The 144,179-nt window shown below is 41.4% G+C and overlaps 2 protein-coding genes across 3 annotated transcripts; one reads left to right on the top strand and one right to left on the bottom strand.

Annotated features, from left to right (window-relative positions):
• Positions 1-58,160: 58,160 nt before the first annotated feature.
• Positions 58,161-101,412, bottom strand: EXOC5 (exocyst complex component 5). Of its 2 annotated transcripts, none has more exons than XM_032769219.2 (18): positions 101,250-101,412; positions 90,359-90,453; positions 86,934-87,081; positions 83,831-84,025; positions 78,226-78,290; positions 77,791-77,819; positions 77,524-77,633; positions 77,224-77,268; positions 76,966-77,106; positions 75,194-75,276; positions 73,770-73,979; positions 71,172-71,319; positions 68,645-68,753; positions 66,857-66,977; positions 66,182-66,268; positions 63,227-63,335; positions 62,399-62,614; positions 58,161-60,511 (listed from the first exon to the last, which is right to left on the bottom strand). In XM_032769219.2, exons 1-18 carry the CDS (start codon positions 101,274-101,276, stop codon positions 60,323-60,325), a joined length of 2,127 nt encoding a protein of 708 aa, XP_032625110.1. In that variant the 5' UTR covers positions 101,277-101,412; the 3' UTR covers positions 58,161-60,322. The 2 variants fall into 2 exon arrangements, with proteins under 2 accessions (XP_032625110.1, XP_032625111.1); XM_032769220.2 differs by having other exon boundaries at positions 86,934-87,049; positions 101,250-101,378.
• A 28-nt stretch (positions 101,413-101,440) lies between these two features.
• On the top strand, positions 101,441-118,081 carry AP5M1 (adaptor related protein complex 5 subunit mu 1). Its single transcript, XM_032769208.2, has 9 exons — positions 101,441-101,641; positions 101,936-102,679; positions 108,386-109,028; positions 110,582-110,809; positions 111,160-111,299; positions 112,110-112,195; positions 112,288-112,403; positions 112,642-112,738; positions 113,912-118,081. The coding sequence occupies exons 2-9, from the start codon at positions 102,612-102,614 to the stop codon at positions 113,992-113,994; spliced, it is 1,461 nt and encodes a 486-aa protein (XP_032625099.1). The 5' UTR covers positions 101,441-101,641; positions 101,936-102,611; the 3' UTR covers positions 113,995-118,081.
• The last annotated feature ends 26,098 nt before the right edge of the window (positions 118,082-144,179 follow it).

Raw genomic sequence — 144,179 nt, 5'->3', positions numbered from 1 at the left:
CTTCAGTCAACATGGCTACCTGGAGACGACTGACTTCAAACATTGCTTATTAAGCAAACACCCACCTCACTGCTGAAAAGACAGACAAGGAAAGGAGAGAGAAAAAGATGGTTGAGTATCAGCGTGTGACAGAGCAATGAGACAAACTGGTCAAGGACGCTGAATAGTCAATAGCAAACAGTTTACTGCAGGGATTATTTGGCTGGAAGCGTCTGGTAGAAATGGGGAAAGATGAAATGCCTAAAGTACTAAGATACTATAACTTGACAGCACTGTTGGAACATAGCTGACAGTGACATGGAGACACACTTTCTTTTAGTCCAAGTTCCCATCTCAAGAATTACTGGGGCTTCTTGAACCACTCGGGCTCAGTCCACAATGTATTGAATAATAATGCCAACTACCAACACAACATGCGGTATCAGAGACAGGTGAACTGGGGAGGTTAAAAAACAACAACCCCGACCCGTGCATCAGCCCTTTCCCCCAGATGAACCACACCTAAATTTACCAAAGTGATGGAGAACAATTATCTCCTGTCTCTTTCTAACTCCATCTTCTCAGTCCCAAACATGGCCCCTTGTTCCCCACCCCATCCTTACCCCATTCCCAGATATGTCCCCTGATTTCCCAGACCATCTTCCCCCCTAGCCTCACCAGACTGAACAGCTATCTATCTAGGTACTTATAAGGCCCCCGTTACTGCACTATTTGAACATTACATAATGTTTAGCATATGTATCTTCACAGTATCCCTGTGAAGTAGGGAAGTGCGATTATCCCCATTTTATAGATGGAAACAGAGGTACTGAGATACTAAGTGACTTACCCACACTCACACAGGAAGCCTGTGGCAGAGCAGGGAGTTGACCTCATGCTTCTCAAGTCCCAGATTAGTACCCCAGCTTCCTTTCTGAGCAGCTCGGGCCCATCCATTCTTGTAGCCATTCCAGATGACCAACAGATGCCAACATATGCACACCCAAAATATCAGAAGCTCATTGGGATGCTGGAAAAGGTGTCAAAGTTACATCAATGGAGCCAACTAGCAAGTGCCAAAGGGGGGATGAGTAGGCCTGGGAAAGAGAGGAGGCAGAGAGAGAGATGGGAGTCAGAGAAGGAAGGAAGGAAAGATGAAACCTCAAAAGGTTCAGATAATTTCAGAAAATTACTCAGCCTTCTCTGGTTTCCTCAAACCACCCTGCTAAATATTATCCATCTTTGCAGCATTCTGCACTATGGGCACCGGGAAATCACAGAATCATAGAATATCAGGGCTGGAAGGGACCTCAGGACGTTATCTAGTCCAACCCGTTGCTAAAAGCAGGACCAATTCCCAACAAAATCATCCCAGCCAAGGCTTCGTCAAGCTTGACCTTAAAAACCTCTAAGGAAGGAGATTCCATCAACTCACCACCCTCCCGGTGAAAAAGTTTTTCCTAATATCCCACCTAAACCTCCCCCACTGCAACTTGAGACCATTACTCCTTGTTCTGTCATCTGCTATGACTGAGAACAGTTTAGATCCATCCTCTTTGGAACCCCCTTTCAGGTAGTTGAAAGCAGCTATCAAATCCCTCCTCATTCTTCTCTTCTGCAGACTAAACAATCCCAGTTCCCACAGTCTGTCCTCCTAAGTCATGTGCTCCAGTCCCCTAATCAGTTTTGTTGCCCTCTGCTGGAGTTTTTCCAATTTTTCCACATCCTTCTTGTAGTATTGGGCCCAAAACTGGACACAGTCTTCCAGATGAGGCCTCACCAATGCCAAATAGAGGGGAATGATCACGTCCCTCGATCTGCTGGCAATGCCCCTACTTATACAGCCCAAAATGCTGTTAGCCTTCCTGGAAACGAGGGAACACTGGGGCCCAGAGAAAGACCAGAAGTCATAGTAAATGGTCACAAATGATCAGGAAAGCCCATTGCTTCTTCACTGATCTACAGGGCAGAGAGAAGCTGGACAAGCTGCCAGTGTCTATGTCTTCACTGGGGGAAGCTGTGGCGCTGGCATTTCTGCTTGGATTTAGACAATTAAATAGCTTGCCAGTCGCTGTGTTTTTGGAAGTGATCATTCCCTAAATATTTCACAGAGGGACAGAGAACTGCCCATGGCCACTACATAGTCACAAGGATTAGGACCCGGACCAGAAAACTCTCACAACCCAAACCTGACTCAAACTCTTGGTTACCATCCGCTTCTGTAATTTCTTCAGAACTGGTCTGGAGATTGTGTTTAATGGGATTAGACAAACACAGTCGCTGCCACTTACTGGAGTTTTTCCTCGTTTGTTTTTGTTTGCATTCTCAAGAGTTCAGCATTTCCAACTATTTTAATTTAAAAAGAGGATTTTGTTGAAAAAACAACAAAAATGGTACCTCCCAAGACAGAGTCTTAGCATGCCCCGGTGAAGGTAGAAATGAGGGTATTCAAACAAAGGGAGCAGGGAGCAATTCTTCCCACATCACTACAACAGAGAGAAAGGATCGAGGAAAATGGAACAGCAGCAGTGTGAAAGATACATACATATTCAGGCCCTTTGTCAAAAAAAACCCTGTGCCGCAGCATTTCAATTAACAAAGTAGGATGGTTTACCTGATACAATGCTCCCTCTGTGAGTGTAATTACATATTTATGCCCCACAGAGATTTTTTAATTTCTATTCAGTTTGTTTGCCTTGAAAGTATTTGCCACTGGAAATGTTCTTGATGTGTAATTTTAAGGCAGTGTTAGCCAAATATGTGACTTGTTTTCATTTTAGATTCATTTCCATGAGGAAGGGTTTGAAGATGATGCCTCTTTCCAGGACAAAAAGAAAAAAAAAATGTCAAGAAAGATGATATTTCAACAAGCAGCAGAAAAAAAAATATGAAAAGGACACTATCAAGTACCCATTGTATAGTTTTCAGTGTCTGTTTTTCATCCTTTGTTGTTCATAATACACTCTCAGAAGCTTAAAGTAACTTATTACCTTTCTAGTTTTATTCTTTTCTACTTGGAAAATATTGAATCTTCCTCCTGTGTTTCAATATGCTGACATTAACAATCCTTTTTTTGTTTGTTATTTTCTTGTTTATCTGTCAGCATCATCAGTGACCCCAGCAAGATCATGCAATGGGGTTTGTGTCTTTTCTTGGGGTTTCACTGCCTGATATGGGGCTTTAATGCTGAAGAGCCACCTCTCCAGTAAAGCACTAATACGCTTGCATAACTTTAAATGTGAGCAGTCGCATTGACTTCAGTGGGGCTGTTCTTATGCTTAAGTACTTTGCTGGATCAGGGTTTCTCTTTTCTTGTGCCTCTCTGTTCCATGCGGAGGAAAGGGCCTTCACCACTGTCTTTCCATCTTTGCTGATCTTCCACTGCAGTCATAGCTTCTCCCCATGTCATTTTGATACCTCCCGATTCTGCTTCCATTGTGCGTGTCCGTGTTATCCTTGGGCTACCTCATTGTGTCTTGCCTTGAAGGTTCCAGTCCAACACCTGTCTTATGTTATGTTATGTTACTTGGGTCTTTCCTCCATACATGTCCTTGCCATGTCTATCTTCATTCCATAACTTCCTGTCCTTTAGGCTTCTGTTTCGTCCTCCTCCAGAGTTCTTCATCTGTGATTTTTTTCTGGCAATCTGATATTTATGATTTTCCTAAGGCAGACATTTATGCAAAATTAGAGTTTAGATAATAAGGTTTTAAAAGGCTCCAAACATTAGCACCATATAATGATTTTTCAATGGTTTTAAAGATTCAACGTTTAGTTTGGAGTGCAAGATTCATATTTCTCCAGATCGCCCTCAGAGTTACAAATGCATATCCTTTCTGGCTTTAATGTCTGTGTCTGTTCCACCTGTTGTACTTACAATGCTGCGAAGATATGCGTAATATTGTTCCTCTGCTATGTCAGTCCCAACAGCGTTACTGGTGTTTCTTGTTGTGTGTTGATTGTCACAGTTTTAGTTTTCTCTATGTTGATTTTCAACCCTACTAACTGTGGCTAGGCCTGGAAATTATTTCTTTAGATTTGCATGTTCCCATGGGTTCAGGATAGCTAGGTGATATCATCTACAAAGTCCCCATCTAATTTCTATGTGAAAGTTCATTGTATGCCCCTTGGTTGTTCTATCGTCTCTCGTTACCCAATCCACTACCAGTAAAAAGATCATGAGTGACACAAAACTTCCTTGTCTGCTGCCCATGGTAACCTGAAATATCTTAGTCAGTTCCCTGTTATGCATTACTTGGCATGTCATATATCCACAGAAGCTCTAAATGAAGATCACAGATTTCTGAGAAATTCTGTAGCAGCATAGCAACTTCCAGAAAGCTGTTCTATCCACTGTATCAAAAGCTTTTTGGAAATCTGTAAAATTCATATAAAGTGGTGATGGCCATTTGATCAACAGTTCTGTGGTGTCACGTAGGGTTATTATTTGATCTGTACATATTTTCTTCAGTCTGAACGCTGCCTGTTCTTCTTGTAACCTTGAATCTACCTCTTCCTTTGTTCTATCCAGAACAATGTGTAAATACCTTTCTTGGACTAGACAGCAATTGAATGCCCCTTCAGTCTTGAAACTGACTGAGGTCTCCTTTCTTTGGTAGCTTCATTATATGATCCTTTTCCCACTCGTTTTATATTTTTTTCCTTTTCTGGACCAGGGCCTAGAAAAATAAAAATATTGTGAGGTCATCACTAAACACTGATTCGTTTTGTGCTTAATTTCTGAGCAATTGAAAATTGAGGCAAAGATATTTGACAGCTACTACAGTACTCAGCAACTCCAGGTTGGGATTATCCATGTTGAGCAAGATTTACAAAGGTATTTATGCTCCTAAATATGCAGCAAGACACCTTTTAAATCCCACAAAGCATCTAAGCAGGTTGGGCACCTAACTCCAATTGAAAGTCATGGTAGGTAGGTGCCTAATTCACTTAGAAGCTTTTGAAAAGCCCACTAGGTGCCCATTTGTATCTTTAGGAGCCTAAATACTTCTGTAAACATAGCCCATAGGAATTATTTATACAGAAACGGTATTAGCTTTCCTTACTTATTTCTGTGAACTTTTTCAAAGAGACAATGACAATGTATAAACAACTCAAGATTTTGCCACTCATGGCTGGAGAAAAGCACTGAAGAGACCTGGGGCCACTGCTTGTTAAGAACATCAATGTCTCCCCATTCAGAAAGACCTGCCTAGCAGCTATCTTGAAATATACAATAGTCTAGCCAGTGCTTGAGAAGGCATCACGTAGCAAACTTTCTCATTAAGACCATGTCAACACTACCAAATTATGTCAACCTACATTATGTCAGCATATAACCACCGCATACATAGTTTGTGCGTGTGCATACCACACTTCTTGGGTCAGCTGTGCACGTCCTCATCAGAACTGCTTGAAGCAATGCAGAGTTCAGCATGGGGCATTGTGGGACAGCTCCTGGAAGCCAATAACAGTCAACATAAGTAATGCAGTATCTACACTGACATTGCGTCGACCTAACTACATCAACTGTGAGTCTGTGCCGCTTGGGAAGGTGGCATTATTAAGTCAGCATAATGGGACAGCTATGTCGGTGAGAGTGAAATTTAAGTGTACAAAGTCGATGCAAGATATCTTGAGTTCAAACACTCCAATCACCCTGCTACAGCACCTGCTCTGGTTATGTTGGTGAATGGTCTCCTCTTAGCTATGGACTGAGGACAAATAGCAATACTAGTTCTCTTAGAGCTGACAGCAGTTTTTGATGGCTTGCAGTGTTGTTGGAACCATCTTGCTTCCAGGTTATTAGAGGGACAAGGTGAATGAAGTAATATTTTTGACGGGACCAACTTTCATCCACAGAAACTGGGCTGATATTACCTCACCAAACTTGTCTCTGCCTTTTTGACACAGATGATCAGAGGGTGAGGCTCACTCGTTTCACAGACCTGGTAGGGATGAGTGGAGTCATGCTAAGATGGCTTTGCTCATTCCTCCCAGATACCTCCCAGGGGGTCACAACTCGCAGCTGTTCCTCCTCCCCAAAAGCTCTCACCTGTGGAGTCTCCCAAGGCTCAGCCCTGTCTCCCCTTTTATTGAGAATCTATGTTAAATCTCTAAGAGAATCTACTTGGCACCAGACGCCTGCCCAGGCCACACCAGCATTCTGCTGCTATACAGGAGCCCTGAACCAATTCTGGCTTTGCTTATAAGTAGAATTTTAAGTGGCACTAATCTTCAATGCCCTCTTTGGACTAGCCCCACTATGGCAGCCACTGCCTCTCAATCCACAACCACATGCAAGATCAGTGAGGACTCTGCAGCTGAGCAGACCTATGGTTAAATTCTCAGGAGCAAGGAGCTCTCAGAACAAGGCCCTCAGCTGCACAAGGCCGTCTACCAACATCCTTCTGACCACTGAAATAGGGACAAGTTTAGGAAAAATAGCATCTTGTGTCCTGCGATCTGAGCATCCCGTATCCTGCTGTGTGGAGTGGAGTGTACTTATGCTTTACACAGTACCATGGGTATGCTCTGCCAATGCTTGCATAGACAACTAGAACTATCATACAATCACATGTCCACTCATTGACCACAATAAATCTAGCTAGTATCTATCACTGCCAGCCACGGTGTTGCATCTGCAAAGATGCAGAAATCTGCATGCCAACACCAGACCAATCCTTAGACTTCTCAAACCAAACTGAATCATTACAAGAGAAAAATGTCTTTTGGACATTATTTACCGAGGCTGCAGTTGCACTGGTGACCTGGAAGTGAAAGGCCACTGGCATGATTGCCACCGCCAGCTTAGTCATATTCTATTTTCTTTCCTTTACCTTTCTTTTGCCTTCAGGCTTGTGGTCATGCCTCTCCTTCTTTTCACCCTACTGCCCAACTAACAGTCGTGCCAACCGTAGTTTGAGAATGATCAGTTACTGTGGGGGGTTTAAGTGCATTTCAGACTCATGGAAGATTCTAGTTTCTGTTAGATGGACACACACACACACACACGCAACTTCACATAATAGCTTGGAAATATCTGATTTTTTCAGCTATATGGTAATGTGCACTTGAGATTAGAACATGGCCCTAAGGTGACTATGCATTTCTCAATTTTACTGCTGACAATAGGTAGCATATTTTTATTAGCTCTACTTTTTAAAATATTCGCTCCATTGTTTGGCTATTCCAGTTTTGGGCCAAATCTTTAAAGCTGGCCTTGAATTTTGATTCTTCAGTCACCATCTTTGGACCCACCGTCTCAATAGATGACTCCATGTTTTGTGCGAATTGATGAGAGAATAATGGGGCTCTGAAATAGCTGAGGCTTCTGCATGCTGAAAATTTAAACTAATGAAATTCAAGGCAACCAAACAACACTGTGGTTTTATGGCAAATGCTCAGGATAGGCTTGATTAAACCCATCACCTTTTCATTTGTGACTCACACCCAATCTGAACTCATTTCCAGAGGCAAGAATTTACAAACATGATTTAATTCCTATGCGAAAAGTGTTTTGAAGATGTGAAGTGCTCAGCTCTGTGTGTGAACAAGAAAACGTGTCATTTCATTCTGCATTCAGGGAACACAAGATTTCCTCCCCTGCCCCTCCTTTTCGGAAGGAAGTTTACCGCTGAAACCAATAGAGAAAATGCAAATGAGCGGACTGTTTGTTAAGGCTGCAGGAGAGTAAGCACAAGCAGTTGTTACCATGAGTGTTTCTATGAAAGTGGGAAATCTGTGTCTTTAAAGTGTATTTATTTAGCTAAAGAAAGTTTGCACAGCTTGTGGAGAAGGGATCTGTAGGAAATTAAATTCCAGCTTCACCTCTGCATCATTTCTACACCTGCCAATTCTCCCTGCCAGCTAGACTTCCTACCCACAGTGGCTCAGTCCCTTAGCGATGCCCACAAATGCTAGTGAGTAATCATTGTGCAACTACCTCTATTGCCTATCACCAGAGAAATATGCACTGAATGTGCTTCTGCACAAGATATTAAGCGCTGACCCCTCTACACCCACAAACCTTCCACTGGCAAGAACAGGAGAGAGGATGGGTTTGAAACACCAACATGAAGGTTTGTGTTTCACAATGAATGCAATTGCCCCAGGATGGGCTCAAGAGAGACAATGGTAATCACAGTTCGCTAGACCTCCTCCCACTGCTTAGGAAATCACCACCGGCTGCTCCATAAAACGACAGTCCAAGCAGTGGTCCAGGCAGGTGAAAATGGGTGTTGGAGACTGTGACACTGAAGACGTGACCATCGGCCAAACCAAAAGTGTTTTGGGCGCACAGCAGCGTCAAGCGGAGGTTGTGAGTTCTTTGAACATAAGGAGGTTAGAATAATGGAAGGTAACAATAGACTTGCTCTACCTGAATGGGGTCATGAGACTCTCTCGAAGGCCCTTGGCACTACTGATTTGCATAAATTGTCATTTGCTTCTAGGAAATTTACTAAATATTGGCAACGTTTCAAAAATTATTTACTATTTACATTACGGTAGCACCTGGCAGTCCCAACTGAAAGTGCTAGGCACTGTACAAATCAGTGAGAGATGGGCCCTACCCAAAAGAGCTTAAAAGCTGAATAGACAAGACGGACGAAAGGTGGGAGGGGAGACAGGCACAGAACAGGAGTATCTTGCCAAAGGTCAAAAATCAGGTTAGTGGCAGAGTGAGGATTAGACCCCAGATATCCTGTGTAGTGTCCCAGCCACTAGCCCATGCTGCCTCTCTGACTTAGGTGGATTCATTATTTCTTTCTGCAGTTTATGATTAGGTTCAACATTAAGAACAAGTCTTCAGATGAAAAATTCTATAATATTTTAAGACCAAAACATTAATTTAAATATGAAGGTCTTCTCACAACTCTACTGAATCCAGCTGGACTGCATTGTACATATTCTTGTTTTATTAGCTTCAGTTTGATGTGTCTATGCATATATCATTATTGCATTGTATATACACAGTCAATGAAACACAACCAGAATAGCATAATAGTGTAATCTCTCCAATTACATTTTATTACAAATCTAAATACAGAATCAATGGGTTAGAAGGATCCACAAGGGTCATCTACTCTAACCCCCTGCCATGATGTAGGATTCTTTGTGTGTAAGCCATCCAATACAGATGGTTCCAGCCTCCTTTTGGAAACCTCCAGAAAAGAAGCTTCCACAACCTCCCAAGGCACTGTTCCGTTGTCCTACTGTTCTTATAGCTAGAAGGATTATGCTGTAGTGTAGTTTGAACCCATTTCCTCTTGTCCTGCCCTTTGTGGCAAAAGAAAACAACTTTTCTCTATCTTTTTTATGGTAGTCTTTCAAGTATCTGAGGACCACTATCATATCCCCCCACCAATCTCCTCTTTTCCAAACTAAACATACCCAGGTCCTTCAGCCTTTGCTCACATGGCTTGCCTTCCATCCCTTTGATCACCTTTGTCACTTGCCTCTGCATCCTTTCCAGTTTCATTACATCCTTTCCATATATTTGGGACCAAAACTGGACACAGTGCTCCAGCTGAGGAGTAACCAGTGCTGAGTAGAGCAGTATTATCACCTCCAGTGACTTGCAAGTTATGCCGCTGTTAATGCAACCTAAAATTGCATTTCCTTTTTTTGCAACAGCATTGCGTTGCTGACTCATTATGAGGTTGTGATCCACCACAACTCCCAGATCCTTCTCAGTAGTGCCAAGCCAGCTATCCCCCGCTCTGTATTTGAACTTTTGGGTTTCTTCTCTAAGTGTAGCACCTTACATCATCTTTGTTGAATTTCATTTTGTTGTTTATAGCCTCATTCGTCAAAATCCCTCTGAATTTTTGCTCTATCCTCCCAGTTATTGGCAACCCTCCAGCTTTGTGTCATCTACATACTTGATCAGTGTGCTCGCTATACCTACATCCAGGTCATTAATAAAGATGTTAAACAACCAGATCCAGAACAAATCCCAGTGGAACCCCACTTGAGACCTCCCTCCAATCCAACATCATTCTATTAACAGTTACACTGTGTTTGCCATTGTTTAATCAATTATGTATTCTCTTAATGGGAGTTCTGTTGAGCCCACATTTCTCCAGCTTACTTATCAGACTGTCCTGTGGGACTGTGTCAAAAGCCTTGCTGAGGTCCAGGTATATTACATCCACTGCATTCCCCCATCCACCAAATCATTTACCCTGTCAAAAAAGGAAATCAAGCAGATTTGGTTACACCTTTATCCTCCAAGTATTCACAATTTGAATGTTTCATACATTGCTCCAGTTGCTTCCCAGGTGGCAAAATTTGCAGACGGTACAAAACTATTCAAGATAGTTAAGTCTCAGGAAATCTATGAAGAGCTACAAAAGGATGTCGCAAAAATGGGTGACTGGGTAACAAAATGGCAGATGAAATTTAATGTTGATAAGTGCAAAGTAATGCACATTGGAAAACATAATCCTAACTATACATATACAATGATGAGGTTTAAATGAGCTGTGAAGAAAGAGATCTTGGCGTCATTGTGGACAGTTCTCTGAAATCATCCACTCAACGTGCAGCGGCAGTCCAAAAAGCAAACAGAATGTTGGGAATCATCAAGAAAGGGATAGATAATAAGACAGAAAATATCATATTGCCTCTATATAAATCCATGGTAGCCACATTTTGAATAATGTGTAGCAGATGTGGTCGCCCTCATCTCAAAAAAGTAATTTGGAATTGGAAAAGGTTCAGTAAAAGGGCAAAAGGACATGATTAGGGGTAGGAATGGGCTTCGTAATGAGGAGAGATTAATAAGACTCGGGACATTTCAGCTTGAAAAGAGCAACTAAGAGGGGATAATATAGAGATATATAAATCATAATGGTGTAAAGAAGTAAATTACAGAAGTGTTATTTACTCCTTCAAATTAGAACAGAGGCCACTAATGAAATTAATAGGTAGCAGGTTTAATAAAAGATTCATATGACGCAACATACTGTTAACCTCTGGAACTCCTTGCCAGAGGCTGTTGTGAAGCCAATATATAATGGGTTCAAAGGGACAAGATAGATATGATGATAAGTCATCAAAGGTATTAGCCAGGATGGCAGGATGATTTCCTAGCCTGTTTGCCAAGAAGTGGGAATGGGTTAAGGCATGGATCATTGATGATTACTGTTCTGTTCATTCCTTTGGGGCACCTGCTTGGCATGTCAGAGGACAGGATACTGGGCTAGATGGTCTTTGGTCTGAGCCAGTGTGGATTTCTTATGTATCGAGTCAGCTGACTGGTCTACGTTCCCCTGCATCTCCTTCCCTCCCCCGCCCGGCCTTTTTTAAAATGGGGCATACATTCACCTTTCTCCAGTTTACCGGGATTCTCCTATCATATGAGTTTGGTAAATATTTCTAGTGCTCCAGATTTATTCTCTAATGCTCCTTCATACTGGGTGAATAGTACCTGGCCGTGTTTGGAATTATATATGGTCAAACTCTGACATGTTCTTTGTACTTAGGCCTTAATCTGCCTCCCTTCCCTTTATTTCTGGGTAACTTCACAAGGTGTCAGTCACATGCCGATTGTTGCGAGAAGGCTGGAGAAATTCGGCTGTAACTAAAAAGTAAATAAAAAATATAGGCTTATTTGGAAATAGGTATCCGACTTGTTCTTATGCACATTTGTACTGTGCAGTGTGTGTATGTACAAGAATATGTGCCATCAACTCGACTCCTTTTGCTGTTTGTGAGTGCGTTATCAAGCGATTCATTAGCTCCTCTCATACACAGCAATAAGTACCGTGGCAATAAATTATAGCTCAAAGGGACAAGAAAACCATGCTAATGTGTTCATAGAGTACGTCTACATACGGGATTATTCATTTACTTAAACCGTTTTATAAAACAGATTGTATAAAAGTCGGACGTGCAGCGGCCAACACAAGCAAGTTAATTCGCGGTGTGTGTCATGGGCAGAGGCTAGCTTCGATTTCCGGCGCAGTTTGCACTGTGGGTAGTATTCATAGCTATTCCCCATAGTTCCCAGCAGTCTCGCCTGCCCTTAGAATTCTGGGTTGAGAGCCCAGTGGGCTGATGGGAAAAAATCTTGTCGCGTGGTTCTGGGTAATAGTTCAGTCATTCCTCCATCCGGAGACAGCAATGGCAACAATATTCGCCCCGTTTTGTCCCTGGATGCCTTGACAGACACCAATGCATGGCAACCAGGAGACCTTCAGCTTTTTTGTTGTTTTTTTTTTTTTTGTTTTTTTTTTTTTTAGTCAACGCATAATTGTACTGGATGCGTGACAGAGGCGATACTCCAGCGTACACAGCAGATTATTTGCTTTGGCATGATCAGAGACGGTTACCAGTCGTTCTGTCCGTCTTGCTGTGCAGTATAAATGCAATGAGATGATGCTATCTTGTTCTATGCTGTCTGCGCCAGGGAAATTGCAATTGAGATGACAGTTTATCTCTTCCTCGTATGTCTGCTGCTGATCTGGGTGCCCTGCTGAGATGCGGCTGGGGTGCAAAAGAAAACTGGGGTTGACTCCCTGCAGTCAATTTCTCCTTTTATGTTATCTAAAATAGCGTCAATCTGCTAGGGAAATATGGGAAGTGTCTAGAAACCAGTATATAGACGCACAGGTGCTCATGTGTCAGATCCCGAGTAAATGATGAGTACATTGCCCATTCATGGGGGTGCCCCTGCAACCAACCCACCCGTTGCTTCCCTCTCCTCACCTTCTGGGTCACTGGCAGGTCCCCCCCCCCATTTGTGTCATGAAGTAATAAAGATCAGAATAAGAAACCACTTGAGTTTTTCGGAATAAGATGGGGGAGGCAGCATCCCGGTGCGTATGGACAGTCAGGAAGTACAAGAATCTTTCTAACACATGAAAAGAGGGAGGGATTGCAAGCTCAGGCCCCCGTTGCTGGATGAGGACGGTTACCAGCCATTCTGTATCATCTACTGGAATGACAGAAATCATTCATATTTTTACCCAGGTGCCCCCCCGCCCAACAGCCTCCCACCCTCAGGGTTCAGACCAGGGTATACTCAGCATTTTATCGGAGCACTCCTTGGCCACTTCGATACATGAATTGCATTCCTACTTGTATCTCACCATGGATTGAGTGGAGTGATTTATACTTGGTATTCTGGCTGAGCATCGGCCTATCATCTCATTATAGACATAGAATTGACATTGAAGAAGTCAAGAAACGATTTTCTCTTTTCTTTCACGTGTGTTGGGTGTTAATATAGGTTATTCTAACACGTGACAATGTGTTTTTGATACAGATGGGAGGCTCAGCCAAATACTTTCAGAGACGTGTAGACTGTGGGATAGCCCTTTCCCCGAAGTCCCCCCCTCAGTACCCCCCTCCATCGAGCGTCCATTTGGGTCCTGGCCTTTCCATTACGCTTGTCACGAGCACGTATAGCCTGGAGATTTTTTTTTCAACGGTTTGGCATTTCATCTTCTGTCGGAGCTTTGAATAGACAGATTTGTTTCCCTATACAGTGGATCAGATCCAGTTATCTCCGTACGGTCTGCGGAGCTCTTTTTGGATTTGGATGCATCCATCCGTGCTGATCAAGAGCTCCACGTGGCAAACAGGAATGAAAATCTAATTGTTGCGGGCTTTCCTGTTTCACCTGGCACAGCATCCATTCAGATTGCTGTCCAGAGAGTCACAGTGGTGCCTGTGGGATCCGCCCGGAGGCAATACTGTCAATTTCGCGGCACACTAACCTACCGATATGGTAATACCGATTTTAGCGCTACTCCTCTCGTTGGGGAGGAGTACAGAAACCAATTTAAAGAGCCCTTTATATCGATATAAAGAGCGTTGTAGTGTGGACGGGTACAGTGTTAAATTGGTTTAACGCTGCTAAAATCGGTTTAAACGCGTAGTGTAGACCAGGCTATAGATTCATGGTTTCCAAAGCCAGAAGGGACCACTGTGATCATCCAGGCTGACCTCCTGACGACACAGGATCTAGAACTTGCCTAAAACAGGGGTAAGAGGTAAAATCCACAAGTTGCAATAGAAAGGATGGGGCTGGCGGTGGGCGACCATCAGCCTTTCATAATAATAGCGCCAACTCAGCAGCACCTTGCACCTTCACATCTGAAAGTGCCCTATTTAATTCACTTTCTGTTATATTGCTAGCTGTTCGATTCTTCCATAGGGGTTTTAGGAGCAAAGGCAATCTCAAGAGAGTCTTTCTAGTCTAAGTAATATAATGTTCCATAATACTTTTGGAGCAGTTGGGTCACTTTGGAGGGGCTTTGAGAGAGATTATTCTCATTACTTATTGAGTTCCACAGGAACTATGGGATACGATACAGATTTTTAAAGGCTTTTGATATCTTGGTGTGCAGGAGTGAATATCTATGTTTCCATCTAATTAATACTATAGCCCACATGCAAATCACTGTCCAGCTATAGACTTTCTACCTCCAGTTCAGTTAGTGATAACCATAGAAATGCTAAACTGAACAAATAAGGATTTACCCTGAGGTAATCAGCAGGTGCCACATCAACCAATCTTCCCTTCAGACAAACAGACACACAGAAAAGATAATGCACCATATTTAGCAAACCACCTTTCTATTCGGTTTCATTGCCATCTCAACAGAAAAAAAAATAAAATGGGGTGGGGGCAGGAGGAGATAAAAATAGGAAAGTGTAACATTATAGTCCCTAAAGTCAGGCTTATTGATGCACAACGTAACAGGGAGCAAATCCAAGTATTTGGCCAAAGTCTGCACTGAGACAAACTCCAGCTCATGTCCCTTCCTCAAAACAATGTTTGATTAAGGGAAGCTTAACCTGGCAAGAAAAATAAAGAAAGAAAGAACCAGAAACTACTGGACATTATAAAAACAGTCATCTAATTACATAGCCACCGCCTGGTGCTGGCAATAAATGCAAACAGCAACCTGATAAAGATAAATTATAAAGCAGATCTTTAGTCTTCTAAGAGTCTGGGCATTGTGGACAGCTGCTTGGCTACCTGAGCCATATTTAATGAGATCTATGCACCAAATTGTTTGCACGTTTCAGCGATACATTTCACAATGGCTCTGAAAACAATTGGGTGTTGTGGGATAAGTACCTTTCACAGTATACCAAGGTCAAACCTTTTACTTGATGTACTTAACTAACCATGTAAAATATTACATCAGCAAGCCTATGAGGCACTTAGAGATATATTCATATTTGCATAATATCCTCTGTAAGTTAGTCTGCGGTCCTTAAGGGTGTTTAGAATAACTGCATGCAAGAATATACTTAATCCAATCTCATTTTAGCTTTTGCTCTTTTAAGATTTCAAAATTAATAAATCCTCCTGATACTTCAAATTACCATGAGCTTTTATAAGCATAACTTTGTAACTTTAACCCATTTAGGAACATACCCTACAGGCATATGTACTAATGAATAAGAAATAACATTAGAAGTTTAAAGATGGTCTCTTTATGAAGTAATGTAAGAAAATCCTGTTAGCTGGATCAAGTACAAAAGTGTGATGTCTTAAAAATAGAAAATCCTTCACAAAATGACTTGTAATTACAATAACCAAAGGATAAAAAGTAAGCATAGTTTAAGTATTGTGCATTATTTAACTTGGTACGTGAAATATTTTTATGTATATGGATGAAAGCATGCAAACAGAAATCTGATGTAAACTGTGCTTCCATGACTACAGGATTTTTTATTTATTTATTTATTATTGTACATGGCCCCTGCCAAGACTACAGATAGCATGAAGGCTTTCAAGATACTTCATATACCACAGGGTCCTTGGAAGGTTCTGCAAATTGAAATGGGCTCTTCTCCCTGACGATTGTGCCATCTGAGGAGAGCAAGGGAACCCTTCTAGGTCAGAGAGTTTCCAAAATTTCTACAAGTTCTCCAGGATCCAAAGCTAAATAAATTGACTGGAGAATTTAAAAGGTGGTGACATACCAGGACAATACCAACAACAGTACATTTTAAATCTGTTGAAGGCAGTCCAAGGATGCATTATTGATTTAAGACAGTGATCCCCAAGCTATTGGTGAATCCCGTGCCTGGTAGTCTGCAAAATAAAATATCTTGGTAACCGAGCAGTGGGAAAGCAAGGAAGGGAGTTGGTCCATGAGGCTGACCATGAGCCTGGAGAACCAATGGCTGAAGGGCTGGAAAGGTCATATAGAAACTACATGGGCATGAGAGGACAAGGGCCAGCTCATCTACTAATACCAATGCCACATCCTTGGGTTTGGTCACTTTCTCCTCCAGGTTAGAGGTTGAATGACCAACTTATTGGCTCTTCTTCCTTCACCAAACTATCATTTATTATACCCATGGCATTTTGCACCTAGACCAACCTTAACCATCATTCTTCAAGGACAAATAGAATAAAAAGCTAAATAAATAATAATACCTAGCTCTAACACAGCACTTTTCATCACTAGATCTTAAAGCACTTTTCAAAGGATGTCACTAGGGGATTGTATTAGGCATGTAACAGATCCTCAGGTGGTTTCAGTCTGCAGAGTTCCTTTGAATCAATGGAACTATGATAACTTACAGCAGCTGAGCATCTGGTCCTTAAAGTTTATTTCAACTACTAGGCTAACACTCCTTGTTTCCGAAGGAAGGGCAGCTCAACAATATGTCCCAGGCGATGCTGCATGTATGAGTGCATGTTCCAGACCTGAAATAATTCACTCTTTTATTCCATGCTAGTCAAACAGGGCCAAAAGCTAAAGGTTTCCACTCGTCCAATGCTGACTTTCGCAAGTATCTGCCCCTACCGCACAGAAGCGATCCCTCTGTGGAGTAAGCATAGATCCTTGGTGGTAGCCTACAGGTCAGTGATTCTGCCAGCTGTGGAGACACTCTGCTACTCTTCAGAGAATGTTCTTCTACTGGTCACCACCCAGACATAGAGCCACATCCAGATCCTACATAGACCTTGAGAAAATGGGCTCTGCCCAGGGGAGCTCTGCAGAAGCAGGTGGGGCGAGTAGCTAAGTGGATTCTTGGTTGTTAATACAGTCGAGAGCTTTTCTTGTGGTTACTGGGTCCTCCTCTGTGGCTGTGGCTGTGGCTAAGTGTTGGCCCTGTATACAGTACATAGAGCACAAATCTCCCAGCCTTGCCACACCTCCCACTCCCCCATCCCTCACTGCTCACTGAGGGGAAGGGAGAGGTGCAGCAGGGCTGTGCACTCACTGGGCACTCTCCCAGGTTTCTGCTATCTCCCCCACCTTTGCTGTGCTGCATTCAAGGCCTCCCATGGTTGCCAGGGGAGGGGCAGACAAGAATCGCCACCGTACCTGTGGCTCCAACAGAAGGCAGCAGTGATGGGCTGACTTTACAGAACCTTTAAATAAGCCTATGGGTGTCCTGGGCTCCCCTCTGTTTCATAATAATCTTCTTTCCTTTAAAATAAGTGTCTGCATCTCAAGTCACTAATCTATGGCTGAGAGGTGGGGCAGAAGATGAAGTGAGGGGGCACCATAATGTTCAGAGCTGGAAATCATTTGCAGGTCACAGCAACAAGGAGTTCGATTGGCCCTACAAAACCCAGAAACTATGGTCTGTAATCTGGGCTGCCACCTATTTACAGGAGATGTTTCTACATAAGTAAGATTTGGCATGGCCAGGGTAGTGAGGGGAAATCCTGGGCCTACAGACATCAGTGGAAAAACTCCTGTTTATTTCAGTGGGGCCAGGATTTCACCTGTGATGCTGAAATTCCATTGTGTACAACCGCCATAGCAGTCACTACTGCTGTCTACCAGGAATAGTGGCTCACTCTAGTGCTCTTAAAAGTTGCCCTTATAAGTGACAGAGAGCAGGGCCATCTGTGAGAGCCAACCACTGACACAGAAATGCTCCACTGAGCTCTAACAGCAGCTCCTTGGTGCCTCTATGTGTACAGGGGGCATGAGCGAGACCCTAAGTGTGCACTGACCTCCTCTTACTTCGTAACAAGACATAGAATATCAGGATTGGAAGGGACCTCAGGAGGTATCTAGTCCAACCCCCTGCTCAGAGCAGGGCCAATCCCCAGACAGATTTTTACACCAGTTCCCTAAAGGACCCCCTCAAGGATGGGAACTCACAACCCTGGGTTTATCAGGTCAATGCTCAAACCACTGAGCTATCCCCCCCAAGCATTATAGGCAGTAGCCCAGTTGGCAGCTCAGCTCTGCTCTCTGGCCAGCCCCATCTACACGCTGGCAGGACTGAGACTAAAGCACAAAATTACTCTTGGATTCCTAGAATCTTGTTTAAAAATTCAAAAGTATGGAAAACTTGCAAGTGCAGTTCTGGGGTCTTCCTTTACTTCCAGGGTCTCAGAAGCTTGGTGAAGGCTGCTGGAAAGGGAAGGTCTACGTACTCTCCAAAAGCAAAGTTGGGAACAGAACCCAGATCTCCTGGTTCCTTAAATGCCTTAGCACAAGGTCATCCTTCTACTGCTGTAATTTTGCCAAGCAGCTTAGGGGGTGGAGCTGGGGGGATCACCACCAAATGTTAGGTACTGAGCTTTATAAAATGTGCTGATCAAAACACATGGACAACACCACACACATGGTTATCTCGATCAAACGACAGTTAACTCATTTGTACCCTTATTGCCAAGATTCCTACCCCAGCCCTCTACCTCACCCCAAAACAAGACTAAAAGCCATTTAACTCTCTCCAATCACCTCCCACAGACAAAAATCTGTATCTAAACAAATGATTTTTTCAGAATGCCTTTACGGTTAAAAAAAAAAGTTACTGTTCTAAAATGAGCAATGACCAAAAAATAAAGAGGGCATATAAAGGATTAGACACATGTTAGAGTTTAAAGTTGAATACTCGAAGGGGAAAGGAAGAATGGATTTGTCAGAATATGAGTTGTGGTCTGTGTCCTGGCATCCCTTCATTGAACAGCTCCCTCACCCATTTCCCTTTTCATACAGGGCCATTAGCTCAAGGGCCCTCTGGTTAGCAAGCAGATATCAAGGCAGATTCCAAATTAGCCAAGGTTCAAACCATAAAATATTGTCTAGACTAGATCAGCCCTTTCAGATACCTCTGGAAAAGAGCCAGGAGCCCAGTAGAGGTTATGGACAACAGGAATCATGCCCCCAACGAGAAACACCCTAATGAAGCTTCCAAGTGACCTTTGAGTGCAGTCCCAAGAACGAGAATATTGCTGTAGTCCAACCTAGAGGTGACCAAGGTCTGGGGGAACTGTGGGGAGGCCCATACTAGAGCGGAACTTGGGCTTCTTTCCCCATGGAGGGGCTGGGACCTATGACCAAACACTAAATGTCTCAATCATAATTGTGTGGTGTGACTACAGGGCAGAGATAAGGTTTCAGCTTAAGGAGAAACTTTCAATTATTATTAATAAAATAAAAAGAAATAATAATAATAAATTAACCTTAATTATGAATTTCCAAGGTTTAGAACACTTGGTTTTGCAATGATTATAACACCCCTGTAATGTAGTTTTCCAAAATTGCATCTGTAAACTCCATTTTAATGTAGTTTTTGTGTGGGAATTTCTTTGGGGTCTGTTTCAATTAAAAATGTACATATGAACAAAATAAAGTCAAAAAGAATGTTAATGTAATATTTCTAAAGATCTGAAGTTATAAGGCATCAACCTCCATATTATTATATTATTATATAATTTTTAGGATCAGATTCACTCTGGTTGCTTTAACCCCCACCGGAACAGCACAAACAGACCAGATACATTAGTTTACAGCTGCTTTGTCTTATCACTGCAGAGTAAAACAGCTGGCATCTATACCCCCAGTTTCCCCTCGCTGCTGGTCTATCTGTTGAGTGGATCTGGGTGGCTTTAGAAAAGATAGGATTAATGGTATTTTTCCGTCATTATTTTTCACAACGTTTATCTGTCAGGAAGACTTGCTTTCTTTCAAAATGGCCACCATCTCCCATTGTTCCCAATAGGTCTGATGCCACAGATGCCTTCAGGAAAGATGGCGGCCCTGTATGTTATGAGCAGACTGGGACACTGAGTCCCATATGGCAAGCAGAAGCCCACGGCAGCAAATCTCAGAGCCCGAGTCTACTGACTCAGGTTCATGTTACAGCACTAAAAATAGCTGTGTAGACACAGACTGGAGCTCAGGCTGTGAAGCCCATGAGACAGACCCTTCTCAAAATTGTCACCATCTGAGGGTAGCTGTGCCTTCAATAATCCTTTTGAGAACAAGAGAAGATGGCAGACATTTAGAAATAAATCAGTTCTTTGTGGAATTCTCCGTAGCCAGCCATTGGCATTCTTTTGTCTCTACTGAAGGAGAAACCTTCAGTTACGAAGAACAGGAAAAATACTATTAATAAAAAATAAAAAAATCAAGTATAGCCCATAGAAAAGTTTCCAGTTAGGTTTAGCTAAAGGGGAAGTTTGAAGAGTCTGTGTAACTGGGATTATTAAGAGCAAAAAAAATGTCTGATGCAGAGAACTACATTTCTTAAAGGACCAATTTTTAATTTAAATACCCAAATGAATTAAAAGATTTACTTGTAAATTCTCAGAAATATAATTCTGTACTTAAAAAATAAGTGCTGTAATTCTGGGAACGATACACTGTATTTTTCGCACGTAACAGATTTTGAATCCTTGCTACAAGTGCAAGACTCAAATCAGCCTCAACTGCACAGTCACTACTGATGCCTCCATAATAAATTAAGGCAGAGATTTGCAAACCGCCTAAGAGATTTTGATGAGTATTGTATGTCTATCTCAGTGGAAATTGTACATCTAATTCTTCTAGGCAGCTTTGAAAACCTCCAGCTAACCTTTTCCCCCCTGCTATATTTCCAAAAGTTTGTTAGATAATAAAGTGCTGGAAAATAAAACCAAGCAGCAGAAAGATCATTTTACCAGAGCTATGAATGTTAGCAAGATAAAATAAAGAAGACAAGCTTAACTTACTAAGCAAACAATAAATAACCCATTTCTAAAATTGCCATCATGCATGTCCTGTGTATGTAGACCCACTAGTTAAATTATGGAACACTGCAAAGCTGTGTTTAAAAAGAAAAAGTTCAAATACGTATAGTACTTGGCCAGTGATGACAATGCTGCAAACAAACAATAACATGCCTCTACCTCGATATAATGTGACCTGATATAACATGAATTTGGAAAATCAGTGCTCTGGGGTGGTGGGGCTGTGCACTTTGGTGGATCAAAGCAAGTTCAATATAATGTAGTTTCACCTGTAATGTAGTAAGATTTTCTGGCTCTGAGGGCAGTGTTATATTGAGGTAGAGGTATATATGGAGATGCACCTATCTGACAGAGCTGGAAGGGACCCTGAAAGGTCATCAAGTCCAGCCCCCTGCCTTCACTAGCAGGACCAAGTATTGATTTTTTCCCCAACCCCTAAGTGGCCCCCCTTAAGGATTGAACTCACAACCCTGGGTTTAGTAGGCCAGTGATCAAACCACTGAGCTATCCCTCTCCTTTGGAATGTAAAGATCTATTGAATATGGCCCAAGAAAGATGTGTTTAAAAGAAGATGAAGAAAGGAAAGAAATGTCTCTGATTTCAATGAACTGAAAGGCGAATGGCAATATTTCAAGTCTGATGCTCCTATAGAGGATGTAAAGTTTGATGAAATTTAACACCCTAGTGCTGATTACAATAAACGCTCATTAGAGCCTATTTTGGTGGCGATAAGGAGCCATGTGACCTCAGGACAACCCTGTGCTCAAAGGCAGAAACATGTGGTGCCAGGAGCCACACCTTCCTGCAGAAGCAGTTCAGTCCTTTTGCAGGGAAAGCAAATGACGAAGCTGGCTCAGTTCAGACACAAAACATCTTTTAACTCAATTACTGGTTTGCAAACACGGCTGGATTCCTGTCTGGGGAAATGGAGCCCAGATACTGTCAAGTCTGATAATGCAATGGAAAACAAAAAAAATGCCTTTCCCTTCTCCTGGCCCAGGTGATTCAGAAAAATACTTACAATCCCACATGGAGACGCAGGCAGCGTCTGCCTCCTAGGAGGAGCAGGCAACATTAAGGTCTGGAATGTACTCTGCTCTACACCCATCACAGCACGTCATTAGAATATTGGATTTAGTGTTGTGCTTCCACAGATACAAAATTAGGCTGACAGAAGTCTGGATTCAGGCCCTTGCTCCATACTGCTAACTTGTAGACAGCCAGTAGCCAAAGGTATTTGGAACGGTAGTCTCTCTCCAGATGCTGCCATTCATTTCTGTGGGAAAAGGACCACTTACATCTAATTATAGTTTCTGCTAGAATTAACAGGACAGAAATGACAGGGGGAAAAAAATCCACACACGTTTCTGGACTAACTGGGAGACCTTTAGCAGAACAGCTTATGAAGTAGTTGGCTTTCAAACACATCAGCTTTTACGTAATTTAGAGTTCACATGATTCAACTGTGCAGTTTGGGTCATCAGCACTGAAAAACAATAGCGAAAGAGGAAGGGACGGAAAAAGAGTCATATTAGAAAAAAATACCTCTTGCGCACGAAAAGACTTGTGAAATGTCTATGCAGTCAACTAGGGCAATTATACTCCAGTTATGGCCATCCTGCTATAAACCATTGCTGAAACATACAAAAGTGAAATAGCTTATATATTTATGATTTTTATATTACACACACACATATACATCCCTCTATTTGATATTACATATGTCTAGGGCCCTACCAAATTCACGTTCCATTTTGGTCAATTTCACAGTCATATGACTTTTTAAATTATATATCTCATGATTTTAGCTATTTAAATCTGAAATTTCACAGTGTTGTAATTCTAGGAGTCCTGACCCAAAAAGCAGTTGTGTGTGTATGGGGTGTGGGGGGGAATCGCAAGGTTATTGTGTGACGGGGTGTAGTACTGCTACCCTTACTTCTCTGCTGCTGCTGGCAGCAGTGTTGTCTTCAGAGCTGAACAGCTGGAGAGAGGTGGTTGCTGGCCAGCAGCCCAGCTCTAAAGGCAGAGCCATCGCCAGCAGCAGTACGGATGGCATGGTACGGTATTGCCACTCTTACTTCTGCGTAGCAACAGCAGTCACCAGCTCTGAAGGCAGTGCAGAAGTGAGGGTGGCAATACAGCAACCCTCCTAAAATAACCTTGTGACACCCCCCCGCAATTCCCTTTTGAGTCAGGACTCCCAATTTGAGAAATGTTGGTCTCCCCCATGAAATCTGTATAGTGTAGGGTAAAAGCACACAAAAAGGCCAGATCTCACTGGGGGAACCAGATTTCACAGCCCATGGTGCATTTTTCATGGCCGTGAATTCGGTAGGGCCCTATGTATGTGTGTGTAGTCTCACAGGCTCATATATGTGGGTGTGTGTATAATATATAAAAAAAAAAAAATTCCCCTCTCACCTCTATGGGTGGTATGTGTCTTCCTCAACCTCGGGTCCTCTACCAGAGGCCTGGGAGTTTGAGGGTTCTGCGCAGTATCTTAGCTGTTGCCTACCACTTGCACTCTTCTAGACAGAGAGCTCTGATGTTGTCCTGGGATTTCTGTTGGAGCCACTCACCCAGCTTAGGAGTACAGCCCGAGTGCTCCTACCTCGCCACTGGGACATGTGCCTTCACTTTCCACATCCTCTCAGTTCTCTTTCACCCTGGTACTTCTCAGCTTCTCATATTCTTCTTCTCAATTTCTTCACTTGCACTGCTATATCTATCACCACCGCTTTGTCTTTTCTGCGTCCTGTCTATTACCACGGTTCTGGTTGATTGCCAGTACTGCTGTCCTCTGGGATTGGAATAGTCCCAACAGACATCTACCTGCTATCTCCACAACCTTCTTGATCTCGCGAAATTCTGGTCTTGGGAGGTCTACCATACCTGTGCAGATGTTCCTGTACACAATGCCAGCCACTTGTGTTATGCCTTCATGTATGCTGTTCCTGCTGCATCTTACATCCCTGCCAGGTTGGCTTCTCTACGCCTCTCTGCCATCATGCACTTGTGGTCCTCTTCTAGTTTGGTACCCTCTTCAATGGCGATCTATTCTTCAGTCCTTTTCCTGTCTGCATGATCAGTTGCTCAGTGCTGTCTTTATCCAGCCCTTTCCAGCCCTGTAGGATATCCCAATGTTCACCACTCATCAGTATCTGTCATGTCATCCCTGAAGTCTTGTGCTGCCTGGCCACTTCCTTCTCTTGTCTTCCTCCCCGTCTGCTGTCCCTCAGGCATTCTCTCAGTCAGCTATCTTTGACGCCATATTTACTGATGTACTCTGGATGTTTCGTTTCATTCCAGGACAGTGCTGTGCTCTCCCAAGCCCCGCCCCACTTCTTCCGGCTGTATACTTCTGGGTTTGTACTTGGGAGGAAAACCTCGTGCATGTTGAGCTTTCCGGTTTACATCGGCAGCCTCTGTCCTCCTTTGCCAGCTCACAGTTATACCGCATGGTATTCTGATTGACTGGCAGGGTATCCTTGTGCGTGATCTTGTTCTCCCTGACTGCTTCAGGACACTGTCTTATCTTTGGTATTACTATTGTTGCCGTCTTCCTCTCCTTCTCATCATTGTTTCCATGTGACTGTGCGCCAAGCACTTGTAGCTGTTGTCATGTTCGCCTATGTGGCCCGCTAGTCGTTCCACCCCTCAGTCTTGACTACCTTCCTCTCTTCACTACCATCGCCACACTTCTCCAGTCGTAATACATCCCGATTATCCTCATGTAAGATCCGCTCATGGATAACAGTCGATGTCTCGTTCATTTAGCATACAGCTTCGATTTCATCCATGTAGAGGAAGTGTGCTGATTGTAGTCCACTCTACCTGACCCGTATCCAGTTCCTTGGTTTATCTGCTGAGGGGTTTCTATGCAGACACACGGCGGGGTGGACAGGCATCACCCTTGGGTATATGCCAACATATGGCACACGTGCCACTGCTGACCTGTGACTTCCAGTGTTGTTCCATATCCCATTAGTTCTTGAGGAAGTCCTTTAGTTCCGTACTTTGTATACCCAGACATTCCAACCGATCCGTGTCGCATTGATCAGGTTTCTTGTATCAATCCCAGCTGATGCTCAGATTGGTCTTCTAGACCTAGTCTTGGCGACTGCTTATCTATTGAGCAACGGTGTTTTAGCCTCGGGTGTTGTTCCCAAATGCCTTCTAGCTGTGCTCACTGTTACTCGGCCACTGTTCCGTGCTTGGCAGCTATTGTGCCTGATAGACCTTCATGTATGTGAGGGCATTTGACTGCGCTGTTCTTTTCCCTTGCAGGGGTCTTCATTCAGCACTTGTCCTCCTCGTGTTTAGCCATCTAGGTGAGCCGCTCTAGCAGCTGGTTCATTGTGCGCTAGCGTTCACTGCACTGCTAGTTGCTTTAGCCAGTATTGTTGATTATGTCTGGTCAGGTGCTGTCCAGCTTTCATGTTCTTTAACCCGCTGCTGATTTCTTCTACTTTGATTTCGTGCTGTTGTTCTGGATGTGCTTTGCTCAGCCTCGAGCACTTTGCACTGGTTATGCGTCTTCCTCTTTCTTCCCCAGTATGTTCTTCCATTACTTTCAGTTCTGTGCTGCTCTGACTGTATTGGTTTGTTCACTGCATTCGGGATACACCTTGGATTTCTGTCTGAGAACTGGCATTACTTTTTGGCCTCGCTTCTCTAGTTGTATCTCCTTAGCTGTAACTAAGCTGCTATGACTATTGGTTTCAGCTCTATGGGCTTCAATGGGTTCAGGTCTTGTATTTTTCATACGCATTTTATTCTTAAATCTCTAACCCTTCTGTAGTTCACCAACGTATTCTCTTCGAGCGCTTGATCTATCCTCAACACCATTTTCCAGGTGTACTACTGTTGTTCTTCTGATTCGGTAGCCAAGCTCTCCAGATTACAGATCGGCTGTAGCGAATTTAACCAGTCATTGTTGAGTTATGGTGGTATAGATTGTCTAGACCCTCTATTGCATTTCTAAACATACTATCTGATTGTACTCTCCACCTTGGCCTTTGTAATCGCGTCTCAGATTGACTGTAGCTAGTTTCTCCATGTCTTATGCCTCATATCACCTTCTCTGGTCTCAATGGAGATGGCATCAAGCTTTCAGCTTCATGTGTGGGCTGCACAGTTTCCACTTGTTCTTCCAGTTTCTATCTGATTAATGTGGATTGGTTCTATTTCAAGCGTGAGAGCAGTTCCTCTTACTATGTTGGAACGCGGTGTAACTAGCTGTTTCTCAGTAATCATTGGATGTAGGTCTTTTGTCCATCCACAGTCCCCTCATACGTTTCCATATATCCCTCTCATTAGTCTACTTTGTAGTAGCATTCATCAGTTCCAGTTCTCTGTCTCATCCATGAATGGTTTTTCCAGTACCACTTTCTCAGATTGTCCTGTTCTCTCAACATCTGCGCACCTTGTAATCTGCGACGTCCGAGCGCCATGACTCTCCTAGTTCGTGTCACTCTCACATTTGAGGTAGCAGTGAGCTTAGGGTCTTTCCCAAGATCGCCTACTGGAAGTTGAGTACCATCCAGATTGAACGCCGGTTCCCATATCAAATGGCACCTCTTAACCACTACGCTATTCCAGTATCTATATTACACACACACACACACACACACACACACACACACACACACACACACACACACACACACACACACACTCTCTCTCTCTCTCTCTCTCTCTCTCTCTCTCTCTCTCTCTCTCTCTAAGTGGAATGCAGGAGTAATTCCACTAAAAGGTAATATTGGTCACATTGGTATGCAACAAATATATAACACGCACTCCTACACCCACCCACAGAGGATTTGCCATCCCAGATCACAGCAGTGAACCACCTAGTTCAGTATCCTTCTGTGTGACAGAGGCCAGTGCCAGATGCTTTAGCTAAGGGTATAATGGAACATCATGGTGGTTAAGCATGCAGTAATCAGCTCACAGGCAAAATTCCTTCCTAACTCCAGGCACTAAGTAATTGGCTTCATGCTTCCAGGCACAGAGTTGATGTTTGTCCTATCTAGTGTAAACGCAGGCATTCTTAGTAATATTAATGGGTATTAAAAAGCTCCTGAGCTTCAAAAATAGATTGTTGAGGTAAAATTCCACAGGCTAATTATGGGATGTGTAGAAATTATTTCATTTGTTTTAAATTGGTTAATTTATTGGGTGCCTCCTTGTCCTTGTTTTAAAAGAAAGGGTGAAAAGCAGGAGTGAGATCCTGACCCCAAAGAAATGAATGAGAGTTTTGCCACAGACTTCAGTGGGTCCAAGATAATCTCCTCATGTCTCATCTGATCTTTCCTAGATCTCTATTGTGTCTCACCTTTCTGATGTCTTCTCCAGACCAAGAAGTTATAATCTTCCTAATAGCACTTTCCTACAGAAACCTTTCCCTGCTACGAATCATTTTTGTTGCCATTCTTTAGACGTTAGATATTTCTTGTATATCCTTTTGATAGGTGGTGACCAGAAATGGACATCGTACTCTAGGTGCGGGTGTATCATTGATTTATGCAATAACATAATATTTTCACTTCTTTTCTTTAATATTACATAATACCTTGCTCTTTGGAGTGGTTTAAAATCACCACCAGGCAGTTGTTTTTATTGGGGTGTCCCATAGATATTTTTCTGGAGTAGTTACAGTTAACCTAAAACTCAGCAATGTGTATGAATAGTTCCTTCCAGTGTGCACTTGTCTACATATATTTTCATCTATTGCATTGCATGGTCGGTCGCCCAGGCTAGGCTCTTCTGAAGTTCCTCACAATCATCTCATGTGTGTGTCACACACACACGGCAAACGGCAAGCTTTAATTAGAATATTTAAAAAGTGTAATAAATGGAATAAATAATAAATGCAAATATTTCATGTGCCTTGATTATTGTTTTATACTGGCATTCTATTTGGCTTTGCATACAATTAATAGGCCATCTTAAGAGATATTATGGGATACCTGCAACCTTCTTAAATGCATCCATTTGAGGAAAACTTAATGAAAGAGTGTGTTGCTGACTTCCAACTGGTGTGTGGTTTTCGATTTGAGAACCTGACTTAACGCAGCTTTAATGACTATATTGCCAGTCCCAGATTCTGATTGGGCCCATGGAACTAAGGGCAACTTCAAAAATGGCCACCCACACATTGTAAAGTTGCCCACTCAACTGCATAACGTGCATGCGCAAAAGGCTGTGATGATGTGCATAAAACTAACATGCATCCTCTTCCTTGCACACACCAAGAAAGGCATGCAAAGTTATAGGCCAGGGTTGAAAACATGGCCTTTAAAGTACGAAAAATTGTGGCTGGTTTTGGTAAGAAACATTTCCAGTTTGAAACAAAAAACCTAAATGATTTAGGTCTCCATGATAGAATCATCGCTGGGATTTATTCCTGGCACCAAAGAAATCATGAAAAATCATGAATTGGGCTTTAATGCAGTTTCTCTGCTAGTCCTGTCTTACCTTAAGGAAACTAAAGGCTATTTACTTCTAGTTTATTATTCAGAACACAAAAAACATAGTGCTGCAGAACATTACAACTGTGTAAAAGCAATTAAAAAACAAACTGTGAAATCTAATGGACATGCATATTATTCCTTGCCAAGTGTCCAATCCAACCCCTATGAAATCAATGGGACTTTCCATGGCCGTTGTTTTCCCAAGTCACTTAGTGCTTTTTAAAATCCCAGTCACACTGAAGTTACAGGAAAGACTTCCATTGACTTTGATGGGTTTAGGACCAGGCCATTAGGTCCCTGTGCAGTGAAGCCCTTAAGAAAATGCTTAACCTTAAGCATGTGAATAATCCCATTGAAGCCAACGAGGTCATTCACATGTTTAAAAGTTAAGCATGTGCCTAAGTGCTTTGCTGAATCGGCACCCTATAATCATTGTGTAACGATACCTTCCACCCTAGACTTCAGGGGGTTCCCTAGTTTAAGAGAACTCTTGCAGTTCATTTCATAACCTTTTCTTTTCTTTTAAAGTCGAGGCTTAATTGTTTCATCACTTTTTAATTCTCCAAAGAGCAACATTTCCCTTACTGATGGCGTTCAATCATTGTGCTTTGGAAGATATGAAGGAACAAGAGTTTTATTAGCAAGCTACAATTACCTGGTCCCAAGCTATGCTGTCAAAGAGCATTGCTTTCTAGAAGATCTAAAAGTTCTGTCTGGTGGGAAACATTAAATGTTGAATTATTACAATAATTAAACAGACAGTTACCAGTTTGTGACCAGCTGAGCTATCCCGTTCTTTCCCAGCAGCGACCTCCCTCCAGCCAAATATTAGGGTTATTGTCAATTCATTCCAAGAAGAAATGCCTGGAATAGCACTGTCATGAGTTGACAGAATTTGTCTTGAGGGAATATATATATGGAATGTGCTACAGAACAGATTTTTCATTTGAGACTCATTCCAAAGCTGCAAAACTACAACAATTAGCACAATGTAGGTCAGACTACCCCAGGTTATTGCCTTTCACTCAACATGTTCTTCACAGCCAATTCTTTTAAAAATTGACAAGATCTTTTGATACTGCTTGCCTTGAAATTTTTCCCCCAGTCTCTACTTTTTGGACACAGCATTTACCAATCTTACCATAAGCTCTTCTTTATCTCAGGAGGAAGGATGGTCTCAACTGAGACTCAAGTGAACCGGGTTTGATTTGCACCTCTATCACGGATTTCTTGTGTGATTCTGCGCAGCTCACTTAACCTCTCTGTGCCTCTGTTCCTCACCTGTAGATTCTCCATCACTTGAGTATTTAAATCAAGGCTGGACATGTTTTAAAAGGATATGATCTCATCCAACCAGGGGTTGTTGGACTGGATGCATGAATCACTGGGTGAAGTTCTATGGTCTGTGTTATGCAACAGGTCAGACTAGACGATCACTGTGGTTCCTTCTGGCCTTGGAATCTACTAGTTTATTGTGACTGATCCTTGCCCAGGCCACTCCAGGAAGGGGGAGGCTTCTTGTCCCTTCCCCTCCCCCAACATACAAGGCCCCAGTTATGATCTGACCCTCAGACAATTGTGACTAGCAAACGTATTTCTAGGAAATGCAGTTTGTTCACTGAGTATTTGCAAACCAGGAAAAAAAAAAAGCCTAAATTTTGCAGAATAAACTCTGCAAATTGTTCACCCAGCTCCACTAAGCCTCGCTAAATTACCTCAAGGTGTCCCAGTTAAGCAGAATTACAATCCCCATTAAGTGGCACTCACTGCCATTAAGCATCATTGGGCTTACCTAATTTCCCTTGTAGACGTCTGAATTAAGCGGTTTTTGCCAATTAAACCATCTCCTCTTTGAGAGTGTGCGGCATGGACTCTACTGTATCTAAAGCAATAAAATACATATATTTCAAACAGCAGGAAAAGTGGCTACTGCTGTGGAAATCAAAATATATTTTATCTGTTGCACCAAATCTCAGTATATGTGAGCTTTCAGGGAAAGTGCAGTACATTTAATCAGTTACCACGTATGTAATAAAGCATTTGCTTTAAGATGGAATCAAATGGCTTTCTTAGCACTACGCCTAGTCTGAAAACACGCTTATGAAACAATGAAAACAGTCTTATGAAACAAATCACACACAATGTTGGGAAAACGCCAGTTCACCAACCAAAAAAAAAAAAAAAAAAAAAAATGAAAGAGAATCAACATCCAGGAACCCTGAAGCAAAGCTCCAAGACACTGTCCATCTCAATGGAAAATCCTAAGGCTGGTGAATTTGGCTGTTTTCAGCGTGGCGTTCAGCAAGCAATGCCTCTTTCATTGGACACTTAAAGCTCTAGAGTCACATCTGTTTGTGCTAGTGTGAGATTGGCACACTCCAGTCGGCGGATGAAAGCTGAAGTGATGGTGCCAAGCTGCCGGTAAAAGCACAGCTTTCAGGATTTTCCTCTCTTTACTGCAAGTATTCTAATACAGTGCCAAGCCAGAGAAGATATGAACACACACAAGTTTCCTTGGCCTGGGGAGGGGCAAGAGGGCCACACATGAAAGCTGAATTGACTGTTAAGACTATTTTCTATTTGATAATAGAACAGATCAAAATCATGGAGCCAATGCTGGCATTGAAGTCAATGGAAGTGTTACCATTGACCTAAATAGGGCCGATTCAATCCGACATGTTTATTAGCAGGGGTGGCTCCAGGCACCGGCTCACCAAGCGCATGCCTGGGGCCGCAAGTCGTGGGGGCTAGCCTGCCGGTCGCCGTGAGGGTGGCAGTCAGGCGTCTTTCAGCAGAATGTCTGCGGGAGGTCCACCAGTCCCACGGTTTCGGCGGCAATTTGGCGGCAGGTACGGACGGACCTCCTGCAGACATGCCGCCGAATCCCTGTTACCAGCTGATCTCCCGCAGGCACACCACCGAAAGCCTCCTGAGTGCTGTGCTTGGGGTAGCAAAATCCATAAAGCCACCCCTGTTTATTAGGGGAGTCTAAGCAGAGGGTGTGTACATTTTCAAGAGTGAAGAGCGGTTTTGGGTGCCTCACTGTTTGGGACCCAACTTGAGACACATTCAAAGGGCCTGATTTTTAGAGTGTTGAGCATCCACACTTTAAAAATTAGTTCCCTTTAACTTGTGGCAAGTTTGGCATCCACAAATTTAGGCCTTACTTAGGGTATGCTCTACGCTACAGGATTATACCGATTTTACAGAAACTGGTTTTTTAAAACAGATTATATAAAGTCGAGTGCACACGGCTACAGTAAGCACATTAATTCGGCGGTGTGCGTCCGTGTACCGAGGCTGGTGTCGATTTCCGGAGCTTTGCACTGTGGGTAGCTATCCCATAGTTCCCACAGTCTCTCCTGCCCTTGGAATTCTGGGTTGAGATTCCATTGCCTGATGGGGCAAAAAACATTGTCGCGGGTGGTTCTGGGAACAGACTCACCCCTCCTTCTGTGAAAGCAGCAGACAACCATTTTGCGTCTTTTTTCCTGGGTGAACTGTGCAAATGCCATAGCACAGCAAGCATGGATCCTGCTGAGCTCAAGACAGCAATTATGGACGTTGTAAACACCTCACGCATTATCATGCAGTCTATGCTGAACCAGGACCTGCAAAACCAGGCGAGGAGGCGGCAGCTACGGCAGCGCAGCGAGAGAGTGATGAGGACATGGACACAGAATTCTCTCAAACCGCGGGCCCCTGCGCTTTGGAGATCCTGCTGGTAATGGGGCAGGTTCTAGCCATTGAACGCCGATTTTGGGCCTGGGAAACAAGCACAGACTGGTGGGACCGCATAGTTTTGCAGGTTTGGGACGATTCCAGTGGCTGCAAAACTTTCGCATGCGTAAGGGCACTTTCATGGAACTTTGTGACTTGCTTTCCCCTGCCCTGAAACGCCAGAATACCAAGATGAGAGCAGCCCTCACAGTTGAGAAGCGAGTGGCAATAGCCCTCTGGAAGCTTGCAACGCCAGACAGCTACCGGTCAGTTGGGAATCAATTTGGAGTGGGAAAATCTACTGTGGGGGCTGCTGTGATGCAAGTAGCCAAAGCAATCATTAAGCTGCTGCTACGAAAGGTTGTGACTCTGGGAAATGTGCAGGTCATAGTGGATGGCTTTGCTGCAATGGGATTCCCTAACTGTGGTGGGGCGATAGATGGAACCCATATCCCTATCTTGGCACCGGAGCACCAGGGCACCCAGTACGTAAACCGCAAGGGGTACTTTTCAATGGTGCTGCAAGCACTGGTGGATCACAAGGGACGTTTCACCAACATCCACGTGGGATGGCCGGGAAGGGTTCATGACGCTCGCGTCTTCAGGAACACTACTCTGTTTAAATGGCTGCAGCAAGGGAATTACTTCCCAGACCAGAAAATAACAGTTGGGGATGTTGAAATGCCTGTAGTTATCCTGGGGGACCCAGCCTACCCCTTGATGCCATGGCTCATGAAGCCATACACAGGCAGCCTGGACAGTAGTCAGGAGCTGTTCAACTACAGGCTGAGCAAGTGCAGAAATGGTGGTAGAATGTGCATTTGGCCGTTTAAAGGCGCGCTGGCGCACATTACTGACTCGCTCAGACCTCAGCCAAACCAATGTCCCCATTGTTATTGCTGCTTGCTGTGTGCTCCACAATCTCTGTGAGAGTAAGGGGAGACCTTTATGGCGGGGTGGGAGGCTGAGGCAAATCACCTGGCCGCTGATTACACGCAGCCAGACACCAGGGCGATTAGAAGAGCACACCAGGAAGCGGTGCGCATCAGAGAAGCTTTGAAAATGAGTTTCATCACGGGCCAGGGTACGGTGTGACTGTGTGTTTGTTTCCCCTTGATGACCCCCCCCCTTGATTGACTCATTCCCTGTAAGCAACCCACCCTTCCCCCTTCGATTACAGCTTGCTTTAAGGAAATAAAGTCACTATCATTTAAAAATCATGTATTCTTTTTATTAATTCATTATAAAAAAGGAGAGAACTGACAAGGTAGCCCAGGTGTGGTTTGGGAGAGGATAGGAGGGAAGGAAAAGGCCACTAAAAAAAATTTCAAAGTAATGACAGCCTTTTGGTTGGGCTGTCCACGGGGTGGAGTGGGCGGGTGCACGAAGCCTCCCCCACGCGTTCTTACACGTCTGGGTGAGGAGGATATGGAACATGGAACATGGTGTGAGGGTGGTTACACAGGGGCTGCAGCGGCACTCTGTGATCCTGCTGCTGTTCCTGAAGCTCCACCAGACGTCGGAGGATGTCAGTTTGATCACGCAGCAGCCCCAGCGTTGCATCCCCATGCCACCGCTGATCTTCCTGCCTACACCTCTGATCTTCCTGCGCCCCTCTCATCTCGAGCGTCCCTCCTCTGTCCCTCCTCCTCACGTTCACTGGCATCTTTCCTGTAATTTGATACCACGTCCTTCCACTCATTCAGATGAGCTCTTTCATTGCGGGTCACTTCCATGATTTCCGAGAACATTTTGTCTCGCGTCTTTTTTTTTTCCTCCGCCTTATCTGAGATAGCCTTCGGGATGGAGTAGGGAGGCTTGAAAAATTTGCAGCTGCATGAGGGAGGGAAAAAAGGAGAGAAGTATTTAAAAAGATACATTTTACAGAACAATGCTTATACTCTTTCACGGTGAACAACACTATTCACCTTACATAGCACATGTGATTTCACTACAAGGTCGCATTTTGCATCTTAATATTGAGTGCCTGCGGCTCTGGTGTTAGAGATCTCACAGACGCAGGTCCGGGCAGCAGAATTCAGCTTGCATGCGGCCATGGTAAGCCATTGTCTTTCGGCTTCTGCAGCCTTCATATATACACAGTGCCCTCCTTCCCAAATACCAAGCAAATCCCGTTCAGTGCTGCTTCTTTCCTGTTAACATGCAGCAGCAGAAAAACCCACCCCCCCATCCAATTCTCTGGGATGATCGCTTTACCCCTCCCCCACCGCGTGGCTGGTATCATGGAAGATCACTGCTAAACACCCCCCTTTTCCCCACCCCCCACCGCGTGGCTGGTAGCAGGGAAGATCCCTGCTAGCCAAACGCGAAAAAGCTCAGCGCCAATCCCCCCACCCTCCCCCCCCCCCTGCTTGGCTACCTGCAAGGAAGGATTTCTTTTAAGCAACAGGCAAACAGCCCAGTAGGAATGGCCATCTCTGTCCCCTTAATTAAATTCCTGAATTTCAACCAGGTTACCATGAACGATATCACTCTCCTGAGGATAACACAGCGAGATAAAGAACGGATGTTGCTTGAATGCCAGCAATCACCGGGACCATACGCAGCTAGGCTTTGTCATGCAATGATACCAGATTACTTGCTACATGCATGGCGTGGTCAAGTGTCCTACCATGGAGGACGGAATAAGGCTGCCCTGCCCAGAAACCTTCTGCAAAGGCTTTTGGAGTACCTCCAGGAGAGCTTCATGGAGATGTCCCTGGAGGATTTCCGCTCCATCCCCAGACATGTTAACAGACTTTTCCAATAACTGTACTACTGGCCGCGAATGCATCCCAAGTCCTCAGGGCAAATTAATCATTAAAAAAACGCTTGCTTTTAAACCATGTTTTATATTTACAAAGGTACACTCACCAGAGGTCGCTTCCATGGCTTCATTGTCTGGGCTAGTGGCTTGGGAGGGCTGGGAGGGTAATTCCGTCTGGGTGAGAAAAAGCTCCTGGCTGTTGGGGAGAACGGAGTGCTGTGTGCTCTCTGCAAGCTCGTCCTCCTCTTCCTCCTCCTCATCTTCCCCGTCCTGCAGAATCCTCAGCCATGGCTGAGATTACCACCCCCACCTCGGAATCCACGGACAGGGGGTGGGTAGTGGTGGCGGACCCCCCTAGAATTGCATGCAGCTCAGCGTAGAAGCGGCATGTTTTCGGGCCCTGCCCCGGACCTTCCGTTTGCTTCTTGGTTTTCTGGTAGGCTTGTCTGAGCTCCTTAACTTTCACTCTGCGCACTGCACTGAGTCCCTGGTGTGGCTTTTCTCCATCATGGCCTTGGAAATTTTTTCAAATGTTTTTTCATTTCGTCTTTTGGAACGGAGTTCTGTTAGCATGGAATCCTCTCCCTATACAGCAATCAGATCCAGTACCTCCCGTGCGGTCCATGCTCTTTCTCGATTCTCAGGAGACTGCATGAGCTCTGCGTGGTCACCTGTGTTGGTGAGCTCTCCACGCTGGCCAAACAGGAAATGAAATTCTAAAGTTCGCGGGGATTTTCCTGTCTACCTGGCCAGTGCATCCGAGTTCAGATGGCTTTCCAGAGCGGTCACAATGGTCCACTGTGGGATACCGCCCAGAGGCCAATACCGTCAAATTGCAGCCACACTAAGCCTAATCCAACATGGCAATACCGATTTCAGCGCTACTCCCTTCGTTGGGGAGGATTACAGAAACCGGTTTTAAGAGCCCTTTATATCGATATAAAGGGCTTCGTTGTGTGGACGGGTGCAGGGTTAAATCGATTTAACTCTGCTAAATTCGGTATAAATGCATAGTGTAGACCAGGCTTTACACAAATACATGCTGCTCTGAAGAAAGCAAGACAGAGACTGTAGCCTATTAAACAGATCATTAAAATAGATCACACACGTGTTATCCATTTATGAACTGTTATTTCATTTAGAGTGAATTCCCAACACTGTCAAAGAGCTAGATAATCTACAATAAAATATCCTTTGCACACAACTAGGAGTATGCGATATGTGCTTCCCTTTATGCACATGAGTAGCGTGCAAGGGGACGGCTCAAGCATGGGGAGCAAGAATTTGATAACAAAAGGCTCCTCAATTTAGCAGAGGAAGGTATAACAAGATCCAATGGCTGGAAGTTGAAGCTAGACAAATTCAGACTAGAAATAAGATGCAAGTTTTTAACTGTGAGGGTAATTAACCATTGGAGCAATTTATCGTGGTGGATTCTCCATCATTGTCATTTTTTAAATTAAAACTGGATATTTTCTAAAAGATGTTCTGGTTCAGACTGGAATTAATTCAGAGAAGTCCTGTAGCCTGTGTTATACAGGAAATCAGACTCAATCCAGTGTTCCCTTCTGGCCTATAATCTATGAATCTACCAACCTAAAGTTACGCATAAGTGTTTGTGAACTCAGGGTCTTAATTCTCAAGGGTTAGTATTGAAGGAATTCATTGTGTTTAATACAGTTTATCTGTAGAAGTCACATGAGTAATAATGTGTCATTCTCTCAGTAACTTGGTCTCTTCCATATATTGCAGTTCCTGGATTTTACCATCATTAGTTGGCCAGGAAATGGTGACTTTCCCTCTCTGATGCAAACCATACCACAGTTATGCATGTTCCACCACATCCAGGGCTACATTTCAGAAGCTTCATCTAGTACAGAAAGTGGCCACTTATCTATTGGGTCAGAGGTAGGGATGATGTGAGCAAAGAATGCTGATGGCTTCCTGGTCTGCAATGGTTTTTAATCAGTTTTCAGGTTCAACTCAAGCATCTAACTATGTAATTAGCCAAAGGAAACAACTGTGAGAGTTTCCGATTGGAGTTGGATGAATTCAGACCTTCAGGCGAACTTGAGGGGGCTGGTTTGCCTCCATCTGTAAACCCAAACTGCATGGTTCAGTCCTTATCTCCTTTGACATTTTTAGCCCTAGACTAGTCAGGTACTGGAGGATACTTGTGTTTGAGTTAATGATGTTATAATTAGAAATGGGTCTGAGCTGCAAAATTCTGATCCAGATTTTGACTCCTCCACATCTGAGTTTGGTTTCAGTCCATTGTAGAGAAAGATGGGAGATGAGAAATCCAAAGCCAGATCTGGATTCAGCAATTAGCTCCCTCCCCTTCTGCACTCAAATACATCTGTGAAAGTTTAGATCTGGGTTTTTTTGATTAGGCCCACCTCTCCTGAGAGTAGTTCATTTTCATTGTCTTTATTTGTTTACTTTTATAACTTTATTATATTTATCACGCATCTTTGCTTTTCTCATTCATCTCATTTTAACCTCAACTTAAAAATCTCTTTTCCTTCCCTTAATGCTCGTTTTAATGTTTTGATGTTCCGCTGGCAATTTTTTTCTCTCTTTCTAAACAAAAGATCAGTACCCAAAATACGAGTGTCAACTACAACTTGGAATTTGACAAAACAAGCTTTTAAAAGTCAGAAAATGCAGAATCAAAGACAAAAGCTCATCCTTAACTCAGCTTCCTCTTCTTATGCCTTAATATGATTGCTTTATGCAATTATTTGTCACTTAATACAATCTGGCATTTCTTGTACAGTCATGCATCCAACATGTTATAGCAGACTATAGTTTTCAGGCTTGACTTGATTTTTAAGTTTCACTGAGATCCACAGAACAAACCAACTTAAAGAAACCAGCTATTCAAATCACTATAAAAAAACCCTAAACCTGCAAGAAAAAAATGCCTGTTCCTTCGGCATGTCTGCATACGGAAAGTGTCTCCGACAAAACTACAATGGTCAAAGCCCACATATGGCAATATTCAATCCTGGAATAGTGACAAGTTTAAAGGGTAAAGTCTGGTGAACCCACCAAGCAAGAAACGATTGTGTTCTAACATCAGAGAGCTCTGAATTTCCCTTTCCAATGGGGTACAGCACTTGTTTCTAGCCCTGGCAGGTCACGAGAGCTCAGACATTAAATATGCAACATTAGAGTTGGTAGAAAAAGCTGCTTTGGATCCTTTTTAGAAGGTTCTAAATTCCATTGGTTATAATTTCAATTTTCTGATGGATGCCTTTCAGTACAAGAGTGCTTGATTTTACAAGCAGAGGGGCACATAAACACAGCACCAATCAAAATAACGTGAATGCTATTTTATAATGGCAGATTTCAGAGTAGCAGCCATGTTAGTCTGTATCAGCAAAAAGAACAGGAGTACTTGTGGCACTTTAGAGACTAACAAATGTATTTGAGCATAAGCTTTTGTGGGCTACAGCCCACTTCATCGGATGCATAGAATGGAATATACAGTGAGAAGATATTTATACATATAGAGAACATGAAAAGGTGGCAGTACCCATATCAACTATAAGAGGCTAATTAATTAAGAGAAGCTATTATCAGCAGGGGAGAAAAACTTTTGAAGCGATAATCAACATGGCCCTTTTCGGACAGTTGACACGAAGATGTGAGGATACTTTAACATGGGAAAATAGATTCAATTAGTGTAATGACCGAGCCATTCCTAGTCTCTGTTCAAACCTAAGTTAATGGTATCTAGTTTGCATATTAATTCAAGTTCAGCAGCTTCTCGTTGGAGTCTGTTTTTGAAGCTTTTCTGTTGCAAAATTGCCACCTTTTGTGAAATATGCAGCATAAAACAAAATAGATGAAGGTAATGTGGAAAATATGTTTCTTCAGCAGTCATTGGGAGGTCATATTTCACTTCTGAATAATGTAGCTGTCCCAGAATGTAACCAATAAAACCTTTACACCATACCCTGTTATCCTGCATTCTCTCATGTTATACAGGTAACAATAATTATTATAAGACACATGATAGTGCGATGTGCTATGAAGGTTTTATTGACACAAGTTTGGAGTGACCATGGTACTCATTGGAAAGAAGTGGTTTGGGTGAGCTCTACAGATGGGTTTTCAAAAGCTCCTAAGTGAACTAGAAGCATAAATTCCATTGACTTTCAGTGGGATTTGTCCCCCTAAATCACTTAGATGCATTTGAAAATCCCAGCATACAACTGCAGCATTGTTAGTATTAAACAACTATATCGCAGTAACTCAGTGGCCGAAATCTGTTGTCCTGTGCATTGTACTGCCATGAAATAAATTGCAGTCACTGCCCCAAAGCTATTAAAGAAATCCAAACCCAAATCTGTACTGAAATGTTTCCCCTTTATTTGACACTTAAATCACCAGCCAGGGGAGTCAGTGGAAGGTTTACTCTTGACTTCAGTGGGAGTTGGATCAGGCCTGCAATCAGAATCACACAGAGACACAGCGTAGTACAGGTTAGTTAAGCTTCATTAACCTAACACCGGTGATCTCTGGAAATTTCAAGTTCTTTTCCCTTTCCAATATTTTAAAAATTCCTACCAATGTATTTCAGCAATCAACTACGTAGTGGCCACAAACCCCCAATTCTTTGAATCCAGTGTAAAAATAAATACATTCATAGGTGTTTGGCTGACATCTGTGATTACTATTTATTTGTATAGTGGTACTGTCTGGGAGGACTCAGTCATGGATCAGACCCCATTAGGGTGACCAGATAGCAAGTATAAAAAAATTGGGATGGGTGGGGGGTAATAGGTGCCTACCTAAGAAAAAGCCCCCAAAATCAGAATTGTCCCTATGGAAATCAGGACATCTGGTCACCCGAGACCCCATTGTGTTAGGTGCTGTACAAACACAAAAACAGTCCCTGTCCCCTAATCTACTTGCATAAATAAAGTCTGATCCTTCTTGAATATAGCGAGTTGAGGTGCACTTTGTGAACTGACTCTTTTGCAGGGTCTCGCATTCCATGAGCAAACCTCCTTTGCAGTTGCAGCAGGGATGATATTCCAAGAAGGCACCATAAAGTCAAGGCAACGTTGCTAAGCTCATCATAGCAGAGCACCTTGGAAATACAGCATTTGGACTAAGGTAGCATGGAGACTGTTACAAGAGCTCTGTCTGTCGATATAAACATGCCAGAAGATGGCCCTCAAGAACACCTAGTACATTTCCTGGGGTGTGGTTTTGTAAGAACCAATACCACTTCTTGTGCATAGAAATGGCTTCCTCTGTGTACTCTTTACACAAACTCTTAACACAGGCAGGTCAACTGGGAAAAAGGAAAAGGAAGTCAAGGATTGGCAGAGAGGGGCCCGAGAGCAGCAAGACAGTGAGAGGAAGCAGAGCTGGAGGGAAGCACAACAGCAGAAATGCTGCTTAGTGGAGGTGGTGGGGGACTTTTGTGCAAACCAACAGAGAAGGTGCAGAAGGAAAGACCTAGCAGCAGACAGATGGAGCTGTAGATGCACAGAATGAGACAAGGGCCCTGATTCCAGGTGATGGCCAAGCACCTTTGCACCTTCTGAGTTCTGGAGGCAGCCAGGGATCAGGTTGGTCCTGCTGTAAATTATAGGTGCTCAAGTGGCTGTCCAGCAGTAACAGCACTTTGGCCTTGTCCCTTCCTTCTCAAGCCCCCCCGCCCCAACACAGTTCTATGCCAGGAGCTGTGACATACAGTCATTCCACTTAGGGTTGCCAACTTTCTAACTGCACAAAACCGAACACCTTTGCCCCACATTACCCCTTCCCCGAGGCCCTGCCCCTGCCCCACCCCTTTTCTGAGGCCCCACCTCCACTCACTCCAGCCCCCCTCCCTCCATCGTTTGCTCTCCCCCACCCTCACTCACTCACTTGCACTGGGCTGGGGTGGGGGGTTGAGGTGTGAGAGGAGGTGAGGGTTCTGGGGTGGGGCTTGGGATGAAAGGTTTGGGGTGCGGGAGTGGGCACCAAGCTGGGGTAAGTGGTTGGAATGCGGGAGGTGGTGTGGGATGCGGGCTCTGGGAGGGAGTATGGGTGTGGGAGAGGGCTCAGGGTTGTGGTAGGAGGTTGGGGTGCAGGCTCCATGAGGGGGCTCAGGGCTGGGGGAGGGGGTGTGGGAGGAGTTTCTGACCTGGGGCAGGGGGTTGGGGTGCTGGTTCCAGCTGGGCAGGTGCTTACCTCAGGCAGTTCCCAGTCAGTGGTGCGGTGGGGCTAAGGCAGGCTCCCTGCTTGCCCTGGCTCCATGCTGCTCCCAGAAGTAGCTACACGGAGGCACAGCCAGGCAACTCTGCATGGTGCATGCTGCCCATACCCACATGCGCTGCCCCTGTGGTTTCTGGCCAATGGGAGCTGTGGAGCCAGTGCTGGGGGTGGAGGCAGCGTGTGGAGCTACTCTGATTGCCCCTGCACCTAGGAACTGGAGGGAAATGCCAGCCGCTTCCAGGGAGCTGCATAGAACCAGGGCAGGCAGGGAGCCTGCCTTAGCCTGCTGCGCTGCTGACCAGACTTTTAATGGTCCGGTCAGTGGTGCTGATCAGAGCCACCAGGGTCCCTTTCTGATCAGGCATTCTGGCAAAAAAAGAGATGCTTGGCAATCAGATGCCTGGCAAGCCCTATACCACCGAGAATTCCCTCCGCTATCACTGAGTTATGTTCCCTAGTAATGAGATGCTCTGGTTTTGCAGTTCCTGTAAATTCACAGAGCCCATGGACAGGGTTAGCAGTCAAGATCAGAATCTGGTCCAAGGTCTTGTGTACAGAAAGCCAGGTGAAGTCCTGCAATGAGACTGCATTAGAAAGAACCCCTCTGGAAAATGGTAAAACGCTAGCAAGATCACAATGTAAATGACTCAGAGTGACATGGGTCCCTTGGGAAAAGATCAGAATGATCTGGAGGTTGATCCTGCACTCTTTACTCAAGCACAGGCAGTGGACTGGAGAATTTCCACTGTGACAATATGTACTGAAATAAAGCCCTGGTCCACCAGGACTCCGCCCCGCGGTTCAAGAAGGGGCCCCCGATGCCATTTATGAGAGAAAGACAGAATGAGTTAAATAGCCCCCCTCCTGTCTGGCTGCTCAGTTCCAAACACTGGAGCTATGCAAAATGAGTTTAATAAAATATTTCATCAGGGTTGAACCCCACGTATCATCTTATAGCGACGATCTCCTGCATGGTCTAAACTCAAGAACCAAATGTTGCAGACCAGGACTTGTGCTTATATTGCATTTGCAATATCAAAATATTACAATGTACAGTACACTTGATTACCATCTAGTGTAACCTAAATCCCCAGCTGGTGTGAACTGGGATAGCCCCACCAAAGTCCATAGAGATGCACTGATTTACATGAGCTGAGAGTCTGATTCCACAGTTTGGAGATTCAAAATAAATACAGCTCCATCAACTATCTGACCCAATGCAATACATCCAGGATGTACTTGCAACAGAAAGGGTTATGTAACTGGGGTTTACAGACATGCATCCTGTGGCATCTGACTCTGCTGGTACCCTCTGCTGATTTGAGGAACCAATCTGTGTATCCAAAGCAATTACAGAAACATGCCTCGTTGGGGCAGTTCACTCGTGTAGATACATTTTATTTCTCCCACCCAGCAAAATAAAAGGCCAGGAAAGAATAGTCAACTCAGCCCATGTGTTAATCTAGTCACAAGTATAGTGTGATTTCCCTCCACCACAGTAGTAGGCATCTCAACACCTTATATATGGATCATTTTAATCTAATATAATCTGGCTGGCTATAAAGAGGGTTTCCCTACACTGCATCTGCTCGTGATTAATGCTCAAATATAGATGCCAGCTTTCAATCTACAGAAGTGTACAGTTTAGGAACCATGTAGTTGGTAAATCAACAGCAAAGCACCTTTTTAACAGACATGAACATTTTTGCGGTAAATCATACCAGTTTGTTTGTGTCTTTCTGTAGATTTTCTTTTTAAATATGTGCTGGTTTTTTCCATTTCTTTGAAATGAATAGAGACCTGTTACCATTTATCCTTTAAGCAAAACAGCTCTTAAAAGCTGCTGATCACAGAACATAAGCAAGTATCACCTTGCCTTTAAAAATAACAAACGCTTTGAAATAAGGCCATTTACCTGCTTGTCGTCTTCATTTTGCATTTGTTCACTGTAAATGCCAGCAGGAGGAAGATGACATTTTTGTGGAAACCAATATCAAGCATGTTATAGTAAAAATAAAAAATTAAAAATAAAAAAAAACAATGAGCTTTTTTATGACTAGTAAATACAAAGATTTTTATTTTATTATAATGATAAAATTAGGATTAATATAATCTTGTATATTGCTTCCCTTATGGTGATTTAAATTTTGTAAAAAATTTTCTACTAGTATTCTTACCCAGCAAGAAACATTTTAATTGTAAATTTGCCTTTTGGAGTCTTTAAATTACACAGACTACAATGAAGGGCACTGTTTACACACACACACACACACACCAACAACGATGGGAACTGCATATCCACTAATCTGTAAATAGACTCCTAGTCCAGGACTCATCTCTGAAATGTGGCATCAGTTGCACAGGCTCGAATTTAGTTTTAGTTGAATAAAGCATCCTAGAAACGCAAATAACATCAAACTTGCTGGATTAGAGAGGGGCACCTCGTACTCTACATCATGATTGTCAATCACCACCCGGGATTAAGGGACCTAAAAGCAAGCACTTCCTTTTAACTTCTGCCTACCGTGCATTTTGGATTATTGCTCAGAAATAGTATTACTTGAAACAAGAGTGCCTCCCTTCTACCATCTAAGGGAAGTGCATTGTTACCATCTGCTGCCCTGGATTTGGAATAAGAATCAGCAAGGCGTTCAGTTTAGAACTGAGATCTATTGCTGACCGTGGTTATACTTAGGATTTGCTTTTCACATAAAAATGGGGTTTATTTTTGGCTTAATAAGCGTTTTCTGAACACAGTACCCATTCTTATCACCAAGATGTAAGGCAGTTAAAAACCATTGCAGCCAACCTATTGTCATACAACATTGGCAACCTTCCTTTACACGTGATATTTTACATTGAGGATTTTGCAATAACAGCTTGCAATTTACTTCCCTGCATTTCTAAAAACTGAACAACAGCATCACACAAATAATTCTGCCTGTTCTGATACATACAATACATGAATATAATCTTTCCATTTTCCCTCCGCCCTCTCTTAAGTTCTTATGGTTGAATTGAATGATGTTTTTCCACAACCAGAGATGCCATTTACATGCGTTGCACATAAAATCTCTTCTACTTTACTCTAAAATACGGGTCTATTGACAATTATCAGATGCTAATGTCAAATGCTAGGCATTTTTTCAATGGTGTTATGATCCAGTGATCTGAGATGAGGTTCAGGAGCCACAAACTGTTGAGAAATAATCCTGATTACTCTGTGTGGCCTGTAACAACTCAGTGCTTGGGGCTGGATTTTCCAAATAAGTCAGGCACACAGTTGTACAACTCCCATTACTGTGTGGGCAAAGCCTGATAACTGCCTGTGCACATGGCTGATTTTGGTTAATTGCTCCATTCAAACACAAACTGGCATGCCTGCATGTGCAAGTTAGGTGGATGGTTGTGCACAAGTTTGATGACACAATTGTGTCATCAGATTGGCACAGCCATTACCTTTGCAGCCAATGGGATCCTTCTGCTGTAGAACTGGGATCCTTGCAGAGTGCAACTGCATGACTACCTTGTTTGAAAACCCTCCTCTTCCTTGTCTCTGTGCTCTAGTTTCCCTATCTGCATCCTGGAGGTAACAGTACTTATATCTGGCTCTCAGTTTCCTTCTATTACTGGGGGTTAATAGGAGGGGAGAGAGAGCTCAGTTGTTTGAGCATTGGCCTACTAAACCCAGGGTTATGAGTTCAATCCTTGAGGGGGCTATTTAGGGATCTGGGGAGAAGGGAAAACAACCACCACCACCACCTGTCAAGGACGGTACTTGGTCCCGCTAGTGAAGGCAGGGGACTGGACTTGATAATCTTTCAAGGTCTTTCCAGCTCTGTGAGATAGGGTTGGGGTCACTCTACCTCATAGGATCTGACCAGTATAATTTTTTTTTCATATATAAAAATTAAAAAGTAACACATCAGGTCTAATACAGTCAATGTGCAGGTGAGGCACAACAACCCAAGCAGGGAAAGTATCATTATTGTTATCTATACTATAGGCATACAACTAATCAAAAACTGCATTTTTTAAGAATAGCTTCAATTAACCAGATCCTGTCCAGAAATGGAGGACTAAGATTAGATCCTCAGCTAGTGTAAATGGTCACAGATCCACTGAGCTACAATGATTTACACAGGTTGATGGGCTGGTCCCTAAGATATAGTTTATGGCTGCACAGAGATTTAAGACAAGAAAATATACACTGGTTCTTTAAACAAGGGGGAACACACAGCTAAGGCTAATCTTATCAACATATAACCTTTTAATCAGATTATTGAAACAACATGTTAATTTATGAAAAGTTCAGCATTCTATTAAATTGCAAACAACATAGTGAATTGCAACCCAACAGGTTGCTTCATTGAATTCATGCAGCCTCTCCTGGCAAAGGCATTCCAAATTTGAACTTAATTAATATTCCTACTCCTGGTTTCCATAGTTTCTTTTTAAACACGAGTACCAGCAGAAACTGGCAGTAACTTTACCCATATTCTCAATAATAACCCCCCTCTGGCTGTCAATATGTATGAAAGGGAACATTTTTTGCATACCCAGAACAGCCTGTCATTTTCCTGTCTTTTGTCAAAAAATATGTTGGCAACTTTTTTTTTTTTTTTTTGCTTACACAGCTTAAGATTGCTTAACTGTTTCTCTCCTCATAGCCTCCCAGATTCCAAGCCCAGAAAGGCCCTCTATGATCATCTAGTCTGAACTTCTACATATCACAGGCCATAGAGCTTTGCCAAAATAATTTGTTTGAACAAGAGCATATCTTTTAGAAAAACATGCAAGAGTCAAACAATACTACATATTTACTTGTGTGATATATACAGATTTCATTCCACACTTACATACTCACAGAGCCACTATAGGCAGTCAGATTGCACCAGCTGGCTCACTCAGGCTTCAATCATAGGTGTAGTTTGACTTATGGATTCGGGGGGTGGGGGGCAGCTCCAGCCAGGCCAACAGGTCATGGGGATGGGGGGAGGAATTCTGCACTGCCTGAGGCTTGCAGCTTTTTTGGGGTGGAGGTGGGGGGGTGCAGCACCCCCTGATGCCTCCCCTCCAAACTACTCCCATGGCTTCAATCCTGCAATGAGTTCCATGCTGTGGTAAGAATCTGTTCACATAGCGCTCACTACAGAATCAGGCTCTCAGGGGGAAAAATGCTCACCTTTCTCCTGCACGGCCTCCTTCAAGTCTAGCTTAAGGTCTAAAAACATAGAAATCTGACAGCCCCCATAAGAGCCCAAGAGAACAATAATTGCTATTACCAAGACACTTCCTGTTTGCAGCTTTGCGTCTATATTCCATCGGCCGCAGCCAAAATGGCCAGTCGTCTCACCCAGCGTTTGACTGAAACTGGGGCAGTAGAGGGGTGCTGGCTCACTGAGCCTTATTCCAAGCAAGGCTGAGTTGACTGAGGTTAGCCACTGGCCTGAGTAATATCTGCGCCATTGACTGAAGGTGTGCGTCCAGCTTGTGTTGATCAGGTCCACAATCTAAAAGGGCTGCTTGGACTCCTAGTTTCCACTAGCAGATCAGGTAATAGCAACAATCCAGTCAGCTCATTAGCTTTTATGTACACCTCTACCCTGCTATAAAGTGACCCGACATAACACGAATTTGGATATAACAAGGTAAAGCAGCGCTCCGGAGGGGTGGGGCTGCACACTCCAGTGGATCAAAGCAAGTTCGATATAATGAGGTTCCACGTATAACGTGGTAAGATTTTTTGGCTCCCGAGGACAGCGTTATATCGGGGTAGAGGCGTACAAGATGGTGGCTCTTCCTTTCAGCTGCTGACCTCGCCACCACCATCCACGCCTCCGTCAGCTCCGAATGCAATATTGTAATACATTCTGTGGGGCGACATCTTGAACTCAGCCAGAAGCTGAAGAGCCTCCACTGCGCCACAGCACCCTGGGTAAACGGAGGGTCTCACCAGGAGTATATTCATGATCTGCACTGGCTGCCTGTGAGTTTCTGGGTGAAATGTAAGATGTTGATCTTGAGCTATGAAGCCTTACACGATTTAGGACTTCGCTGTCTGAGAGCGCACCTTCCTTTCTGTGCCGTACCCCCACAGCTGAATCAGGAGAGGCGCTCAAGGTGCACAACCAGTGATAAAAGAAGGGGCTGTTGGCAAGATATTCTGAATGAGGGTCCTGAGGCTTTGAATTTACTTCCTCCCTTGGTTTCAAATAGCCTAACTGGGAAGGCCTGCACATTGCAAAGCTGGTGTATTTCCCTGGGGCATTTGAGAACAGGTAGAAATGCTTTGAGTGGTGTCTGGTGGCACAGTGCTTAAAATGCCAGCAGCTGCCTTAAACCTTGTATACATCTGAGCTCCCCTGTTTCTTTCACCAGTTCATCTCCCCGCAGTTACCACAAGAGTGGTGGGTATTTGAAGGAAAACCTAGTGGAGAGATTCCCCTTCTTTCTGTATAGGCAGGTACATATTTACATATACCTAACATACACATACATTACAGCTGCTTTTCTAATGGAAACAGTATTCACAAAGCATGACTACCAACTAATAGGAATAAGTGATGAATAACGTTTTTGAGAACTACATTTCCACCATCTATGGAGCTGACAATATTTTATTCGCAAATAAATTTTTAATAAATCCATCGAGGCGAAATAAACTATTTGCAATTATTCCACCAGTTCTGCAACCTACCTGCCCACCCACCCACAACCCACCCATCCACAGAGGGAGAATTGATCTGAACTGACTGGATTTCTTAGGTTTGCATTCCCAGTTCCCTCTCCAACAGAATATTCAAATTGTAATAGAAATTAGTTTCCCTAGAAATCACTGGACTACATACATGGTTTTAAAGAGATTTCCCCTCCCACCGAACTAATGGGGACTTTCAGGTTAGCAGTGCTGAATAATTATTCGTTTGCTCCCCGGAGGTGCTCAGAACCTGTAAGTATTTGTTAGTGGGCTTGGAAGAAAGATGCAGAGAGCAGCCAGCCAGAGACTCCAGTTGATAGGGGCTGAAGCAGTCAGAGCAGGGACTGCTGCATTTTTGGGAGTGGGAGAGAAATGAGGTTCTTCGAGTTCCACCCCTCCTCTCAGCACCTCCTTGCACCAAAGGCTCTCCTCTATGCCCAGGGGCACTAGGACGGGTTCAGTGTCCTCCTCACTTTCCCCTGATTAGGCTTGAGAGGAAGCTGCAAAGAGGAGCCAGCCTTTGAGATACACATCTACACAACAATTAAACACCCATGGCTGGGACCCCACAAGATAGGAGGGGCCCAGAGCCCAGGCTCCAGCCCAAGCATCTATATAGCAATTTTTAGCCCCACAGCCTGAGCCCCAAGTCAGCTGACCCAGGCCAGCCACAGGGTCTTCTATTCCTTGGAGAACTTTCTAGTTTTGACTGGACTTTCTCTGCCCTGTGCAGATTGACTTGTTTGCTCCAACCCTCCTGGCTGCATCTCTTCACTTCCGTATCACTCCTCTTGCCCTCTTGTCCCTTTCTCTGCCCCCCCTCCCTTCTTTCTGAACTAAACTCACCAGAAAGAATGAATCATGGAACTAACAAAGCTTGCCACCATCACAGGGTTCACGCTGCTTGCGTGAGAGATCTCTCCCCCCAGCCTGTGCCTACCCTCTGGTTGGTGAGCTCCACTGGTCAGGGACTGTTTTATTCTGTTTGTACAGTTCCTAGGACAACGTGGTCCTGGTCCATGACTAGAGCCCCTAAGTGCAACGGTAATAAAAAAATAGATACTTACTTAATCTTATTGAACTCAAGGTGAGACTTACTATCTCCTCCCCTTTGGTGGAAGTAGGCTTGGTCACACCGTGCTCACCCAGCTCTCAGCAGCCAGAGGCCTCGTCAAGATTCAAATGAAGAAATGAACCCCGGAATTCTCCACTAAATCATCCACGCTTGGGCATATAATTAAAACTCGTGGTGGACCCAGCCTTCTATCCCTTGCAAATAGCATTATGAGCGAGCTGCTCCTACCACATGCCATAATGCTAGGACAATTCAGCCGAAGCTGGGCTGCACCAACCGCCAACTGCAATCCTGCATTTCCATTACCCACCAACCTGTTTGTCCAGTGGATGATGCTTCGGCCACAAATCCAAACTGCAAAAGGGGAAGGAACATTCATAAGTCTGGTATAAAGGAAACCTAGTTAAGCAAACCAATATTAACAACCCAGATCTTCCCTGGGGATGTCAAGTTCATTGCTTTTGGCATATATAGAAATAAAAGCAGTAAGACCCTTCACATGTCCAAACATCCAGTGGCCACATAGCAAGTCCTGTTGTTGAGATGGCTACAGCAAATTCTACAGGTATCTGTGCTATATTACATTGGTCTCAGGCTGACAAAGACTAGCCTCTCTTTCGGTATCACATTAAATTGGTACTGGGGGCTAGGGGCTTATTTCCCATCTGGAGCAAGAGCACCCATTGATTCACCGCACCATCAAATAAGCTCTGAAACGTTACCAGGCAGAAAGACCACCCTCTCCCAAGGATGACTTGAGATCCCAGGATCACATAGCCCCATCTTCAAGAAGTGAATGGTGATGACCTGCCTTGTCTCTACACCATCCACCAACTGGAGATCATAGACGTTCTATTGTGTTCTGTGCCAAACCTGGAAACAGCTTCCTCCGCCCAAAATGTAGGTGTTCCAACCTGCCGTGGAATGCACTCCTCGAATGGAATAAAAGGCTCCTGGGCGTCTGGACCAGCCTGGGTGTTCTTTGATGGCAGAGCTGCACACATAAGCTTCCTACATCCTGCAGGATTGGAAACCTCTCTAAACGGAGTAGTGTAGCCAGCAAAATGCGCGCACACAGCTTTCTCACAGAGTTGTAAAGAGGCAGGCCGGCACCGTCTTGATTCACCAGGGTTATAATGAATTAAGCTGTTACACACTAAGGGGCCAGAGGAACTGGGACATCTCTGAGGGAGGGACTCAAAGGAATACAAGAGATGCAGAGGGTGCTATTGTTCAACAGTAGCATATGCCTAGCAGTGAAAATAATATGAACCTTATCAGGAAGAAATGCATATTCATCTCATCATCTTGTACAGACCACTAAACTGCCAGTTGCTGATTAGAACTCAGGCCGATTGAAAAGCGCTTTTTCAAATACAAATGTCTTCCACGAAAAGCGTTCATATTGTTTGAAGTTGTCCAGTATTTGATTAATGAAAATGTTTCATTTTGAATCAAATTGAATGGAATTGAAAATGAACATTTTTTCACTATTTTGTCTCCCCCTCTCACCTTTCTTTCATTACCATTTTTTGATCAGTCCTAATCAAAATCGTTAAAACCAGAACCACTTATCCTATAGCTCAGTGGTTCTCAACCAGGGGTTCGTGTATCCCTGGGGGTACTCAGAGGTCTTCCAGGGGTTACATCAACTCCTTTCGATATTTGCCTAGTTTTAAAACAGACTACATAAAAAGCACTAATGAAGTCAGTACAAATTAAAATTTCATACAATGACTTGTTTATACTGCTCTACGTACGATACACTGAAAGGTAAGTTTAATATTCATATTTCAATTGATTTATTTTCTAATTATATAGTAAAAATGAGAAAGTCAGCAATTTTTCAGTGTGACATTTTTGTATGGTTAGGTCTGATTTTGTAAGCAAGTAGTTTTTAAATGAGGTAAAACTTGGGGGTACACAAGACAAATCAGCCTCCTGAAAGGGGTACCATAATCTGCAAAGGTTGAGAGCCACTGCTCTAGCTTATCCCCCTGCCCCCAGATCAGCACTGCCACGAGCACGTGAAGTTTTCATGCCTGCATCACTCCCTGCTCTGAGCCAGCTCTGGGCACATCACTCTCATTGGAGATAAACCAGATGCCAGGCCCTGCCTATACAACCAACTGTACTTGCAGTCCTGCTAAAGATGCCATTGAACACTTCTAGGAAGGAGTCCACTCAATCCAAGCCTTCCTCTCTTTACAGGATTTTCTAATGAAATTATGCAAGCTATAGAGACTTCCATTTGCAGTGGAAAAAATGAAACCCAAATGCCCTCCTGGGAGCCAGGCAATTTTCAGGCATCAAAGTGATGAGGGCAGCTGATTTAAAGTGACTCTCTTGGCTTGTATGTTAACAACATTTGGAGAAGGGCCAGTTCCTCACTGAGGGCCTGGATTTATACACCACCAAGTCTACCTTGAAGCCCTGAGGGGTCAACCACCGTTTAATGTCCATAAGCTATGGGCAGCCTTGCGTGCCTCTGTGACTGCTCAACAAGATTTTAAACATGATCAGGCAGGTATCGGCACGCCTTTGATTCTTTGCCACCCAAAGAGAGATGATCACACTGCCCAGACTTCAGCCTCCTCTAAAGAAAGGAGTTGAACTTTCATAAATGGTGCAGAAAACTTCATTATTCATTGGCATTGTGTCAAAGAAAAATTGGCTGGAAGAGAAAATTCCTAGCCAGTCAGACTCTCCCACATACTGTACCCAGGAAGAAGGCAGATTTAATATATTTGATATTCTCACTCACTCTCTCCGTGTGTGTCGCATAATCGTAAAGACAGTAATACACCAGAAGGTCAGAAGCAATACAATTTTAACTGAGCTTTTCCGGGTATGGAATTAATGGTAGCCGGAATTTCTCCATGGCCTTCTTGAGCATAACTTTTAAAGGAGATGTGCCCTCTGACTGGGATCTAGCCAAACCTTTCAGTCAGTGTAAGTTTATATAAATACCTATATACGCAGTACATTTACTTAAGATTCAGTAGGTGGCACTCCTCTCATTTTTCAGAGGAGAGGTCACATGCTGACTTTCCACAGCAAGTTTTTTTTTCGGAAGAGCAAGGCTGTTAGCTCTAGTGTCCTGCCCCAGAATACGGGGAATTATATACTCCCTGTTCTTTCAGTGGTTCCATTTCAGTCACACATTGTGGTGGAGAATGTAGCTGCATGCTTTGCATCACAACACATTTCCTCCCTGAGCTGGCTGCATTCCATTTCCTTCCCAGAATTCATATAGCTCTATGCCCAAAAAATAAAGCGAAAACTAAAATATCCCCGTTATTCTCCTTTCTTGGTTCCCCAGTACAGCCAATCTTTCCTATGCTTATTTTTACAGGCTACAAACTCTTCAGGGAAGGGACTATATTCATTTTTGTCTTGTGCAGCACAAAAGTAGATTGTTGGCACTTGAAAAACCCAAACAATAATAAATGCTTCCAATTAAAAGCACAAAATGTGTGCAAAATCCTGTATCTGATGCCACATTGTGTAACTAATACACATTTTCTAGGTTGGCTTGACAGTCCAATCCCCACTCTCTCTCAAGAATTCACAAGGAAAAACACTTTTTATAAGCTTTAATGATCCAGTTCAAACCACCAAAATCCTGGAAATAGGGAGTCATGAACGCTGTCCCTTATCTGATGCTGCTGTTCATTTCTGCCCTCACAACATGAGTTCACAGCTGAGTATTAAGCATCCACTTAGGGTTTTTCTTTTCCCTTCTCCTTTTAAGCTAGGCCCCTAATGTTTCTAAAATGCACCATTTTTTGTATGAAACAAAACACGAAGCTGCCCACTTCCATGTACTCTACCTCATACGGTGGGTCTGAATTGAAAACAGCAATACAGATTGCATTATTAGTTGCACAAAGAATTCCTTGGATTTTCTCAACATGTGTGGTGTCTTAAAAAAAGTAATGGATAAATTTTGGATCATCTCACTAATGTAAAAGGCATCCTCCCCCTGGTGGTATAATCTGAGTGTACACTTTGGAATAATTTCCTAGAGTCAATCTTACTGCTTTTTTCCTATAAATCCTGAATCTCCATTCATCCTGGATTTCTTGTGCTCTTTTTTGGACCAAATATTAATTTATTATTAGGTAAAGTGTTTTAACTTCATAAAATCCTTACCTCATCTTTACGGGGACTACTATCTATTGTACTTCATACTGCAGATGTTTGTAAGCTCCCAAAAGTAACTTTGAGCTACTTTTCAATTCCCAGAAAAGGATAATTTCCAGCTTCTATCTAAAGTACCATCCTAGTATCCAAGTCACCAAAAAGTGAGCTGTATCCAATATGCATGTGCTAAGGTTAGCACTATGTTTATGCACCAGCAATGTAGCTGACATTTTGGTAGCTTGTATCTTAGTATGTCTTCACTACCCGCCGGAATGGCTGGTAGCAATCGATTCAGCAGGGATCAATTTATCACATCTAGTCTAGACATGATAAATTGACCCGAGTGCTCTCCCGTCGACTCCCGTACTCGAGCACCGCAAGAGGCGCAAGAAAAGTCGATGGGGGAGTGGCAGCAGTCGACATACCATGGTGTTGATCTAAGTACCTTATTCATGTAGCTGAAGTTGTGTAACTTAGATAGATTCCCCCCCCGCACAGTATAGACCAGGGCTTAGTTTGTGGTTTGAGCAGAAGCAGCTAAACAGAAATTGTAATGCCTACATGCTACTTTAACTAATTTTGATCTAAGCTATCGAATTTATTTAGCAATGTACGGGGGGGCAGGGGTTAATAGACCAACTTGAAAATGGTTATGCGCTTCTCCTAAATTAGAATTCAGCCAAGCAGTTTACCTATTTTATCTCAAATGTGTGGGAATTGTTAAACTGAAGCAGCATTAGTGGTTTCAAAGTCATGCTGGATTTATGCTTCAAAGGAAATCTCCCATTATGTAAGAAGCCCAAGATTTGTGTCTAATGTGCATGAATATTATAAAATAATTAAATATCTTCATTCCAGTCAATGGAATTGTGCATGTTACACTACCAATGAATTTGGAACAAATATGCCTTATTTTGCCTAGGTAACAGTCAGATAGTTGCGGTCTCAACCACTAGAACGACACTTACCCCTCTACCTCTATATTATTACTTGTCTCTTGCTCTCACTGTTACAGAGAAAAAGCAAGTTCAAAAGCAAGATGATTCACAATAGCTAAGCAAGTCTTTATTTGTCCATCTCAGCAGGGTGCTCATTCACACGGATGCTAATAGCAGGCAGTGTTAGATACTGTATCAGGCTGCCATTACATTTTAAAGAAGCTTTTTGGATACATGATGTTACTTTAAGATAAACAAGTTACATAGAACAGAAAAAGAAATCAGCCATGTCCAAAGCTGTCTGCAAGAGATGACTGTATAGACCAATACCTGCATATACATACATGGGAGAGATTTGCTAGTCCAGGTGAGCTGTGGCCAGTGCATGACTGGAGAGAGAAGAGGGAAAGGCAGGTTTGGTAGTCTTTGAACAGTCTCTCTAGCCTGCTCTAAACTATCTGTGTAGTCTTGACCAGAAATTCCTGCCAAGCCCTGAGAAATCTTCCTGACTGAAGTTCCATCAAAACCAGTAAGTGTCTGTGCAAAGTTTTAGTTTCAGTGAGTCAGTATTTTCTGATGGAAAAGAAATCGGATAAAGCTCCCGACCAGTTTTACACTGGGTGCCCAACCTGAGACATGTTAAAGGGGCCTGATTTTCAGAGGGTGGGTGCTCAGCACTTTCTAAAGCTCAGGCCCTTTTAAAGTGTCTTACATTAAGTCACTTTGGAAGTGAAGACAAACTAAATCGAATTAAGGACACTTTTAATTCTAAATAAGAGTGTCCACACAAGGGTTTTATGCGGTTTTACCAATTCACTTTAAATTTCCAATTTTAGTTAATTTGGATTAATTTCCCTGAGTGTCCCCATTTAGACAAGCCTTATATCTGTAATAATATTCCTGCTTACTCTTAATTCTACACTTTATTTACCTGCCCCAGAGATAATAGCTTATGTAAGTCACTTGTCTCTGTCTCTTCATACCCACCCTGTCACCCTCTTTTAAATATCCCTTCATTCAGACAGTGGATATTATACATACTTTGCTAACTCCCAATTTTACTGACATTTAAAAAGAAATAGCAAGGTCTTTTGTTTTTTAAAGGAGAGAATTAATTCTGGTCTTTAAATATTTTTAAAGTTAAATCTAGCCCAGCTTTGCAAATTTTACCAATTCGTTTTGCTGACTGCAGAACACAGCAATATAAATATTGGTATCGCTTTTAAAATGAATTATTGACCATTTTAATACATGTTGCACAGTACATATTAATACAGAAAAATACATGTTATCAGCAATGTAATGTTGACCATGTACTAATCCATTCCACCTGCTCAAATATTAGTGCAAATAATTATATATTTGTAATGCATCACTGCTGTCTAGTTTGAATCTATGCCTCCAGAATAAATGTCTCTTCTGTGAAGTTGTTTGCTATTATGAGTAAAATGTTATATATTCAGACTCAAATTGACTTTGGATGGATAGGTAAGCACAATGAGCAACCTTCAAAAATCCATGTGTCTAAGCCTTAACAAGTTATTTTTAATGAATTGTTTACAATAAAATGAATGTTATAAAAAGGTTTCAGATTAAAGCTCACGTTAACTGGCTTTTCTATGGCTGCACTGTAATATTCAGTATTTTGCTAAGTTCAAAATTACTGCACTTAAACTGGCAAGATTAGTCTAACCTTGGCTCAATGGAGACCAGTAACACATTCTCCTCAGTAGGCAAAGCCCAACTCATTTTGATTTAGAAACAGTACGAATGTGCCACACTATGTATTGACTGACTACACCTTCACTTATCAGGTTGGACTACCAACTTTTAGATGTTGCCACCTTCTTATGGAGACCACTAAAATACAAAGGCATTTGGAAACAAGTTTTCTTACAAGTTACAGAAGCAGGTCTTGGAGTTAATCAAAAGGTGACATCTACTCCAGTGATTTAAAGCACAAGAAACTTGGCTCTAATGCAAGAGGAGTAAAGAGGGATTGGGAAGTGAAATCCACTCAATAGCAGCATTGCCAACTCTTGCAAGTTTACTATTATTTATTAGTATTAGGATAATGCCAACCAAGAGTGAGGCACCATTTACGGAGTAAAAGACAATAGCTACTGCCACAAAGAGCATACAATCTAAATGGGCAAGACAGAGATGGTAGTGGGGAAAAGGGATAAGCAGATTGACTAGTGATGGTCTGCAAAGTTAGTCCCAAGATTTTTTAATTTATTATTAAATTCACCTCAGAGAGGTGGATTAACTATGCTGATGGCGAAGCTCTCCCGTCAGCAGAGTAGTGTCTTCACTTCAGCAGCACAGCTGCACCAGTGTAGCACTATACATGAAGACAAACCTTTCCAGCGAGGAGGGTGTGTGCTGGACGAATCAGTCTGTAGCTTCCCACCTGCAATGCTCAGAAGGGAATTATCCCTGTGAGGTACAGCCTTACCCACAGGCAGATCAGGGAAGATCATAGCCAAGTGTTGAGTTGTTAGCAGTAACTGAACTCTCAAACTTCCACTCCTTCAGATGAGGTACTTTTTAGAGGGAGGGTTTTCTTGAGGGTGAAAGAGGAAGAGGGGGAGGATTGTTGCCTGCACTTTCTCCCGATATTTGAGGAGGTGATGGCAATGAAGCTGGTGCCTGTCTCCCAACAGCCTTCACCGGTTCCTCCTGCACTACCAAGTCAATTCAGAGGTCTGATACAGATTGACAAAGCCCTTGCCACAACAGTCCAATGTTATCTCAAAGGTCACCTTTCCTCCAGGAATCCTCCATGGCAGATAAGATCATCCTGCACGCTAGGTTTACTGGCACCCATACACAGACTTGAGGAAGCTGGGGATAGTGCTAGCAGGCCAAACAGGGCACACTTCCAAAGAAGAGCAGGAAGAGTCCTAGCCTCTCAGTCATCAATAAGATGCACCTCCTTGCCGTTGCATTCCCCACAGAAACAGAATACAACCTAGCGCAGGAGAGAAACTAAACATCCACCCACAGGGGCACCAGTTAGATACAGATGACGTTGGACTGCCTTTGAGGCACCTCTCACTGTATTTGTAAGTTACGTGCAGTACTTAAATTAAACCATGGTAGGTGCTTTATATGCACTTAGAGACAGGCAGAAAAACCAAGTTATTTTACTGATTGCTTGAGATCCACAGTAAACGGACATTTTGCATGTCAGTATCTTGCAATTCAAACAGCCATGTACCATTCTACAGACCACTGTGAGCCTTGAAAAAGAAAACAAGCTTGGCTCCAGGAAAATTTCTTGCATTCCAATTAAACTGCAGATTGCTGGTATATTTCCCTCTTCTCACAGAAAGCAGAATCTCATTTAATATAAGGATGGGATCTTGTATAAAGAATTCTGATCACAATTCTGTCTGTTCTCCCATATTGTGGATGTATGGGCCCGGTTAAATCATATTTTAGAACTCTAACCTTCCCTTTTCAGGTGCTGGCCTTTTTACTTACAGATTGCTTGTTCTCCAGATCCTTTTAGCTTATGCCATCTTCATGGTCTTTCTACTATCCTCTCTTTCTAACCACCTAGAACTTCCCTTTTTCCATCCTCGTCCACCACATCCTCCATTTCCTGATTTTTGCTTTTTCTTTTATATTTGTTGAGTTATATTGTTATGAAGAGCCTGCTTTTTTCTGCCCTCTGCACTTACGCCTATACAACACCAAGTCATGTTAATAAATTATAGGACGTGTAAAAACATAGCTTATTTTCCAACCTACAATAATTTACTGCAAAACCATTTTCACTAATTGGAGACCAGCATAATTACATGCAAATCAACATACCTCCTCTAACATTCACTTGGCTGCCAGCCTGTTAAAAGCCAATGTTCCAAGAGTAAACATTAGAAAAGTAGTACTTTTGGCTCATTAAATACACATAAAAAAGCATATTTGTATTTTTGATAGTACTGCTATTATATTCAGAAACTCCTGGAAATATTTTCCTAAATTTACATGCTATAAAAGCTATAAACTTTGAAATGTATAAAAATTATAGCGCCCCCATCCCAACCCAAAATTTATTTTTTACGGTAAACTTCATAGTAATAATAGTCTATTATATGAAAGGTTTGTGTTATGTTTTTTATTTTGTTTAAAAGTGGGAAGGGAAGGCCCACACTAATCGATACATTTGATCAGTAAAATTACTTTTATTGATTTTTTTTTAATAAAAGGGATTTATACAATTGCATATAAAGATAAGAATATGGAAATGGAATGGAATGAAAAAGGCATGTGGAGGGAATATTTTTTTATTGAGTGTTTTACATGTCTAAGTGTTCACCTATTGTTATCTCATCATTATTTTAATAGACAGAGAATATTGCACTGAACTTATGCATGGAAAACACCACAGTTAAAGTAAACAATATGGTGAGTACATTTTATATAATTTTAAAACATAATTCAAAACAAGAAATTTACAACATAAGACATTTTGAAGCATTTCTGTAATTTGCAGTCTTAAAATGATGCCTAGTGGTTTTGTTTACTGTTCTGAAGTGTTTACAAATTGACATTTTTTGTACAAAGATTTTATATTGGTTAGTAAAGCCACTATCTTAAAATTGTTGGCTTTAAGTTACAGAGGTAACAGAGAGAGGTATAATTTGAATTCACATCAGAGCTTTCTAAAAATGGCAACACTACAAGCATGTGCCTCCTCCAGTATCCAGAACTCTTTGTGATTCTGCCATGGCCAAGGAATAGAGCTATATATCTGGACAAAGCTGCCACAATTTCCCAGAATGCTTTGGAGGAAAACCTGGCATACTTGATTTCTCTTGTTTATCAATATAATTCTCTGCTCGATATAAAATAAAGGGAAAAAAATCAATTTTGACTGAGCCTGGGAAGTTTTAAACAATTTGGCAGAGGATAGCTGTAATGGAGAGACAAAGTAGATTTTAGGAAAACCTACTCTGAAGAAGAGAGAGAAAGTTCTGTGGAAAATATGCCAAGTCTGCAGAGTAGAATTAAGACAGAGCGCTACAGATGATCTGCACAGTGATAATGAGTGGAACTTAGAACACTGAAACAACACAGTTCATACCCGAGTTCTACAGGTGCTCTCTGGCTCGAAAATGTCACCACTTACTACAGAATTTTCAACTGTTGGGAAATATTACCCCAAATATTTCATCATCCCCATTACTTCACTTCAGCTACTGTACCCAACATGGATCCATCTCAGACGCACCTTGAGTAAGTTCCAATTGTTTAAATACACATACAGTAATAGTTATCCACAGCATTAGATATATAGGGGGAAGAAAAGTTTCTGCACCTGCAACTATTTTATGTTGCTCAGGTATTGAAGATCGTGTCCTAAAGTTAAACTAAGTTTCAGCTTTGGATTTTGGCTAGATTTTATACAAATTCTTCCCACCTACAGATGAATGTGTGGGTTATACCTCCTCCTTTCATTTCTGTTACAATCTCAATTTGTTTATGTACAGAATAAAAAACAAACAAACTTCTATTATGTTAAACCGACAAGCATCTTCACCTCACAGTAATGAAATCTAAAACAAGGTGGCTGCATTCATTTAGGAACATATTTAAAATTAAAAGTGCCATTATCAGACAGGTAATAAACAGAGTGCCGTGAGTTCATATGAAGTTGATACATTCCAGTGGGCTCCAACAACAACAACAAAAACCCTTCTCCAATTTAGCTTAGCTTAAAGTCCTATACAATGAATAAATTACATCTTTCTTGGGATAGTGTTTCTGTTACTCCTACATCTCAGATAAATTCAAAGCTAATTAATTAAAGCAAGAAATTGTATAGTGTAGGATAACATTTTGAAAGAATGAAATGATTTAGAAACACCAATCAGCAAAGATAATTTGATTATGATTAGCTGTGCTGAAGTTTAAGTCATTAAAAATGATGAATGTTTTTACACACTTTTAGTCTATGTAATCCATTACCTACGCTATGCTCTGTAGTTAAAGTCTAACAAATGGTATTAGATAATTCAAGATTGAGGACTAAAATACTTTCAATTCATCACTTGCCTTCCTTCACCAACATTTTTCCAATGGAAAATTAGTGGCAAGTAGTTTTGCAGAAATTCATATCTGGGGGAAAGGTCATTTAAGGAATATGAATTAAGGATTATATCTGCTCACATTCTTCAAATAAATTCTGGTTTAAATATGGCTGCTGCTTTGTTCTGAACAGTCACTGTCCCACAAAAATTACAACTGCTGTTTAATAAGAAATTATTCCCTGTGCTTTCTAACACCCCCAGCCTGGCAATGGTACAACATGTTTGTCTGTATTCTCAGCTGAAATGACGAGCAAGGCGAGCAGATCTATAATCAGCTCGCAGCTGAACAAAGGAGTGAAGGATGTTCTTGTCCAGATTAGCAAGTTGTTCTCCTGAGCAGACCTGCTTTAAGTTATCTGGTGCTACCACCAAAAGATTGCAGAGTGCATGCAGGGTGTCAAAAAGCTGTAACACCAATGGAATCTGTTTGAAAGAGAGAGAGAAAAAAAAACACAGTAAAAATGCTCAAAGTAAGTATAAGTCTTATAATGAAATAGCTGCTGCACAGTTCATCCAGAATGTCAGTGCTATTTTCCACACAGGAGACTCATTTGTGTCTTCTGTAAAAAACAGACTAAAGCAATTTTCAAAAGCCAGATATAATTTTTAAAAATGTATATGAATTTGGGTACTTTGTTTTAGAACAAATGGGAGATGTGACCATTCAGAGAATGTGTGAAAATTGTTCAAACAAAACAAAACAACCCACAACCACTCACTAATATTATAGTTACACTACTTATGACCGAGGTGGTATTTTTATAATACCCAATTACATGCAATTATCGCTTTCTGGAAGAAGTTACCCGCTTACTTCTCATTTTTGGTAAAGTTCAGTTTTATTTTTGTTACTCCACCATGAAAAAATAGTTTGCAAAGAATTTTTTCATATTTTTTGTGTGCTCTAACATGACATGGCCTTGATTTATTAAAGCTTCAAAATTGCCATGAACTTAACTCACATTAAGAACAAGTGCTTCTGCTATTTGAAGAAGCTTGGTTTGGAAATAATAATGAGTCAGCTTCATAACGCTTTAAAAGCATATAACAACGAATGATATGGAGGCGGCTGGGAGCTTCTGCTCGGTTTCATAAACATAAGAACTAGCGGGTGTTCAGTTAAATTAAATATGGCAAATTCAAATCCAGGCGGAGGAAATACTTTCATATAACATGTAAGTAAACTGTGGAACTCATTGCCACAGGAAGTTGTGGCCAAAAAGTTAGCACAATGGGATGTTTAGGATAAAAAGAATATCCAGAATTATAATAGGGGATGGTAACAAATTTTGCAAAAGACTAATCCTTAGATGTTTGTGGTCTTAAATCTCTACCTAAAAGGGATTAGGAGGACACCTAATATGTAATATAATCTGCCCTGCATCTGTCTAATGCAGGGTTTCTCGCATCTCCCTCTGACTACTGTTGATGACAGAATACTGGCTAGATGGACCACAGGTCTTATCTTGTCTGGCAGTGCGTACATTCCTAACTTATTTCAATGTGAAATTCTACATACACATGAAAACACTCAGTGTGTTTTTGAATTGCATTCAAAATAATACATGTTGGTGCACAGCAGTTATTTGCTACTCCCTGCTGAAATCCCCACCACCACCTTGACCCATTCCACCTGAATATGTCTGTGAAAAAAAAAAAAGCAGCAAGTCTGAACTGGCAAGAACTGTCTACAGGCCATTCCAGGTCAGCTGCTTGCAGCACCAAAAAGGATTAATTCTCCAGCAGCTAGAAGGGCTGGAAGCAGACAGAAGCTAATCAAGGCCCAGCAGGCAAGATAAAATGGGCTCGCTGCTTCTTCCAAGGGCTAGTTTTGGTTGAAGCTGGGACAAGGAGGAAGGACTTCCCCTACTTTAACCCAAGAGGCCTGGCTTGGTCAGGGATCTAACTATGACTAAACCATTTGGTTAAGCCACCACAGGACTTTTTATGTTTCGGAATTTTAAATCCCAGGTGGCTATTATGATTTATAAAATCAGGGCAAGCTTGCTTTGTGAGATGCTCAACTGACTCAGGAAAGCTCATGACACAAAGCAAGTGAATTTAGGAGACAGCTATGAGAACTATTTGGAAAAGACGGTCTTGCTGACGTCTTTTATTAAATGGTTAAAGCTGCTGCCATGCTACTAGGGCAATCTACAGTCTAAAATGTATGGTAGGTTGTGAATAGAAGGCAAAAGATGTGAAATGTGGCTATATGAAGGACATTTTTCAACAAAAATATTGTTTCGCTATCCAGGCATTTTATGTATGCCTCTAAACACCACACATATTAAGTATACATACACTAACCTTAAAGTCTTTGGCACACTTCCGGTATTCAGCCACATCACAAATTCCTAACATGCCTCCCATGCAACTGTAGGAATATTGCTGTAGATGTTCATAAATAAGTCGATGAAAACGAACTCCAAGCTCCATCAGAACTGTGTCCACATTCTTACCATCCATAGACTTTCTAATTTTTTCCACTTGCATTCTGACATAGCCACATACTTTGACACAGGCCTATAAAAAGATTGCTTGTAAGTTAACTGGTTAGAGAGAAGCTTTCCCTCTTAAACATTTGGAAAGCAAAGTCTCGGATTAATCACGAGCAATGTACAGAGCACTGGCTCACACAACGGTCTGTGGATCACCAGCTGACCACTTGCTGCTGGCGTTCCTCATTTTCAGCAGAAAAATTGCATTGAAAGACATCCATAATTCATTAAATACTGCCCTAATATTACTTTTCTGGGTAAGCAATTGTTGCCATTATCACTGGGAAGACCTGCAAATGGGAAGGCAGATGCATGACAAACTCTCTATTAAGTTTTGGTCCATGTTAATTTAGATGGTACTTTAGGGGAAGGGGAGTTTGTGTTTGTACAGCACCTAGTCCAGTCTGACGGGGGCTGTTGGACACTATTATTATACAACAAAACTGAGAATACTCCCATCAAGTGTAGGATTCACATTGTGAAGGAGTTTGAGAATCCTTGGCATAGAGTGAAACAAGCCTGAATGTTAATCAGATGTACATGTAATCGGATGTACACTATCAAAATGCCAACACTGCTCAAATTATCTTCAAAATGCTACTGTGTATTACTGACAAATCTCTATTTGTTTACTCACATTAGTATACTGAATCAAAACACTGTTTTCATCTTCTGGTTTAAAATCGGTCTTCTTTTGTTCTGCAGCCAAGATGTGCTTCATCTGACCAATCATACAATTCAGTGTCCTTTAAAGTTAAAATATACATGTGTTTTAAAATAAAACTTTTTACTTGATTTTAACATTTAAAAATTCTAAAGTGATCCCACATAAAATATAAGTGATTAGTGCACAGTGAAGTGGAAATCCACCATTATCCACCACTTCTACAAATTCATGAACATTAAATGAGTTTCACCATTTAATATAAAAAAAAAAAAAGATGTTTAAGCTAAAATGAACTACAAAGATCAAAAATATTTTTGAAGCTGCTATGCAGTAAATTTTAGTACACAAGACAAGTCTGATTTTCTGAAAGTGGTAGGGGCATGAGAGTCAGACAGAAACCTTTGAGAAGTCTCTGCTCCAAAGTTCTCTTTATCTTGGAATGCAACACAGTACGTGCTGGCCAGCTGATTTTAAAGGAGACATATTAATTGAAACATAACCAATTTAAAGCCAGCTCTTCAGAATAGCCAGGCACTCTTCTTTGCTGGGGAAACCAGAAAGACTCTGAAGGGAACTTTCTAGACCTAGTTCAGTAACTTTATAAAGAATACACAGCTCAAGCGAAACAGCATCACAAAACACACGCAACAAGAAAGAATCTTTCCATTCACCAGTGCTGGTCACTTGTCTTGAAAGATCCTGTGCAACTTTACTTGCATCACAGGTCTTCTCTTCCCCCTAGCAGTTATCCTTCCTGAAAATTATCTGAAGTCAGAAATGGTTTATTTTACAGTCAATCCCAAAGCTGATCCAGGAAGTGCTTGAAGAGCAAAGCAGCTGCAATACACGGTGCTCACTCTCCCAAGTGACTCTCACTGGAACACTCATTTTTTCAGAATAGATTCTCTCACTGTTTTCTAGGGACCGTAATCAGCAAAAATGAAGCTACGTAGCTTGGACTATGAAAACTCCACAGGATTTGAGGGAGGGAAAAATATACCTAATCCCAAAACAGGGAATCTAATTAATTATTTTCCATGCCTATGAAGCTAAGACTCCCATTCTGGCTGTACTTCACTCTACAACCTTGCCTCAGCCAACAACAGAAATCAGAGCTACATCCCCCTGCTCTTCCAACTTCTACTTTTAATATACATGCATGTAAGGCAATCTCTATGGATATACAGAACAGCAACGCTTATTCATTAGGATGGTCCATGGACTAAAACCTGCTCAACTAATCATTACTAAGGAAGAAACCATCACTATGAAAACTCTTCAAGGGTCTGCTATCAGACATTGTCAGATTCTGGATAACATTTAAACCAACAATGCCTGGGAATCTACCTTTCTTTGTTACCAGATGGTGCCCAAGTCCAGCATGATCTATTCTTGGGGTTCTTTCTGGTATTTTAGTGCTCATGTAGACAAAATGGTGTGCAAGTAACCACATTTTTATATAAGTGATTTGTCTCAAAACTGGTCTCACTTTTACAGAGTCATCACAAACATGTAGTTGTCTGCAACACACAGGGGCTTGTGAAAATCCCACCTTAAGTGACTTAGGAACACAGTAGCACTGACTTCCAACTGGACTTGTGCTTCTCCATCACTTAGGCACGTTTGAAAATCCCCACATAGTCTTTAGATATTATTTATTGTACACAGAACTTAATTTATCTCCTCTGACACTGAGGGCTCAGGCAATCCTGTCTAGGGTTGAACCTGCGGCTTCAGAGAGTCTAAGTATTTCATACTTAATGTTTAAACCACTACGGCATTTCCAGCAGCAGAAGCTAAAATCTCCATTGTTATCTCTGTACTTTCTCCCGTTTTTCCTTTCCTTCCATTGCCACAGCAAATACTTTTACCAAACCACCCCTCAATTCCTTTGAGAGTCTACCTCACTGAGCAGAAGGTAACAGAGCTAGGATACAAGGAGTAATGCTTGTTTTCTCTTGTACAATTCTGTTCTTTGCTCCTTCGGGATGGAGTGGACACCTAATAATTAATGCTTATATGGCACTTTTCAAGGCAGTACAGACATTATTTTCAATTCCCATGGGGATGTATTATTTACATTATGAAGGGGAAACCAAGGCATGGAGCTTAAGCAACTGGTCCAAGGTCAAACAACAAATCATTTGGAGATATGGGAATAATACAAATCTCCTTGGTACAAGTAAAAATATAGCTACTCTGTAAGTATAGTACTTACGTTGTGACTCTGCTCCCTAACATTAAGCATTACCTCTTTCTTGTCTTTTCCCACTGCAAAATGACAATAATACTTTGCATTTATAGTGCTTTTTCCATTCATAAAAATCACACCATTTTATATAGGAGGTAACTGAGGGATGGAGATTAAATGAATCACTCAAGTCTCAGAGCAAGTCAATGTCAAACCCAGAATTACACTCAATTCTCTTGACTCCCAAGATATGCATTACACCACGGTCCCACTCAAGAAAGTCAGTTAATCCCTTTCAGTCTGTCACATATACTGCTCTTTAAATATTTTAAAATTTAAAGTTTCAACATTCTGTATGTGAGCTTTTCCCCCATAGCCCAAAACATGAAGTGTTTGGGGGGTTTTGTGTTTGTTTTTTAAAGAGACAGATGAAAATTGTGAATGATCTCATTCCCTCAACACAAAAGTGGATGAAAGATTTTGCTCACTCTTCCCAAAAGTATTAGTTTAAGGTCAAAAATCAATCATGGAAAAATTTCAGCCTCCCAAAATTAGTTTTTTCGTGACAAAAGTTCAGTGTGATCTCTGATTTTCTGTTTGGATTTCAAAGGAAATAAATTCCGTGGTTCTAAATGATTACTTCCCGGAAGGAAAAACAAGCTAAGGCAAAACTTCTGTGTGTTAAAAACGGTAAGTAGAGCAGTGATTGATGGAAAGTTTAAAACTTCACTTGCCTATCAATGCCCACGTCCAGTTTCATCTCCATTTGTTCTATTATATCCTTTTTCTTCTGAAGGCATTCAGATAACTTAGGAGAAGAGCTATAAAAATAGTAGGGAAAAATCATAACAGTCAAACATAATACAAATCAAATCCATTTGCTTTGGTTGCTAGCGAGAACAGGAGTACTTCAGGATTCCCCACCAGCCTCTCCCAGAAAGTATCAGACTGGATGCAGTTATCTGTCTTTGTAATCAAGGACTAACGGATGGAGCTACTTCAAAAGTCAGAAGACCCTACAACTGTATCTGCTGACCCAGAGGTGGGCGACACTCTGGTGTAGTTCAGAGGGAGTTGCCCCTGAAATGAGCAGTCTGCTTCCATCCTGCCGCCACTCCCCAGTGGACCAAAGAGTGAGCCAAGACTGCTGTGCATGCCAATACGCTGCACGTCAGCATAATAGACTAAAAGACTCCTCTTCCAAATTTACTGATTAAAAGTCAGATTTCTATAAACACTACACTTTCTACAACTTCCATCATCAATAATTTGAATTATTCTTAAAGCAAATTTATTTTAATAAAAATATTTAACTGTATTAATGGTAACACAAATGAAATTCATAATTTCTAGCAATGATGACCATACATATTCACAGAAGAAATGCAAAACAACAACACCTTACATACCTGATTAATGGCATCAGATGATCATTAAACTGCTTGTCAAACAAGTGGAAAATAGTATTGGCCTGGTGTACAACATCCAGGAAATAAAGGTTTGCACTTTTAGAGTCAGGAGAAGGAATGCCTAAGGCAGAAACATTTATTTAGGATCATAAAAAAAATATTGTGCATGTAATCTGTATCACTATCCTTTCTAAGGATAAGGGTAAAATTTTCAAAAAAGTACTTCAGTTAAAATCAATGGGATATAAGCTCCTAAGAACTTCAGTCACTTTGAAAACGGGAGTTAGGCATCTCAGAGCACAACTACACTAGAAACATAAGTCAACCTATGTTAGGGCGACTTACACCCACCGCAGTGGTTCATGTTCTCAGTACCCTGGTGCACATCTTCACCAGGAGCACTTCCACTGACTTAAGAGGGACAGTGTGGAGGACTGTTCCCACACAGTTCCCTGCCACTGGGCAGCACCAGAGCTCCCCACAGGGAGCCAGGCAGGCACAGGGGGAGCAGGGAGCCTGGGCATCAGCTGGGCTGGGAGCCAGGGGGCAGCCAGGCTCTGAGCAGGACGGGTGCAGCCCAGCTGGAAGTGGGGAGCCTGAGAACAGCTGGGCTCTAGCTGGAGCCCCTCTACCTGCCCCAGCTTTCTTGTCAATTTCATGGCTCTATGACAGCTAACAGCCAAGGTAAGTAATGCAGTGTCTACACAGACACTGCATCAACCTAGCTACACCAACATAAACGGTATGCCTCTTGCAGAGGTGGAGTTATGATGTTGGTGTAATAGGGAACTTATATCAGGGGGAGCAAGGATGTAGTATGTACACTGACATAATTAGGTCAGCAGAAGCTGCCTTACGTTGACCTAATTCTGTAATGTAGACTAAGCCTAAATCACAGGAGATTTTTTCATAATTACCCTAGAAGTCTATATACAATATTCTTTGTATGCAGATAGTACAAAGGGTAACTTCAATGGACTCCCACTAATATTGATAGGAATTTTGCTTATCAACAAAAGGCAGCAAATTGTACGAAAGACTTATAACTCTGTAACCACATGTATCAGAGGGGTAGCCGTGTTAGTCTGGAGCTGTAAAAGCAGCAAAGAATCCTGTGGCACCTTACAGACTAACAGGCGTTTTGGAGCATGAGCTTTCATGGGTGAATACCCACTTCGTCAGATGTTAGTCTATAAGGTGCCACAAGATTCTTTGCTGTTTTAACCACATGTAGTTTATTCTTCAGAACAGTTGAAACAGAGAAAAAAAGTTTACTTTGAGAAGTTTCCCTAAAATATTAAAATATGCACATACAAACAAAAGAGTTTTTAAAAAGTAAATATGAGAAAAGTCTTTCTATATAACAAGTGTTCCACTATATAACATATACATGTAAAACCACACACTCTAAATAAACATACTCTATTAAAACCTTATTCTCTTTTTATGGAGAAGGTGAAAGAAGTAGGAAAGGAATGATCATGCTCAGATTCTTATGATGCAGGAAATAAAGCCTCCAGATATTTCTGAATAACCATTGTCTTTCAATCTGTACTGATTTCCCATATGTAAGCTGTGCTTTAGAAGCTTATACTTTGGCTTCCAAATAAATTAATTCCCTTAATCAACACACTTTGCACACCATTAACTTGAATAGATCTCAAGGCCAATCACTGAAGAGTATGAAGTGCTCTGAATGCATTGAACAATGAAATTAGAAACATTAATATGTGCTATTTTATAATGAAATACCACACATTTAAGAAAACAAAAGACAATTACGCTTACCAGCAAGTCCAGTTTCCAAGGCATAATCAATATGCTCAATACATAAAAACTCCACAAGCATAGAAAAAATTCTGAATGCATTCTTCGGTAAATCAGAATGATCAGAGAGCTTTAAAAAGAACAACAAATATTTTGATACTTAGTGTTAAAACTTGTTGTCTACACTTGGAAGTTTATTTGAATTAGGGTAGGATGTGAATTTAAAGCACACAAGATATTTCAGAATAACTCCATATGTGGACACACTTATTCCAGAACAACGTGACCACGTACAGAGCTATACGTGAATAACTTCATGTGTAGACAATCCTTTGTACACACTTTTTAAAAATATATAAACAGTGATTGCAGAAGACTTAATTACAGAGCACTTTCAAAATAATAAAATAGATCCTCAGATGGTGTCAACTGTTATAGTTCCATTGAAGTCAATAAAGTGAGACTGTTTACACTGGCTGAGGATCTGCCCCTATATATCAATATATAATATAGGACTATAGACAATCATCACATGTTGAAATTTTCATGCATACGTTTGATTAGGCAGTTGTGCTCAGATTTTTAGAGTTGCATGTTTGAATAACTGATATATAGTTACTATGACTGTATGCTGTGTCAGGGTAACAGTACACATCTAACTTGTCCTTTGCATGGTCAGTTACCATGCGCACAAAGACAATTTCAGTAACTGCATGGTGTGAGTACATTTTTATATGCACATAATTCTAAAATCTCATCCTAGATATTTATACAGCAAAATCTGATGCTCTGCCTTTTCTTTTTCATAAAAAATGAAACAAAAAAACCCACAACACTATTTGGGATTTCAGAACTTAAAAAAGGTGGCTCTTAAAGTTGTCTGGACAGCAACTGGACTTTCATCCTTTGTAGTTTAGAATATCTGCAAAAATAAGACTATAGACCTTTGCAGCACAGGAGACTTGGAACACTGGCATTTGGAGTTAAATGTATGCTTAGTTTAGGTGTCCAAATAAAATAAAAACTACACATTCTAATTCTTCAAATGCATTCCCATGAAGTTACTAATTCTGAATATTCTTTACCTTTAGAAGTTTTTATTTTATGTCTCCTTGATAAATTGTGCTTTAAAGTTTCTAGTTTCATCTGTTTTGGTTATGAAAGTGCAACATTTATTCATGCATGCAGAAATACCTGAATTTATTTTGCTCTAACTTTACAAAAATCAATCTTGGGCTGAGACCAAACTTGAAAAATTTCATCCCAAAAGGAATGTGTTTGGGAAAAAAAATATGCACAACTGAAAAGGAAGGTTAGAACAGAAGTTAGAACTATAGTTGTTTTTACCAATGACCACTATAATGATGAAATGATTAATTTGTCTGTGCATCGTGCCGTTACTTTGACATTATCAATGCTAAATCGTCTGTTATCTGAATATTAACCAGTGTTGTATCTATTTCTGCTATAACCATGGTTACACTGTATCCTCTCAATATCTAATACACGTCTACCCCAATATAATGTGACTCAACATAACACAAATTCGGATATAACGCGGTAAAGCAGTGCTCTGGCGGGGCGGGGCTGCGTACTCCAGCGGATCAAAGAAAGTTCGATATAATGTGGTTTCACTTATAACGCGGTAAGATTTTTTGGCTCCCGAGGACAGTGTTATATTAAAGGTGTACATTAAAAGCTATTTAACACACAGACAGTTCAGCAAAATATTTGGAGTTCTGTTTTGTTCATTTTAAGGATAATTCTTATAAATAGATGTCTGTATTTGCAAAAAATGATTCTGGTTTCTCTAAATTAAAATTTGTAATTAAATCTAAGGTTCTTATTAAACCTTTAAAGCACTACACCCACACAGCCAATGAGGCACAGAAAAACCTGTGATTTATATCAATAGTAAAAATTATATTTTGTATTAGGCACAAACATTTGAAAACAGCAAAGGATTAAATAGAATGTAAACAATGCAACAGCAAAGATTATCCCCCACAGCCTCTCAACAATAGTATTAATTAATAATAGAAGACTGATACATGTGACAGTTGAATGTTTGTAGGGAAATTATCTTATCTAAATTAATCTTATTTTTATAACTTCTTGTTTTAAACTCTGACATCTGTACAACATATCAAAGTTGTTATACTAAATGCTAATCAATTATAAGGACTGGTTTAGAAACAAAAACAATGTAAAAAGCTATTTTTATTCAACTGGTTATAAATAGTGTTTTTAAAACAAATGGTCAGATGTTTTGTGACTTACTTTTGTTAAGAAACAAAGTCTATAAACAATGTCTTACGCTACCTCATCGTGACCCTGATTTTAAAAAGGTAATTTATTTCATTAAATGAGACTCAAGTCCTTGCCTCTGCACCAAGTCCACCCACGTCCTATTAGACTTCAACTAATTGTAAATCAAGATGTGTTCTTAAAATTGAGGATGTAAACAGTTACTACTTCTAGCTCAATTATGTTTTTGCGTGCCATTCAAATTATATCTACTTATAGAAGTCACAGAAACCAGACTTACTCTATGACATCTTTCAAAAGCTTGCTTGGTTTCTTGTAAAAGGTTAACCACCACTTCTTGGGAGAGGAAGGTTTCTCCATGGGTATCAATACTTGGACCCAATGGCAAGTTTGTACGTTGTCTTATTCTCTCTTTGAGATCTTGAATACTAGAATTCAACACACCAGAGGGAACTCTCACTGAGTGGAAATTTTAATGTTCAAGTTTAACAATACATTGGGAATATTATAATAGTTAACATGGTAAACAGAAGCCTAAAACATAACTTAATAGGTGCACATCTGTATTTTGACTAAAACTTAAATAAATAAAACCCTGCAAAGTGGTCAAGAAAAAAAAAAAAAAAAAAACTTACCAGAGCAGACAAAAACCTACTGACCGTACCAAACATGTTAGCATGCACAACCCATTCTTCAAGCCCCATGACCACGACCACACCCACACTACTCTGCCATGTCCCTCCACACCCTAGGGACTAGGTACTCCCCACTACATGACACAAGTAGTTCCCAATGAGTTCAACGGTGTATATTTATATCCTGTGTGGGAGTTTAGCTCCCCCCACCTCCCGAAACTCTCACTTCACACACACAATCCCATTGGACTCTCTGCTCACCCCAGTTTTTCTGTCTCTTACACATCCCCATGCACCTGACAATCACACCACCCCAACATTCACTCAATAAGCAGCCCTGGCTCAGTCTCACATGCCCAGACTCACCTCCATGCACACTCCTCCCCAATTCAGCCAGAACTCCAGTCATGTCAGTCTGTTTATTCTCTCCCCTACATCATCAGATCTCTTCCTGCCAAGGCATTATTTTTCTCTTCGTTCCCTTCCCCCAAATCAGTTCTCTTCTGTGAGCCACCAAATCCATTACACCGCAACAGCAGCTCTTCAAAGATTCAGCAGCCTCAGCACCGCTCCTGCAGCTAAGATTCAAGCATTCTCCTGATGGCAAGCACCTCCCCCTTCCCCCTAGCTGCTCCACTTGCAGCACCACAGTTTCCCAGTTCCAGATGAGGACTATTGGGATAAGACGGTTTGATTTGATCCGCAAAAGGTAGAGCCCTGCGCAGGTACAAAATTTGTATCCACAGCCGATCAACGATCTGCTAACATGGTCTGTGGATACAAAGCGAATGTCCGCAGATTTGTGGGGCTCTAGTAATAGGGATGTGTTATTTGAGAACTGAACTTAAGAGGACTGAAGTCATCATCGGTCACCACTGGGTGGCACTTTTGGGTCATATAGTCCACTTTGGAGATAAAATCCCTGCATACTGAGCCCTGAAGATCGGACTTGAGACCAGGAGGGGACATTGCCTGGGCACAGACTGGTAGCAGCCACAAAGTCGTCCATGTTTAACCTGGCTACCTATCAGATCAGTAATAACCCTGTGGAGCTTTTAGATGCTTGAAATAAATCTGTACAATGTGGCTATGCACATTCGGTGCTACAGACCCTCACTGTTTAAGCATGTGATTGTTGCTGAGGAAGAGAACCAAGAGCTCAGCTCTAGCCCTCTCTGCTGCTGGATTCTTTGAAGGATTCTATGGAACTCACTCTCTTCTCCTCCCTTTCTTTTGTCTCAGCACAGCACCGCCAGAGCTGGGCAGAAGAATACAGGGCAGAACAGCAGGACGACTCCAACTCCTGCTCCAGCCAGCAGGGATAAAGGAGGGAACAGGCATGACCCAGGGGAGGGGGAATTACAACTGCTGGTCTTCAATCCCCTTTCCTTTATGCACTCAGAAGAGAGAGAGGCCGAAGGATAGAGCAGGGCCTATTGGAGCTCTCCTTCAGGCCAACAGTGTAACTACAGCAGTTGCACTCACCACGTGGCAACTGAAGTATTAAGTACATTCAGTCTGGTTTTGCAGCCATGCGGGCTAACAACTAAAGAGAAAACTTAGATCATGCAGCTCGCAAAAGTTTCCTATTTGCCCCAGATGAGTGGGATTTTACAAGACTGTCTTAAAACAGACATTAAAAAACTCTGTTTCCTTCATAAACAAATGGAAAGAATGCATAACTGCTAACACACTTTCAGCTGTGCAGAGTCTACACTTCAAAGATCCCACTTTGAGTCTGTTCAATTTGACCACCTTAGGCTCTTCACTATGTGATAGTTTGCAAAAACATTCTGAAGCACCAGAAAAACTACTCCTATTCAACTTTTAGAAGTCAACAGTTGCATAAGTGGTAGTGTGACACCAATTGATTTCAGGGTGTGTCAGTCTTTAGCCTTATTACAGTAATAAGACTCACACTAAGCCTGAGAAAGAGATTAGATGAAAGTATTATATTTGGTGCAGAAAGATCTGTTAGACACTAAGGCTTAAGTTTCAACTTACTTGCTCAAGATATTTAGTTTAATTTCATGTGACTATATAATGGATTTATCTAGCATTTCCTTTGTATCCAGGGGAGCAAACCTTTTAATATATGGTAATATAATGTGATAACACAAGTAATACAGAAAATGATGGTTTTGGAAGCCAGCTTTTATGCAGATGATCAACGTACAGTTTAAGTGATGTTCACTGTATTTTTGCCCTTTATTATATTTTCCCCTTTTTAAAAAGAAACTCACCCTCCAGTGCCAATGGACCTCTTCTGGTGGTTTTTGGAATCATAATAGCGTTGCAGAATCATAGCGCTCCTACTTTTCAAATAACCAATTTCCACCTCAATGTAATTCTCCAAGTAGGAAATGAAAATGGATTTGATAAGCTTAGACAAGAAAGTCTGCTTATCAGTACCCAAGTTAAACTCCATCAATTTGCTTGAAAGATTAGTAGTTCTTTATGCAAAGGAAACAGAAAAAAAAAATGTTGCATTTGTATGAATTACAGTATTACATGTTTGCAACACATCTAGAACAATGGAGTCCCAATCCTGACTGGGATATCTGAGCATTACCAAATTTAAATGACAAAGAACTCTGTATAATTTATGCACATATGTAATGCTATACGAGAATGGCAGGCTATGATTTTGGTGTGGAAACTGAATATTTCAACACTCACCACAACTTTTTTGCAATGTCGCTTACTCAGATTTGGCCCATCCTCCCCCCTCCATCATGACATGGTGGAGTGATGGGGGAGGTGGACAAGAAGGACAGTGAGGCCTGGGACCCGTGCGGATGAGGGCTGCACAATCCTGGGGGCTCGTCTTGCTTGCTGCCTCCCCTTTGCACCAAGTGCACTCAGCCCCACCAGCAATGGTGCTGCCAAGTTTCGCTTCTGCCAAGTGGAGTGGGCTGGGTCTGCTGACCAGCCATGTCTCCTGTGTGACCTCAAGGATTTTGCCTTCTCAGCTGCCGGAATGCACTGGGAGACACACTTGGGGAGGACCCAGTGAGTGGTGCCAGGCAGGAGCTTATGCTTCCCGCAGGGTGGAGGGCTGGGACGGGGAGGCCCAGCAGTGCCAACCACCCACAGCATCTCCAGGGATTTCTGAGTTAGGACTAGCTCTTGGGTGAAGGGATTGGAGGAAGCAGGGGTATCCAGCCCCTTGTGGAGGGTGTGCTTCCAACTCAACATCTAGTCAGTTACAAAGCAAGAGTTTCGGTCTTGTAACCCCAGCCACGTACACAGCTGCACCCCAAACCATAACTTCCACAAAATGTGGCCACAAGTTTTGGACATCCGCCCCTCACCCCAAAAAAAATTCACAACTTTCTTACAGCTTTATACATATGGTACAAGTGCAAATTGTTAATTACACTTTTCATATTACAAGAGTAGGGTGTTATATACTTTGCTAAATAATAATGTCAGTCTCTGATTCTTCAAAAATCTAGATACTTTCTTTAAAAGTACAACAGCTGTTTTCTAAAAGGTCACACAATTTAAAAAGGAGAACTGTCAAGGCAGATAGGCAGCAAAATAGTTGTCCAATTTTTAGAGGAAGTTGGAATTTTCGTCCTTTCTTCCCACCTCTTAACAACAAATGAACCTTTCACAAGATACTACTTACACAACAAAATGTTAATAATCAAATTATAGCTACCTTGTATACAGCTCATAAAGATTCTTAAGATACTGTTCTGCATCTGACTTCCTATGTTCTTCTAACTGATCCTTTACATTACTCTATAAAATGGAGGCATAATCTCAGTTAATGGAATAAGAAAAATCAACATTTCATATTATCTACAATAAATAAGGCTCCATGTTTGTCTTGGAGGTCATGGAAAGTTATGGATTCTGTAGCAGACCGGTGAGGCTGGCCCAGGAGCCACATGAACAGCTCGGGCAGCCCCTGGGCCAGGTGCACCAGCTGCTGCAGGGGGAAATTCGGGCTCCCCCTCACCAGTCTCCAGGAGTTTGGGTGTAGGGGGTCAGGCTTGGTATTGGGGTGCAGGACAGTGCTTATCTGGAGGGGGGATCCCCCCTCAGTTCCCCATACTACCTCTGCTGGCAGCCAGGCACTGTCCCCGCAGCTCCAACTGGCCGTGGTTCCCAGGAAATGGGAGCTGCAAAACTGGGCCTTGGGGCAGAGCAGAGGCAGCATGTGGAGCTAGGGTTGCCACTTCCCAGGAGCTGGGTAGGGAGCCTGCTTCAGCCTCCACAAACCTTCCCCTCTCCCTTGAGCACCGGCACCCCGCCTCCACTCCTTAGCACCTGTACCCCCACCCCCCAACTTTTAGTCAGGGGTATTTTTAGTAAAAGTCATGGACTGGTCACAGTAAGTCCATGACTTTTACTAAAAATACCCCTAACTAAAACTTAGCCTTAACAATAAACCCCCAAGAAAGTATCACATCTTATATAACACAGTCATACATATTTACTTTTTATCTCAATTTACAGATATCTTACATTTAACTCCAGGGTTTTAGATAAACATGTTTAGTTTAACGAAACTAGTTTGAAAATGCAAGACATCTACTGTTTGAAATATCTTTGAACTGCTTATGTACAAGACCCAAGGTATAAGAGCCAAAGCATCTGATTTTCAAAGCAAAAAGACTGGCAGTCTACATGCATTCTTAGTACACAAACAGAGTAAATGAACAATTATTCACTTGTTCATCAGTTTAGATTCACTTACATGATCATAAGTAAACAGATCACTCCTCCTTCAAGGAAAGCCCAAGAATTAAATCTAAGGAACCTTCAATTTTATGATTAGGCTCTAGCAATATTGTTCTAGATAGGAAGGACAAGATCTTACACACCTACAGAGAAGTAGCTTTACACATGTGAGTAGTCACGCTGACTTTACTCACATATATAAGTATTTGCAGAACGAGGGACTGTCATATTCAGCTACAGCAGGTTTTCATACTACTAGTATATTAGCTGTGGGACCCTATTCTTTGGCATACATTATTTTAGCATATTCAATGCTAGCCTCACACTGGAAATCTGACTCAAAGAGTGAAAGGATTAAAGATATTAACTAAACAGAAATTTTTCCTTTCCCAAATTTTTGATGTTGGGGCAGCAGAGACAGACCAAGTATGTGCCTGATATTGAATGACATAATCAGAATCATTAGTGAATACATCTGTTCTTCCAGTTTAAGTCTGCGTATATTTGTTTTTTATGTATTCTCGCTTACTTGTGCTTATAGTACACAAACAGCTACTTTAACATCCTTAATTGATAGTTTTTGTCATCATTTTTAAAGAGCAGTCAAATGTGATTTTTCCATGATTAAGGTTACTCAAAATATTACAAACAATATAGATTCTTTGGGATTTTGTTACAGAAGTACTTAAGGAATCTTCTTACTCATTCTTCACAACCAATTTTAATACGTCAAATTTTAAATACCTGAAGTTTGACTTCAAATATATTTTGAATAAGTTTGGCCAATACAGTCTCTGGACTACTAAAGATATCTCCAACTTGTTTGTTCACTCGCTGACAGAGGATGGCTGTATCTTCAAATATATCATTCCTCAAGTAAGCTCCCTAGAGATTAAAGGCACATTACAATGTAAGATCTCCAATAGGCATCAATAATAATAAAATGCATGCACAAATAGTTGATCCAAAAATAAAGGTATATCTGGTTTTAAAACACACTACCTCTTGACACTGCTTTATGTATACATCAACACAGTGGGAATAGCCCTATGGGATGGAAAAAATAGGAATTAATATGTTTTCTATGCTTACACTATTGTGAAATATTATCATTACATAAAGACAATTCAAATGTAGAAATTATGGAAAACGGTCTGCTTAGTTTTAATAGAAGACTTATCAAAAGGATGAACTTTCTCAGACCCATTTTCTTCAGAAGTCTAGACCACCTTCATTACTGTATCCATTCAGAAATGTACTTAATGCAGCATGTGCTTCTAGAGTTAAAAACTCGGTCTTTACCTTGAAGTGAAGTAAAACGGCTGCTACTTCTCGCATTCTGGAGATTTCCCCCCTTCTCTGCGCATTGGTAAACTCCTGAATCAGTTGCAACTCTAAATCATGGTACTTACCTGAAAAGAAAAAAAAAAATAAATGTTCATCACGCTTTGCAAGGAAGTTTTTGACAAAGAAAAAGTCAGTTGAATGTTGTCAATAAAAGCAGATTAAAGAACCAAGCAACACAAGTTAAGATTGAGCAAAATAGGCTGAATGGGGGAGGAAACTTACTTGCTATTTTTGATTTTACTTCAGAAAACCTGTTAAATCAAAAAACATATTATTAATCAAAACAAACACACACAAAAATTCAAACAAGTATTAACATGTTAATTGAACACTTTTGCTGTCAATTGTAATTAGGGTTCAACAACATATGGAGCACGAAGACAATGATATTTCAAGCTTTATCTGTAAGAAATCTGTAAAATTAGTATACAATTTACAAGGAAATATGCACACTCAAATTAGGTTGTTTCCAGCAAAATTTAGAGTTCTTTGAAGTGTATGTTCAAAGGTGATCCTAAATACATACAAACAAACACACTCCATGTCAAAAACTATTAAAGAAATCAGCTGACGCCAGGCACCAGAAAAAAACTGAAGTTACACAATAAAGTTAGAGCTCTTCCAAATATTATTTAAAATGTTTGAACTGGATTTTACCTGTCAAAAGGTAATTCCTGTGCAATCAGATGCAACTTCTGAATAATATCAGCTGCCTCTTTAATCTGTTGGGGGAGGAAAGTCATAAATTTACTAAAAAAACCCTAAAAGTTAGAGAGAAATCTTATAGCCATTTCTTCACAATTTCCCCCTCCGCTCTTTTTAAAGCTGCTTGGTATCCACACGGAAAGTAATACCTGCTTCAGAACTCTCAGCATGTTTTTATTATGTCAGATCAATCTTCATTTACATACTAGTAGTTCATACAATTTCATGTAAACACAAGCCTCTTTGTTATAGGATCACAATAAAGCATCTTAAACCTATAAAAACAGCTAGCTCATGTGTCTAGTGCTACTGCAACATTACAGTGTGCAAGGGATCTGAATTCAAGATTTAGCTCAATATCCCACTCCTGAACTAGAAAAGTCTGAGAGTAATGTTGTGATGTTCTGCTAAACCCCAGGGTAAAGTGGCTAATGACCGTTCCAGCCAGGTCAGAAGCAGCACCCTGACTTTTTTTCAACTAGAAAGGGCAATCATGACACAGTGCCTGGAAGGTTAAAGTAGAGCATCTCTAGAGTTTCTAAAATCATGCTAGAGGAGGGTGTGGGGAAGAAATCACATACAAGTTATTTCTTCTAAGGCAGAGGCTATGTTTCAGATGAAAGGGAGTTTAATTCTGGGGCTATAAAATAACATCTTATAACAAACACCCTTGTCAATATTTAGTTACAAAAAAATACCCAGTGCAGTTAATACAGTTTGCAAACTCCTATTTGCTCATAGACAGGAACACTTTTGACAGGTGACTAAGATAATTTGTCTTTTCACTGTCAGTCATCATGATAAAGGGTGGCTGTACAGATTTTAGTGACAGTTTTAGCAGGCTGAGTTAAAATTATGAAAAAGCAAATCACAGCTTTTGCAACTGCAAATGTTACAGAGGGATGTTACTGAAGCCCTTTAAAAGCTGAAGTTTGTTGACAGGCCCAAACGAAATGCCTCCATGATGGTTTTTGAAGCTTTATCATTGCAGCCCCGGGGACTGGAGGGCACCTTGAGTGGGGTAAAGAAAATCCTAGCCACTGTGTTAAAACTGGGGCTGTCAAGCGATTAAAAAGTAATCGTGATTATTTTTTTAATCATGCAATTAATAGCACTGTTAAACAATAACAGAATACCATTTTTGTATGTTTTCTATATTTACAAATATATTGATTTCAATTACAGACTACAAAGTGTACAGTGCTCACTTTAAGTTTATTTTTATTACAAATATTTGCACTGTAGAAACAAAAGAAATAGTATTTTTCAATGCATCTAATACAAGTATTATAATGAAATCTCTTTATCATGAAAGTTGAACTTACAAATGTAGAATTATATACAAAATAAATTTGAATTAAAAAATAAAACAAACAATGTAAAACTTTAGAGCCTACAAGTCCAATCAGTCCTACTACTTGTTCAGCCAATCACTCAGAAAAACAAGTTTGTTTACATTTGCAGGAGATAATATTGCCTGCTTCTTGTTTATAATGTCATCTGTTCTCACTTTCAGGTATTTGCATGGTACTGCTGTAGCCGGTATCGCAAGATATTTACATGCCAGATGCGCTAAATATTCATATGTCCCTTCATGCTTCAACCACCATTCCAGAAAACATGCGTCGATGCTGATGATGAGGTCTGCTCAATAATGATCCGAAGCAGTGCAGTCCGACCCATGTTCATTTTCATCATCTGAGTCAGATGCCACCAGCAGAAGGTTGATTTTCTTTTTTCGTGGTTCGGGTTCTATAGTTTTTACATCAGAGTGTTGCTCTGAAGACTTCTAAAAGCATGCTTCAACCCTGTCCCTCTCAGATTATGGAAGACACTTCAGATTTTTAAACCTTGGGTTGAGAGCTGTAGCTTTCTTGTGTCAAATTTTCAATGAAAGTATTCTTAAAATGAACATATGCGGGATCATCATCCGAGACTGCTATAACATGAAATATATGGCAGAATGCGGATAAAACAGAGCAGGAGAGACAACTCTCCCACAAGGAGTTCAGTCACAAATTTAGTTAATGCATTGTTTTTTTTAAAAAACAAGTGTCATCAGCATGGAAGTGTGTTCTCTGGAACAATGGCTGAAGCATGAAGAGGCATATGAACCTTTACTGCACCTGGCATGTAAATATCTTGCAATGCCAGCTACAACAGTGCCATGTGAATGCCTGTTCTCACTTTCAGGTGACATTGTAATTAAGAAGTGGGCAGCATTATTTCCCATAAATGTAAACAAACTTGTTTCTCTTAACAATTGGCTGAACAAGTAGGAGAACTGAGTGGACTTGTAGGCTCTAAAGTTTTACACAGTTTTGTTTTTGAAAACAATATGTAATGAAAAAACTACATTTATAAGTTGCACTTTCATGATAAAGATTGCACTACAGCACTTGTATGAGGTGAACTGAAAAATACTATTTTGTTTATCATTTTTACAAATATTTGTAATAAAATATTTGTAGTGCAAATATTTGTAATAAAAAAATATAAAGGGAGCACTGCACAGGTTGTATTCTGTGTTGTAATTGAAATTGATATATTTGAAAATGTAGATAAACATCCAAAAATATTTAATAAATTTCAATTGGCATTCTATTGTTTAACAGTGTGATTAACTCAAAAAAAAATTAATCACAAGTTTACTGTGATTAATTGACAGCCCTAGTTAAAACCACCAACAAAACAATGCTGCTAGATTTGACAGGATTAAGGAGATATGAACATCATGTGGTGTCCCTGCACTTCCTGCCAGTTCTGTTCTTGTGAGCTTGGAAGGCTTCTAGACACTATAATAATACAAATATATATATATTTTCTCACATTTATTAACCAACTTCTTAACTGAAGGTCCAGAATTCAATAACACCTGTATACAACAGAAGCCACGACAAATCAATTTTCCATGGTTTCTACTTCAATCCGCACAGTTAGTTTTTAATTGAATCAGACCTCAATGAACTATGTTAAATGAAAATAAATACAGATGCTATTAAAAACACAAACACACAAGTTAAAGACTAGAAGTACCTAGAGAATTTAGAAAAATATGGACTGAGATGAACAGGAGGAAGTTTTAATAAAAAAAATTCAAGGTAATGTATTTTAATCCATGTAAAGGACAAAACAGCAAAATGTTGATTACAAAGCAGTAATGCAGAGAAGGATTTGAAGATGACAGCAAACACATTAAACATGAGCACATGCTAAAATGATGTTCCATAAAGAGCAAACACTAATCTGGTTATCACTGACAAAACTAAGAAGGTGATTATTTTATCCATCTTTAGAAAAGTGACATCTGGAGCACTTTGCTCACTTATAGGCTTCTCATTACAGAAAGAGGATTGGTTAACCATTCCCTCCGAAGTAGGGCAACAGAAGTGATGAGGAACGAAGATACGCCTTCTGAAGGCTGAAGAAATTGGATACATACAGTTTGGGGAACAGACTGCAAAGCAGAGATATGATATTACAGAAATAAAAATGTGGGAGGATTATTCAGAGTAGTTAACAAGTGGCAAGATTGAAAGAACAATCCAAAAGTAGAAAAGAGAAAAAAATCCAACTAGACTTCAGGAAAGAATTTGCACGCGTGAGGTCAATAAGGCAATAACAGTTTACCCAGGCACAATCATTAAGTGCCCAAGAAAGAAATTATCTTAACACTGTGGTAAAAATGTTAGAGTAAATCCTGCATTTATATGGGGATAATGCAAGGGCAACCCAGGAGGTGCCGTTACCCCAAAAGCAGTGAAATGTACACAGACATTTGGGCTCTAAGATCATATAACAGACAAAAAAATGTTGATATTTTACTTTTAGAGTGCAAACAGGAAAATTGTTGTGGGTACAAGGATATGGTAAAGCATATTATCTCTACTTATGATTTGAATTAGGAGGTAATGTTAAAGTTACAGAGTACAATCAATATTCAAGCACTAGACTTACATAGTATGTACACAGGATTACTTGTATCTAGAAAATCTAGTTTCTACTCCCAGCTCTGCCACAGGCTTCCTTTGCAGTCTAAAGCAAATCGTTTGGCCTCTGCCTCATTTCTCTCCGTCACACCCACATCTGTAAGATGCGGATCCTACTTCACTGGCTGGTGCTAGAATTAATTCATGTTTATCAAATCTTTTCCTCACCTTAAAATCTATTCAAATATTTTGGGATCTTCCAGTGGAAAGTGCTAGGGAACTTCTAATTATGAATGGCATGAAAATACTAGCTACTTAACAATGACACTGCAGTGGGCTCAAAAGTAACTATTCTAACCTGCACTGTACTATTTAAATTTCATGTTACTACATGGGATTTATATGGAGGTGAACGGTAAGCACTTTTTAAAATAAAATGTATGCAAGTTTTATTTGTGTCTAGCTTAGAAAGTTACTACAAATAACTTTTATATACAGATCTGGAAAAGGTTTTGTCTGCTTGTGATGCCTTTTTTTTTTTAATTTAAATTTGTTCTCATTTTTCTTGAAGGACAGGAGCACTTTTTCACACACTCTCAGTGACTAATGCAGAGTGCCAAACAGCAATTACTGTATACCCACAGACAATGATCCAAACAACACTGAGCAACTGGCTGCTATGGAGTATGGACATATGAAATGGTTAGTTTCTAATTTCCCTATATGTTTTCAGCTAAGCAGTAAGGGGATAGCTATTAACCCTGAGCTATGACTCACATCTCTCCCATAGGATGTATTTCAAGTACAGCCAGCCTCCTTAATATTTTTGCCAGGCCTGCAAAATAAATGTTTTCCATCCCAAATGTGACAATTCCTATCCACCATGCACAGTACTTTGGGTTAGCGAGATGATTCTTTGGGATACATGTCAAATGTAACATTCATTTTACATACTGCATGAAGTTATCTCTGTATCCTGTTTCCTGCAGCAGCTGGGCTCCACTTCTGCAGTTTTGTTCCTTTCAGTCCCACTAGTCAGTTTATACTGATTTATGCTTTCATAGATATCTTCCTAAGGAAGGACATCTAGAAACTTTCTCCTTTACAGTTCTTTTAAGAAGTCTCAGCTTTCATGCCTAATTCCCCCAAATCTTGGTGAGGGGAGAGAACACACCACCATAGGCTTTATATAGCCCAAAAGCACACCCCAATTATAAGTATCCATGGCCAGTAGACTGGCCCAGCACAACAAAATCTCAGACGTTGTGTTCAAAAACTTTATGGATTATTGGGTGGAACTGAGGTGAGGGAGGGGTTCAAAGAAAAAAAGGCAAGAGATTTCTGTGTTCATTTTAAAGCTGCCCTCTCAGCATTTTTCAAATCTCTTATAATTTCATAAAATGAAAAATGCCAACATTGCCAAATTAAGAATCACTGAATACAAATGCTTTATCCGCAATCTGCAGGCTAGTGTTGTTAATTTACATTTCAGAACAATGAAACTTTAAGAAGTCAGTCACTCACTCACTGGTTTGAAGTCTGACCATGGTAAGTCATGGTAGCAGCTTGCAATTAGGGCAGTACTGCTTACTGCTTTGAACTGCTTTTATCCCGCTGACAGCTCTTACCTTTTCAGAGTTTGTAAAAACATCAGACTTCAGCTCTCCATCCAGAAACTCATTAAAGTATTTCATCAGTTTCTGAGCCTCCACAGCCCGTTGCCGTGGCGTGTTTACCCCCTCCAGTTGGTCACCAAGGTGACAGACCTTAGTTGCTACATAGCTGATGTGCTCATCTAGTTCTTGGAAATGTTGGAAGGCAACCTGGGAGAACATAGACATGCCTATAAAATACCCAATTTTTCCACTTACTGTACTTAAAAAAAAATAAAATAAAAGTAAACGATTGATTCTATCTAGTGTGAGTCACAATAAGCAAACCAAACTGGACAACTAAATTACAAGCTCAGCGCTCTCACAGCTCGAGAGAACTCCTGTGATGGGGAAAGAGATACAGTAACTCCCCACTTAACGTCTTCTCGCGTAACGTTGTTTTGCTCTTACACCCCTGCTCCGTTACAGAGCATGCCAGTTTAACATTGTGCAATGCTCTGCTATAACGTCATTTGGCTGCCTGCCTTGTCCACAGCTGGCAGCGCCTCATCAGCTCCCCTACGTCCCCCCCAGCGCCTCCCGCCCACTCCCCTCGCCTCCTGCCCGTAGCAATCAGCTGATTTGCAGCATTCAGGAGGGAGCGGGAAGAAGCAAGGACTCAGCGCGGAGGCTCCCCCTCCCTCTCCTGAACACCGCAAATCAGCTGATTGCCGTGGGCAGGGGAGGGAGGAGCAATGATGCGGTGTGCGGAGTAAAGGGAGGGCGGAGGAAAGGCAGGTTAAGGGTGGGACTTGGGAGAAGGGGTGGATGGGTGGGCTGAGGGTTGAATCCCCTGCCCCTGGCACAGTAGGGGAAGTTGCAGCTGCTGCTGCGCAACGTGCTTCTCCTAGCCTACGGCACTTTCAGCCTCCTTGCCTGCCTCGTGGTCTGCAGTGCCAGTGGGCCATGCCTGTGTGGGGTAAGGCAGGGGCACCTCCCACTGCTTCACACTCAGCAATGATGATTGTAGTATTAAATTGCTTGTTTAAAATGGTTTAAAATGTATGCAATGCCTTTTGTCTGGCAAAAAAAAAAGTTCCCCTGGAACCTAACCCCCCTCCTCCCCCAATTACATTAATTCTTATGAGGAAATTGGATTCGCTTAACATCGTTTTGCTTGAAGTCACATTTTTCAGGAACATAACTACAACGTTAAGGGAGAAGTTACTGTATATGCTTCATTCAGAGTGTAACCCTAATTACGCAGAGTTCACTTACTCTTTTTACACTTTTCTGAAGAGCCATATAACCCAGTGGTTCTCAACCCATGGCTGGTTTACGGCCCAATCAGCACACAGCTGCGGTCCATGTGATTTCCTCAGGGCCATACAAGTAGTATGTATACTGTGTGGATGCAGCCCACATAACACAAAGAGCTGCAAAAGCAGCCCACAATGGTAAATAGGTTGAGACCCACCATAAGCAAACACTGAAGATGAAAGGCAATAATCTATAATCAGAACTGGAATTTTAGTATTTTAAAACTAATAAAACAAGTTAGTTGGCCAATACTCAGCTGATGTAAACTGATGTAGCGCTACTGAAATCAGTGGAGTTATGTTGATTTACACCAGCAGAGGATCTGGCCCCATATCTTTTAGCATAGAGAAAGGCAAAGTTTAGGGTACAATACACATTTGTAATTAAAGTCACATCTGGTCTTGATACTTTACAAGTTATGTTTGGTATCTTACATAAAGTATCAAAACCAGATGTGACTAATTACAAATGTGTATTGTACCCTAAACTTTGCCTCTCTCTATGCTAAAAGATATGGGGCCAAATCCACACACAAACATACACACTTCATATGTATATGGTTTCAAATGAACATTTTAAGATATGCATAAAAGATATTGCAAATAAGATACATATTTTATAATTTTATTCTTAGTTGACTGATACTCACATCCCAGACTAGCACCCAAAATTTGGATTTGTAACAACATAAGAATGCCCACACTGGGTCAATCTATCTAACACAGTATCCTGTCTTCTGATAATGGTTGTGGCTAGATGATTCAGAAGGAAGACTGGCAAAACCACCTTCTGGCAATCAGAGGTTTAGGGACACCCAGAGCATGGTAGGGTTGCATCCCTGAACATCTTGGCTAATAGTCATTAATGGACCTATCAATGAACTTACCTAATTCTTTTTTGAACCCAGCTATGCTTTTGGCCATCACAACATCCCATGGCAATGAACTGCACACACGAACAGAAAGTTATCCCTAACTTTTGTTCTGCATGTTCCTGAGCAGTTCAATAGCAGTGGTTTTAATTCTTACATAACTATGCTCCTAATGCTTGACATGGCTGGCTATTGACACCTCACCCTTGTACTCACTTCACCGTGGAACTATACCAGTCCTCATGCATTCTAGAAAGCAGGGCAGGATTTGCTACTCAACAAAGCTTCACTCCACTATAAATGGGTTTCATTCTAGTACATAGCCATTAGCAACTACAACGTAAGTACTGCATTTAAAAGAGATTATTTTCCTCCCCTTTAATCCTCTCCCCTAGCAGATAGTTGCCAACAACTCCCAGGAGACTGGGGAGGAATTCCTAGCTCTTGGTCTTGGATCGCTGCTCCTGGCCAATGGGAGTGGCTGAGGGACTTACTGGCCGCCGTTTCCAGCTGCTCCCATTGGCCAAGAGCAGCGATCCGTGGCCAGTGGGAACTGCGATCAGCCAGACCTGTGGACTGGGGAAGGGAAAAACACCGGCCCAGCCCGCCAGGGGCTTTCCCTACACAAGCGGCAACCCGTTTGAGAAACCATGTGCTACAGCTCCTCACAGTGATTGAACATATGGCCTTTATGAGAACCCCTGCAGATGGCAATACCTCTTGCAGGGGTTGAAGAGCCCACCCAGCAATCCCTGAAGTAAAGACCTGTTTAACAGATAAGACATACACCCCGCCCTTTTTTTTTTTTTTTTTTTTTTTAAAGGGAACTGTTTACAGAGATCTGATTGCAAATTATGGGCCCACTGTATTGAGAATTTGTTTTAATAGGATAACACATTTTTCAATAGCTTTTATAATTTAATATTGACTATACACCTTAGTTCTTACCTGGTTGCTTTTCTGCAGCTCTTGTACTTTCTTGGCAAATTCCTTGGCTTCTTTCTGGCAATGCTGTTCTAGCTTCTCCACCTTTCTTTGAATCCTTTCATCCATTACCTGTAGTTCTTGGATATGATTTACAAATTCTTCTAATAATCTGATTTAAAAAATGATGATTTGATAAAGCAGATTTTAATATGAAAAGGTTTATCTTACTACTACAGTAAAAACTTAAAGGCACAGGCCTAAGAAATCCACTCACCTGCAGGAAGCGGGAAACTTTCTTTGACTAGTGATTGATCCTAAGGTATCAATCTCTGTAAAATTGAAGCTTCTGGGTTTTTTTAAATTACATTTATAGCTCTTACACCTGTGCATTTCATATTTTTAGATATAGATATAGCCGCTTGGAAAAAAAATTGCCAGGCACTTACTAGCCCAAGGACTTGTCCCATTAGGGATTTTTACAATGGTTTACTTATACCAGTGCAAAAATTCCTCATGTAGACAAATACTAGGCCTTCTTACCTATGTGAAAAATGTCTGTGCCAACTCATCCCCTGCAATTTAAGGAATAAAAACAGCCACAGGACTAACCCTAATAACAAAAACAAATGAAAGATCAGGGAACTCTGCAACCGGGGAAATGGTGAATTAGCAGAGGAGAAGGTGATGGCATTTCTTCCAGGATGCTGTTCCTGGACCCTGTTTGGAGGATCCATCTTTCCATATTAGCCTCTGGCGAGTAAGTGTCCAAATAATTTGAAGCCCTTGCAACCTGATCCAACTACTAGAAAGGAGAAGGAGCACACACACTCTGCTCACTACTCTCATCTCAAAGAGTCTCCAGGCAACTGTGAAGTGAAGGGAGAGTGGTATCTCTGCTATTCCACCCCTCCTGTGCCTCCTCCCAGTGAGTAGCTCCAGAGCCTACCTCCTCTGAGGCTTACAGCTTTTCCACCAAGCAGCTGCATGAAACTGATCTGATTCTTGTCAGTTTCACACTGCTCCCACTGGTCTGAATGTCAGTATTTACTGCTGCTAAGACTGATCAGCTTTCACTTAGCTGCAGCTTCGCAAAACTATGAGCAGGAGTAGTATTGGAGTTGTCTGTGCAGACTGCATTAGTTTATATACTGTTCACATTTCAAAAGCCATCTTTGTAACTGTAAGGACTAAAAAAGAATGTTAACTTACTAAATGTTAGATTGTGCAGAAGTTCATGAAACTTGCCCATGTAAGTTTATTACCCATGGCAAGCAGGAGAGTCATAGTCATAGACTTTAAGGTCAGAAGGGACCAATATGATAGTCTAGTTCTGCACAATGCAGGCCACAGAATCTCACCACCCACTCCCGCAACAAACCCCTAACCTATGTCTAAGCCACTGAAGTCTTCAAATCGTGGTTTAAAGACTTCAAGATGCAGAAAATCCTCCAGCAAGTGACCTGTGCCCGACGCTGCAGAGGAAGGCGAAACCCCCCCAGGGCCCTTGCCAATCTGCCCTGGAGGAAAATTCTTCCCTGACCCCAAATATGGTAATCAGCTAAACCCTGAGCCTGTGGGCAAGACTCACCAGCTGCACCCAGAAAAGAATTCTCTGTAGTTACTCAGATCCCACCCCATCTAACATCCCATCACAGGCCATTGGACATATTTACCGCTAATAGTCAAAGATCAATTTCCAAAATTAGGCTATCATACCATCCCCTCCATAAACTTGTCAAGCTTAGTCTTGAAGCCAGATATCTCTTTTGTCCCCACTGCTCCCCTTGGAAGGCTGTTCCAGAACTTCACTCATCTGATGGTTAGAAACCTTCATCTAATTTCAAGTCTAAACTTCTTGATGGCCAGTTTATTTCCATTTGTTCTTGTGTCCACATTGGTACTGAGCTTAAATAATTCCTCTTCCTCCCTAGTATTTATCCCTCTGATATATTTAGAGAGAGCAATATAGTAATGCTGCCACATTACTGTTCTTGAGAATCTAAGCTTATGGTTATGAAAGTAATCTTTAAAATATGGCCTGAATGTAAACCACTGTGACAACTGTTTAAAAATAACTCAGAAGTGTGAACCTCTTCCAATCATTTCAATGGGTAACTTCAGTTCTGAAGTCTAATTCCAGGAACAGCATCATTCTAGAAACCCCCATCCCAACTGTTGCAGCTATCATGGAGGACAAGTCTATCACTGGCTTTTAGCCAGGATGGACAGGAATGGTGTTACTCGCCTCTGTTTGCCAGAAGCTGCAAATGGGCGATGGGGATGATTACCAGTTCTGTTCATTCACGCTGAAGCACCTCCACTGGCCACTGTCAGAAAACAAGATATTGGGCTAGATGGACCATGAATCTGACCCAGTATGGCTTTTCTTATGTTACGTCTAAGGGGCTGGGCTTCTCACTAGGGGGTTGTCACTGAACCTTATTAATGAAGCCTCTATCTTTGTCTTTCATATCTACCTCTGTCTAGTATGGGCTTGTCCACATGTGGAGATATCCAATTCCATGTGCGGACATTCTTATTGTGGAATAAGAGTGTCTTGTTCAGCTTGATCTGCTGTAGATTAAGTTAAACAGGCACAAGACACTCTTAATCCAGAATGAGGGTATTCACACATGGAATTATTTAGGAATAGCTATTGTGTTTTACATACACACTCTACCTTAATCCAAATTAATTTAGGTCCACCCTAAATTTAGTTCTACTGAACACTCTTAAACTGTGACTAAAAAAGGAAGAAGGGACACCCACCCAGCCCCAAACTACTCATACTCTAGTCAATGACGGCTCTAAGAATAGCATTGGTGAGAGTAAAGTCATAATGAACCGCACTGATTGAAACACGGATTCTTTTCAACATATCAGAAAATCAAAATTGCTTAAGCCAACATGGCCTTTCTAATGCTAACCAAGATAACAAATGAATATTCTGTGGAAGATGCTGAGATACCACAACAATGCTCCATCCTATAAAAAACAAAATGGTACAGAATATTTTCACTCCCGTCCCACCCCCAAGGGTATCGCTGCATAGAATTTTTACTTATTTGTGTTTACTTGTTGATTAAAGTTATTAACACATCAAAAAGAAGGCTGGCATCGTTGCCCAGGGACACTCTTCAAAACAGCTCTCCTTCTTGATCAGAAAAAATTACCACCGTCAAAGCACGAGGCCAAGTAGAAGCCATTGGTTTTATTTAAAAAGAGATTTCCCTGCTCATTTCTTACTGCTATATTTTTTCCCCTAAATAAAAAATTGTTCTGAAAGTTCATTAAAAATCTGGCTTGTGGTCACATGTTTTAGCAATTCTCCCATTTGAAGATTTTCTTGGATACATGCCGACACTGCATATAGCTCTGTTACAGATGTAAAAAAAAAAAATTGAATAATTAAAGATTGTTAAAACAAATTACACATTTTCATTTACCTTTTGGGATCAAAAGCTTCTGCTCCACCTTTGGAACCTCCTCCAGGAATTCGCCATGCCAGGCGTTCAATGTACTCATCTGCCACAAAAGGCTCCTAGCCATAGAATAAAGACTCTTTACAATGTGCCACAGAGGGTAATTTACTAAGTTGCTGTTTACACATCATTATGAAAGTGGTTAAAAACTTGCAATAAAGGCCATACACAGTGTTGACTGTAACCATCACCTTTCTCGTTTATATATTAAATCTACAAACTGTATAAGAATGGTATACTGAACATCTAGTTCAAAGATTGACAAACTATGGTCTGTGAATTACTACTGGTGATCAGAACACTTGCTGGTGGTCTGCGAAGAGCTAACTTAACAGGGTGCAGGCTCTTCTTGTTTCCGGATGAGACAAAAAGATCAGAGGAAAGAGAAGGATGAAAAGAAGAGCAAAAGACGACAGTGTGATTAATTTCAATAAGAACAGATAATGTCATTTATCATTTTTCAAAAAGGACAACATACTTGGTGTACAACAGACAGCTAAAATACAAATTTACTAAAATAACTTTCCCATAAAAACAAATGCTGTACCTGCCAGAGACATTACGCAACTGTGAATGAGCGGGAAGACAGATTATTTCTCTGTTCATTCTATTAAGATACAGTCCCCACTATGTACAACTAAAACTTAACTGACTTACAATTCTTTTTTTTTTTAAGTTACTCTTATAACAAATATTGAAAAATACTCAATTTGGTGATGCCCACCTTCCTTTCAATCAGTATTATTACTCATCATTTCTACTCCAGTGCTATATTAGCAGCCATAGTCTCACGAACCCAAAGAGTTCAACATTAACCCTTTATGGGCCCAGTAACTTACACAGGATCAGGATCTTCTCTTATCCCATTTGAAAGCTTTCAAATGATGTATAGTATTGGTTCTAATACTAACATATCTTGAGATAGTCACTCAAATAAAGTTAGAACAAAAGTAGAAGGAAAGTATAATCTTAATGTTTAATATCTGAAATAGAAATGTCTGCTTTCCAACTATTAGCTCATCAGAAACTACATATTAAAATGGTTTCTAATTGCTCAAACTAGCAAAGTTATTTTAGTACCAGTCCAAGACTTTAAACAGCAACTCCCAAAATTCTGACCAAAGTAATGCTGAGACCTATCCATTAAGTAAACAGAAAAGCTCTAAATACTTATTTTAATACACTGACACAGACTTTACATGTTGAAATGTGTCATCTGACAGAACACACAAGCACCTCCCCTCCCACATGGCACCTAAGTGGTGCTGTGAGTTAGGAGCCTTAACTCTTCAATTTCAAGGCCTGGTCTATATTACAAAGTTCAGTCGACATATGCCACCTTGCAGCGACCAAGCTGTGAATGTGTCTTCACTTAAATGCATCCCCCACTGATGTAAGCATCCCCTTACTGCAATGTAATAACAGTAACATCACCTCCCCAAGCAACGTTGTGCCATGGTCAATATATGGAGGCTAATGCAGTGTGAGCACAGACAGTCCTCCAGCAACTGTCCCCGAGTGCCCGACACTGACCATTCTGCTTACAATGAACTCCACTGCTCAGGGTCATGAAGACTCAAAGTCCACCCCCACCACTATGCTTTTAAAGCCCCATACATTTTTTTAAATGCTTTGAAATGACTGTCCAGCTTGGCAAGCAGCCCTAATACAATATATAGAGGTGAAAAATAACAGACCTCAACCCTATTGTCCCTCTGCAAATTTGTGTACACAGAGTCCATTCCTTACCTCTCTCTAAAAGTGCAAAGTTTCGAAAAGTTCAATGAATAGAAGATTGTGGTGGGCAATAGATCCGGACAAGAAGAAGTCTGAAGATAAATGTGAGAAGGGACGGACAGGCAGTAGAAACAAAAGTGAAACTGTTTAAGCAGCATATTCCAGAAGCCTTGAGGTCCTTCTGAGTGTAGCCTTCACTGCTTTGAGATCTACCATACCATTCTCTCACTAGAAGGGAAAACCCATAATGACAGCAGGCCATAAAACACACCCAGTTTGGGAATATTTTAATGACATTCCTCTACCTGTGGGCAAGACAGGCATGTGGGCAAAATGCAAACACTGCAACAAAGAAATACAAGGCTTGGTTGCCTGAAAGAAACAACTTCATGATAAGTATTCCTTCTCAGTAGGAAGATGATGATAAGTGATTGGGCAACAAAATGGCAAATGAAATTTAACGTGGATGAATGTAAAGTAATGCACACACTGGGAAAAATAACCCCAACTATACATACAATATGATGGGGGCTAATTTAGCTACAATTAATCAGGAAAAATATCTTGGAGTCATCATGGATAGTTCTCTCAAGACATCCACGCAGTGTGCAGCAGCAGTTAAAAAAGCAAACAGGATGTTAGGAATCATTAAAAATGGGATAGAGAATAAGACGGAGAATACCTTATTGCCCTTATATAAATCCATGGTACACCCACATCCTGAATAGTGCGTAAAGATGTGGTGTCCTCATCTCAATAAAGATATACTGGCATTAGAAAAGGTTCAGAGAAGGACAACTAAAATGATTAGGGGTTTGGAACAGATCCCATATGAGGAGAGATTAAAGAGGGTAGGACTTTTCTGCTTGGAAAAGAGGAGACTAAGGGGGGATATGATAGAGCAGGGGTTGGCAACCTTTCAGAAGTGGTGCGCCGAGTCTTCACTTATTCACCCTAATTTAAGCTTTCGCGTGCCAGTAATACGCTTTAATATTTTTAGATCTCTTTCTATAAGTCTATAATATATAACTAAACTATTGTTGTATGTAAAGTAAATAAGATTTTTAAAATGTTTAAGAAGCTTAATTTAAAATTAAATTAAAATCCAGAGTTCCCTGGACTGGTGGCCAGGACCCGGACAGTGTGAGTGCCACTGAAAATCAGCTCACGTGCTGCTTTCGGCACACGTGCCATAGGTTGCCTACCCCTATGATAGAGGTATATAAAATCACAAGTGATGTGGAGAAAGTGAATAAGCAAAAGTTATTTACTTTTCCCATAATATAAATTAATGGGCAGCAGGTTTAAAACAAATAAAAGTAAGTTCTTCTTCACATGGCGCACAGTTAGCCTGTGGAACTCCTTGCCTGAGGAGGTTGTGAAAGCTAGGATTGTAACAGGGTTTAAAAGAGAACTGGATAAATTCATGCAGGTTAAGTCCATTAATGGCTATTAGCCAGGATGGGCAAGGAATGGTGTTCCTAGTCTCTCTGTCTGTCAGAGGGTGGTGATGGACAGCAGGAGCGAGATCATTTGATCATTATCTGTTAGCTTCACTCCCTCTGGGGCACCTGGCATTGGCCACTGTCAGTAGAAAGGATAATGGGCTGGATGGACCTTTGGCTGTACTAGGTCAGACCATTCTTATGATGAAAGGAACATGTCTGAAGATGGAGGAGCTTCAGGCAGGTAAACTGAGGAATGGAAACCCTGACTTATGAAAGGAGACTCAAAGAGCTTAGCTTGTTTAGTCTAACCAAAAGAAGGTTGAAGGGAGATATGATTGCTCTTTATAAATATATCAGAGGGATAAATATCAGGGAGGGAGACGAATTATTTAAGCTCAGTACCAATGTGGACACAAGAACAAATGCATATAAACTGAACAAAAAGAAGTTTAGACTTGAAATTAGACAAACGTTTCTAACCATTAGAAGAGTGAAGTTCTGGAACAGCCTTCCAAGGGGAGCAGTGGGAACAAAAGACATATTTGGCTTCAAGACTAAGCTTGATAAGTTTATGGAGGGGATGGTATGATGGGATAGCCTAATTTGGCAATTAATTGATCTTTGATTATTAGCAAGTAAATATGCTCAATGGTCTGTGATGGGATGTTAGATGGGGTGGGATCTGAGTTACTACAGAGAATTCTTTCCTGGATGCTGGCTGGTGAGTCTTGCCTACATGTTCAAGGTTTAACTGATCGCCATATTTGGGGTTGGGAAGGAATTTTCCTCCAGGGAAGACTGGCAGAGACCCTGGAGATTTTTCACCTTCCTCTGCAGCGTCGGGCACAGGTCACTTGCTGGAGGATTCTCTGCACCTTGAGATCTTCAAACCACGATTTGAGGACTTCAGTGGCTCAGACATAGGTTAGGAGTTTGTTACAGGAGTGAATGGGCGAGATTCTGTGGCCTGCATTGTGCAGGAGGTCAGACTAGATCATCATAATGGTCCCTTCTGACCTTAAAGTCTATGAGTCCTTTTACCTCCTGGCCAATTTTGGTAATTTTACATTCACATTTTCCTCTCCCCACTGTTGTGTGAAAGGTACACACACACGAAATACAAAGTATTGATCAATGTAAACTTAAAAAGTAAACTTAGAAAATAGGTTTTTCCTCCAATCTTTAAATTACTGTAACTTCTAAAATTACTATAAGTGAATTGTACATTGATTTGATTCATGTTGCAGTAAGCAATATCTGATTTTGAAACTGATAATTTCACTTTGAGAGTTACGTAGCACATTCAACTGCAAATGTATAAGCTTGATAAGAAGGGAAAACATTTATTGAAAATAGATTAAATTATTACAACTGTACTGAACAATAATCTACTGTAATAGTTTATATCCTAGTTTTTTTGGCGGAATGTGAAACTATACAGTGCATGACAAATTGTGCATCCTTTATAGTACACCTCAACCCCAATATAACCCGGTCCTCGGGAGACAAAAAAATCTCATCATGTTATAGGTGAGACTGTGTTATATAAAACTTGCTTTGCCCCCCCATTCCTTGTTCATTGACCGCCCCTTCCAGGGACCCCCATCACTAATCACCCCCAGGATCCCACCCCCTACCCAACCCCCAGTCCCCTGACTGCTCCAACCCCTATCCACCCCTTCCCGCCCCCTGACAAGCACTCACTGGCGGCGGCGAGAAGCAGAGCAGCCCGGCCCCAGTCTACTCCACCCTGCCAGCTTCCAGCCACGGTGCTCCACTTCCTGCCATCGGTGAGCGAGGGGTTGGGAAAAAGCCTGCTCCGCTTTCCTTGCCCCTGACCCAGACCCAGACCCATCGATGGGGGGAGGCTAGGGAGAGGTCCTGCACTCACCTGTGGCGAGAAGCAGATTGCCACAGCTAGGAGCTGGCAGAGCAGAGCTGGCTGGAGTTGAGCTGCTCCGTTTCCTGCCGCCGATGAGTGCGAGGAGGTTGGGGAAAGGACGCCCCTCGTACTCACCTGTGGCGGGAAGTGGAGCGCTGCAGCTGGGAGCTGGCGGAGCGGGCTGGGGCCAGGCTGCTCCGCTTCCGCCGCTGCTGGTAAGTGCGGGGGGGGATCCCTTCCCCCAAGCCCCCTCTCCCGAGCGACACGGCTGAGGCCAGGGCAAGGGAAGCATAGCGGGTTGCTCCCAGCTCCCCACTAATCCCCCGGGCCACTCTGGGACTGCAAGGCCCCCAAAAGTGCCCTCCCACAGCTCCTGCCCCCCAGGCCCTGGAGCGAGGAGGAGCCCCTGACTGCCCCGAGACCCACTGCCCCTTATCAAACCCCTCAGCCCCGGCCTGGCCCGGCCCAACACCCTTAACACGCTGCGCAGAGCAACGTGTCAGAGCTTTACCATGTTGTATGCGAACCCGCATTCTATCAGGTCGTGTTATATCGGGGTAGAGGTGTATGAAGATGGTTAACATGTACTGAACATAAGTATCCCTATAAAGCATCAATGTCCAATCTGTCTCTCTCTAGAAACAAACAAACAAGAGCTCTTATCATCAACAACAAAAAGAATATTACTACTGAATTATCTGTTGTTGCTTCTCTTTTGGCAAGAATTAGAATAGTGGAAAGTATTACATAAAAGCTCAAACAGCTATACAATGAAAAGAGTATCTAGAGCAATCTGACGGTTGAGTAAGCATTTTACATTTCCTTTCCACAGTCGCAGAAAACACTTACTGTAAATGTCATTTCTAAGCACCCAATCTGTAAAAGTGATATCATCAGATGAACTCTGACAGGCGTTTTCTGTACAGCTTTGAACCTCCCTCTAGCACCAAGGCAATACATAGGACAACTGAATTTGATGACAATTATGATTGAATTGGGCAATAATGTGGTTTGATCTGGCCTGGGCAAATGGACCCAAACTGGATCAAACTCTGTTAAAATCCAGTTCAGCCATAATCACAATAGAACTCTATTTTGGCTCAGTAGATAGATCGATCCTTCAAGTTCCCTCTGGCTCATCAATTTTCGTTAACTCTCTGTCCACACCAGGGCATATAATCAGGTTGAAAATATCTCTCAAACATAGTTCTGCCCAAATGTGGCAGTAACACATCTTCCTCTATGTTCAACACAGTTACCATCATAATACACATCACTTTTCAAATTCAAACACTAGGAGGGGTCCCACAAGCAGCTTATTGACTAACAGTTATTTAAAAAGCTATTACAATTTCTTATTTGCTTAAATGGACAAAAATAGACTGTATACCTATATTAGGGAACAACGTTTCAAACCTGGTACTTACTGTAAGGCTTCATCTACACACTACAATTTCACCATGGCTGCTATATAGATATCAAATTCTGGTACATGACAGATATCAAGATTTGCCACCTGAAATGGAAATTCCACAACACAAAGAAAAAGGAAGCAAAACTTAATAGCGACATCTACTTCCTGGGGAAAATGCAACAATCAACAACAATCTGACCACTACATACGACTCCAAATACACGGAGCAGCTCTGCAGAAGGACTTCAGAAAAACTGAGGAATCATCTCCTGTACCTTACATATCCAAAAGAGACTCTCTCAAACAAGAAATCACCACATACTCCCTTACACGGGAAGCAAAAAACAACAACAGGACAACTACCTGGGGATTATGCAAAAAACCTAAAACATCTATCAAAAAACCTGATGACAGCCATCCAACACAAAAACAAAAAGCAAAACCAACTACAACTCCTCCACAACCTCAACTCCAGGACAAACCGTGGCACCAGAACTCACCATATAGACACTACACAACACCTCATCATCATTTATCAAGGCCACCCCTAATCGGAGCTGAATTATCTTTAGTCTCCAAGGAACTGAAACCACCACAGAAACTGATACCATACTAACATGGAGAATTAGAAGAATTATTTCACAACAAGGACTCAACCCACAACTAACACATCTCCACCAACAGTCATAAGAAAAAAGAATCATCTGACTGGATACCCCACAGTGATAAAATCACACATTTTATCATTACATTGATTGCGTTAGGAAAATTGATTGTGAAATCCATAAACATCACATCTACCACAATCTCTCTACCGCTGAGAGGACGGCTACACAGTCCCTGAAATCATCAAACAGTAATCAAACCAGCAGACAAGGGGGAGACATTGCAGTTATCAATTGCGATGACTACATTAACAAGGCCAAACAACAACTCTCTGACACTACCTACTATAAAGAAGTCAAAGACGACCCCACACCACAATTCACACAGGTACTTAAGCATATCACCAAATCCTTCCACAAACAACTCTAAGAGAAACTCTACAACTTCATTTCCCATGAAGTCACGTGAGGCACCCTCCACATGCTTCCCAAGATCCACAAACAAGGGAACCTATGCAGATCCATCTTATCTGGCCATAGCACTTTTATTGGCAGATGATCAGGACTCAGAAACCATCCTCAAACCACCCAGCGCACAAAGGGCCAGCTTCCTCCAGGACCCAACTGACTTCCTGCAGAAACTCCACAACATTAACAATTTCCCTCAAATCATCATCCTTGCACCATGGATGTCACCTCCCTACACACCAACATCCCTCATAATGACAGCATTGCTGCCTGCCTCAAATATCTACAAGACAATGGACAACACTCAGATAACCTCTCCAAACACACTACCAAATTTATCCATTTCATCCTCACCCATAACAATTTCACATTCAGCAACACTTTGTCCAAACCATGGGAACAGACATGGATATTAGGATGTCTCCCCAATATGTCATCCTCTTCATGGATCACTTTGAGGAAGAACTGGTGGCCAAATATACCACAAAATCAATGATATGCCTGAGATACATCAATGATATTTTCATCTTCTGGAGAGAGTGTAGGTCATCTGTCATAGATTTCCACCACAACTTCAAAAACAACCACTACCCATCCATCAAACTCTCTCTAGAACACTCCTGCACCAGCATCAACTTCCTGGCCACCACAATCAGCTTCAACAATGGAACTCTACAGACAGCTATATAAAATAAATCCACAGATCACCCACTTACCTTCACAGATCCTGTAACCACACCAAGAAATCCTTTATTTACAACCAGGCAACACAAAATATGCTTTAAGGAAAAAGTTCATGATATACACCTTAACATACTTAAAACTGCTTTCATTGACAAGGACATTCCACCAGAGAAGTAGATCCCATCATGGAATGGACCACCCAAATACCCAGAGAGAATCTGCTTCAATGTGGGTGGAGGGCAGGGAAGGAGAGTGGGAAACCACTCCAACTACACAAACTTAGTCGTCACCTGCACCTCACACTGCAACCTGTATGGGGTATCATTAAACAGTTACAACCTATACTCAAAGGCGACCACATCTTGAAAGAAATTTTCTCCAGCCCACTCTTCTGGCCTTCAAACAACCCCTCAACTTCTCCAATCTCATCATCAGAAGCAACCTCTCCACAGACCAAGACCAAGGTAAGGCAGCACACAGACCCTGCCAGAACAGGTGCAAAACTGGAAGACATATCTCCACTGCTAGAATGATCAATATCCCCCACAAGACATCTTTCAAGATGCCTATCACAACATGTGGAGTAGCTCATCCAGTGCACTAAATGTCTTAACAACAACTACGTGGGTGAAACCAGACAATAACTACGCTCTCAAATGAACTCGCACAGAAAAATGATAAAAGATAAAAAAATAATTGAGTCACCCATGGGTGAACACTTTTTGCAAAACCATCACTCTATAGCTGACCTCTAAGCCCTCGTCCTCAAAAAAAAAAAAAAACCAAAAACCTGCACAACACCTTCAAAAGATGACCCAGGGCGCTTAAATTCATAACTCTGCAAGATACTAAAAATCATGAACCCAATAAAGACACTGGATTTATGGTTTACTACAATAATTTAACCACTCCTTTTCTGTCCTATGATTGCAGACGTGTTAACAGGCCATCTCCCCTTGAATGGTCTCTGACAATATGTGTTAGCTGCTTATACTAAACAATCTACTAAACAATCTGCTCCACCTTGTATATAGCTGTGACACTCTGAGTACCTTCCCCACACCTGCAGACGAGTGCTTCATTGCTCAAAAGCTTGTCTCTCTCACCAACAGAAGTTGGTCCAATAAAAGACATTACCTCACCCACCTTGGCTCTCTAATATCCTGGGACCAACACAGCTAAACCACCACTGCATACCATGTTTTGTCATGTAACAACCAATTCCACTTTGTAATGCAGAAAAGACCTAGTGTTTTATGCATATCCAACAGCTACACTACAAAATGCAACTATGCTGCCTTCAGGTTGAGGGGGCAAACATATTTTTCCAAACACAGTTATAAAGTAAAGGGTGTGAATATATGGTTCCTTAATACAGTTATAACATGGTGTTTTAACATTGCTTTTTTCTTTTGATACAAGCCAGAAAAAACTGTGTTATAACATGGATCGGTCATAATAATGATTCACAATGTATCTGACTCAAGTACAGTAGCAGAATAACTATTCCCAGGGCCAGGGGGAAGGTTTAATGCAAATGTTCCCAAACTGGTCCACAGAACATTTCCAGGTGATGTATGAGGCACGTGCCGTTTACTTCATTTGCCATTGCATGGAGGCAAGTCAACATCCAGATGGTCTATAAGAACAATCTCTCTACTACAACAGTGCTCACACCATGGAAAAGTTATATTATTCATAGCACCTAGAAGCCCCAGTCTTGGACCACAGTACTAAGTGCTATACAAGCAAATAGCAAAGAGACAATTCCTGGCCCCAAACAGTTTACAAGCCAGTATAAAGCAAGCCACAATAGGAATTTCTTTGCTGGAGCCCACACTGAGGGGAACCAGCCGCTGCATGCCCCACTGCACCTAACCCAACACAGCCACCACTATTTTTCCGTTATATCCATTTTCCCATCCTTTCATATCTATTCTTCTCCCAGCACAGCAACCCCTTCTGAGCTCGGCTTTTATTTCTATGTTGTTTCCCATTCCAGCACCTGTGTATGAAGTTGACAATTGCATGTGTTTAGAGTCGGAGGCGAGAATTTATTTTTGACACCAAGACAGCACTGAGTTTAGGCTGAGCTCACAGCCCTGGACATCTCCGTTCCTCCAGCAACCAGCTACACCAGGGACTAGCACAGAAGGGAACCAGCCCCCAGGAGCCCAAGCGTCTCGGCTCTCACCACCACTCCTCTCCTGAGGGCTGCAGCTCCCGCCAACTATTCTAGCGCCCGCGGGGCCGAGCTCCAGGGGAGGAAATACTAACGCTGGGGGAGGAAACCCCGCCACTGCACCCTCTGCTTCACCTCATCAGACACCGAATGTACCTCAGCGAGACCTCGCCCACCGCATGCGGCAAGGCAGCTTCACTGCTGCCTGCCAGCCTGGTCAGCCTCGCAACAGCCCCAGGGCGCAAAGACACCGCCCACCCTCCAGGTCCCGGTCCCAGAGGGCCCCGGCCCCACTCTCCCTGCAGCCCCAGAGAACTCCTTTCCCGCCTTCCCCTCCGGGCCCCACTGCCCCTCCAGCCCTAGGCCCGAAAGGAAGCCACCCACCCATCCCCCCACACACAGACCCGCCCCTCAGCCAGGGCCGCCCCGACCCACCTCGAAGAGCTCGGCAGTGGCGGCCATGTCTGCGGCAGCAGCCCCGAGCGCCTCCTCACCGAGCCCCTCAAACCCCGCCGCCGCCGCCCATTGTGCCCCTGACAGGCCAGCGCCGCGGCACCGCCCCCGCCCGCCGGAAACGGCCGGCCTGCGCAGAGGAGCCGCAGCCGCCGTTGCGCAGCGCGCAACCCGGAAGGTGGAACGTCCCGGCCCCTGGTTCGCGCTCCGCCATCGCCGCGGCAGGGGCCGCGGCGCGTTTCAGTTAGTTGGTCTTCCGCGAGAGCAGAGAGCGGCAGTGGGCGGGGGCGCGCCCTGGCCTGCTTCTGGCTTGGGGGCTGCGCTAGTAGAGGCCACGCCCCGTTTTGGGCGGGCTGCCCGCGTGGGGGGCCTTGGCTGGCAGAGATCAGGGGAGGGGACCTGCTCTGTTTGGGGCGGGGGCTGCCCCTGATTGGGGCTGTGAGGTACAGAGATCTAGGGGAGGGACCTGCTTGTTTTGCGGGCGGGGGCTGACCCTGAGTTGGGGGCTGTGGCTGGACAGAGGTCAGGGGGAGGTACCTGCTCGCTTTTGGGGTGGGGGCTGCCCGACGTTGGGGGCTGCTGTGACAGAGGTCAGGGGAGGACCTGCTCTGTTTTGGGGCGGTGGCTGCCCTGAGTTGGGGGGCCTGTGGGTAGACAGAGATCAGCAGGGGAGGACCTGCCTCTGTTTTGGGGCGGGGCTGCCCTGAGTTGGGGGCCTGTCGGTGGACAGAGGTCAGTGGGCAGGCACCTGCTCTGTTTTGGGGCGGCGGGTTGCCCCTGAGTTGGGGGCTGTTGCTGGACAGAGATCAGGGGGAGGGACCTGCTCTGTTTTGGGGCGGGGGCTGCCCTGAGTTGGGGGCTGCGGCTAGGTAGAGCTGGGAAAGGGGCCTGCTCTGCCTTGGGGTGGGCGCTGCTCTGAGTTGGGGGGCTGTGGCTGGGCAGAGGTCAGGGGGAGGGGCCTGCTCTGTTTTGGGGGTGCTGTTTTGATTTGGGGGCCTGGGCAGAGCCAGAGAAGGGCTATGGGTTTGGGTCTATAGGCTTTTACTGGGGAGCAGAGGAAGAGGGTGTTCCTGGTCTAGGTGGGGAGGGGACAGAGAGATTGTAGGGGGTTGGCTTCTGCTTTTGGGGGGGCATTTTCTAGCAAAGGGGGTGGTCCCTTGGGTGGCTTGTGGGGGTGTCTGTTGCTGCTTCAGGCTGGGGAGGGACTTGTTGAGCGGGACAGGCAGGAATGTCACTGTTAAATGATGCCCTTAGCAACCAGTAGGCCTGGGATGCCAGGCACCTCAAGTAACTGTCCAACATGATGAACTGAAGTGCAGTGGTCCTGGCCTGCAGCTGGCTGTGATGGCCCTGAGGGGAGTGTGGCTAATCAGCTACGAACAAGGGGCCTGTGGAACCGTCCTGTTCTCCAGGTAACACTGCCTAAATCTGCATTAATCCAAGTCTCTGCTGCTTAAAGTGTGTGCATGAGGGTGGCTCATGCAAACCTAGCAAAACAAAAAAATTTAAAATCAAGCTAGGTCATTGAGTGATTTACTCTAAATACTGTTTTATTAAAATTACCGCTCCCAGATTATAATAGACCCAATAATTTTAACCATTGTGAATCTCATTCTGTCAGGGAGCCTTGACAAGACTAGTAAACATCTGTCATTGAGCTCTGCTTCATCAGAAAATCAGGTCATGTTGGTACATGACCTAGAAGAGGCACGTTAACTGTCACAGTGTTGAACGTGACTTTGCAGTCAGCATAGACAGGGATAAATAGCGTTTGATGTCCTGTGTACTGATCATGGCCCTAATAGGGATGCCCATAACCAGTGGCTCAATAGTAAATGTGATTTAGCCCAGTTTACACTGATTTCAAAGTCCTGTCTAGCATTGTATTATTTATCATTACTCCTCAAGGTTATGATCTAACACAGGGGTCGGCAACCTTTCAGAAGTGGTGTGCCGAGTCTTCATTTATTCACTCTAATTGAAGGTTTCACGTGCCAGTAATACATTTTAACGTTTTTAGAAGGTCTCTTTCTATAAGTCTGTACTATATAACTAAACTATTGTTGTATGTAAAGTAAATAAGGTTTTTAAAATGTTTAAGAAGCTTCATTTAAAATTGAATTAAAATGCAGAGCCCCCGGACAAGTGGTCAGGATCCGGGCAGTGTGAGTGCCACTGAAAATCAGCTCGCTTGTCGCCTTTGGCACGCATGCCATAGGTTGCCTACCCCTGATCTAACGTGATATTCTAGTGAAGACAAGCCCATTGAAACAGCAAAATCATCCATTCTCCAGAGAATAACTGTAACACATATGCACTCCCCTGCAAATCCATCCTCACTTAAGGAAGAGAAAAATGTTGAAAGGTCATTTAGGTCCTAGTTCTACAAGCTAATATGTACAGGCTGGATGGACCCTTGTGCCTTCACAGAACCTCACTGATTTCACTAGAGGTCAATGTTGGTGCATGGGTCTGCCCATGCAGTGCTTATTGCAGGGCTGGGTCCATAGATTATAACAAAATGAAATATTTTTTTTAAATCTCAAATGCTACTGGGAACAGAGATAAGGATTTATTTTAAAAAAATCTGTTTTCCTTTGGGGAGAGAGCTGGTACTTTTTTCAGAAATGCATGGAAACTCAAATAACTGCTCAAATGATAAGGAGCTGACTTGAACAGACGAAAGCAATGAAGTGCTAAACTGAGACTTCCACTCCATCTTTAACCTGAAGCTTGGTAATTCAGCACATATGCATTACATTACCCATTATTCGGTACAATAGAGTGAGAAACAGATCTGATTTTTTGTTTATGTTGGACTCTTTGCATTATTTAAAGACTAGTATTAATTGCAGAAGAGTATACAAAGGATTAAACAACTTATGTGACTGATCAAATGCCATAGTAAAGCTTGGTAAGTATGAGGACAGGGTTAAAAAGTGAATACTGGTAACTAGATGAAATATAGTGAAAATAAAGTGATGTGATTGGATACAGTTATGTCAGTAAAATTTTGGTATTACTACATTAGTGAAAAGATATTTGATATTTCTGGGCTGTGGTTGCTTACTTATTCTTTTGTCATAATTTTATTGCATTTGCTTTATTTTTTTAATAGTAACTCTTACAAAAAATCACCAATTGGAATTGTAAGGACATCAGTATTTTCATAACAGCTTGAATGACGATATATGGAACGTTTCGACTCCTTCCCAAAAATAAACAAAACCAATCACCATACTGGGATTAAACTGCATGATGCCAATTAAATATTTTTTTATTAATATATTATACTTCCAAGTTGACGGTGTCTCTTTGTAATTTTAGGAATTTTTAAAATTTCCGATTTCTGAGAGAGCAGTAAAATAACTCATACTATTTAGTATCGTAGGGGTAGCCGTGTTAGTCATGCATCCGACGAAGTGGGTATTCACCCACAAAAGCTCATGCTCCAAAACATCTGTTAGTCTGTAAGGTGCCACAGGACTCTTTGCTGCCATACTTTTTAATTTCTTTTTTTTAAAAAAATAGTGTGGGGGGGGTTGTTTGTTTTTGTTCCTCTGATGTTAATGAGAATCTTTTCATTAAGAAAAAAACCAACTAAAGTGTCTGGTGGCACACAGAAAACCATGAAGATGACTCTCTACAAAATGCTGTCAAATGATCAAACAACTGAAAATGTAGAAAAACATTTTTTATAACTTCTTTGAGTTTTGGTACTCTTCTATTTGTAACTGGAGAGTAGGTAAAGTATTTTCAGACAGAAGTGTGATTTCTGCCCAAGCTGATTGTAACCTTCATATAGAAAGAGTTCTTTGGGCACTAAAGGGGCATTTTCCAAGAAGAATTTATTTACTTAGGACTCTTAATCCTTTAGAACTGAAAGCACAGAGAGCAGAAAGGCTTCTGACTAGAAGAGCCAGTTGTGTTTTCATGGGAAGTCTCCTGCCTGTTTGAAAGTAATCTGTATAATTCTAGAGAATTGTTGTTCTCCAGAGAATGAAAGAAGGGAACCTGGACATATTGAGGATAGGAAAAAAATTGTGGGGCCTGAAGAAGGGGTAAAAGTGGAGGGATGCAATCTTATACTAAATTCAACACAATCAAGAGAGAATCCAGAACAAGACAAAAATAAAGTAGTCACCTCCAACCTCAGATGAGGACTGCTTTACCCTAGAAATTCCTTTTCTTATATGTATTAGAGTAGTACTTAGAGGTCTCAGCCACGATTGGGGCTCTGTTGTACAAACACATATTAAGAAACAGTCTCTGCCCTTAAAACCCTACAGTCTAAACAGACAAGCTGGACAAATGATGAGAGAGTAAATAGAGAGAGAGAGGTGAAGAGCCAGGAAATAGAACTCAGGTTTCCTGAATCCTAGTCCAGTACCCTGTTCAGTTCTGCTTTCTATTAAAACACTTTGTTTCCCAGTTAACTGCATGGAAGAGGACAAAGAGCATCTTAGACTTCTAGTGATGTCCGGACAAAGATCCTATCAGTTTTCTAGGGGAACTAATAAACCTGTGGCACATATTGTGGTGGAATAACCAAGTTCATTATCATCAGTGACCTTAACTTCAACATAGATAATACAAAGAATGTCTTAACATCCAGTTGACTATCTTGCTTAAAAATCCTGGGCTTCAGAAATGTCATCTCCAAACTCATGCACTCAGCTGGATCTGATGTTCAGCGTAAGTGAGGACACTGGAGACATCACAAACATTCCACTCTCTTGGTCTGGTCACATCCATGTCCAGGCAAAGATCAGAGCATTCACTCTACAGTATCTTATAAAGATAGGTGCACCACCACAGCTGATTCACCAGTGAAAACTTTTTTAAATCCATGAAATTGTCAGCATGTCCTTGAAGGAAAAACCACAAGGCTAGGAGACCAGCAAGTCAGTAAAGCAATATAATCATCTGATGATCAACACCATCAGTGCTTTGAATTCAAGCCTCTACTCCCTATGCATAGAATTAGATCACTGTGGCTTGCTGACAAACTTCAAGCAGATAAAGTGTGCTGGCAGAAGACTAGGATATTAGTGATGCAAAACTTTATACCCCAAGCATTTCCTTTTCCCATATTTTCAAAAAAGCATCCAAAAACAAGAGGTAATCCCCAAGGCAGAATTTGGTCCCATCCTTTTCAATTATGTTTAACAAGCTCCGAGAAAAATTCAAGCTGTGAAACAGATCCATGCCCCCTACTGTTCATCATGTATATGAGATCACTTGGAGAGATGATTCTCAAACTTTTTCCTGTGTCTCTTTTGTAAATCACACAGTTCTGGCTTCTCTTTTTGTTATGCTTTCTTATCCAGGCATCCAGGCTCTTCACCACAAAGGCCTAGATGCTTGTAAAAAAACAGCTAAAATCAACCTGGAGAAGCCGGCATAGCTGCCTCCAGTGAGAGTTTCTGCTATGAAAGGAACCAGAAGAGACTGGAGCTGTCTGCCAGTCAATGGGAGAAGAAACCTCCAACTAAGGAACAATGACCTGAGGAACAAGGAGTCAAAGGGAAAAAGGGAGCAGAACACATGGAAGACACAGATAAAACGAAGTGCAAAAAGACTGAGACTGTCATTCTATCTTTTTAATTTCTGTAAAATCATGTAAATAGTCTGTTTTAAAAATTCATATAAACATATAGTGTGTGTGTATGTGTGTGTGTGTATTTTATATATATATATATATATATATATACAACTTTTGCTCCCCTGTTGCTTAAATCAGTCCAAGAGCAACACACACAAAAGAAGAAGTTTGGCCCAAATAGGAATCCGTTTCAGGATGATTAGGGGTTGGAGTAAACCGGTGACAACACTCTTCCTCTTTTGTCAATTGTTAAAAAGTCAAATCTTCAGTTGTTCCCGGTGGATATAAATTAGCCTAAAAAGAAAATGGGGATTTCCCTCCCCCTCCTAAAACAAATAAATAAACTAATGCTGTTTGAGGATAAATTAGCAGGTGTAGCATAAAATAGCTAGCTTGGTTTCTCTCAAATTCTCTCACTAGAAAATCAGAGAAAAAAATGCAAACAACATTGATACAAAATAGAAATTTTAAAATATATAAAATCTTTTAATGCAATATTAAGATTATAACTTTTTAAACAGTTAAGAAATGCATGTATTACCGTAAGTTGTTACAGTAGTCTTAAATTACACATACTGTACATACAATTTAGAATCCAATTTTGCCCACACATAAATCCATACAACTCCTGTTGAAAAAAATGGACTTTTTTATTGAAAGGCCTTTGTATATTATAGTAAAGGTTCCTGGCTAACCTTAGATTAATTTAAGTAATCACCACTCTACAGATTTTATTATGTAAGCTCTTGCCTGTGCAGTTTTGGAATTACAGAATTATGGAAGTCCACAGTGGAATAGCAATGCAAAACTGCATGTATGAACTAACATTGATATTATGTATTCATGTTCTTCTGTAGTCTTAAGTATTATTATAACAACACTAAAGATAGCAGAAATTTTGTGTTGCTCAAATGCAAAACTTATTTTTCATTTTTCCTGGAAAATTATCTGGAAACTAGTCCTCAATGAATAAGTTCTAGCTTCCTGGAACGTTTCAACTTTTAAAGTTCTGTGGCACAGGTGTTATTTATGCTTCTTTTTATTTTAAATAGTCTGCATCTTTTTATAACAAAAGATACATATCTTTATTCAAAAATGGGTAAATACTTTTGTTCGAACTTTTCAATAAAAATCCATTGTTGCTAAAAATCTCCTATACTATTAGCAATGATTTATTCTCTAATTTGCAAGTTGCTCTGGGTTGGCAGACCCAGTCACCCACTTGTTTCATTGAGGTGTCGTAGGAATCCGTGAACATAGCATAATTTGCAGGACAAGGGCCTTCAAGTGTTCTGTCTGTGCTTTTATACTTGACTGAACCTCAACCTTGACTATATCCATCTTCCATAGTTCTTTATAATACTCCTTCTCGGAGCAGCAGGAGAATTTCTGCGTTTGGCTAATTAGAAAAGACAAAGTATAGCTCAAACTATAAATATCAGGAAATGTGTGTGTTTTGTTTTATGGGCAGAGTAAGGTGAGTAATGCTAATGAATTTGTTTCTTTATTACAGGCGTTACCCCACTGTTGAAAAACGAGCAAAAGCCTTCAATGGAGCAAGCTATGTGACCGTACCAGAGGACAGTGTTTTTCTTAAAGCATTGCTTTATGAACTGAAGCTGACAGATCCAGACAAAAAGTTTGTGGAATATCGAGATAGCTGTTCTCGAATCAACAAGACTTCAGTGTATGCGCTTCCAACAGGAGGAGGGGACCTCTGGCCTGTCCTTGCCTTTCAGAAGAGTGGTTTGATATATGTCTGTCTTCCCCTAGTTGAGCAATCCTTGAAGCCACGCCCACCCCTTATTAGCATCAGTGGAATCTCGCAAGCCTTCGCTCTCTTGTCAGGGTTGCTGGTCTTTATTAACTCCAGTCAGAAGAATGAAGCTGAGATGAGTGCAAAAGTGGGCCAACTTCCAAGTTTGCTCATGCAGGCCTGTCCACTTGGCACCCCATTAGATACAGACTTGAATGGCTTATTAGATAACATTCATGTTTCTACAAACCACATGCAGAAACAACCAGTTTGGAGAATTAGTACATACAAAGGCAAACCGCAGGTTAATGTTTGCATCACTGAAAAAGTCAAGTCTATGCAATATGACAAAAGGGATGTTGCAGATATGTGGCAGGTTTATGGAACTGTGACTTGTAAGGTGAGGATATTTCTGGTACAAATCTGACCTATTTAGCATATGAACGCACTAGGAAAAGTAAAATTTCAGTTCATTTTGCCTTGGCATATGGGGCAATCGAACTAAATAGCTTTTATGCCTAAATGTATACCAGAGGATATTTATTAGATTAATGAGCTAAATCAGGATAAAAATGTTGCTTTACTGTTATTTTCTTGCATTCTTCACACATTTTTTTCACTAGCTATTTATGGGAAATAAAACCAACACTCCACTCAAGCATCATCCAGATCCAAAGTATTTTACAATGTTTTTATTATTTTAAATGAAATAGTAAGTGTTTGCATTTAAGGGCAGGGAATGGGAAATAACAATTACAGTGCCAAATTTACCCCAGCCATCTAATAAAAGGTTTAGTAATAATCAACAAAAAAACAAAATTCTTAAATGAGAATGTTACAAATGTCTTTGCATTAGCATTTTTAAAATTGCTTGGTGGGTTTCTAGTAAATGAAAGTTTAATTTTATATCTTTCTTCTATTAAAACAAAATCATGCATCCACACATGCTGTTTATACAGTAATTCTTAATGTTGCTAAATCTAAGGACATACATTCTTATGAAAGAAAACAGCTTTATGATTGTTTTAAATAGCTTCTGTATGTGTTTCAGGTGTTTATTTTTATTAGTAAAAATGAGGAAGCATGTTGGTTAGGTAGATTAATAATATTTTTATGACACATGCTAATATATGTATCTTTAACAGTGAATCCAGTAGCTGTATCAAATGATTTAAAGTTCCTCTTCTTTGTCATAAATTGTGCTAGAGAAGTCTGTGACATTATTGTAATTAACCACTTTTTTAGCTGCTACTGTTTGAGAAGGAGAAAAGAAATTCTGATAAAGTGCATCATGGTAATTTAATTATTAGCAGTAAGTGTCAACATGCTCATCTCATAGGGAAGCTAACCAAAGTATACTGCTCTTGAAGACACTGGGGTTTTTCCCACCAGTTGTGCGGGTGGGGATTATCTTGGTGGAGAGATTCTTGCTCTCAGTAGGGCAGGTTTCTGGGTCACTTCGCAGAGTAGATGGCCAGCCATAAAAAGAAAGTATTGGCGTAATCACGCACTGCTGAGCTGATGCACCAAGTGACTAGACAGTGGATAGCACTGTAGGCCATCAGTGCGAGACAGCTGACATGGTATCTCAGTGGACATTAATAGCATGTTTGAATCTATTAAACTGATGATGTATGAATAACTGAATTAATTGGACAGACAATTATTGAATATGTCTATCAAATTCTTAATGTATCTGTTACTGCATGTGCTTGGTTCATTTGCATCTTTTGCCAAGGAGTTCTTATTAATTAAAAGACTGTTCTGTAAAAGAGTCCATGTTAATACTCCTTAGGATATCAGAAGGGGTTTGAAAGTATATCTGTCAACCTTCACATTCTAGCCCATTTAAAATTCTTTAGTGGGATTGTTTATTTTTTGTTTTGTTTTCAAATGTCTAGTTCTGATTTTAGAAACATTATTGAGTAATTTCCTGATATTCTGTGTTCCAAGTGTGATTTGGAAGGAGCTACATCAAATGTGACTGTCAGCTTGAACCTCCCTGCCAATGGCTCTCCACTCCAGGATATCCTGGTGCATCCCTGTGTGACTTCTCTTGACTCTGCAATTCTTACTTCCTGTAGTGTTGATGTCATGGATGATTCTGCATTTAGTGGGCCATACAAACTTCCTTTCACTCCTCCTTCTGACTTATTCAATTTGTGCTACTATACATCCCAGGTAACTACATTCCCTGATGCATATAACTTGCTAGTCTTTCAAGTGGGTGTGGAGGTGGGAAGGGGGAGAAAATCTATATTTTTGAGAAAGTTTAAGTGAGCTTCCTCAGGGATTAGTGGACTTTACTCTGACACAGTAGAGCAAAGATAAGGTTCCAATAACTGTTCCTATCACACCACCAATCTATGTAGCATAAGTGACCTGAGGAGCCTGGCTTGCAGGCTCATTAAAAATATATAGTTCTCAACATAAATTAAGCAACTATTAAGTTACTTACTATTATTAAAGAGCATAACTAACTTCTTGAAGGTATTGCTGAATTATTCCTAAAATTAATGTACTCTCTTCAGGTGCCTGTACCACCAATTTTGGGATTTTACCAGCTGAAGGAAGAAGAATTGCAATTAAAATTAACAGTTAATTTAAAACTTCATGAAAGTGTAAAAAATGCTTTTGAGTACTGTGAAGCTCGTATACCTTTCTTTAACAGGTAAGAGTAAAGAAATCCTAAATAATTTTCTTCACCTCCCTAATAGTCTTCTTAGAATGGGGATCTCATGGATCAACATATCAGGATTAGTTCCCCCTCAAGTTTATGCCCAAGGCTGTTGTAATTGAGACTAAGAAATCATCTAAGATACTCAGGATATTCACCTGGATCCTGATTCAGGAGGCCTTTTTTTATCAGTGGTAGCAACAGTCAGGACAGACGCTTTCTCCAACCAGATTTATGCTACTACTCTTAAAGGATAACTTGGATCACTTTTATTGAATATCCTATTTCCCTCTACCATTCTTTGTGCCAAATTCAGCCACCACCCACCGGGTGGTGTAAGATCCTGGTTCGGAAGCAACCTCAAGACTCTCAGTTGTAGAAGAGACTTCTAATCATAGTCAAAAATCAGCTTATCCAAATATAGTTATTTAAAATTAAAACTAGTTTTATTAAGCCTCTCTCACAATTGCTATGAGTATATTGTCATATAATTATCGTTAAATTATAACAATGAAATTCTACAAAGCTGCTGACATTGATCATAGCAGTGGTAAAATGCTGTCAGTGAAATAAAGTCACCAAAAGCTCTACTGCAGCTAATACGTTAAAATGGTAATGATCCCCCTTGGCTGTAATTTCTTTCCACAAGATAGCAGTATGTTCAGTTCAGTGTGATTTGGCTGTGTACACATAAATAGCGGCATTCGTTTTAATACATTTGTTGTTTTATTCAATAAAATACCTGTCAATAAATATTTGTATGGTGTTCGTTCCAATGACATTTTACTCCCTTTTCTACAATAGGGGTCCAGTCACTCATTTGGAGTACAAAGTTAGTTATGGCCAGCTAGATGTATCTCGAGAGAAAAGCTTATTGGTTTGGGTCATAGGTAAGCTGAATAAAATACATCAGTTTTTTTTCTAGTCATTTTTGTGTACATTTGTTTATCTAAAATTTTACTGAGGCTGTTTTTGTTTCTAGGACAAAAGTTTCCCAAATCATTAGAAATTTCTCTTACTGGAACTGTGACTTTTGGTTCTATGAGCAAAGAGCAACCAGTTGATCCAATTTGCAGTGGGAGCACTGCGTATGTAAAGGTGAGTTGTTGTCTGTATGAGAATTAGTAATCACTTTTTATTAACTAAAATTGGCTATGAAACTACATTGATTTGCATCACACATAATCAGTATCTTTATTCTCTGTTTTCTCTAGAATGCTCCTTCCTATCAATGTTATATCTTTGCACACCAAGAGTGACACAACTTAGATTGCCAGCATTTCTGAAGTAAGAATAAAAATATGCATCTGATCATGTTTTCTCCATATTTTTGAAGCTTTATTTTAGGATCCCAGACTACACGCTTACTGGATGTTACGCAGACCAGCATTCTGTTCAGGTCTTTTCATCAGGAAAACCAAAAATAAATACATGTGAGTTCAAAATTATTGATTATTTAGTTGAAACAGCAAAGTGGAGTCACGCAGTACAAATAACTGGCTGAGTTTTAAAATTAGATTATCTTTTGTTGATTAAATGACTTTCAAAGTTAGTGAATTTCAGTGTAAAAGTCACTAAAGCAAAAAGTGTCTATCAATCCTTTTTTATTTTTTTAAAGTACCTTTTTAATCAAATGATGTGACTGAGTCTGACAAGAAGTAAAAATTTAGTGTCATGGTAATTAGAAATATCATACCCGCTCTTACAGTAAATAGTGCAGTCTTTTTGACAAGATACACCATTCTGAACTACGCTTGGAAAACTGAATTATGAACGCCATGTAAAACAGCTACTGTATTCTAGCTCCAACCTAAATTATGTCTGTTTTAAGATTTGTACCTGATTTTTTTTTAAAAAAAAAAAGGGGGTTATAGAAGGAACAATATGCATGTGGCATAAGTGGATAATCTCTGTATTTTAAATACTCATATGGCCCCCATTACCAAAGTATCTGAGTGCCTCATGGTCTTTAATATTCTTTAATATATTTATCCTCACTACATGCCTATGATGTAGGAAAACGCTGTCATCCCCAATTAACAGTGCTTCTTTCTTTCTCCGATGTGTCTGAACACTTAAGATTCTTGAGTCTTCACCCAAAAAGTACCACTGTTGGGCAAATATTAGACACTCATTGTATGTGAGCAGGCAGCGGTGGCTAATAAAGTCACTGTTCTATTTGCTGCTGCTTTATTTTGTAACTTCTTCCAAGTACCTCAGCAGAAGCCCAGAAATTCCTCATGAGAACTCTAGTGATGCCAAACCATTCATCATAGCAGTTAATTGTCATACAATATATATTTATGTTGAATACACAGTTTATATTCATTAAACAAAAACCAAACCATACGCCTGAATTTGAGTTAACCTCTGTTTGAATTATAAGCTAGTGACCAATGTATTAGTAGAGGCAATTGAAACTGAGACTTTAAATATCCTTCTCTTCAGAAACAATTTTCAAATAATAATTTAAATATTACAATGTAAAGAGACCATTACACTTTTTCTGTCAATTAGTGAGAATGGATCAATATTTTCTTAAATTGAATAAAGTAATATCTTAATGCAAGATACCATTTAATGTTTATTTTGTCTATCTTTTTTAGCCCGGGAATTGATTTCCTCAGATTATTACATCTGGAATTCCAAAGCCCCAGCACCTGTAGTGTACAGAACATTATTTTTCTAATTTCCCTGTGAAGAATTTTTGTATTTGAACAAAAAAGACCGCTATCAAACGTGATGTTAATATATTGTAAAGTGGGGGGAGAGCAGTATTTTTAATGAATATGTTTGTATTTAAGTTCCTGTTTAGGGGGAAAACATATCAGTTTATTTCAATTAAATTAAAATTTATCTTGTTTACTGTAAAATTTTTAGTCCTAGATACTATTTGAAAGAATACACTTTAAAATCTGATTCCACCCCTCCATTGCTACCCCACACATATCTTCCTGCTATTATTTACTTTTAAAAAATAAAGATCTAATGCTGCAAGCTGGTATGGATGAGCCCTGTTCGTATGCAGAATGCCACTGATTTCAGTGTGTTTCTGCATAGGCACCAGCGTCCATTAACACACACAGACTTACAGGCCCACATAAAGTGCCTGATCTTACTCTGATAATGAAGTCAGTTGGAGTCAGATTGGCCCCTAAGTTAATAGGGCAGTCCAATAGCAACGAATCCTTTTTATCTTTGTCTTCACACAGCTGCTCTTCCCAATTGGTTTTGTGTGTGTGGTTCTGTATGAAGTACATATGAACACCTTAGCTCATTTATATTTTACTAATGGCAAATGAATTGTATCGTGCTTTTAAAGTTGTGAACAATAACCACATAATTACATTGATAGCAGTAATCTGGCAATCTACCTTTAGATTGTATCATTGTTGCTACTGTCTCCTATAACAATGCTGAGATGCAAATACAGTTTAAAAAATAAGTGACAGAATATTAACCAAAAATAGCTAACAAAATTATCCAAGTTTAACATGCTGAGAAGTATCACTAACCCATTTTCGTTGGAAAACTGGGCTTAAAGGAAAGGGAGTGTGAGTTTACAGAGGCAAACCACCAATTTTGAGAAGAAAATTGGTATCTGATGGAACACAGGAAATGGACTTTGAGAGATATCAGGAAATGAGCAAATTGTGAAAGGCTGGTGGAAAAAAATGGGAACCTGGAGAGCCACACAAAAGAAGAGAAGAATGCTGCCTCTAATAACTGAGCACTGTGGCTGCTGCTACAGCACCTCTTGTTTAACTGTATGCTGTGTGATAAATAAGATTAGTGATTATATAAAGATGAAAGTTTTAAGCTATAATTTAAATATGCTAAGATTGAGATAGTAATCTAATTGGTTGGTTAAACGTTCTAAAGAGTAGATTAATTTATGTGAACCATGCAGCTCAGCTGAAACTGCCATGCAGACTTCTAAGGGACACCTACAGTATGGTGGAATTAAAATGACCCATTTTACAAAGATGCTTTATTCATTTTTACTACTGGACAAAGAGTGCATTCATAAATTTCCTAGAGTTTTGACCCCACCCCTGCCCCCCAAGGACACTGTCATACATACAGACCAACACTGCTCAGATTAGGCTAGAGAATTTTTTTTTTTTTTTAAAGTTAGGGCATGGTGTGCCCCCCGCCTCCCTATGTACAAGAAAGCTACAGAAGGGCCATGAATCTGAATTTCTACTTGTGGGGATTGCTTTTCCCCATCCCAGTAGAGGGAAAGGGGATTTATTCACCCTTCAAAGCAGGCATTGCCTTTGTAATTCACAAATGTCCAAGAATCTCCAGGACAATCCTGTGTATCTTGGAGCATCAACAAGGGCTGAGGAATTCATTGTGTGATAGGAGGAGCTCCCTTGTCCATGAAAGCAGGGCTGCTTCACAAGCTATGCTCGTTTTGGTTTGCCTCCTGTCCATGCTTCCAGCTCTCCCTTAGTGAAGAAGACTTCAGTATGGAAGAAGGGAAAGTGATTGGCAGGATTAATTTACATGCGGATGTCAGTGAAGGTTTGGAGGGGGATGAGAGTGCAGGTGGTGTCTCTCCTCAGGCCATGGCCAGCCTCTCTCATCTCACTGGAAACCATGGACATCCCATGGCAGAAAAATCCTTCATAGTCAGACGACAAGGGAAATACTACTACTTCTCAGTCCCCTTCTGACAAAATGTGGCTCGTTGGCCTTCAATGGGATGTTTTGAGAGCATGATTTGGCCCATATGTTGGAAAGCAGCTATGAACTAGTCAGCCTGAAAGACAAATGGAGGTAAACCAAGCATGTCTGAGCTAAACAGCTTTTTAATAGCCACAAGACCCCTCTCTGGTGTGGTGATTCTGAGATAGCCACAGCATGAACAATGGGAAACAGTGTTGTTGGGTTTTTACTGCTAATTATAACCACCACAATCCCCCATGATACCTAATGGAAATGCTATCTGAAAATATCATGTCTACAGATGAGATTACTATACAGGAGAAGTTAGAGAAAAAATTCTGTTTTCTCAATTTGTTTACTTTGTGTTTTTCATGGTATGTTGTGTCTAGCCAGGTTCACTGTTTCCCTATCAGTTTTCCTCATTTGTGTGGGTCTTTCACACACAATAACGGTGAGAAAAACTTTTTTTTATATCAGGAAAATGTGATTGTGAACCCACAAAATTTTTAGGGGGACTCCAGGGTAGGTGTTCCTTCAACTACTACTAACTTGTTCTGACATTAATTAGACATCAAATTGATGTCCCTTTAGTTGCTTAATAATGTACCAAGCCTCTTTTTCAAGATAAGGTCATCCATTTAATAATTACTTCAAATAATTATTCAATATTTTCTCTACCAAGGGGCAGTTGTAAGAATATTTTTTTATACACAGTGCTCTTTCTGAGAGGAAAGGCCCTGACTCTTGTAATTCCATATCTGCACCTCTCACAGATACAGCTGCTGAAGCTAGACATTTTTAAATCAGCACGTCCAGATAATTTACATCCAAGAGTTTAAAAGAGCTGGCCAAGGAGCTTTCAGACTATTAATGTTTATTTTCAATAAGTCTTAGAATACAGGGGAAATTCCAAAGGAGATGAAGAAAGCTAATGCTGTGCCAATATTTTAAAAAAAGCAAATGAGACCATGTGGGAAATTACAGGCCTATCAGCCTGACATCCATGTGGGGCAAAATAATAGAATTTACTTAATCTGTTTTGATTACATAACTTTATTAAACAAGCTTAATAGTGTTTTGTAATAAACTTTGTACTGTGCATTTTGATGAAGAAACTAGACCAATAGTAAGTCAAAATGGCACATGTTAAATGAACTAAAAACTGGCTAACTGGTAGGTCTCAATGTAATTATAAATGGGCACTTATCTATTAGGTGTGTTCCTAGTGATGTTCTGCTGTGATCAGTTCTTGGGCCCACGTTTAATGTTTTTATCAATGACCTGGAAGAAAACATAAAATCACAGGTACAGTTTGCAGATAACACCTAATTTGCATAAATGTTAAATAATGAAGAGGACAAGTCACGACCTAGATGGCTTAGTAAGCAGGGCACAAGCTAACAATATGTTTTAATGTGGCCAAATGTAAAGTCAGATATCTAGGAACAAAGAATGTAGGCCATACTTACAGGATGGAGGATTCTATCCTGGGAAGCAGTGACTTAATGAAAGCAGTAGGACTTTGAAAATGCTAATCTCCCACTGGGGAGCCTTCCTGAGGATGTTACAAACAGCCTCTGTCTCATGGCTGCTATGGCCCTACAGAGGCATGTGACCAAGTCACCTGGTACCGGACTCCATCATACTAGTGTTTTTCCACTGACCAGGTATGGGAATCAAACCGGATGACAAAGGGTTCCCACCATATGCTAAAGCTATTTAAGGCAAGGGAGTGACATGGTCATGAGTCATTCTTCACTGACTCCCCACCCAAGATCACTGCTGTAAACACATAAGAAAAAAAGACTGAACTGGGGGAGAAGGGCTGAACCCAAGTTAGAGAGTTTCCTAGCCTGTGAAAGGAGTACCTGGAGTTTTAAGCTGCAAGCAAGTGTTGCTTGCCCTCCAGAATGTCTGCAACCTGCCTAAAACCACATTTAGGGTGAGAATTTGCTACTTATGTCCAATTTCTTTAGGATATTAAGCTTAGATTGCATTTTGTTTTATTTGCTAGGTAATCTGCTTTGGTTTGTTTGCTATCCCTTATAATCACTTGATATCTATCTTTTGTAGTTAATCAACTTGTTTTTGTTTTGTCTAAACCCAGTGTGTGGAAATCATAACTAGGGGGGCAGAAAGCTGTGTATATTCCTCTGCACACTGAGGGAGGGGACGAATCTCATGAGCTCACACTGTAAAATTCTCTGTGCAGTGCAAGATGATATAACGTTGGGTTTAGACCCCAACAGTGGGGGTGTGCACTTGAGTAACTGGGCAATTCCTTAGCTGAGCCTTCCCATGCAGAGCTGATCTTAGTATGTGTGTGTGTAGCTGCAGCTGGGTGTGTCCCTACCTGTATGTGTGCTGGTAAACTGTAGTCTGAAGCCTGGGAAAGGGCTTGGCTGGCTTTCCTCAGCAGTACAGTGTAAAAGGAGCCCAGGCTGGTGGGTCAGGTGGGCTCAATGGTACCTCAGTCCCAAGTGGCACCCCAGAGGTAACCCATCACAGCAGTAACTCCAGACCTCAGTGGAAGAGATGCAGCATTTGCTCTTATAGTCGATAACTGCCACAGAGGGGCTGCATTGCAGCTGCATAGCCTGTGTATGGGTTAGCTCCCGTGGCACCAGCTCTTAATTTGCCACACAGTGTGCAGGGAGAGGAGGATGGCACAACCGAACCCAATCTTGCTCCATAGAAGTCAATGGCAAAACTTCAGTTGACTCCAAGAGCAAGTATGGGCTCTTTGTAAACCACTAAGGTACGCACCGAGCAGATTTTCTGCAGTTCTCTAGCATTATTTCCATGAAACCACAAATCTGTTTCTGCTCTAAGATCCACTGATTGCAATAGCAGGAACAAGACTGTAACTTCAGATGGGAAAGTGGGAACTGAAGAAATAGATCCTGTTCTCATGTAAATAACTTTATTAATCAATAAACTAAGCGGGCGGAGAGAGATTTCCTCCTGCCCTCACCCCCTTAAACTGAATGCTCTAATGTTTTTCCAGTGAAGGATGGCCTTCCACATGGAATGAGGCATAGCTTGACGTGGTAGATCTTTTTGCAATGACAATGAACAGTTTTTGACAACAAGGGACCGTTGGGCCCTGATTCAGCAAGGTACTTAAGCATGTGCTGGACTTCAAGCATGTGAATAGCCTCATGAATTTCAGTTGAAATCAATGGGATTCCTCGTGTCCAGCTGAAGTCAATGCTTAAAGCTGGGTATTGCATAAGTACCTTGTTGAATCTGGGCCTTGGTCATTGAAATCTCCCTATTGCCTCCACCCACTGTCATTCTTAGTCACCACATTTCCCTTCATGATTTCCTAATTCTTGCTGCACGCTCACCTGGGTTCCGAACAGCCATCTTCATCCCCAGTTGATATTTATTCCTCCCCTTGATCAACTGCTAGGCAGAGCCAACAAACAATGCTCCTTGGACTTTTCTCTTGGGAAGAGACCTTGAGGGAAACCATTACCCTCAAGCCGTTTCTAGACCCCACTGGTGGAGAAAGACTTCCCCGGAGGTCATTCTTGAACTAGTATCTCTTGTGTGATAGCGCTATCAGCAGAGTCATCTGACTGACTAGGCTAAAGTTTCTCTACCAGCTGAACAATTTTATAGGCAAGTACCAAGGTCAGCTATTGATCTTAGAGGTGGTTTGTATTTCACTGCTGCAGATCAAGGGCAGTAAGTAAAAACCATCTTTTTCATACTGAGGCCTTTCCCTGTGTCTTAATGGAGCATTCTAGAAAGCTGGGTGAAATCTAGACAATTTTTGTTAATCTTCAGGGTATCTAGCCATCCATAACAGTAGAGAACTAAAACCAATGCCCGATCTCATCCCATTGAGATCAGCTGGTCTCACTGTGTGATGCTTTTTGATTTTGTCTAGAAACCTATCTCTTCAAGATAATTTTTTTGAAGACAAAGTCTGTTTCCCATTTGGTAGGTGACCTGTTTAATGTTTTCCCTGTGTCTGGGAACTCCTTAGTGTAATTAGTGACCTTTGAACTCCACGACTAATCCTGAGCTATTTTGTATTCCTTACTCATCTTTAAGGCTGGACCTTTCTTTTCTTTTGAGTCCGCTGCCACAATTAAAGAAGAAACAGCTGCATTTCAAAGGGATTCCGATTCCAGAAGCTTAATCGTGATTGACATGTTCTTATTCTAAACTATAAGAAACTCTAAGAGTCCTTTCTTGGGTTAAAACTTCAATCATTTTCTAAAAAATTATCTCAATATGGATTTTATTCATTTTCTTTGATAACCATTCTTTGCCATTTTTTTTAACTTAAAAGATGCTTTGAGTTTGCAATGAATATGAACTGCTTCTGTTGAAAACCTGAATGGTGTCAAACGTATTCTCAATGCAAAAGTGGCTAAATTCCATTTAGTGTCAAAATCTGATTATGAAATCTGACGTCTGCCATGTATCCAAACTTCCTGCCATGAATCCAAAAGGTGAGAGAGGTGGAAAGCGCCTGAAAATGAGCACAGGGAGAGGTTTTCCTTGAGACTGATGGTAAAAGCAGTCACAAAAATTGCACTATTTTTCATATTTTTTCCAAAGTTTTCATAGCGCAGACTAAGAATGCCACAGCAGTCTAAAACCAGTTTAGTCTCCTCATCTTCTGTTCCACCACAGTTGAGTTCCCTGAAGAAAAAAAAAAAAAGACAATTTCCTGGCTTTAAAAATCTTTGTATGATTACACATTGAAAGGCTGTAGGTGTCTGAAACTCTTATGATAATACTTTCTGGAAAGTGCTAGAAGCCTATTGTTTTCATTTATCTAACCCTATCCATCCTGCTTCTATTTGTATGAATTCATTAACTCAGCAACACAAGCTTTAAAATAAAAATCTGAAATTGTATATGTAGCCCAACTGGTTTTATAGCTATCCTCCAAAATAAGTCATTAAAAGTAAACGCATTTGAAATTATCGGAAAGGACCCTTGGAGGGTGGCAGGTACAGAAGAGTAGTTTCTAAGACAAAGGTCAAATAAAAAAAAGGATGTTAATAAACAGCCCTCAGGTTTAAGGGACTTTTTTTAAGGATTACATCTTAAATTCCAACAAATCAGATTTAGGAGTTACTGAAAGTGAAATTGATCCATCCCTCATCCAAACTTTGCAATACTTTCCTGTTCTGACATCATTTAGATAGTTAGCTGTATTATCAGATTAGGAGCCATTGTACAGGGCTGCTGAAAGAAAAAGGAGGCAAAAAGCTAAACACTGGATGAATTCTGAACCTTTTAACCTGGCTGAAGTACGTTGGTCCCTGTTATGCAAATACCTTCAATCCTCTGCTAAGTTCAGTGGAAATAATTTTCTTGAATGACAGGTTTATTCAGCAAGGATTCAGTTGGTGATTAATCCCCCTTTGATCTAGGGTATTTCACTTAACTACCAGTTACCTCGTTCTGACAAAGTGCAACTGAGATTAGGGAGATCACTAGAACGCTACCAGGGTGTGCGTTTATTCTCCATAACCTTTTCAAGCAAGGGCCAAGAATGCAATCTCTTTTCTGCATTTGAAGTCCTCTCTTCTAAGTTAGAAAGTCAACTGAATACCAAATAAAGTTTGTTTCTTACATAATAGGACAAATAGCTCCTCTTGCTTTGGACAATAATGATTTTAGGAAATCTAGGCCTTTTCTTCCCCAAAACAAGATGGTTGAACTAACTGTATTTTTTGCTACATGTGCTATCTGCATCACGTATCTCAAGGGAAGGGCCTTGTCTTATAATGAGAAAAGTGCTTCTGTTCTGCAAAGCTAGTCCTCCAGTTTCCATTCGATTACCGAGCAGCATGTGGTGTGTGTGAAGGATCCACGGTTTTGAAAAAGATATTGCGACACAGAATTCTCTATCTTAATCTATTAAGCTTTTCTCCCTTAGAAGTCCGGTGTGGTGTTAACCTCTTGTCTTAGTCTGGAAAATCCCTGCTGTATCTACATGGCTATTGTCAGATTCAGTACATGCATAGTTCTATATTTTATGCCATAAAATATTTTTAAAGGAATATATATTGTGACTGATTAGAAAAAAAAAAGTTCATTAAAATCACGTATTTCAAACCTAGAGATGATGGTGGTCTCTCATCTGAATCTATATTCCCTCCCCCCTTTTTTACGCATTCTCTAACATCCTTCTCTCTGTCTTCTCTTCTGACTTATTAAATAACTTTGTACTAACGTAATCTGCAGACTATGAGATGTGGATGGTAGTATAAGAATAAGGCCTTGATTCTGTAGCTGCGTCTGCCACTGTGGGTTCTCGGTGCAGGCCAGAGGCCTCATGCTGTATCTATTTTTAGTGAAAAGGAAGGCAATATTGTTTATGCCATTTCAGGTAAAGTGACTGGCAGCATTTTCACTCTTCAAGCTCTCATTTTAAGGCTTTACTATTTGCACACGAATGTTAATCATATAGGTTAGCTCAAGAGAACATTTGTTTTATTCCTGATTTAGGCTCTGATCCTGCACCTGCTTAACTTCCTGCCTTGCGAGCCATTCCCATTGAGGTCAATAAATTAAGTTAACCCTGGCCCAGATCATCAAAGGTTGATTTCTGTGGAAGTTAGGATCCTGAATACCTTCAAGGGCCTGGGCTGATGCGCTTAAGTCTTTGCAGAATCAGGGCATTAGAAGCTATGTGTGGCTACTTTTAAGTTCATGGCTGAACTTTTAAAAAGTTCTTAAAATGCATTTTTTGGCTAGTATTCTATTACTTGAAAAAGCCTGAATTTGTAAACAGCTGCTGTATAGCGTGAGTGTTTTAGGGCACCGGGCAATAAACTTGACTTGGATATTTCCATTCTGATTCAGTCCCCCTCCTCATTTCAAGGAAAATTTCATACAGATTTCAAAAAGCAGACTTACCGCACATGCCTCACAGCTTAATCAACACAATGGTTACTGGAAGGCTCCATCAGAGTCTATCAGGTTAATAATACACACACTAAGGATTTACACTCTAGACAGTAACAGCTTCTTAAGAGCCATTACAATGTAGTGGGTTTTAAAAAGAAATCCCTTTTTAAGAAATGCCAAAATCTGGAGTTACATGAGAGTTTGTAAAGGTGCTGTTAGGGTCGCTGGTAAATAAAATGTTACATGTATTCACTATTCAGTTAAAAACACGTGTACATATCAAAGTATTCTATGTATTTACTGTAATGATCATATCGATTTCATAGCATTCTTGGGAGAGAAGAGAAATTAAACCTAGAAAATAATCCAATAAGAATTTAACCTGCATAATAATTGTGGGACAACAGGGGTGAGGTAATATATTTTACTGGACCAACTTTTGTTGGAGAAAGAGACAAGCTTTCGAACTCCACAGAGCTCTTCCTCAGCTCCGAGAAAGGAACTCAGAGTGACTTAATAATTGTGACATACTTAAAGAAACAAAAACAAAAAACCAAGCCATGAAACCCACACTGATCTTTCTACAGTCTAGTTGATGTTCAATAATTAGTTTCTAAATTAAGATAATTAATTACTAAATCAAACAGTTTAGGAAAATTCATGTTATCTACATGAGTAATACAAATGGTACCATTCCAAGATGAGCAGGAAGCAAGGGGCAGTGGCTTCATTAGTTTGTACTGTATGTGTAATCAAGAAGCAAAAATCAGTTACTGAACAGCTGTATTGTGTTTAAGGTATTTGCATGTCAGTTCCCTACCAATAGAAATACATCCAAACAAATAATAATAATCTTCCAGGAAATACGAGGTTAAGGATGATACTCCATCCTTATTAAGTTAAAAGTTTTTATCCCAATTAATGTTGTTAAAACATTATTTAATTTCTTAAGAAATAAATAGTTCATGACATTAGACTCTATCTTAACAAAAGTTAGCCTGACCCTGTGTTCTCTTTGTTGATCAACTAGTAACACCTCTAGATTATATAGATGGTAAAGCATCATCCTTCACACAGGCCACTGTTTTAACTTTGTAGGATATGGCAGGTCAACACATTATTTGTAAAAGAAGTAGGAATTACTTAGAAAAGTGGAAAACTTTAGTGTCTTCAGGAATTTTAGTTAGGAGTATGGCTTTCATGGAAAATTATACTTTTTAAAGGCCTTTTCTGCCCCCTGGCGGTGGTGAAAAAAACTACTCATTAAAAAAAAAAAGTCCACTGCAGAATGATGGAATATTTATTCTTGATGTATATTGCTGTTGTTCCTAAGCACTTGAGTCATGGATCAGGATACTACTGTGCTAGACACCATACAAACACAGAACATTTTGTTTTCATGGCAAGTTTATGATGTCTGTCTGATAACTGAAATGGGCCAAAGTATTCTGCCAGGCCAGGGTCAGCTGTTCAGTTCCCCGTCCTTCGTTGATTCATGTATTTATTGCTCTTTCATTTGAAAGGTGCTTGCCTGCAGTATTACAGGCACAGCTTGCTTATCTTTAGAGATAGCCGAAGCTGCAGAAATGCCTCACATCACCAAGGTTCGGAGCCTGCAGATGCTTGTGCATGTACTTAGTTATGCACCTGCCAGGAATCACAATGGCTCACGCACACAATTAAGCAAATGTGTGGAGTTCTTGTTAGAGTTTTTTCCAAATCCACTGCCCTCCTCAGCCAAAGGGTGGTGATGCGTTAAGGACTTGGGGACAGTTAAGGCAGGGGTAATTATGGGACTAATTGAGCCCAGGTGAACGGGATTTGTTGAAATCAATGGATATTAGAGAGCTTGGTGTCTTTGAAATCCCACTAGGCACCTATCTGCATCTTGAGGCACCTAAATAACTTTAAAAAGCTGACCATAAGTGATTGAGGAGCATAAATTTGTTTGATTTTCAATGGGATTTGGGCTCCTAAATAGTTTAGATGATTTTGCAGATCTTTTGTAGAATTGTTAATTAAATACTGTAGGGCCAAATTCTCCTCTTGTTTACACCTGTTTCAACATGCTGAGAGTTAGAGGGGTTTAGATATTTAATTTGAAGATGATGGGGCTCTAAATGTAGGGGAATAAGTAATGGGCTTAATCTGCAACAGGGGAGATTTAAGTTGGATATTAGGAAAAATTTTCTATAAGGATAGTTAATGTCTGGAATAGGCTTCCAAGGTCAGCTGTGGATTCTGCGTCAGTGGAGGTTTTGAAGAAGAGTTGGGCAAACACCTGTCCAGGATAGTCTAGGTTTACTTGGTCCTGCCTCAGTTTAGGGGCTAAATGACTTATCGAGGTCTGTTCCAGCCCCACAGTTCTATGATTAGGCTCAGCTGAATTTTTTTATATACTTTCAATGGATAATATCAAAGGATATTTTAAAGCATTGTTTTCTACATCTTCTATCTGAATTTTCAGAGTTCTGCAAAATTATGGATTTTAAAAGTTTTGTTGTTGTTTTTTTACAATTTTACTGATTTAAATTTACACAGGTGTGGGAAATTATGAGGGAATCAGACAATAGGCAGGGTCGGGTAGAAATTATTTAATGACCGTAGATGCTGAGATTCAAAAAGTTGAAGCTTGATCACTGTTAAAACACAAATTGTCAACATTACACATTAAAATATACAAAATAAAGATCCTTAAATCAACCTCTAAGAAGTTCCCAACCAATATTTTTCTATTTCTTTGCCTACCTGTACATTTTGATGATTATTATTGGTAGAAATGTTTCATCGATTTGTGTGTGCATGGTGAAATTGACGTTTACCGACTTTTACCAACAACAATCTAATCGTTCCAAGCCTATTTATGATGTAGGCAAGGGCAGAATTTGGCTGGTTTAATATAATGACTTGTAGTTCTGTGGAAGCAGGATGGACTCCAAGATGAGTTTGCAGAGCTGGCAATTGGAAAAAAAAATCTTTGCATTAGTAAACTGGGCAAATTTGACCTAGAATCAAAGAGAGAGAATCAACATGGAATGACATCTGGCCATTTTTACAGAATCACTTCATTATTTAAAGTGCAATTCTACTAAAAATCTAGTCTATTACATTTCCCTTTTTCATTATGTTTTGTCCAGTCACTAGTGCTCTGATATAATTGATATTACAAAGCGTGCAAAACATAAAACACTGTTTTATTGTATGATCTATTGGAAGAGGAAGGGAGGAACAAGCAACTTAAGCTATAGTGCAGAAATGTCTCTAAAACAGTCATTTCCACATTTCTTCACCTTCTCAACAGGTGCAGCGTATCTATTTCTGCCGCAGAGCGGAGCAGGTTTTATATGTGAAACCGTAGAACTGCACACAGGCTACTGGTGGCACTGCTGATTCAATTAACTTACTCAGTGGAACTGCCAGAGAAACTAAATATGACTAGAACAAGAGAAATGACTGGACCAAATTAATAGAACTAGATCCTTTTACCGGCTCTATAGCAATCCTGATCACAAACCTTGAAAAGCAAATTGGAACAAGCAAATTGCTGTTGAAAAATTCTTTCAGCACTATGCTGTTGCTACTCAGCTAGTCATTGCTCGGAGTCAGAGGTTGAAAAATCCAGATTTGGCATCAACAATAGAGGCATTATAATGACTAACATTTAAATTCTATTTATTGAAGTGTTGGAAATTTATTAGCTGCATCTTCAGATTCACAGAAGGGGCTGCCTTGTTGTGCAGAACTGCTAACAGAAATGAGCACTTTATTTTGAAAAAAACACCCAACATACCAAAAACATTCTAATTTTGCTCATATTCCCCGCAGCTAACCAAGTGAAAGCAAACTCAGGTCTGAAGATTACACGTTAGAGAGAGCTTGCCCCAGAAATTATTCTTTTCAGGAGTGCGTATTGGGAGGGAAGGAGATTTTTCCAGACAATAAATCAAGTTATTTTGAAAATAAGACAATTTTACACAAGACTTCACACATGCTTCATGCGATTGTCCTGCTGATCTTCAGCACGCATAGCAAACAATCTGTTCAAAGAGAAAAATTAAAGCCTTACAGAAATGCAAATGAGTGTGTGTTGTTTAAGTGGATGTGTATTTGAATATAGTGATCAAATATGCGTGGGAAAACATTCATAGTAAGCCTGTAGAAAGAATAATTGCATGTTACACTGCAATTTACACTGACCTCTTTTTCTGTAAAAGAGCAGTAGAGGGTTGGATTGTGTGGCAGACAAGAGCTAGCATCTCATTTATATGTCCTTCCACCAAATTCATCTCCTAGCTGTTATTTTATATTGCAATAACACGGTTAGCTTGTAGAATTAAAAAAAAATAATTAAAAACTAGACAAAAAACATCATATTAAGTGCCCAAACCAATGGCCATTAATAATCATTCTAAAGACTATTAATTAGGTTGTTTGTAATAAAAGTTCTGAATCCTGCATTGGTACTTATGGCTCTAGAGTAACAATATCTGTTCCTCTTGTCCCATTCTCTCCATGATCTTGCAATGAGAAGCCTCAGCTCTGGCCAAAAGAAAATTACATTCAGCCAGTTCTCCAAATGATAATGATGAGCACATTTCTGCTGATGTCAAGTGGAGCTAGGACAATTTGCACTAGCTCACGATCTGGCTCACTGACGTTTCAGAAGCCCCGTGTCTTGATGCGTTAGAGCGTTGCCCATCCTATGAGATGATGTGATGTGGTTGGTTCTTCATTAGCTGAACCACTTGTCTCTAGTGTGTTTTGCAACAATAGATCAGAGAAATCTACTCCTTTCTCTGGCCTTCCTAGAGTGCTCCATCTTCTCCGTTTGTGTCTATTAGATGGCTAGCCCTCTGGGGGCAAGACAGTCTTCGTTTTGCATCTTGTATAGCACTGGGTACATTGTGGGCACTTAACCAACCATAGCAAACACATACATTTCATATATATATATATATATACACACACACGTACACAGAGAGAGAGAGAGAGGCAATTTTAATTATGGCAGTGTCTGTATGGATTACCTGGAACACATGCCATTGGCAAAATCATTCTGTGCCCCTAATTCACAGTTAATTTAGGATGTTTTAAAGCAGTGATACTCAGACCTCAGCGATTCAGACACAAAATAAACGATCACCATTACCCAAAAGAGCCACAGCAGTGTGAAGTCATTGTTTCATTTACTGTATATAGTCATATTTAAACAGTGTGATGGCAGATATTTAGCTTATATGCATATGTATGTATATATATAAAATAAATATTCGCCGTCATGCTGTTTAAATATATAGAGATATATATAATTCTCACAGCAAAATGACTGACCAAAAATTATTACTTTATCAACTACAATTGGTTACTATGAATAGTAAAAGCCTCCTGATTGGTTAATAACTTAGATGGGTTAATAATTTAGTCACAGGGTGTTTTAATATCATGTGCTGCAACGAGCCGCAGGAGACTCATTAAAGAGCCACTTGTAGCTTGCCAGCCTCTGTCTGAGTATCATTGTTCCAAAGATTTAATTAATGAAATAGACTGTTAATTAAATAGACTGTTAATTAAATAGAATGGTCTTTGCTAATTGAAATGGATGGATTCTGACTTGGTCAGTTTCATTTTCACCCTCTTGATATTTGAGTGTGGGCACAGCTAAGATGCAGTGTGGGGGAGGGGGCAAAAGGGAGCCTCAGCCCTAGCTCCAGCACAGATTAGAGCAGGGAGACCAGATGTCCCAATTTTATAGGGACAGACCTGATATTTGGGGCTTTTTCTTACATAGGTGCCTATTACCCCCAACCATCTGTCCTGGTTTTTCACACTTGCTATCTGGTCACCCTAGATTAGAGTAGCCTGGGGGGCAAAAGGGGTGTAGTATCCTGTCTGACCCCATCTGCCAGCCAGGAATGGCTAGAGCATTTAGCACTCTGGCCCTGCCTTTACTCTGTTTGTCAAGTGCTTTGAATGTGGAAGTGGGCGTGCTAAATATCTCTGATTCGTCACAGGTAGCACAGAGCTTCAGTTGCTCTTGCTTGTGCCAGGGGCTGGTTTGGCTCTCAGCTGGCCCTAGGATCAGAAAGGTGGCTTAGGGCCTCCTTTGCCTCCTGCCCCTTAAGTGCACCCAGACTGAGGCCACTCAGATGAGGAAAGTTGCACAATTCACATTTTGCAGGCTCAGGATCCTAGGAGCTGCACTACAGGTGGGATTACCATAATTTTCCCATCAGAGCTGGATACTTGCTGCCAATTGCCCAAATTACATCTTTGCTCAGAGAAAGCTGCTGTTATGCTTTAGACAACAGCAACCCATGTGAGCTGTGCATGCTGAAAATCTATCGGCTGCTTCTTTTCTTTTTTTTCATTAGACTTGTTATTAAGAGTACAATAAAAGGGTAACATATTTCATTGTACATTTCTTATTACTTATTCAGGGTCAGGTTAATATTCAAAGAACCTGACTAAAGATTCTGCCTTACTGGCTGGGGACCCCTCCTCCACTAAGTATACTAGAAAGGGTGACCACATTTCTAAACATCCATCCTCTTTTTGGCACATCTCTTGCCTACGTACATGGTGTGAAAGCTTTTCTGTTATAAGGACAGTCCACGTTTTACTATACCATACTTCTGTGTGGAAGAGGGCTCACATTTTTTTAATAATGTGCAATACAAAGTCTTGCGGTTAACAATAAAAAAGAAATGAATTTGTCATTCTGTTTAAAATGCAGATCCTGTTCTAGAACAATAAGGAAGCAGGTCAGGGATCTCTGGGAAGCTGGTATTTTGTCATCAGACGAATCTCTTTCATAATTCCCTCCCCCTCCATCCATCTTATTCCTAGACACAACCAACATATGTGTAAGTATGTCCCCCTTTTCCCTGCAACCCCTCCAATAAAGCACTTCCCTAGTAGCTAAAATACAATGGATCTTAACTGGAGTCAAATGCCACCGGTACAGTAATTTATAAACATTTTTGTTCTGCACTACACAAATTGAAGATGTTTATCCTCTTTCCCATAGAGAGATCCACTCATCCAGATCAGTTTCTTTGTCTAAATCCCTCTTCCATCTTTTCGTCTGGATTTTTTTCTTTTCAACATCTTTTTCAATCAACATCATACATATATTAGTAATTCAGCCTTTTGTTTCAGCTTGGTCCTGGGTCAACTCCTCCAGTATTGTTAAAGGTCCAGATAAAGCTGTCTTGTACCCAGATTTGTGTTACTACATATCTCTTGGTATAATTTGAAATCAAGACCTGGGACCAGCTGTTCAAACTGAGTAATCTCAGTTCTTACCCACAAAGAATAGCCACTTCAATGTTTCCTAGGGATAAACTCCTGATTATTAATGAAAGTAGCTAATGGAGAAAGCCTTGGTGGCAGGAGTTTAAAACATTTATCCAAAGCTAGTATGGTGGTCTGAATGAATGGGTGTATTACTATTTGGGGTGACCTAAATTTCTTTTTAACCCAACAGTGACTATAAATAGCTATATTTGGGCTCCGGTTTTGTTCAAGTTTTACTCAGAGTTTGGATCATCTATGGTTAAACCAACGGATCCCATATTTAAGTGTGATGCATAATAAAAAACCAGGTTAGGGAAAGCTAGTCCGTCCCGCTCTCTAGGCTTATATAGATGTTTTGAACTCACCCATTATCTGCGTGACAGAGTGCTGGGAACCAACAGCTGAGACAGCACTCTGGGCACTTAAACATGAATTCATTCCCCACAGGGTGGACCTGATGGGCCAAATTTGTGGATTAGAACAGGCTGGGGAGGACTAATGAGTAAATTGACCCACTAACACAGGACATATAAGAATTCATAGGAAGGGTTAGCTGGCTGACTCTCTTTTCCTGGCAAAGAACCGAGGAGAAACTGTAAATAATATGGTGTATGGCTCAGCAAGGTGGTGGGAAGAGAAAATGCAAAGTAACTGCACCATGGTGTTTAACAACTGAAAGTCTCTGAGTCTATAGAGACACAGCAGAAGGCAAGGGCAGAAGCTTGCCCTGTCACCAGGGCTTTCGAGCTGTGCTCCGGCTCCACTCCAGCTCCAGGCAAAAACCTGCATCTCCTCTGCTCCAGAGCTGCTTCATGCTCCAGCTCCGGGCTCCACTCGAAAGCCCTGCCTGTCACAGACTTTTATGTTTCCATCTGAATTTTAATAGTGTATCCTGCCATGTTTTTAATGTCAGGGATACCAATAGGGATGCATTGAAACAAAAATAATAACTTTGTGAGAACATCCATCTTTACCAAGGCTACCTTACCTAGCCAAGAAATTTCTTATTTGTTCCCTCCCACCATTTAAAAAAATATTTTACTCCATAGTGGAGGGTAATTTGGCTTAAATGGATTTTTATGTTTTTTCTCAATTATTCATTCCTAAATTCCTTAAGGACACCTTTAGCCATTTAAATGTATGTAGCTGTCAACAGTTTGTTTTGACTCTTTCAGGAATATTCATTCCCAACATTTCAGATTTTATTGTAATTTATTTTGAAGTCTCTTGCCTGCCTAAATTCCAAGATCAATTGTTCTGTAACTCTTAATGATGCTTCTCGAGCCTTCAAATATGACAAGACACCATCAACATACAAAGCTATTTTGTGCTCTATTCCCAATGATGTTTTGCTAAAATCTATCAGTTTCTAATGTAGGTACTGAGATATGTTATATACTACAATGCAACTGGATGCAATCTCAGGTTTCTGATGCACTAAGAATGGACGCATTAAACAAGCGTGAGGAAGCTTGTTCCCTGAGTTTCTTTTTCAAAAGTATGATTTCATTAAGAAGAGACTGTAGTGCCCATTTTAACTAATCAATCCTTAGCTTCCCATTTAAGGCAAGTTTAAGATTATTTTAATAATAGATCTTGAAGCATTTTACAAAGGAGGTCAGTATTATTATTCCCTTTTCACAGATGGGGAAAACTGATGCACAAAGATTGAACGAAGCTCTTGAACTCCAATTTTCTATATACCGAGCTACTTCTGAATCTACTAAGCTACAGAGCCTCTCTGGTAGCATTTATATTCTAGTGGTCTAAAGGGATGTTACCAAACTCAGGGCTCTGGCCCATTGACTTCAGTGGGCTCCAAGTGTGGGACTGGTTAAATAAAATAACATGGAAATAAAATCCATTTTCTGGACCTTTTTATCTCAGCAACTTTTTGAAAAATGCTGGATATTTTTCTAATATTTTTAGTTCAACTTATTTTTAGCTTTTTTTTCCATCCACAAATGTACAGAAGCTGACATAATTAGCCCTCTGCATTCCCCAGAGGCATGTATTTACCTATTTGTTAAAAGGTTTTTTTCCATGCTGCCACGCTGTTGCTGTGACAAGATGACTTTGAAGGCACAGTAGGTGAAATAATATTGTATATTGCACAGCAACCCCAACAACTGAATGTTAATTTAACCAATAAAGTAACAGCATAGTAATTATAATAATAATAATGTCTTATCTCTTAACTGGGTTAAAAGTGGAATTCAGCTTTACCACGTAGCGCTCACTGGCTCAGAAATCACCACATAAATCACTCAGGGCAGCCAGCTTTTCGCACCACTGCCATTAGCTAATGCAGATGCCAGGAGAGGATTCAGATTTGCTCTCACCACCCACTCCTTTCTTCTGCTCCATCTCCCTCTATTTCTAACGTTCACCCTTGGTCTCTCAGTGGATCACCATTTCTCCAGGTGTGTGGGGACAAGAAGAGGGGGGTTTTCTTTACACCCTATAATTTCTCCAGAAGCTGTCAGTGCAGCTCTTGGATTTGCAATATTAGAGATCAAACAAAAAGCTTCCTTTAAAGTAATATGGCTCCAAGCTGTTAACCCAACACTAGTATGGATGCATTCACTCTTCAGCAATCCATTGAGCAAAGTCTGGTTTCACTTCAGGTTTTCCAGATATTGGTCCTATGATGAAGTACAAGCCATGTTTGAATTTTTCAAAATAAACTGTGGGATTTAGGTGTACAACTCCCACTCAATTTGTGCACCTACATCCCTTAGGCGGCTTTGAAACTCAAACCAATTTTGAAAAATCAGCCAACTGGAGAGAATGAGGTCTGTGAAAACTCTGGGTACGAGCAGATTATTATCAAAGGCTGCACTAAGAAATTAGCATGCCCTGGTCTTTGGCTATTTCACAACGGTGAAGCAGCCACTGAGATAATTACCACCAAGTTTGAATCAGAGAGGTAGTCTGCCAAGGAAGACCTCAGGTGTGACTCACAATGAATTACAGTCGTGCCAGGATATCTGCATAGTCTTTCACAGGGCTGCACGGAATGGTACATGTGCAGATCATCTTGTGCGGTTAGCACTGAAAACTGAACACATTAATTCTGGGGATTAATTGTTGAACCAGTTCTCCAGTTAACTGGCTTGGGAAGTGTTTCCAGTCCCTGCTAAATGCACTGATTTTACAGCCATTGTAGTTTGTCCACTTTACACTTCCAGGGATGTGGAAATAAAGTTATTACAGATTATGAACCAGCTCCATAGCCGATGTAAATCTGGCTTGATGATGCAACCATCCAGCCAATTGCAACTTGTCACCCGAGTAGCAACTGGAAAATAGGGTCAAATTTATCTTTTGTGTAAATCAGGGCAACTTTCCCAACAGAGTTATGCCCATTTACACTGGGACTGAATTTCACCTCAGGATTTTAAGTGAAGTACCTAATCCACTGTGTCACTTAGCAGTTACCATCAAAATGTCAGTTTCTACCAACATTGGCTACACTGTGCTATCTGAGATACTGCAGGATTTCCCTGGTTTTATAATAGGTAATAACTGGGGTATGTCAGGTACCATGTTGTGGCCATTCTTGGTAAATGCTAGCTTTTAATCTTGGCTACCATATGGACCAGATTCACCGCTAGTACAAAAGGATGCAACTCTCCTTGAGGTCAATGAGTATTATATCCAATTATGTGATGGCTGAGATTGTCCCTAAATTGTTAATCGCACACTTTAAGGGTCCAACTTTTTCCATCTCCTAAGCCTCTAGTCCAGGGGTAGGCAACCTATGGCACGTGTGCCGAAGGCGGCATGCGAGCTGATTTTCAGTGGCACTCACACTGCCCGGGTCCTGGCCACTGGTCCGGGCGGCTCTGCATTTTAATTTAATTTTAAATGAAGCTTCTTAAACATTTTTAAAACCTTATTTACTTTACATACAACAATAGTTTAGTTATATATTACAGACTTATAGAAAGAGACCTTCTAAAAACGTTAAAATGTATGACTGGTACGGTGAAACCTTAAATGAGAGTGAATAAATGAAGACTCGGCGCACCACTTCTGAAAGGTTGCCAACCCCTGGTCTAGCCCTTCTCTCTCTTGCTTTTCCTCTTTCATAAAGCTATTGCAGTGGCAGTATACACCAGAAAATTACCCACATCATTTCTGTCCACCTTTTCCCTCATGAGGTGAAAATTTAACAGCAACTCTTTTCATCACTGTTAAATAACAAAAATCTTAACCATCTCTGTGTGCCTTCCAGTGACTCCAGGACTAGTCAGAACATTTAACAATGACTCTGGACACGCAGCGCTACACTGCCCAGGTCTGATGGCATTGGATAGGCATTGTGCACACCTGATCCGCGACGAACTTGTATTTGCTCGCTCTCTCATTGGCAAATGACACATTGTACATTGCCGAAGTTAATAGCGAGAAAATGTAAATGTGACTCTTTTTAATTTTCTCATCAGGTTAGAGGCATGTACATCATAGGGGCCGATTGTCAGGAACTTTAATTGTTACCCTATGATTCCTGCTTCCCTTGTGTGTTAGTGGCACACTGTAGGGGCTAATAGTGAGAAAATTTGACTGTAGCTCTAGCACACTCTCTTCATTAGGCTAATGGAACATTTTCTTCTTATTTTCTCCCTAGGGTGGCTGTAGGAGTACAGCCTTATAATTGTTGCTCTTACTATAATTGGAGGTAGTAGGAGTATATATAATCTCATTGTCTTTCCTATGTGGTGGTAGGTTTATGACCTATTGACGATTCCAAGCCAGCAGCTGCAACTCAGTGAGTATTGCATTAGCCTTCCCTCCTAGGAAAGGAAGGCCTGCACAAAGGCTATTATTAACTAGAAAGAACATGAACTAGAGATGTCCCACAGTACCAAGTATTAACAAAGAGGGGGATAGCTCAGGGGTTTGAGCACTGGCCTACTAAACCCAGGGTTATGAGTTCAATCCTTAAGGGGGAATCTGGGGCAAAAATTAGTGTGGGAATTGGCCCTGCTTTGAGCAGGGGGTTGGACTAGATGACCTACTGAGGTCCCTTCCAACCCTGATAGTCTATGATTAGGAATAGCAAATGAAGGTGCTATGACCCTTAAGTGTTGTGGGCATTTATTACCTAATTTAAAAGCCATCCATTGCAGCTCTCCTAATTAAGAGACAGTTCTCTGCCTTGCTTTGCACCACAATGGTCCAAATTCTTCTGTGATGTAACTCCCTTGACTTCAGTGGGGTTATATGGTTGGGATTCCCATGAGACCTCTTTCCAATCAGCTTCCCCAGGATTCATTTTGACCCCAGCCTTTGCCATTCAGATACAGCACTGCTGTGCTGAGTGGATCAGGCTCAACCATGGTGGGGAAATAGGGGATTCAGGAATTGGGGCCTCTCTCCATGTGTTAATCACTAATTTCAAGCCAGGTCTCAGCTACATACAGCCAGGTGGGATTTGGCCCATTATTCCTATCTGCTATGTTAGGTTGGGAATTAGGTGCCTAAATCCCTTTGAAGATCTGGGCATAAGGCTTTAATTAAGCAAAGTGCGGCCTGTGCTGAGCTCCATCCCCATTCAGCAAAGTACTTAAGGATGTGCTTAATTTTAAGCACCTGCTTAAGTGCTTTGCTGAAATGGGGCCAAAATCTGTTGCAGATAAACGATGTTCTTTCAAGACTGTTGGGGTTTAGCACGTCTGAAAATAAAAGAAGGGAATGTTAAAGGAACAAATGGGATTTAGGGGCCCAACTCCCATTGACTTTCAACAGGAAGAGGGCATCTGCCCCGTGTGCCTTTGAAAATCTCCCCCTGAAGCCACTTGTGTCTTCATGTAGAGAGCATCTTCAGGTGCTTTATACACAGATTCTGTCATGCAGCATTATTGCAGTTGCAAATATTTCTACATAGTCTGATGATATTATTCTTTTTGGCCCCATTACAGGGTCCAGTCCTGCCGCCCTTGTGCAGGCAAAACTTTCCTTAATGTCAATGAAGGTTTTGCCTGCATGACCGGATCCTTATCAGCACCCATAAAAAGGATGGCATATATAGATAGCATAGATTTTTTGGAACAGTAGGGTGTTTTTGCTTATCTTTTCATTGCATACAGATGAGCTTATTAAAGCAAAGTAGGTCAGGCCCATGATATAACAATATGATCTGTGTAAAGACCTGGAAAGGTGTTCTCTGTATCAAGACTCCAAACTCCTACTAGCTGTTATTCCTTTTTACACAGTGTGCCTGACTTTGGGCCAAATCTTGTTCTTATAGAAAACTCCCATTGACTTCCTGGGAGGCCAGGACTTGGCCCATCATTTTGATTTCAGTAAACATTGATCTCTGCAACAATTGCCATATTGGCTCCAGCAATGGATTTACTGTCTAGAAAGTAAGAATAATATATGGAGATAGCCATATCTCATAGAACTGGAAGGACCCTGAAAAGTCACTGAGTCCAGTCCCCTGCTTTCACTAGTAGGACCAAGTACTGATTTGGCCCTAGTTCCCTGAATTGCCCTCTCAAGGATTGAACTTGTTGTCAGATGTGTTGTCAGATGCTACCGGTGTGATGCTCTGCTCTCTCCTTGTTGGTATCACTTGGCTGCTTGCGTGTGTTCCCTCTGTGTGCTGCCCCAGCTCTGCGCAGATAGCTGACACAGCAGACCCGAAGAGAACCCCCAGTGACCACAGAGTCTAGTAAGGTATGACAGCACGTCGGCCAGGTTTATTGCCGTATTGGATACAGTAGTAGTTCCCCGTAGATTACTTAGTCTACCGGGCATACTACAAATATGTACCCACGGTCAATGGACTCGGCTCAGTCAGTGGCGGGACTTTCCACTGCCCCGTAGGCTGGACCCAGACACCGCCCTAGGGATGCATTCTTATACACAGGTACAAACAAGTTACATATCACTCCTGATGCATTGAGGTACAACCCCTTTACGTGTAAGGTTCAACCCCTCTACATAGTAAGGTGCCGCCTCTCACCTTGTACATGTTGGTTCTATCGAAACAACTCTATCCATCATTTTACCCTTTTGCCCCCGTCATTGGGATGGGTCGGCCTGTTCTTTCTTATCTGTGGAATGTTCCAGTATAAGGTGTTCTGGTACCATGTATATACTTCGGTATGCTAGGTGAATATATATTTATGCAACATCAGCCCTTTCCTTGCCAGCTTCTGTGAACCGAGCCGGCCTTCAGCTCACAGCTTGACTTTGTTTTTTAGTTAAGTCTTGACCATTACTTTAGTTCAGCCCTCAGGCCTCATACTGGGCCTTTATCAGGGCCTGTACTTACTACAGAACTCATAACCTGGGTTTTGCAGGCCAATGCTCAAACCACTGAGCTATCCCTCCTCCCTTAAGTGGCTCATTTATATTGCTCAGAAAGGACTGAATTGCTTTCATTCTGTGATACCCAGAATAGAACCAATGTATGCAAACTAGATGGAAGAGGTTATCTCCGTAATTATTTTATTGTAGTCAATAAAGTGTGTGTGTGTGTGTGTGTTCAAAAGCGGGATGGTAGATTTTATTTCCCCAAGAAGTAGCATCTTACAGAGCTATCTACTCAAATTGCAGCTCAAACAGTCTATATAAGAAATCCAGACTCTCACTAGTGAGCTGACTGTGTTTCAGACAGTCATACCTTTAGAAAGAAATCTAATATATATATTCTTCTGAATCCAATAAGACTGATTTTAAAACACGTGGAATTTGTTTGCTTTTGAAAAATTTAATCTCAGTAAATCCGCAGCCTCAGCTACTCTGAATCAACACAGTTCCATAGACGTTAATAGAGCAACAAAGATTTAAACCAGTAGGGGATCTGGCCTCAAGAGGAGATTGTCAGGAGCAACTGTCCCCACTCCAGTAACGATATTTCTAACTCAAAAGGGTTGGCCTGCTTCATCAGCTGCAGTGTGTCTGGAATGTTGGTACATTCAGGGTTTATGCTATTTAGAAAACAATATTTACAAAGAGGCCCAGAGAAGGGGACTCTGGAGGCAACAGGTGCTTGGGTAGCTCCTTCACTTTGTTTGTGGTAGTAATGGATGAGCTATGACCATTATTTGAAGGCCTTTTATTTGCAGGATGGCTGGTGGCATGCAGCAGCCACAATTAAGTTGTAGTGGCTCCACGGAACATTCCTTTGGGGTTTAGGAGCAGCATGGGGCCAGAACACACAGCCCTAGACTGCCCCTCCTTGCAAATCCTGTAGCTCCCCCAAGCCTGGAGAGGGGGGGTGAAGAAGCATTTGATACAGTTTTTCATGAGAAATTATTAATTAAATTGGAGAAGATGGGGATTAATATGATAATTGAAAGGTGGATAAGTAACTGGTTAAAGAGAAGACTAAAGTGGGTCATACTGACAGGTGAACTGTCAGACTGGAGGGTGGTCACTAGTGGAATTCCTCAGGGATCGGTCTGGGCCAATCTTATTTAACACTTTTATTACTGACCTTGGCGCAAAAAATGAGAGTGTGCTACTAAAATCTGCAGATGACACAAAGTTGGGAGGTATTGCCAACACAGATGAGGACCAGAATACCATACAAGAGGATCTGGACAACCTTATAAACTGGACTAATAGAAATGTGATGAAATTTAACAGTGCAAAGTCATGCATTTAGGGACTAACAACAATAATTTTTGCTATAAGCTGGGCACATATCAGTTGGAAGTGACAGAGAAGAAGAAAGACCAGCGTGTATTGGTTGACTATGAGCCACCAATGTGATGCGGCTGTGAAAAAGGCTAATGCAGTCCTAGGATGCATTAGACGAGGTATTTCCAGTAGTGACAGGGAAGTGTTAGTACTATTATACAAGGCACAGGTGAAACCTCATCTGGAATCCTGTGAGTAATTCTGGGGTCTCTCATTTTTTAAAAAGATTAATTCAAACTGGAGCAGGTGCAGAGAAGCGCTACTAGGATGATCTGAGGAACAGAAAACCTACCTTATGAGAGGAGACTCAAAGAGCCTGGCTTGTTAAGTCTAACCAAAAGAAGGCTGAGGGAAGATGTGATTGCTCTCTATAAATACATCAGAGGGATCAATACCAGGGAGGGAGAGGAGTTATTTAAGTTAAGTGCCAATGTGGACACACAAAAAAATAGATGATAAACTGGCCATCAACAAGTTTAGGCTTGAAATTAGATAAAGGTGTCTAACCATCACAGGAGTGAAGTTCTGGAACAACCTTCCAAGAGGAACAGTGGGGGCAAAAAACCTAACTGGCTTCAAGACTGAGCTTGATAAGTTTATGGAGGAGGGGATGGTATAATGGGACTGCCTATGATGGCATGTAGCTGATCTGCGACTACTAGCAGCAAATATCTCCTCCAATGGCTGGTGATGAGACACTAGATGGGGAGGGTTCTGAGTTACTATAGAGAATTATTTCCCGAATGTCTGCCTGGCAGGTCCTGCCCACATGCTCAAGGTCTAACTGACCACCATATTTGGGGTTGGGAAGGAATTTTCTCCCAGGTCAGATTGATAGAGACTCTGGGATTTTTTTTGCCTTCCTCTGCAGCATGGGGCATGGGTCACTTGCAGGTTTAAATTAGCATAAATAGTGGATTCTCTGTAACTTAAAGTCTTTAAATCATGATCTGAGGATTTCAGTAACTCACCCAGAGGTTAGGGGTCTATTCCAAGAATGGGTAGGTGAGGTTCTGTGGCCTGCAAAGTGCAGGAGGTCAGCCTAGAGGATCAAGATGGGCCCCGCTGGCTTTAGCCTATGAGTCTATGAGAAGCGGAGGTGAGGCTGGGGGCTGAACTTGGGAGTGGGGCAGAACTGAGGGGTTGGGGAAGTGAACTGTGGTGGCGAGCCTGAACTGGAAAGAAGCTGCATTGGTGAGAGTTGGGGGAAGGGAGCAGAATTAGTTGCTTGGCAGGGGATGAGCAGATGTGGAGGGTGAGAGCACTTTCAGTGGGACCAAAATTACTTTAACCAATACATTTGGGAAAGGGGGCAACACTAATTGTCGTCACACCCCCGTACACTGAGGAATGGGCAGGGGGAGTCAAAAGCCGTCTGTTTGGTCTGTCTTTTGATTTTTGAACTCCTGCCCCTTCCTCAGTGAGGATAATTAATTAGCCATTAGAACAACCTCTCTAAGAATGTGGGGAATTCTCCATCACTTGAAGTCTTTCAGTCAAGACTGAATGGCTTTCTTTAAGATCTGCTCAAACAGAAGTGATGGGCTTGATGTCATAATTACTGAGGGAGGTTCTAGGAATGTGACGGGGTGCCCACCCCACGCAAGACTAGAAGGGGTTAAGATTGGCAGGTGGGCCAATTAACTCCCCAGACTGCACCTGGAGGGAGAGCCAGGGAGTGGGGATTGATTAAATGAGGCTCAGTGGGACAGGAGCAGCAGGGAAGCAGTCTGCAGTCACTCCCTGGGAGAAGGGAGGTGTGTTTAGGGCTCTAGTGATAGGTAGCCTACAGTTACTTCCTGGGAGGAGGGAGTTTGGGCTGGCAAACCCTGGAGAAGGGGGTGAGCCAGAAAGGCTCAGGGGAAAGACAGCAAGGTATGGGGTGGACAGACCTTGGCAGCTGAAGTGAGGGCCCCTGAGCAGGAACTCAGAGAAGAGGGTGGGCCCAAGTTCCCCTCCTCGACACTGGGGAAGTGGTGCAGATTTGACAGCAGAGAACAGACTGCCTGGGATAGTTTTCCCTGGAAGACTTTGATACCCCAGAAGGGGAGGACCATAGTGACCTGGCCAGAGGGCCAAGTCACAGACAGGAAGCTGCAGCTCCTGGGGCAAGAGTGACTACAGAGGGACAGCACAGATAGGTGGCCACACCACAAGAGGAGGGTGCAGCAACTGGAGTGGAGCTAATCCCCAGAGTGTTCAGGAGGAGTGGTGAGTTGGCCCTTAGAGGTGAGTTGACCCTATGACAAGGAGGTCAGACTAAATGCTTCCTTGTGACCTTACAATGTATGAACTTATAAAATCCAGTCACTCTTTAAAAGGAGCTAAATTAAAAAAACAAAGGAACCTGATATTTATCTAGTTCTTTGGGAGTCAGCATTACCTGAAGTTTATTAAGATGAACTCTTTCTTTTCCTGTCCTCCCAGCATAATGCACCAAGCAATATCATACAATCCAGCAGGGTTGTGTGCGTGACTGTTACTCACTCAGTAGCTTATTTAGAAAAGTCGCTTTGCTAACTGAGAAAAGTTTAATGAATTTTTGTTGCATAAAAAAGTGATTACTTTATATTACCAATGTGTTCATTTGAGAAATTCATTACATTTGTGTATTGTGTTTTTCATGTAAATAGCTCTGCCAGAATGCATTAGCAAAAAATATAATATGATGGGTCATGGTTCATGTAGTATCTGAAAGGAATAATTGTATAACTAATCAGTGAAAACAAAGTAAATGTTCCTCTTTAGCTTGTACAATAAAAAAAAACTGAATTAAAACTAGTCAGGCTCAAAAATGCAAATATGGCATGTTTCCAGTAGCTAGAAAATAAAAAATTAATATGTAGAACCCTTATATAAGATTCAGAATGTCTTGGATCTTTTAATGATATTTTTGTGAGCCACTGGTACGTTCATTGTTCAAATGTACTTTTAAATAAGGAGTATTTATAATGCTAGGAAAGATTTCAACGCTTGTTTGGGCTGATGTTTTTTAAGCTAAAATTATATTGTTAAACAATGTTGCTGGGGTCCGTGAATAATATATGTGACTCAATGCAATGGAAGCAGCCGAGCTGGTACATTAGTATTCCTGAGATTAAATACCTGGTATGTTCAAAACATCAATGTTTCTACTGTAAACAGATTAGCTGTCAGCGCAAACCGAGGTTGAGGTTGATCTGGCTGTCCTGATCTCTGCCCTGAGGAGTAGAGAGAGCCCCTGCTGGACAGCTGAGGAGCTGATGGATAGTGGAAGTGTTCTGTGCAGGTTTCCATAGATGGCGGACAGATACTATAGAGAATCTTTTCATTGCTGCCTTGCTTTTCTCCATGTTTCTCACCCAAGGTTCTCCCATCATTCTGATAGGCACAACCCATTTCTCAATGCTTCTCTATGTCCAGGTGCACATTTGAGGGAAGGGCAAGGGACATTCTCCCCTTCCCGCTACCATCCTGGTCCTTGCACTCCCAGTTGTGACAGGACTGACGAGGTTTAGAAAGGACAGTGGTTCCACACACCCCAAAAGGGTAGAAGAAGGCAACATGCCATGGCAACTTCTCCTCTCCCCATACTCCCCTAGGCTCCCATATTCCGGCAGTGGACCTGGGCTAGCAAAGAGAAAAGCACATACCTCAACATGAGGTGGCAGAGGCTGCTCCCACAGTGCTCCTCAGGCACAATGCTTCTGGGCATGGCTGCCAATAAACAGCCCCTCCTCACCCTGCCCTGAGCAGTGGCCTCAATCAGGGGTGGCTCCAGGCACCAGCACGCCAAGTGCGTGCCTGGGGCGGCAAGCCACAAGAGGTGCCCTGCTGGTCGCTGTGAGGGCAGCAGGCAGGTTGCCTTCGGCGTCTTGCCTGCGGAAGGTCTGCTGGTCCCGCGGCTTTGACAAGCATCCCTCAGGCTGCCGCCAAATTCACGGGACTGGGAGCCTCCCACAGGCAAGCCGCCGAAGGCAGCCTGCCTGCCGTGCTTGGGGTGGCAAAATACCTAGAGCCACCCCTGGCCTCAATCCAGAATCTTTCCTACCTACTTAAGGGAAAGATTGTGTCCAGCCCCATGTGAGTGAAGAGGGTTTCCTGAATTAAAGGACTATGTGAGACAAGCATCACTGGTTCAGATGAACCAGCTTAAAAACTGATTAGAGATATATGGGAAATTTCCCCCATGTCAGCCACGCCTTGGCATACCGGACAACAGGGGGATAGATTGCTCAAGATTGCCCTGGTCTGTTCATTCCCTCTGAAGCACTTGGCACCAGCTGCTGTCAGAATACTAGGCTAGATAGACCATTGGTCTGGCCCAGTATGACCATTCTTATGGTCCATTGTAACCCCCTGTTGTCCAGTACCCACTTTGTCCATTTCCCCAGAAATATACGCTCTGCTGCAGAAATGAGAGTATAATAAATGTGCTGAATTACACACTGGCCTTGAGTGAGTCACAATCTCTGTGAGAACTCAGGTTTCGTCATCTGTAAAATGGGGGCAATGATGCTTTCCCAGCTTTATAAAGCATTTGGAGATCTACAGAAACTGGGTGGTGTATAAGTGCTGAGTTATTATAATAATACCACATATTTCTGACTAGCGTACATAAACACTGTACTTAAGCTATCAGCTGGTGTTTGCTCAATGGCCTCAATGCCAACTTACACCCCCTGAAAAACGGAAGACAGGCAGCATTGCATTTGTTCCTGCATATTGATTCCCTTAGTACAGGGGTCGGCAACCTTTCAGCAGTGCTGTGCCGAGTCTTCATTTATTCACTCTAATTTAAGGTTTCGCGTGCCAGTAATACATTTTATCATTTTTAGACAGACTCTTTCTAGAAGTCTATAATATATAACTAAATGATTGTTGTATGTAAAGTAAATAAGGTTTTTAAAATGGTTAAGAAGCTTCATTTAAAATTAAATTAAAATGCAGAGCCCCCCGGACTGGTGGCCAGGACCCAGGCAGTGTGAGTGCCACTGATAATCAGCTTGTGTGCCGCCTTTGGCATGCGTGCCGTAGGTTGCCTACCCCTGCCTTAGTATGATGAAAGGGCACCATTCAAACATGCATTAACACCCTTTCTCCACAAGAGTGCGCTTTACAATACAGTGTGGGGAAAAGGTTAGCAATTTACTGGAGGTCTGATCGCACCTTTTCACCGTAGGCCTCTGTTTTATTCGGTTTCTTTCCGTTTACGCCCTAATTCCAGAAGTATGATGGGACTACACTTAAGGTTCAAGTTAGGGACATTCTTAAATATGTTGCTGAACCAGGGGTTTAATAATTAGCGATGGGAGAGAATTCTGTACTAATGAGCATCCAGAAGGTTAAATGCTTATTCTAACTTTAATCAAACTTCCA

The sequence above is a fragment of the Chelonoidis abingdonii genome, chromosome 4 (genome assembly GCF_003597395.2).
Source record: "Chelonoidis abingdonii isolate Lonesome George chromosome 4, CheloAbing_2.0, whole genome shotgun sequence".
In the NCBI taxonomy this organism is placed as follows: domain Eukaryota; kingdom Metazoa; phylum Chordata; order Testudines; family Testudinidae; genus Chelonoidis; species Chelonoidis abingdonii.
This window is presented reverse-complemented; position numbering and strand designations above follow the sequence as displayed.

Coding starts and splice junctions, on each gene's coding strand:
- EXOC5 (XM_032769219.2), bottom strand. CDS start 101,276: ATGGCCGCCACTGCCGAGCTCTTCGAG. Junction 87,082..90,358: donor GAAGCTTTTGATCCCAAAAG/GTAAATGAAAAT, acceptor TTTTTAAATCAG/ATTATTAGAAGAATTTGTAA. Junction 63,336..66,181: donor CTGGACGTGGGCATTGATAG/GCAAGTGAAGTT, acceptor TTAACTTTAAAG/GACACTGAATTGTATGATTG.
- AP5M1 (XM_032769208.2), top strand. CDS start 102,612: ATGGCCCTGAGGGGAGTGTGGCTAATCAGCTACGAACAAGGGGCCTGT. Junction 102,680..108,385: donor GGAACCGTCCTGTTCTCCAG/GTAACACTGCCT, acceptor TCTTTATTACAG/GCGTTACCCCACTGTTGAAA. Junction 112,404..112,641: donor GGAGCACTGCGTATGTAAAG/GTGAGTTGTTGT, acceptor ATATTTTTGAAG/CTTTATTTTAGGATCCCAGA.